The 144,179-nt window shown below is 40.8% G+C and overlaps 2 protein-coding genes across 2 annotated transcripts; one reads left to right on the top strand and one right to left on the bottom strand.

Moving 5' to 3' along the window:
- Positions 1–34,015: 34,015 nt before the first annotated feature.
- LOC147136056 (uncharacterized) lies at positions 34,016–90,624 on the top strand. The gene is made up of 9 exons (XM_086052135.1): positions 34,016–34,078; positions 42,866–42,965; positions 45,376–45,423; positions 48,418–48,462; positions 49,100–49,210; positions 49,574–49,667; positions 83,542–83,640; positions 83,781–83,926; positions 90,391–90,624. The coding sequence occupies exons 2-9, from the start codon at positions 42,957–42,959 to the stop codon at positions 90,622–90,624; spliced, it is 786 nt and encodes a 261-aa protein (XP_085908261.1). The 5' UTR covers positions 34,016–34,078; positions 42,866–42,956.
- Positions 90,625–110,119: 19,495 nt separating this feature from the next.
- Positions 110,120–143,134, bottom strand: efnb2a (ephrin-B2a). The gene is made up of 5 exons (XM_086052245.1): positions 142,366–143,134; positions 131,755–132,038; positions 120,168–120,260; positions 115,558–115,668; positions 110,120–113,775 (listed from the first exon to the last, which is right to left on the bottom strand). Exons 1-5 carry the CDS (start codon positions 142,476–142,478, stop codon positions 113,369–113,371), a joined length of 1,008 nt encoding a protein of 335 aa, XP_085908371.1. The 5' UTR covers positions 142,479–143,134; the 3' UTR covers positions 110,120–113,368.
- Between the last annotated feature and the right edge of the window lie 1,045 nt (positions 143,135–144,179).

Raw genomic sequence — 144,179 nt, 5'->3', positions numbered from 1 at the left:
ATCAGTAATTTTTTATTTTACAAAGAAATCGTAATCGTAAAATTGGGTTTGAGACAAATTGGGATTTTCTTGTTCGGCAAAATCTAACAGCCCTAATATTATTTTTCCACAAGAGCTTAATTTTTTAGAAGTTCAAGACAATACACTAATGCAGCTGTTAGTGAAAACATGCTACTGATCACCAATTGATTGGCTAACCTTGTCTTTGTTTGGAAAGAAAATAAATATGACAAACACAATGCTGCATTTTAACGGCAAGCAAGGAAAGTCTAATCTAATCCAAGCAGTCTATGTGTACATATGCTGTATGTGTATGTAGATTATGTATGTAGATTTGCTGCAGCTGCGTATGCTATAAATTAGCATACCTGGATATGTGCATTTGTGTGTTGACCTTGTTGGCTCAATGTTGCCATTTGACGTACTTAGCAGATTCTGACTTTGGGTCATGAGCTCCATCGCGTCAATACTATGGCTAGGCGTCAGTTTGGCCGGCCCGGGCAGGATCACCGACCCGCAAAGGGTGACTGCTGCCTCCGCGGTGTCCCAGTGGCCACCGCAGGTGTGGAGATTCATGGGAACGACCTGGTGCACGCCCAGAGTCGCTGCCGCCGTGGCCCACGCTTGCCGGCCGGCACGAAGCGAGCGAAGAGGCTGACCAAGACGATCACGGCAGCTCGAGTCGGGGCGACCTACTGTGCTATTGCTACGCAGCTTCGGCGGGAGGAGGGGCTGTGTGCCGTGCGCCCACTTTTTAAAAGAAAAGGGGCTGTGTGCCGTGCGCCCACTTTTTAAAAGAAAAATGTATCAGTCTTACTGCTTGTGCTTCTCCGCGGCTGACTAGGAATCGAAATTTAGCACCGACGTTCTAAAATCTGAATGGTTCCGGGAGAACCGGAATAATGGTCCCGGTTGTCGGTGCCCAACCCTAATAGATACCCACTTCGAGTTGTATAATGGTCCCAGTTCTCGGTGCCCAACCCTAATAGATACCCACTTCGAGTTGCCATCTGTGGGTCAACAGGCTGTTCTCTGCCAGAGACCAGCTGATCCATCCGTGAACTAAAATCAGAAAACCGCGGCGCCAGCAGGGAAATTGTGCCACAGAGCTCCGTTAGCGAAGTCTCCTGCTGTCCCACTAGCCTTCCTTGGCTGGCCAATGCTTTCAAAATATTCTCTGCATCCACAGGCTTCATGGTCAGATTCTGTTGTGGTTCCATTGGAACCGGAAAAGGGTGGATCCCACAAATGTGGATCGAGATATCTTGTTCAATCAAAAACATTTATTAACAGTAAAAAATGGACTTCCATCCAAAGTACAACTATGGCACAATGCCAGGAAAAACGTGATAACAGAAAACGCTTGCATATAAGGCAAGGAAATGACTACCGCAAAATTACCTGCCACCAAGGGATTAGGAAAACTCCAATTGAGAAACAAAAACAGTACACTGTAGGAAATAACCAAACCAAACACTACACTCTGGAAAAAAACACGCGAACAATAGAACTAGGAGATCGAGTTTTAGCTAAGTCAAGAAAATCAACACTTGGAGCGATGAGAGCAAGCAAGTTGAAATAATCTGACGACGAGCCTTCGACGCTGCTGTCCTTTTAATTAAAGTCCTTGATTGAGATGCAGAACAGGTACGGCGCCGATAGACACGACCACAACTCAGTTGACTGACTGAAACACGGCGCAGAACCATGACAGGGCGCGGTTCCGTGCGGGGCGGTGCGTATGATGCATTTGGAGTGGTGGGACGTGGAACGAAAATCCACCCATTCATTCATTTGGCGTGGCTAAACAAATGAACTTTTTTCCCTCTTCGCCTCAATGCAGTCAATCAGCATCGGGGAGTACTACGTCACACACAGCGTCCTGTACACTTGGTGGGTCTTGTGTGGAGAGCGCAAATTGAAGGAAAACATTTTCGTTGTGGTTTGTGGACATCTACCAGTACCGGGACAAGAAAAATAGAGACCAGGCTTGGAGAACCGTGATCGAGGAGCTTGTTATACCTAGTATGTTTTTACTTTTAGTTTTTTACAGCTGTTGATTACCACAACAGTAATATTTGTTTGCATTAGCTTTAGCACAACTAAAGCTACGTACTCCTCCAGCAACGGACAGTCAAACGACTTGCCGGCATCACTCGCCAGTGTGCTGGTTCTGACGCTGCTCGCGCTACAGGGTCGTATCACTTGTCGTACTAATAGAACTCACACTGTATCTCCTGTTGAAAAATCTTCTGCGCAGTTGGATATCTAGTGGCACATTTGAAGTAATTATGAGGCAATATTTGTCGTTTGCCCATTTCGCCAAGTAGGTTGAGATTATCTTTGGCCGCCTCGCGACCACGTCACACACATAAGGGATGATTAGTGGGCCAGAAAAAAATCCACCTTCCTTTTTTAAAACTTTCCACCCGCCATCCTTCATCGCAAAAAATGGGCATCCGTCCGGGAGGGACGGACCATTCCGCCCCCGGGACGGACTGCCCAGCTCTGCTTGCCTTTATCTTTTGCGGTGCTGCAAGCCTCTGTGCTCATGAGCAGATAAACTGACTTTTTTGCAATAGACAAATCACACCTTTCATTAAAACACCCAAATAATTTCTTTATATGGTAAATGATCTGGGAGACAAAGCATCACCCTGTTTAACGCTGTCTGGTCATTAAATAGTTAAATAGTCGTTACAAAATTGGACCATTTAGGATCAGTAGTTCTGAACAAAGAGAAAGAGCACTAAAGATGATTAGTTTCAGTCAGTCTCTGCTCTCTGTAACGCACACGCTTCACCTGACGACAGACGTGCTGACAGATGTTTCGCAGCTAACACACACTGGCTGGCTGTACAAGTCAGCATGACATTCCATGTGGAAAGCTCATCAGAAAGTCTCGTCAGTAAAATAGTATTTTTTTCTGTAATGAACACAACATGTTTTCAATACTGTATAGATCCAGACATACATCACTGTATGCGGCACTATAATCCGTCATCATACTGCACAAGAAGGCACTGTCAGCTATTTACTGTTTTATATTCATGGCCGAGAGGTGAGAGGAGGTCTTACACAAAGGTTTGTGATGACTACTACTGTGTTACAGTCAGAAAAAATGTGTTAAACGTGTACCTATAGGGATCTACGGGCTTATCACTGGGGCAGTACCTTCAAGAGTGCACCTACTGTATTCTACTCCTTAAACAGGGTATATAATGGGACGCTTAAAATTTGTATCCTTTGTAGGCAAATTTATACAATAGAGTGGAAGGATTTAGACAGGCCAAGTCAGTATCAAATGCAGTACCCATGTCCCCGCCTCACAAACAAAAACAACTGAAGGAGGCTGTGATGGAAGCCAGAAAAAGCTTCTCAAAAGAAGAATGCAAATCTTGGTGATATCAGCGTATCACAGGCTTGATGCAGTCAGTATTTGGTGTATTTGCTTGCACTTACTAAGTCACATTCACATAAATTTTAATTCAGTTCCTGTGCTTTCACACCCTTAAAAGTGACTGTAATTTTCTTCAAAATAAAACACAGCATCTAAGTTTTGTATTTGATGCTACTTGGAATACTTGGAAATAAAAGCTCTAATGTGGGCCTCTTGTTTGAAATTCAATGTTTTCAGTCAACGCAAAATAAAGCAATATCACCATTTTAATTTAAAGACAATTTCCTATTCCACTCGTTTCCTACTCTCTTTCTCACACAGAGTTACGCAGACAGGGCTCAAAGGTTAATGTCTCCCTCAGGGATCCACAGCAACCCAACCTTTGACCTGCCCTAAGATTCTTCTCTGCTACCAGCCTCTGGACAGCATTATATGCTCTAGAGCAGTTGGCAAGTGTCTTTCATCGAACACACTCAATAGGGAGAAACAAACAAGCATAAAAACTCCGTTGAAATGTCTAGCCAATCGATTTCTCAAGGGTTGCAGAGGTAAAGAAAAAATTGCTGTCTATTTTATATGCAATAACAAAATTGCCTGTTTTTGCATGCGATATTGTGTGGTCTAGGTCTCTTTTGTGTTAGATGGCATGTTTGTGCGACAGCTACAATAATCGGGTCTGCGCAACTAAGGACGAGTTAGCCTCTTCTCTGGAGCCATGAAATCACTTGAGTGTGTTGTCAAACACTCATTGGTTACCAGAGCTGGGCACTTGACATTTTTTTGCCGGTCCATCCTGCGTCTGCGATCTGGGTACACTTCGGGCCTCGCCCCTCTGTCCTTATTCATAAAAATTATTGTCCTCCGACCCTGTTCGTCTTCGTCTTTTTAAAGCGGTTCAGTTTTTACCTCCGCCCCGATCCACCCAAAAAAAAAAAAAAAGCGTCTGTACATGACCCCACCACACGTTGTATGTGTGTAAGGAGATGAAGTGAGTAAGTAAAGTAACTGCTTTATTTAACAACGGTCATTGTTTATATGTCAATGCAGAAGACGTGAGAGAGGTCATTCAGTCTGATCGGATGAGCGGAGACACCCGGTCCAGGGAGAGTTTCCATTGAAGTCAATGTAGTTACGCGGGCACGGTTCCGTGTGGGACGGCGCGGATGGTGCATTTGGAGCGGTGGGATGCGGAGCGAAGCACCGAAAATCCACCCATTCGTCACGGCTAAACAATAAACTTTTTTCCCCTCTTCGCCTTGTGCCAATCAACATCCGGAAGTACGACGTCACACACAGCGTCCTGTACACTTTGCGGGTCTTGTGTGGAGAGCGCAAAATGAAGGAAAACATTATCGTTGTGGTTTGTGGACATCCCGAACAATATGACATGGCCAGCGACGAGTAGCGGGACAAGAAAAAAAGAGATCAGGCTTGGAGAACCGTGAGCAAGGAGCTTGTCATACCTGGTATGTTTTTACTTTGCTTAGATTTTTACAGCTGTTGAACTTTACTGAGATGACAATATTTGTTTGCATTAGCTTTAGCACAACTAAAGTTACATACTCCTCCAGCAGCGGACAGTCAAGTGATATGCTGGCGTCACTTGCTGGTGTGCTGCCTCTGACGCTGCTCACGCTACTGGGTCTCATCATTTGTCGTACTAGTAGAACTCGCACTGCATTTTCTCCTGAAAAATATCCTGCACAGTTGGGTAACTAGTCGCCACTAGTAACTAGTCGCCACTAGTTACCCAACTGTGCAGGTTTCCATGTTTGAAGTGTTCGGAGGTCATTTTTGTCATTTGCCCATTTCACCGAGTAGGGTGAGATGAACTTTGGCCGCCTCGCAACCACGTCACATGCATGAGGGACGATTAGTGGGCCAGGCTAAAATCCACCTCCGCCTTTTCTAAGTCCGTCCTTCTTTTAAAACTTCCTCCGTCTTGCCCAAAAATGGGCATCCGTCCGGGACAGAGGGATGGGCAGTTCCGCCCCAGGGACGGACTGCCGAGGGGCCTCACTTATCAACGCTGCGTACGAACAAAACCGGGCCTGAAATATGCGTACGCAACTTCCTGTGCAAAGTATGTGACCTATCAAAAAAAAACTTGACGGGAAAATTTGCGCAAGTGTACTGCGACTAGACTTACCAACGCTGAATGTGCCAAAAACAGGGCCTGAAAGCTACGTACGCAAATCCGTGCTTCATAAGTCAGCCACTCCGAAAACAACTTGGCGGAAGGAAGTGCGCTCTCAACCATCCGTACACACTTTTGGGAGACACAGTTGGTGAGAATTTGAAATCATATCATAGGATCATTCCGTTTCATTTCATATATTCAAACAAATTTGTTCACTAATGTTTAATCATCAAAAATATCACATAATATTTTTATCTGAATAAAAAGATTTAAAAATGGCTAGCACAAATAGCAATCATTTTTGTCTCCCTAGATTTTCCAAACGGGTTAATTTGATACACAACATGACAGGAGGGTTAAAAAAGTTTTCACAGTTTTCTTGTTATCAGGTAATAACAATATTAGGATCAACAATAATAATAATGCTAATAATAAAGTATACTTGTTTCATATGTATATATATTATATATATATAATGTATATATGCATAATGGTGTATATATATATATATATATATATATATATATATATATATATATATATATATATATATATATATATATATATGTATATATATATATATATATATATATATATATATATATATACATATATATATATATATATAATATATATGTATATATGAAACAGAAGTATACATTATTATTATTAGCATTATTATTATTGTATTTCACATCTGAATTTCAGTTCGGCAAAACTACAAATTATTACCATTTACGAAAGTCACGTGTCAAAGTCAAGGCCCGTGGGCCGGATGTGGCCCACAAGAAGGTTTTCTACGGCCCCTGAGATGATATTGATTTATTATTAGATCCGGCCCGCAGACCGAAGCAAGCTGGCAGCCCGCAGAGCTTTTACACGCAACAAAACTACAATTCCCACAATTCAACGATGACGCGCCGAGCAGTACGCCGCTTCATGTTGTCTATGTTTAGCAGAACATACCTGTGTGAACAACTATTTTCTTTGATGAAGCTGAACAAAACATCTCACAGAAGTCGATTTACTACTGAACACCTTCACTCAATTCTGAGGATTTCCTCAGCTCAGAGCCTGACCCCGAATACTGATGAACTTGTAGAGACACCACCAAGTATCAGCCTCCGCCTCAAACAAGTGAACATTACTGTGCAATCGCATATTTAGTTTTTACTCAGTTCAAGTTTAAAAGTTAAAGTTTGATATTTGTTTTCACTGCACGTTACTTATTGAAGAAAGTTGTTTTTGGTTAATAGATGTTTGCACTTTATTTTATTGTATTTCAATCCAATTATGTTTTTAAAATATTTCAATTGAGTGAATGATAGAAAATTGCTATTATTTTTTTTTCCTTTGAAGTAAATTTAGCCCACTTTTGCTAAAAGAGAAAATATAGGCTACTGATGGTGCCTTGAATAATACCGACTTCTTTCATTTAATGTTCATGTTATTAGGATTTTTATATAAAGGAAATTTGTCTTTTGTGCCTGTTGAAAATTAAAGATTACTGACAGAGCCATAAGAAAATATTGCTTTATTTATCTGATCGTATTGGAATATATTTGTTAGGTTTTCAAATGACAAGGTGACAAATGAAAAAAAATGTCTGGACTAAGCATGGCCGGAAGTTGATTTTAGTCCGGCCCACTAATCGGCCCTCATGCGTGTGACGTGCTCGCAAGGCGGCCAAATTTCATCTCAGCCTACTCGGTGAAAGGCTTCTTTTTAGGATTCTGGAACAAATTGTGTCCAGGAGGAAAATCAAGCTGCCCGCAGCACTCAAGTATGACACTGGCACATCATGCCCTTCCCTACTTCCGGAAATACGCCGTTGCAAATCTGCTGTGTAGTGGTTTGCTGGCATTCTTTTATTTTGAAGGCAGAGAAGTGTGAAGGAGGAGAGTGTGGAAAAAAGGTAACTTGTTGCTTGCAGACTTATCGTCTGTGGGACAAATAAATTATACAATATGACAAAACCAACACCAAGGCTCACAATGGAAGTAAGTATACACAGCTGGGTTGTTGTGTCTTTCACAACTTAATAACTTGGAGACGTCTCGGAGCTCAGCTTCTTTTTAATGCATAAACAGCATTCATTCACAGACGAGTTGAATCACTGATAACACTTGAAATTATATCACTCCGCGCACATCGCGGTGCACTGAGGAAATCACAGGGCGAATAACTACGCCTGGAAAAGTAGGTCCATACACTACATGGGTAAGTACGTAAGTGGCGCGTTTGAAGCGTGTCCTCAGCGGGTTTGAATAGTAAGTGTGTATATATATATATATATATATATATATATATATATATATATATATATATATATATATATATATATATATATATATATATATATATATATATATATATATATATATATATATATATATATATATATATATATATATATATCCATCCATTATCTATACCGCTTAACCTCACAAGGGTCGCGGGCGTGCTGGAGCCTATCCCAGCTGTCTTCGGGCAGGAGGCGGGGGACACCCTGAATTGGTTGCCAGCCAATTGCAGGGCACACAGAGACAAACAACCGCACTCACAATCACACCTAGGGGCAATTTAGAGTATATATATATATATATATATATATATGTATAAACAAATTATGTAATGTTAATTTGCATACATATTTGTGAGTTTTATTCAACCTCGTTCATGTTTAATGGTAAGTAAGGTCCAATGTCCTCTCAAAGTCCATAAAAAAAATAAAAAAATAAAACTCCAACATCAGCTATGTTACCATTTTTGCGGTTTCATATTCACTTCATACCAAATAGAATTGTTTATTTGGCACATATGGTTCACAGAGCAGGAAGAAAAATGTGTCAAAGAAGACAGACAATGGTGAAATTGTAGGAGCATTTCACACTGAAATGCTCACTTTGTGCTATAATCATTGTGACACACGAACCATGCTTGCCACCGAAGACACCCCAAATGTTAATTTTATCTTGTCTTGTTAAAACTTTAATGTACATTATTAACATAAGATTATTTCTACGGAGGGCTTGGTCTCTGTTAATTATGGGTACTATCGTGGTTTATTACCATGGCAACAAGTACACCTTTACGCTAACTCATTACATCCTTATTGATATCTGACATATTGATTTCTGATATCCTTTTTTTAAATGGGTCTGATTGCTCAAACAGGTTTAAAAGGAACAAAAATAGTTACCAGACAATTGCGATGTGTTTGACAACATGACAATAGGAGACAAGGCATTGCCCAGCCTTTGTGTTGTCCACTGCCAACTCAGCAATCCTCATATAACCAAAGGGAGAAAAGTGCCCCGATGCTTGAGAGCGAATATCTCACAATTGAAGCAAATTATCGCAACATACATTACATTATTAAGCGTCAATGGCAAACTTGTCATGGGCATTAGGGGGCCGTAACCGCCCTGTTTGAGTCAGCCGTGTTTGGATTGGAAGCTGTTTGGAGAGGCCAACCCTCTATTCTTCTTCCTACCTTGATCTGTTGTCATTCAATTCAACCAATCTGTCCAGTTTTAATTAAACTAAACTTTCTAGTCTAATTAACTCCTTCTGGAAGGGGTAGTCAGGACAGACACGGATGCAACTCAACTCTCAGAGGAAATATAAATGGAAAAAATAGGCTGTCTTCACATGATGTGGCATTGAACTGTTCATAAGTTACATGATGAATGTTCTTATTATTTATTGTTATATATTAATTTATACAGTTGTAAGTTAAGAAGGAAAGGTTTCTGTGAGAGATTTTTATTTTGATTAAGTTTGTGAGTGCATGATATAGTAATTTTCTAGATAATAACTTTTTCATGTGTTCACATTCAGAAATGTGCATCGTATTCAACTCAGGTCAATTTGTTAAAAATTGTTTCACCCCCAAAAAAAGAAATACAAAAAAACACGCAAGTAATGTTGAAGGCAATCAAGTCGGCTGTCCCTGCCGATGAGGTGTCCTTATTTATTTTTCAGGGAGTTGACAACCCTACTTTGGAGACGCAGGTGTTCACAACACGAAAGAGACAGAGGTTGCATTTATAATGTAATATGAACGCTTACAGACAAAAGAAAAATCTGATTTTTAGAACAAAAACGAATTGAGCATAAAGACCTGCGATGTGAACCTTGCCTAAGATTTTAGGATGAACTGACACTTTAAAGTGACAGAAAATATTTCTGAGCACTGTTGTAAGTCACAACTCCACTGTTAAACCTTTAATGGCCACAGTATCCGTTTGGCACAATAACTTTAGATTATTTTAAAATATAGACATTTGCTTAGAAGTGAACTTTAACTCGTTAAACCTTCTCTTATACTTGGTATACATGTGTTATGTGGATAGGCATTATGCACTTTAAGTAGGGTTCCCAGCAAGATGGAATTTTTTCTCAACCCACCCCTCTCTTTTAACATATTTCTGGTTGTTTTTTCAAAGGTTGGAATGTTATTTTTTTGTCATATTGTGGTTTAGGAATGACTACTGAACATAATCAGGTCACTTGTTGAAGAAAAAACAAAAAATAGGGAAGCAATAATTTTTCAAAAACAAGCTGTGCCAAACAGATAAGATACACTGGACAAATTAGGCATTATAATGTAACAACAGGACATACACTTTGTCTGTCTCTGCAAACATTCTGTGCATGGTTATCTCAGTCAATAGGTGAATTTGCAGACACAAAGTAGCTTCAGTATTCTTGTGTTTCAGTGACTCGAAAGACTCATGATTGTCCCACCATTCAAATGCAAGCCTTGTCTAAATCAAAGAACGACATGTGTGAATTGGTCACTGAACTTTTTTGATTTCTGTAGACAAAGACAAGTTGATGGACCTTGTTGAATATGAACAACTCATTTGCATCTAGATGCAGTATCCAGTCATTGACATGAATGTCCAACCATTCAAATGCAAGCCTTGTAGAGAGCCTTATTGTTGTTCTGATTTCTGTAGACAAAGGCAAGTTGATGGACCTTTTTGTATATCAACAACACCTTTTGCCTGTAGATCAATTATCGAGTTGAGCTGGTCCCAGAAAAAAGATTTGACCTCCCTAAAGAAGTGAAGACACCTTTCGCTTACTTCAAAACGATTTTCACGGATGAGATGATCAGGCACGTTGTCTACCACACCAATCTCTATTCTGCTCAACAATTGGGAGATCCAATCAACACAAGCATTGCAGAGATGGAACACTTCATGGCTATGTTACTATTCATGGGAGTATTTGAATTTCCTGAATTGAAGACTACTGGGCCATGGAATCACATGGACCCATGATTGCAGAAATCATGTCACAAAACCGCTTCAAGATACTAAGTCATTTCATCCATTTCAATGACAACCAGCAAGTTGCAGAGAGATCCGATCGTTTCTACAAGATGCGCTCACTATTTGACATCTTGCGAAAGCAGTGCCTCGAAATCCCATCTACTTTCAAGCAGTCAGTGGATAAGGTCATGGTTCCTTACAAAGGCACCAGAGCAGGAAATCTGCGTCAGTTCATCCGAAACAAGCCTCATCGTTTTGGCTTCAAGATCTACAGTCAGGCCAGTACCTCTGGAGTCATCCATGACCTGCTACTCTATCAAGGAGAATCCACCCTCTTCAATGTCACACTAAGTGGGGAAGAAAAGAAGCTTCTGCTGGGAGCCAATGTGGTGCAGACCCTCCCTGAGGCAAGACTGTCTGTTGTCTTCTGCGACAACTTCTTCACGGGTTACAGCCTGTTCAAGGATCTGGAATCAAGCTTTGGTGTGAAATGCATCGCTTGCACAGAAATGCACAGCTTGTGAAAAGTGCACTGGTGGAGCTCCCTTAATGAAGGACAATGAGCTGAACAAGAAAGGCCGAGGAGAATTTGACTACACAAGTGTGCCCCCCCCCCAAAAAAAAAATTGAATGCCTCTATTGAATAGATCACGTCACATGTAAACAGTTGACTATAGGTCTCAAGTCGTAATGATTTTCAATCGGAATGACAAAAATAAGTTGCCCGGCTACTACCTCAGCTGTTTATTTTTACTTGCCCACTGTAAACGTTTTGAAATAAATTTAAATTTAGGTGTACAGCTTTGGGTAATGGTGGGAAAAGTTTTGAAATTATGTATCTTGGTGTAATTTTTCATATCGCTAAAATTTGGGCATTTTTGATCAGGGGTGTGAAGACTTGTTGCATTAACTCTACTTCTTATTCTCATTGAACATGAGGAAAAAAGTTAATGGAAAACGCTTAGCTCATATTTAAATTTGATTTTAACTCATTGTTAGGATGAATTAATGATACAGGGAGGGAAGCGTAATTAAATATTAACTATGCCGAAGTCTGATTTAACTGTTATCCTAGACAGAATTGTAATTACATAATATAATTTAATTCATGTCATCACATACACCATCTGTCGAAGAATGCTCCACTGGGAGGATCAAACGCTGAATGTTGAAGTGTTTGGGGTATCCTCCCTACTAGGCTTAGACCTCAACCCAGATTTCTACTTGCACCTTAGTAAAATGACATTAAAGGAATGACAATGAATTTGCTACTGTGTTATAAGGTATTAGTGAGTGAGAGACAACGCCGTGTTCCAACTCAGGTACAAATTCAGGCCGTAAACCAAGGATCCCCTGTAGACTCAGTTTGAGATCTCTATTAAGAAAAAGGAACGAATACACAGGTTCCCAAGAATCAAGAGGAAATTGATAATATGATGTAGAGCAGGGATTGACTTTCTTGCTCCATCATTTCTGTCCTGTCACTGTTTATTTTTTGTGCCCCTTCCTTACAAGTTGTAGCAATGCTATTTACCTGAAGATAGAATCCATCTGCTATAACGTCATTATTGTTGTTTTATTCCAGGGGTGTCAAACTCATTTCTGTTGTGGGTCACATCATAGTTATGGTTTCCCTCACAGAGTCATAACTGTGAAACCATATAAATGCTCAGGGGTGCACATACTTTTTTTCATGCGGTACTCGCATGAGTACCAGGAGATTGTCTTTGGTACTCACTAGTGGTCCAACGGATCACATAAGTCACGGTTCGGATCGGTCACGGATTTTGAGTCACGGATCGGAAGTTTTTTTTGTATGAGGAAAAAAAAAAAAAAAACTAAATAGAACTTTGTCTTCATATATTTTATAAAACGCTTTGCCCATAAAAAAAATCAACTCCTAATGTCTAATATGGCCGTTTAGGCTTTAAGAACACAGTTTAAGAACACAATTTTGTAAGTGGTACGGTGTACACATTTCAAGATTAACCTTACAAATAGGACAGGTAAAAAAAAATGTAACACAGTGTTCACTATAGAAACAGAGGTCAGCTAACCGTTACTTAATTTTACAATAGTCCTCTATGCAACAAAACTATCCTTACTCTCACGTTATAATCACAATGTATGTCAAAGCGCATCCAGCATGACAATGAGCCTGAAAACTGTGAGTATGTCATTCCCTTGATCACGTGACCACTGGATCTAGGGCTGGGGAAAAAAAGTCGACCACAAAAAAATGGTTGATGGAATTCTTTTTGCCCCGAGGCATTGCCCGGCACTATTGTACGCCATCCACACAAACATTTCCAGGCCACATACGTCCATTGTACTCTATGGCCCAATCCCAATACCCACAATTGCACCCTGTGCTCCTCATTTGCGCGTTCCTGCAGAGGTACGAATGTGTAAGGATGTCCCAATTCCCAATTCACCCTTTGCGCCCTTGTTCCGCATGTTGGCTGAACCCACATCCATGACCACTGAGCCGAAGCATATTACCCACAAATCATTGCGGATGTTTGTACCTGTGCTGAAAAAATGTCAAGTGTAAATATACAATTATTACAAAGTTAATCATATGTACATGTGTTATTTCAAATAGATTTTTTTATATTCACCGTTTACCTATGTATCTTGTCCTAGTCTAGCTGCCGTACCTAGCAACTTTCTGCGCATGCGCCGCATATCGTGCAGGAGCCGCAAATAGTCTAAATAATAGAGCCATAGCTTCCAACGATTCGAGTTGCCTGAGTTTTACTTTAGTACTATTTTACTGAAGTTTTAATCTGACGCAGGGTCATAAATCGAAGACGTCACACGAAGTGTCAGAATTCTGCAATTCTTGTATACGTGTAATCTGCGCCTTCGAACCCTTCGTGCACTTAGACTACGTGTGCACTTCAGCGAAGACCGTAAAGTGCAAGTGTGGGTATTGGGATTGGGCCTAACTAAACCCATCATGACCGTTTTACAGTTACACTCTCTTGGTGGAAAGTTGACACTACAGTCAGGGAGATTTTTCCATTTTAGGGGCACGTCTCATCAAGTTTCAATACAGTGATTACACGTTTGGCATAGTTTTTACACAGGATGTGCTTCCTGATGCATCCCCACCCATTTTAACAAAGACAGTGGAATTAGGGTCTAGCATACACATTAGGATGTTAGTGTTTGTGACTGGGATTTGAACCACAGGCCCCAGTCAAAGGCAGCAATCCACCGCATTGCTTAACTGCAAGGTAACATGTTTTTAATCTACCATTGCCAGTTAGAAAATTGTTACCAAAGCATCGCTAGTTGGAAAGTATTACATGCTGTTTGAAGAATAGATATCATGTTAAGATATGTGATAGTTGGAAATGGAAACTCATTTGTGTTAAACTGCAAGAATGCTAAACTTAGCTTAGCATAGCTTTAGACTCTTGTCAACAGATCGCTTACCAGAGGCCCAGTGTGAGTGTCAGGGGCTGAGCCAGAATGTGGCGAATGGGCGGGCCTGGAAAAATCAGGATGGGCCAGAATATTTCTCTTGCTGAGCACAATCCTCCTGTCCCGACACACAGTATATCCACATAAAATGACAAACTGAATAATATGAAGTTTGGATCTTCCTTAGACAATCACATTTATGCCATTCTTAATATTCAGTAAAATAAAATAAAAATAAAAACAACGAACACAAATTCTAAAATAATTTACTAACAATTTTGACGTATATATTTCTTCATGAATCTCACTGGGTGGGCAGTCTGTCGATCTGGCTGGGCCTGTGCACACCCAGGCCCACCCATGGCTCCACCCCTGGTGAGTGTACAGGTGCTTGTCCAAAAAATTAGAGTATCATGAAAAACCTGATTTAGTTCAGTAGTACTATTCAAAAAGTGAAACTTGTGTAATGTATACATTCATTCCACACAGACTGATACATTTCAAGTGTTAATTTATTTTAATTTTGGCGATTATATCTGAAAACTAATAAAATACCCAAATTCACTATCTCAGAAAATCCGAGTACTCCATTGTGAAAAGGCTGTGTTGAAGACACCTGGTGCCACACTCAATCAGTTTAACTCAAAAATCTCCAAAGGCCTGTAAATGGTCTCTCAGTCTAGTTCTGTAGGCGACACAATCATGAGGAAGACAGCTAACCTGACAGTTGTCCAAAAGACCATCATTGACACTTTGTAAAAGGAGGGCAAGACACAAAAAGTCATTGCAAAAGAGGCTGCCTGTTCACAAAGCTCTGTGTCCAAGCACGGTAATCGACTGGCAAAAAGAAAGAAAAGATGTGGTAGAAAAACGCCTACAAGCAATAAGGACAACCACGCCCTGGAGAAGATTGCGACACAAAACTGATTAAAAAATGTGGGGGCATTTACAAAAAGTGGACTGCAGCTGGAGTCAGAGGTTCAGGATCCACCATGCACAGACTTATATGAGACATGGGTTTCAGCTGTCACATTCCTTGTGTCAAGCCACTCTTGAACAACAAACAGCGTCAGAAGCGTCTGGCCTGGGCTAAAGACAGAAATGACTGCTGAGTGGTCCAAAGTCATGTTCTCTGGATGAAAGCAAATTTTGCATTTCCTTTGAAAATCAGGGTCCCAGAGTCTGGAGGAAGTGAGAAGAGTCACAGAATCCATGTGGCTTGAGGTCGAGTGTCAAATTTCCACAGTCAGTTATGGTTTGGGGTGCCACGTCATCTGCTAGTGTTGGTACTTTGTGTTTCCTGAAGTCCAAGATCAACGCATATTTTAGAGCTCTTCATGCTTCCTGCTGCTGACCAGTTTTATGGAGATGCAGATTTAACTTTCCAAAAGGACTGGGTGCCTGTAACTCAACGTCTGAAAGTTGTCCTTTTTTTTTCTCCTCTACAACGGACCTTTGGTCCAGTCGGACTATGCATCCGTACTTAAGCTTGACAGTGCATTGTATTATTGAGTGACAGTTTTGCACTAATCATTGATTTATGTTTAAGTAAGACCAGGGAGAAAGATGTGACGGAGTTAGTGCCGTTGCATCTTCGCTAAAAGCAAATCCAAATGCAAGATAGCTTTCATTGTATTGCCTCGCGCCAGAAACTTTGCTGGACGTTTTTGCTTTCTTTTGACCTCCACACATACTTGGGCCTTCATCTGCGTTTGGATTTTGTCCAGGGTCTAGTTCAGAGTTAGCAGTTTTCCTCTTCAAAAACGTATCCATCACTGTCATCGTTGTCCTGCTATCTACCTGTCGCTGCATTCATGCGTCACTAATTCGCTTGTCTCCAAACAAAGACAATTAGCTACCTGCTGCTGCTACTACCTACTGGTATGGAAGAGTACTACAATGTAGTAATTACATGATTAAGCTGCCAGGCGCTAGACCGCACAGGCACACAAATTAGATCATTTCCCACAGCACACCTGACAATATCTGGTGTGCCGCGGCACAGTTTGAAAAACACTGATTTAGTGTATACATTATTAAAAACAAATGTTGACTTCTAATGTGAACAGAATGCATCCATGAAGTGACACGCATGTGCAAAAAACATCAGAGCTGAGCATTTTACTAAATATTTGCAGTCCGTTCTTCGCCTTCCGCCTAGCGGGGTACCCTTCCGCCGTCCATTGATCCACCATTTTGTCCGTAATAATTAGTAATAGGCCGGTCCGACTAAAATTTTAAACGGGGCTTCCGTTAGCGTTTCCCACTACCAATTTCGACAAGCTACCACTGGCACTGAAATCGAAAGTTAACTTGCCATGACTCCTTCCAGTGACAGAGCTTCTTCTTTGTCATCATCTTACAAGAAGAGAGAAGATGAAGATGACAACAAAGAAGAAGAAGCCGCCACTGCCGCCAACAACGAAGAAAGAGCAGCAGCAACAAGCAGAAGTATTGACACTAACTTTTGCTTCGCATAACAACAACAAGGGTTTAAAAGTGTCTTCAGCTACTAGGATTGATCTTTGGCGAAAATGCACTGTGGGATTCTAGTTAAGGTAAGCAAATTTTAGGATGAAAATTAAAACTTTAATTGCTGGGTGATATTTGAAACTAAAGACTCACAAGCTTCACCGCGGTCGGACTAAATGTGTCTCCCTTTAGCACCTTGCAGGACCCTGTCGCTGCTGACAGAAGATAACATGTTTTTCTCATTCTCAATTCATGAACCGTTTTGAGATAGCAACGTAATTTCAATGGATTCTGAAAGATGAGAAGTGGGGCTTTGCATCGATACCACGTACGTGGGTGGGTTGGGGTGAGGGGGACACAAAAATAGACGATTACATAGACGGAAAAAAATAGGCTGCCGCCTATGCTTAGTCTGACTATCTTTTTTTAAGTTTCCTGTCTATCGTTTATCGCCGAAAAAATGGGCGTCTGTCATAGGCAGATAGGCATTTTTTTTTAAATATGAAATTCATCAAAATGTGACTTACGATGTTTTGGCCGGACGCCAGCGATATTATTGCATATGTACCACTTCTAGAGCCTATTCTTTTTTGCCACTGACTGTTTTGTCATCCGTCATTCAACCATAGCTTTTTTGGGCCTGTCTGTTTTGCCCCGAAATGTTGATGTTTGTTGATTTTTGATGACGTATGGACTGGATGAGCATGACCTAAGCATCCAGATTGCGCTCACATTGCAAATATATGCAATTTATATTCACATACGATTAGGCATGGGTCAGATTTGAAAAAATCTGAAAAAAGTCATTGAAAAAGTCAATGTGTACTGTTCACATTGACAATGAAAAAAAATATCACATCACATAAGGGCAGCAAAAAATATGTATTGACCTAGACATTGTGCACCATTTCCATGGGTGCAAACAGGGGTGCAGCCCATAGTCAAGTCCTTAATAAAGCAGCCAAGGATTTGGGAGTGAAAATCTGTTTGTATTCTCCTTCAACCTGGACAAATTGAATATAAAGTGCGGAGGTTACGAAACTGGTGGAGAGAAGGGATGAATAGATGAAAGGAAGTAATATGGAGGAATGAGAGAGGAAGAAAAAGGATGGATTATGAGGATGAAAGTTGGAAAGATGAAAGGAGGGAAGGCTTGGGTTTGTAGGGAGTGGAAAAAAGGGAGAAGGCTCAACTTGCCTTGGTCCAATGCTCAACTTACCCCATGCATGGGCTAAGTTGTGTGATAATGTAGGAGCCTAAATTTAATTTAAGTTAAATCATTATTTGGATAAAATATTATTTATGTTCATTCTGACAAAAGGAGACTTTTTGTTATAAACAAGTTGAAATGTTGATAATTCTTGTGTGCAGTAAATACTGTAATTTATATTAGTCAATAGTCAAAAGTTTAAAATGATCGCAAAATATGCCAACATAATATTGTTACTAATATAAATTACAAATGAAATGCACAAATAAATTACATTTTAAATAACTAACCTATAACTTAGCAAAAAGTCATAACCATAAGTAAAACAACCACGTAACTTATACTGGAAATATACTAACCAAAGACATGAAGTCCACTGTGATGGACACGTGTAATCCCAATTTACTGGTTATTTGAAATAAAGTTTTCAAAACAAAAATAATAATATTGTTCCTTAGGTGTTCCTGCATATCAGCACATTTTTTTTACCTCTAGGGATCTCTTGGAATAGAAGGATTGGCTATGAAGGATATTCCAACAGTGCTCAACAAGTGGTGCTGTCTGTCAACCATCTTGGATTCAGAGGACGTTTCCTTGTAGTTACAAGTAGTCACTAAATACAAGTCAATGGAGGGGGGCAGCAGAGAGCATTCTAAGACCTGATAGCAAATTCCACCATTGAAACCGTTGCATTTAGAAGAAAATGGCTCTTAAAATCCTGTTCACTGAAGTAACCATGATGCACCAGAGGGTTAAGGAAAAAAATGGCTTAGTTGGCAGAAGTTGATTGCAACTATTTACGAACTGTACCAACCTTGTATTTTTCATGATGTGAATAATTCATCTCAAATCCTTCTTCAATGTTATCATTATGTATTGACACAAGTAGACCCAAATACAGCAAAAAACAGCTCAGAGTTCAGGGTAGACTACCAACAGGTTGGATTCATCAGCAGAATCCGCCAATGCATTTAGAGTATTTCATCAGAAGTCGGATCTCAGATTCAGGAGAAGCAGTGTGTTTTTTCTCCTGGCTGTGGAACAGCGAAACTGCTCTACACCCTCAGCAGGGTCCACAAGGGTGAGGTTCACCCAACCACTCCATATCAGCTTTGTGGACTCAAATATTGAGCATTTTCCATCTGGACACGAAGCAAGTGGTTATCGAGAAAACCAGGGGAATTCAAATCTGGATGAAATTATATGCAATCTTTATAGCTTCCACAAGTCCCCCCTTGCACTTCCTCTTCTTAGCTCCAGTGACCACAAATGTCTGTTGCTTTCCAGCAGTCAGGCATGCTCTTGGAGGGAAAAGTCAAATGGAGGATGGGCAATCTGACAGGGGGCGGAAGGAAGGAAGCCCTCGCGCAATGCCTGACTAAGACAGACTGGACACCCAACGATAAAGGTGTTACTACTAATGAGTACATGGTGGGAATTTTCAACTCCAGCAACCAATAGCTCTAGACATCTGCATGCCCCTCAAAAGGAAATAAATAAATAATAAATATATGCTCCCTAGCAGGGCCGCTGCTAACACTTTGTATGCCTTCAAATTAAAGGTCAGATAATGACCTCCACCCACCCCGAGATTTGTGTGTGGGTGTGTGAGAATGGGGTCGATGGGGCATGGGAGAGAGTCTGACGGGTAAGTGGATATGTCCAGTTACTAGTTACCTGTTAAAAAAATGTAGTTAGCAACGTAATCCATAATATTAACAAAATGTACCTTGAATATGTTTAATTACTTTTGGATTACTCTCAATCCTCACACCAGATATGCTGAAAAAAAATTAGACACTTAGACGATCTTAACATTGGCACTTATACAGTATAATAGGTTTGCATGTAAAAATGAAAAATGACATCAGTACTAAAATGCCCCTCCCTGAAAAAAAAAAGACTCTGTAGTGATTTAAGGGCTTTTTTGTGATTAGATTTACAACAAATTGGCAAGCCCCCTTTTGGAGCTCGGCTTGTTATTTTTTCGGTCACAGCGGTCTACGTCACAGGAGAGAGGCAAGCGTGGTCATATTGCTCGCTTGGTCAGTTCTGTTGTCTAAAATGGTGACCGATTGCCACCAAAATGCAAATTCACATTACTGCTCTGGTCCACTTCAACCTGTGAAAGTATAAAAGGGTTCTGCCCAATAGTTTGGATTTATTGACATAAAACGTGAACTCATCATGATCACCTCCACAAAATCAAAAATGCCATGGCGACCGCTTCTCCACTTTCACAAGCTGAAGCGGAAAAGAGCATGAATGCGCACACGAACCCTGACCCTTATATTTCGGACATTTAGCTACGCTAAACTCGTGTCAACTCTCAGGAGGCAGACGGCGACTGGCAGCCAGCAAACAATCAGGCAAGCATGGATCTTTATCCCACCCCCCACCCCTCCCCGGCTAACAGTCGGATAACGGCATGGCTAATAGCAACAACTAGCTTCAGGCCGTTAAAACAAAAGGCGTTAGCACAACAACATTAGCTCCTTACTGTCCATCCAGCCTGCGTCTTCATGGGTTGCCTCCCAATCAGTCGCGTACGTTGTCCGACCCTGCTTGCAGCCGCCAGCTTCGGCGTGAGTGAGGCGGCGTGAGAGTGAGGTAAGACCTCGTTGAACAAGCGTCGCTGCTCAGCGGACAAAATGTACCTGTGAGGAGGTTGACTCCACAGCCGAGTGTGGCCGCATTGAAACGCACCATTTCGGCTGTTACGTTCCAAATTGGACGGCGTATGTAAAAAAAAATGGGGCCATTTCCTCATCCAAATAAATGTGGACATCTACTCATTCCCACTTCAGTCTCTGTAAATATCCTGACTGGTGTTTAATGCCTCACCCGTCCTAACCATGATTAGCAAAGAAGCAGTGTTTTTGTTTTTTGTTTCTTTTTTTAGCAAAGAAGCAGTGTGCGCTCGTCCCAGCATAAATCTATGTAGCTCTGCTCACTCATATAAATCAGCCACGGAGAGGTTAATCCTTTCGACATGTTGAAGTGGTCATTAGTAGGGATGTCCACATAAATTTTGGTGGCAATTGATCACCGTTTTTTGGACGTTATAAGCAATGAAAGTACAATGATTTCCAATAGAGAGTTTTAATCGGTCCCTCCAGTGACTCCAACCGAACAAGGATAGAATGGTAGGGGGCGCGGCCATTTTCCTCATTAAAAAGAGACGTTATTCATGGAGTCACTTATTTCCTAACTTCTCCCAAATTTATTGATAAAATAGAAAATGACAACTCTTTCCATTTTCCTCATCAAAAAATCTATAAAATGAACTTTTTTTTGAAAACCTGGCCATCCCGACCCAACCATCCCTTTAAACAAAAACAACATCTATATGATTTTTATTTACATATATTTCTCTGGTCTTTTCTGTCTTATGGATGTTTAATATGGATGGTTTTGCAATGCCGAATGAAGCCTGAGCACCTACAATTCATATCCAAACCATAAGAAATGTGAGGGAGACATGCTAACCACTTAGCTTAGAGGGAGGGAGGGAAGGAGTGAGGGAGGGAGGGAGGGAGGAATGGAGGGATGGATAGATGGATGGATGGATGGATAGATAAACTTCCATCAGGTGAGGAAGTAGATTTGGTAATTTCATAGTTTTTCAAACCTTTGCACATGACGGCCATTATTGTAAATGTAGAAAATAAAAGTTCACACATTCACGCAGGCGTGCGTTCTGTTCAAACACGTTCAAACCAGTCATCATCCATTCCCTTCAATTCACTTTTGAAAATGACCACGGTAAAACCAACTCGCATCCAGCCAACTCTGACCTGTCTGAGTCATTTACAATAATTGTTGGCCAACAAAAAACTCTACGTAGGTACGCCCATGAGCTTATTTGTGACCAGTTATCCACTTAAATCCAGGAAATCTTGTTTGAGAGCAGCGAGGCCTCGCCTACGCCATCTTTGAATGAATGCATGATTTATTTGAACGTGAAGAGAGAAAAAAAAAATAATAATAATTACAATAACAATGAAAACAAAATATGAAAAAAAATGACAACAATCAAAAAAATAGCCAAAGCACACCTAACAAAAGTCTTCCATGCTCAAAAGGGAGTGGGAAGAAGTCTAGGCTTACTAAATTCCACCCTTCTCCATTTTTTCTGAATTTATAAATCTATCTTTCTATCTATCATCTATGGTAAAAAATAATACTAAAGACAATAATAATAGTTATAATAATAAGGAACCACTAGTGCTAATATAATTAAATAAATACTTATCAGGTATACAGTATACATCATTATAAATCCACATAGACAAGGTCCAAAACCCATCAGTCAACAACAAAACACATAAACCAAACTATAGTAAACATAGTGATCTAAGTACAAATCAACAATACTCTTAAACAGCTATTGACTCTCTCACACTCCCGTTACCTCTGTATTTCATGAATATATAACAATTATATTTCATTTTCAATGGAATTATGTTTGTACATTGTTTTAATCCCTCACCTAGACTGTTCCATAATTTCACCCCACAAAATGAAATATAGAATGTTTTTATATTTGTGCGAATGATGTTAATTTTTAAATTGTATTTCCCTCTTAATTTATAACCCCCTTATTTCTCTCTAAACATTTTTTTGAATGTTTTGTGGTATTTTATCATATTTTTATAGATAAATTGTGCTGTTTGAAATTTTACTATATCCACAAATTTTAATAGTTTTCTCCCCACATTAAAAAAGTAGTCCTGCAAAATAATCCACATTTTTATTAAATGTACCTGTAATTGATAACGTTTTTTTCTGCAACGATAATGGAATATGGTAAAAAAAAAAAAAATGTAATCAGTAATCATGAGTACGTAATGTTGGTACATGTATTTTGCTATTCCTTGAGCCTCCTCGAGCCTGTGCACGTCACGATGATCTCGCAATGTGTCCCTACGCATGACATAGTAAACACCCCTCCACGGACAACCACGCCCAATGCATGGTGCGTATAGGGAGTGGCGGCCCCTACCTCTCGATAAGACAGGGATGAGAGAGAAGAACAAGTGTGCCATTAATGATAGACAAATAGCTTGTAATTGTTGGGGTGAAACACAGGTGGAAAGGAAATCAGAAATAAATGACAGAGACTCATTAAATCAGCAAAGGAGAGTTACTACAAATATGAAATCAAACACCTGAAAATTGAAATCCCTGAGTAGTGGTGCAATTTCACAAGTTAGAGCAAGGGAAAGATGAAAAACACAGATGGTAGAATACAGATTGCTGGTGTGGAGAGGCAGAGGCCCTAAACAGCCACTTCGCTGAGACGTGGTCCCATAACATTTGCTGTCCACCAACTGAACTTCCACATCACCTGCCACCACACCGCTGTGGGCCATTTTCTCACTACAGTATTCCCATCATTTGGATAGATTGATCTCTGCAGCATTGGCCAAATTAAGCATGCCCTCTTTTTAACAATGGCTGTTTGCATTGCAAACAAATGATACCGTTTCTGGTGGTAGCGTGCATCCCACAAATAGTTGGGTTTTTGACAGCAACGCAGGCTGGTGTGTCCTAACAAAGCCTTGTTGCATAAACTGATGAAGCCGTCTTGGATGAGAGGTAAAACCTCTTCTAGGACAAACAGAGCAGTCCAACTGCAATCGATTCAATGTCTTGGGAAAGAAATGACCTGGAGGAATGAGAATACCCAAAAGCAAGCCCTCAAAAACAAAACCACCACAAGGCAGAAGGGCCTGACGGCGTTACCACCGTGGCTGCTGAAGAACAATGCTCAAGATATCACTCCCATCGCTGCTCACATTGTCAACCCCTTCAATGCCCATGAAACCCACCCAAATGTATAGCGACTCCAATGTACTGTATGTCCCATACCCAAGACAACGAGGCTCTGGCACTGTAAAGGTTTAGAGGCCAATTTTACTCACATCATGCCTGGTAAAATCGTGTGCAGATTAATGCCAACAGTATTGCCTGCTTGCAACTACCAGCACGCCTACCTCAGAAAATCTAGCACCACCAGAGTCGAAGCCACTCACTCCTAGTCATTAGTTACAAATGGCAAAGTAACAACCATGGTCTGAGCCCTGTTGGCTGACATGTTTAAACCATTCAACTGGGTGGACCACCGCAGACTACTGCAGCATCTGGCCAACATGATGCTGTGCCCTAAAGACCTGGCCTGGGTACACACCTTCATCACAGGACGAAGGCTGAGGGTTATGGCAAATGGCTTCCAGACCACCTGGTCAGCGGCCATATCAGGGTTTCCTCAGGGGAACGTGATTTCTGTTCCTCCTGTACATGAAGACCACTTTTAGCAAGACACTAGACATCGGGTACGCAGATGACATTGGGCTATCTCGGGCCATTGCCATCGCAGTGACACCACCATGGAGAGTTGGGCAACGGCCAACAATAGGCTGCTCAATGGAGACCAATCAAGGGAACTGAGGATTTGCATCTTCAAAAAGCCACCACAGCCTGCTTCTCTGTCTCTGGGTTGGCAAGAGGGCCCAGTTTAGAATGAAAAAGTGACAACAGCGAATAATCAAAAACAAAACATATCTATTTTTCTTTCATGAGTGTGAGTTTTAACTATTGTCTGATATCCTACCTACATCTGTGTAGACCGCTTCCTGTAACAAAACCTTTAATTCTGCCAATTGCAAAGCGTTGTGAAAGTGTGTGTGTATACTTGAGAAGGGGTTGTGCAGTAAAAGGAGTGCCAGGTTTCAGTTACAGTGAAGTCTGATTCCATTGTAAGATGACCCGACTCTACTTGTGACAGGTTCCCACACCAGCTCACTTGGTCTTGATGCTCAGGTATCACTGAGCATCCTGTTGTCTATTTCAGTCACGTAATAAAATCGTTTTTGTGTGTTTGATGATAACTCTGTTCGGCTCTGTGTGTATGCCTCCTTTATGTAGCTTTTGTGTGTATGAGGGTGACTGTGTTTATGCCACCTTTTTAATTAATTTTATTTTCCATCAACACATACTACTCCACTGACGCCTAGTTGTTTTCCTGTATTGCACATGCCCTTTCCAGTGAGTGACAAAAGAATAGCAAGCAGACTTGTGCTTGCATTGGTAAAAATAATAATAATAATAATAATTTATGTTTTTTAAAAATATTTAAATTCCCCAAAATCAGGAATTTAATCCCTTCTCTTCTTCCAAGACATCCTTAACATAGGGGAAAGCCACTGTAAATTCAATTTATTTCACTTGTGATATTAAGTGTCCGCTTTCTCAGCCCTGCTTGTATGTGATGAGAATCAATCAATCAATCACATTTTAATGCAAAGTTTTCTTCATGAGTAAAAAATAACGAGAGCTGGGCGTTCTGCCTATGTGACGGACCGGTCCGTCAATCCGTCACCGACGGACGCCCATTTTGCTGACGATTGACGGGAAGAATTTAAAAAAAGAGGGACTAAGCAAAGTCGAAAGACTCTTTATTTGATCCTTAAATATAATAATCTTAATTTAATAGTCCGTCGTTAGCCTATTTTTCATGGTGAGGCTTCAATGGCCACGGCGAGCGCTTCGATAAAAATAGTGAGTTGTTGTTGCTTGGGGGACTGATTTGAGAGAGGGACTGGGCTATGAGCAGGTTTACATGGCATAGTGAGTCACTATTTCTGTTCAACTATCGGCCAGTGGTGGGTTTGAATTGGTTTGATTGGTAGTTTGAAGAACGCACCCAGTACTGCTCATGTCATTGGCAGCTAATGCAGGATGGGTGGGACTTTGGAGGCGCGAAGGAGGATGAACACGCTGTTGTGACGATGGCTAAGTCGACAAAACCGAGTGAGAAGCTAAAAAAACGACAGATAACTTGTGAGGTTGCATGCAAGGAAGCTGAGTGAGTGCAGATGGCTGAGGACGTGTGGATTGAGGTTGGCAAGGCAGATGTTGCTGCTTGCTAGCTGTAGCTAATTCCTTGCTACAGTGAATCCCGCAATGACATCGCTCTGACAGACACGGACTTCGGATTCCACCGCTGTCAAGCTTCAAAGGAGAGAGTGCAGCGCTCTCAGGTCTCCCACTGAAAATTGCAACGCTCTCAAGTTTAACAGTGTTGCGCCACAACTCACTCTTGCTCTTGACGTGCTTGATCAAGCTCTCTCCTAATAGCCGCGCTAATTAACGTAATAAAACTCGATATTCCACTAAACGGGTCGTGCGATGGTGATGAATACTTTAAAGATAACCTGGGTGATTTGGAGCGTGTGTTGAGGTTGCTGGGTAACATTTGGGGCTGTTGTCCGTCGCCGCACTAAGCTAATATTGCTAACGGCGATTAGCGCCCAGCCTGTCCTGTTTGTGTAATCTGGGATAGCAATTTGTTTTGTTAACTGTTAACATTTAGTACTTTATCCCTTTGCATGCGAAGTATGTCCTTGTGTGGGAAATCTTTAGACCGTAGAAATCTCTACCAGCGAATACATTTAAATGACCCGGAAGTGGAAGTCTTTGTTTCCTCTTAAAATAACGTTGTGTTATTTTGCAATAATTATTTCATAAAAACTGAAAACGTCTTGCATTAAAACGCAGTAGTATTGCGTTATTACTTAATCTTAAATATTCTCCTGATGTCCCTTGGCTTGCTCCATTCGGCATCATCACCTTCATTCGGCATCATCATTTTTATCACATCATGACGGTCTTGTGTTGTAGCTAAATGCTATCGTGGTTAAACAGTTGTAAGCAATTCAATCCACTCAGGATACTCCCAGCCGGTAAGTGGATGTGCATAGGAAATTAGCCTGATCTTCAGTCAGAGGTTGCATCAGCCCCATTGCACATTATGATGGCAAAAAACGTCAAAGTACTAATATGTCCGGATATGCGGGCCTATTGTTTTAAAGTCGTATTTGTACATCCTGGGTTTAAAAGTGTTAAGAGCACGTATTTTGCTTTTACGCACATATCATGACCATATTCAAAATTTAAGTCATACATCTGGTTCGGAAGTGTGTGGTCCTTTGTGGAACCCAGTTGCACTGATGAATATCTGTGCCCCCCCTCCATCATTTAAGTTGCCCATCCCTGATGAGGATTTAAAAAAAATGAAAATAAAAATACATTTTTCAGTATAATGGCCTCCAGCCATTTTCGTGTAATGCATAGTAAAGAAAAGTTGTTTTTACTAGTCCATTAGGGGTCACCACAGCCAGTTACTCGCATATATTTTATGCCTTATGCCCTTTCTGATGCAACCCCCACTTTTTTTTTTTTTTAATCCAAGTTTGGAATGGGCAGTGACTGGGTATTGGGACACTGACTGGGAATGTAACCTGCGTCTGCACCAGTGTTGTTTTTGGCAGGCATTTTAGATTTAGTCTTCGTCTTTTGGACAAAAATGCTTATTAGTTTTCATCACATTTAGTCATTCCTATTAGTGATAGTTTAAGTCTAATCGTTTAGTCGACGAAAACTCAAAAAGGTTTTAGTCTAGTTTTAGTCGTCGAAAACTCAAAAAGGTTTTAAATTTGTTTTAGTTAAAAGTAGGCATACAATGTTTCATACATACATTCCGGACATAAAGGCAAACATTTTTTAACAGATTTGTCAAAAAATGTAAGTACTTTGGCGACTAACCGCATTGCTAAGGCTAAAAAGTCATTCAATATTGGTGAAATAAAAAAAACCTGTGGATTCGCGTTTATTATTGTACAACCCCTGCTAACATGCTAACTCTGGAGCCATGACACCATTATCCACAATGATTCTGTTTACATCATCATTATATCATTGTGCGTTGCAGACAGACATGACATGAGAGAGCAGCTAGAGTAGTTAACATGTCGGTGCAAATCGATTCTTTTATTTTTTTACATCGATGCATATTTTAGGCATTTATATCGATTTTATACCAATTTTCAATAAATCGTTACATCCCTAATCAAAGCAGTTCCCCACAGTATCATTCTGGGACTGCTCCAATGTGATCTGCTCGGGAAAGATGGGACATTCAGTGCAATACTTTGCACGCCTACCAAACTTTTGTTTTCACCAATCACAGCAACGGATGAAAATGTCCATGGGAGGAGCAAGCTGTTATGTCAAACTCTTCCCAAATCCAGTAGGTGAAAAAAGGACAAATATCTTAACCAGCTAAAAATGCACAAAGCGCCTCAAAAAGGAAACGGGGGGAATTAAAGAATTAATTGCCCATGAATTTGTCCACTGGTGTCACCATGTTTGTTTGTTTGTTTGTTTGGGCCTTAGTGTTTCTTGTTTTCGTCACAGCCACATATCCCGCCCCCAAACACACAGTTTCTTTTTGCTTTGTGACTGGTCCGCACAACCAGTGGTGTGGCTCAGAACAAATCAGCAGGCTCGAGACAAGATGGATTCTGGGGGTGGGCGACATATATCGCCATCGATATTATCGTCCTGCTTTCATGATGTGAAGTTTTACATTATCGAGTATTTATACTGGATCGAATAGGAGAACAAGTTCGTCAATGGCCACAAAATAGGAGGAAACGGTGAAATCCTCATTCGGCAAATCAGTGTGCATAGACGGCAAAGGAGGACGAAGTGATAAACATTTGCTGAATTAGCGGGCAGGACCCAGTCACGTGACTCTGTTAGCAGCCCAGCTAACATGTTTCATATATGGAGGAGTGTCCAGCGGGGAAATTCATAGCAAGGCGCAAGTCCACGTCCAAGTCCTAGTCGGTAATTGGTTTGGGGTTGACAAGACTGACGTCAGTGGGAATAACATTGCTAGACGTGCCAAAACGGTCACCGTGAAGGGCAATTCTGTTCCACCACGAGCCATATGGATTACAAAGAAAACTTTGCGATCGCCCAAGCACACTAAACAAAAGCTAAGTAAACACACACACTCTCACACACACTGTACTCTAGGCGAGCAACTTAAACCTGGCAGCCAGGATGTTCGATATTCGCTTAGCATTCAGTTTACACACCTGTAGTCCGCATCATTACTACATTTGTGACTATATCACGTGTAGGACAATTTCGGAAGCTGTTTTGTCAAAAGATCACGGCTGAATTCATTGTCACTACAATTGTAGTACTATTACTCCTACTGTCTGTGCACAGTCCACAAATTACCAGAGCTGGGCACTTGCCCCTTTTTTGCCTCAACCCTACCTGCCCCAAAAATGGGCATCCGGCCGGGCCAGAGGGTCCGACCCTGGGACGGACTGCCCAGCTCTGTAAATCACCTTATATCAAATACGATTTTTTCCCCATTCTGATTGCTCTAGTACAGGGGTGCTAAAGTCCGGTCCTCAAGAGCCCCTATCCAGCCTGTTTTCCATCTCTTGCGGCCTGCAACACACCTGATTCAAATGATCACAATTCTTTTCAGGCTTGTGCAAAGCGTGCTGGTGAGCGGATCATATGAATCAGTTGTGTTGCAGGCAGGGAGAGATGGAAAACAGGCTGGATAGGGGCTCTTGAGGACCAGACTTGAGCACCCCTGCTCTTGTAGTTGGCAGTGGTACACCAGTACTTACTGCCGCTCAAAATGTCATTATGTCATATTGTTATAGAATAATAGGCGATTTAAATGACAAAAATATTCCCCAAAATCAATTAAAGTCTAGACATAATTTCAAGTTCTTTATTGTTAAATATTGTCGTAGAATACCGTTATGTCTTGCAGAAGCTGTATTGAGCAATTTAAAATATAAACAAGAGTTAGTGTTTACAAACGCTGTCCATCCATAATTGTTCTGTGAAGCAAGTGAAGATTTAGAATATATTTTGTAGAATATCGTCACATTAGAGTTTTGAGGAAAAAATATTTTTATTTTATTATTTTTTGCCCATATCACCCACCCCAAATATCAAATACCGCGAGAATTCAGCTTGCCAGCAAGGTTAGCTATTGCATGCATAGTAAAGAATAGAACTGTTAAATTAAACCTAAAACGTCACTTACAATGTACAGATTCATGAAATGTAGAGCTTTTTCCACACATTAACAACCTGATCTGAGTTTTAGCTCACCAGTTAAAGCTCCAACAGCCCAAGATAAAGCTGCTAGATGATAGCGGGCTAATATTTTGTGAATCTTTCGTCAAGGTCTATTCCAGAGAGGATTAGCATGCCACAGGGTTTGTTAATGCGGCGCCTGAGCCAATATCATCCTACTACTTTATATCACTTCACCCCTGACCACTGTGATGGAGCAGGGACACACAGATAAAAATATGTACATGATAGCAATGATGGGATACAAAATAGTTAAAAAGATGAATGTGAGAGGATGATGTCGAGGTTTTTGTTAGTCAGGGGCGTGAAGTGAACTTTGTAGGGGCAGGTGCTCAAAGTAAAAAAGGGGCACATACAGTATGTAACTGATGGTGTTCCGGCACTGTCCAACCATTCGGGTCATCATCGTCCATGGTGACACATTGCAACATCATCGAGTGTGCTTGCATGTGAAATACATGAACCAGCAATACGTATTCAGGATAGAAAAAAAAGTAACTGTTCACAGATTAGTTTACAGCTACATTTACTAAAAAAAAATATTATTTTGCAGGATTACATTTACAATGTGGAGAGAGAGACGCTGCAGTTAGTCCTTGCCACTTTCATTTGTTGGCCAAACAAGACTTTGTGGAATTAAGCGGTCACAATATATACCTCGGTGGTCGTCGCTTTTTTTGGCCAAGTCAGGTCAAGGCTGGTTAGATGTGTTGGTTAGCGCGATCGGTTTCAAAAGTGACTGGAAGGGAATGGATAGTGACTATTTTGGATCGTATTCACTGCAGGACTAAATAACATCTACAAATAAATGTGTGAGCTATCAAAATCCTCGGGGATGCTTGTTATGATGGAGGAGCGCTAAGAGCTAGCATGCTAGCCCTATGCCACCAACTTGTAAATAATTTCCGTCACAAATCACCCACAGCTTTACTATTTAAATGCCATATTACCAATATCACCTGCTAAATTTGTCACAGAGAATAAACAAATGTAAATGTATTTCTTGTGGTTAATATCACAAAACGTGTGCATGTGTGTGTGTGTTTGTATTAGACGGGGCCATGGGGGTAAGAGAACCTCTCTTTTCTACCTTTCACAAGTTATAACCAACTGAAAAAGTGAAAAGTTTGAAAAACTTAAGGAATCTAGCAAATCTACTTTCCCTCACAAGATCCATCCATCCATCCATCCATCCATCCATGTCTGTCCCATTAAGGATGGGAGCGCATGACCGCGTTTCTACCACTAGAGCCGGGAGCGCTTTTGCGTCTTTCTACCTTTAAAGCCAGGAGAGCAGATATGCCTTTTTCTTTTTTAATCCAATTCTCGGTCTCCTATCCAATTTAATGCATCAAAATATACACGTGACAGTGCCGCAACACAGCGGAGGATGGCCCGGAATTTTTTGAGTCGTAATGGCTGACGCCATTGATCACGGGAGCTCTGAAATGAGTAATGGCAGTGATACAGACCAGTCTGACATGATATATGGATTAGATATATGTTTGTAGACAATGACGATATTGTCGTCTTTGTAACAGAATAGATGGTAATTCCTACTGCTTGATTTAAAAAAAAAAATTAAAAATAGTGCTTCTCTTGCACTGACAATCTATTTTTACATCTTCGATTGAAACAGTAAATAATAATAAAGTCGGGCCTGTGTGAAAGCCACATGTCTAAGATCTCAAATTCTTCTGGAATTGTGTTTCTATCTGCTCCAGCGGCTGAGATATCAAATATTTTGTGTTGAATTTCTGGGTTTCACAAACAAACACAAATTTTGGGACACAAAAAATGATTATATATCGGGGTGGGAGGGGCCACCATCTGACTTCATTTTGGGGGACACAATTGGGTAGCAGCGACCCTGCATAGTACTGTTACTGCTCTATGTCTTTTGGTCCATGTAGTGTTCACTTTTCAACTCAACTGAACCAAACCGCACAAGCGTTCACTTGAGTAGAGACAGAGAACAATGTAGTCAAGCATTGTTGGTCTGATTGTATAGTGCACACTGGTGTTTGAATGACACTTGACTAAACAACCCACGCTAGCAGAGAAATCGCAGTTCAACCAAACCAAACATGACGTGTGAAAGCAGCCATCGAGACAGATTAAGGAACTTAAACGTGTCATTTGCAATTCAAAGAGAGAGCTGTTGCTTCTCCAGTTGATGGGGAGCATTTCCCACTAAAGTGATGCAGATTAGGTATTGCGACTTGCAAAGCTGGGAATTTTACTAAAGATTTGCGGTCCGTTTATCTCCCACCGCCTACAGCCGGGGTACCCTTCCGCCGTCTGTCTATCTGTCTTTTTGTACGGCCACAAAAAAATAGTAATCGCCTACAGGCCGGTCCGCCTATGATTTTAAACGGGCTTCCGTTAGTGTTTCCGACTACCAACTTCGACAAACAACCACTAGTACACCCCCTACAGCGATATTTGAAACGAAAGACTGACTCACTGCTGCATGAAAGCCTCACTGCGTCTCCTTTTAGCACCTACCAGGACCATTTTGGAGCTTTATCTACCTTTAAGGACCTCGCCGCAGCTAAAGGAGACGCGCCGTTCCAGTTTCATAACATAGGAAAAACGTCACTTCCTCTCACCTGTTCCCTCACTCAAATCTGTCCCCCAAGCAACAACTGTTATGACTGGATGTTACGTGATGCATCAGTTGCTATGCAGTTGCTGTAGTCCTTTTATGCATTGTCCTTTATGATGTCATATAGGCCTGATGTCTTACAGTTTACAACATAGTTACTCAGTGACACGTTGTTAGTACGTCAAATCTTCAAGTGAGGATGAAAACTCTCTTGCAGTTCAGCTCTCTGTTGTTACTTTGTAATTTCGTTGATAAAGACTAATTTACTCATTGACTTTTTACTCACTCAAATTCCATGTCACATTTGCGTATGGGTCCAAATCCCGATCCTCATGTGGCAACAACTACTCAATCTAACAATACTACTGTTACAGAAACCTCGCCGTGGTCATTGAAGCCTTAAAGTGAAAATAGACGATTACATAAATGGATAAAAATGGGCTTCTGACTATGCTTAGTCCGACTATTTTTTTTAATGTTTCCTGTTTATCGCCTAGAGGATGGGCAGCTTTTCATAGAGTCCAATCCGTTACATAGGCGGAATGCCCAGCTCTGGCAATTTGACAATAAATGCGACAGCCCTGGTCATTGATGTACCAGTCTATCACTATAAACACACCACTCTAAGATCACCTATGCAACACATCTGCACACAGTTTAACTGTGGGGACACCCTCTTTTCTAAGGGAATTTGTGTGAATTGTTAATAAAGCTCCAACCAGGATGGATAAACTGACCTTCCGTAAAGCCAGACCAAGCAATCCACCAGCTCTACAGGTGGCTACATTATCCGACACTGACTAAATGTGGGCCACCGCTGGGCTGAGTTTTTCAGCTTTTTCACACATCTGTGTAATCCCCTAACCTGGCCAGCGATATTCTGCATTCCAGACCCCTGATCGCCCTCCTTTCAATACGGATGCAGAACCGTGTTCCGTTTGCAGTGAATGCAGCAAATGTTTAAAAACAAAGAAGGGGCTGCAATGTCCCATACAATTTTATTTTTTTTCATATTCTAGGATTTTCAAAAAAGGATTATCTCCCCCATTCTCTACCTCTATTCTGTTTAGGGTTTCAGGAAAGCCAGAGCCTATCTCCAGTTGCATGAGGCAAAGCACCCTGGTTTGGTCAAACATACAAATAGGGTTATTTTCAGATAGGAATAGCAGTGAGTTTAACAAGGTGAGTCAAGATCAAAATCCTTCTTTACATTGCTTTGTAATTGTATTGAGAACATTGCACATTGTACAAGTATTCCAAATCAAAACATGGATATGCAAACAGATGGGGAAAACTGCACATTATAATCAAAACAGAGACAGAGTCTCTTGCGGGGTATCCAGACCGCCAGTGACTTTAAACCACCACCCTGGACTTGTGATTGTGATATATATTTTTGTTAAACAGTATCTATGCCTTCCTTGATCTCTTTGAAATCGAGAACAACACACCGAGACAGACCGCAACTCCCCCCGGGCGAGCAGGCTAAAGAACCATACACACTAAAAGTTATCCACCTTTTTTACCAGCAAACTGCCTTGTGGAGGTATGTAACGATTTACTCAAGCTCGATTCAATTATATTTTCGATTTTCAGTTTCCGCTTTTCGATTCGATTACATTTTTTTTTTTTTTTTAAATCTCGACCATGCTTCTCTCTGTGAGCTAGTGTTTTGCTGCAGCCATCCGCAAATGCAATCCGCAATGATGTTTGGCACAAGTGTGTCAAGAAGGACTGGCTCAAACATTTGCTAGTCGACTAATTACCATCAGTGGTCGTGATTATCACACTATGCTGAGTTGCACTAATACTATGAAACTAGTAACTACCTATAAATACAAGAAAGAAATACTTGTAAACATATTTACCTTTTTCTGGGGTCCCAATCCTTTTTTAATGTCGAAAAGAGTGAAATCATGAGTAAAATTAGGGAAAAGCACTGTGCTAAATAAAACTAAACTAATTGGTTTTTAATTTTGTTTTTATTTGAACCTTAATCCAAGACGTTTTGTTTGCTTCCCCAATATGCATAATTTTATCTACACTTTCAAAATATGGTATGCACCTGGAATGGAAAAAAAACACTTTAAACATTAGGGGGAACTTAACTTTTTAGCACTATAAATTAGTATATTCTAACGAGTCGGTATGTTGTCTTTTATTGATTGAAGTGTTGTAGTTAAGGGTTTGTGGAAAATAGGTTATGTTGTGTTAACTTGGAGTGCTGAGATTTCCGAGCTCGTAAACGCAACACTCTGTGCGTGGTGACAGTGACCGTGAGACAGCACGTCAGCATTACTTTATTTTTGTCATGTGAGGATCGGGATTTTGACCCATTCGCAGATATGACACGAAAGTTTGAAGAGTAAAAATTATTTATTAAGAAAAATACAAAGTAACAACAGAGATCAAGACTAGGAAGAGACTTTGCATCCTCACTCAAAAAAGGTTTAACGTACTGACCATATGTCACTGTCTAACTCAAAGCTTTAAACTGTAAGACTTAAGGCCTATATGACCATCATAAAGGACAAAGCATAAAAGGACCATAGCAACTGCAGAGCAACTGATACATCACGTAAACAACCAGTCATAACAGTACCCCCCCCCCCCAAGGGGCACCACCTGGTGCCCAGAATTAAAAAAAACAACAACAGAAACAGGTCACAAAGAAAATAAAAAACAAACAATTCGTAGCAGAATCCAAGGGCAGCCGCTGAGGTTGCGCTGTCACAGCCGTCGTAGCATTTGCTGAGGCACCGAGAAGGGGGCCTGGCACTTCAGAGGAGCCGGCATGGGAGCCTGTAGTTGTGGAGGTGCCGGAAGGGGGTCTGGCACTGCTGAGGCATCGGGACAGGGGCCCGCATTTGCTGAGGCGCCGGGAAGGGGCCCTGCCTCATCAGCCTGCCACCATAGGGGTTGGGACGCACACAAGACACGAGGGATTGGAGTACAGATAGTGAGGAATGTAAACTAGAAGAAACGGGATGAATGGGACTAGGTGAAGAAGTACACAGTGAACGAAGTGTCGAAAAAGGTGGGGAGTGTAGTGGCTTGGGTAAAGGTTCATAATGATGTGACTTGGAAGAAGCTGAGGAGGAACCAGAAACTCTACTCGGACGCCTACGTTGGCCACCCCGCGGGGGTCCCATGTAAATAGTCAACCGGGCGCCCAAGCTAGGGTCTGATGGAAAGTGTTCTGGACTGGACACTAAGGAATCATTATCAGAAAAACGTGACAAAAATTGACAAGGGCTTGAATAGTGACTTGGGAAGGGACTCGGAAAACCAAAATCAGTGTCAAATATGAATCGGAAACTAAGGGATCATCATCGTACAAAAACTGAGGAGGGCTTGAAAAAGCAGGAAGCCCAAAATCAATGTCAGAATCATTAATCCACGATCAGCCAAAATCGAGTTGTGCTTTAGGATTGGTAAAATAACTGTGAAAAGTTTAGTCAAATAAATCCAGGCTGGCACGGGAGGGCAAGCCGCGGATAGTGGACACCCGAACCATCGCGATAAACGAGTTTCTCGCGAGAGGAAGCTCATCTCCTGGAGAGCCGGGTTCGAATCCTGACCGGAGCGCGAATAAATGTCACTTATGTGCCTATATTGTTCAAATGTAGATTGAGCATTCTAAATTCAGTTTAATGAGAATGCAAAGGCATTAAATGACCAAAGTGGTTTTGCTTTATATCCGTTTTTGTAATGTTTTTGCCGTAGTAAAAATTCTATGGAAAACAATATAAATCCAAACACTCTGTGTGAGAGTGGGTCATTTAAAGCTCATTTGCCATTCAGAATCAAAAATGAGATTTACCAAATCATGGCCATCTTCACAGTCAGAAAAATCTGAGTCTAAAAACAAAACATCGGCTGTTAAACTAGAAGGGGACTGTACAAAACTAGGACAAGTGGGTGGCAAAGATAGACATGGAAGAAAAGACAGAGTTTACACGAAGGGTTTGGGGGTGGTCAGCAGGCTGAGGGCGGTTGGAGGCAGAACGGGAATTGCGACGGCTTGAGCGACCCATCGTGGGGGAGCGACACGAGAGGTTCCCAGTGAAAAGTCAAAGCGGCACCCAGTGAGACAATCACTACCTGATTGGAGGTGGAGGGATGTTTAGGAAAAGGTGGTGATGTCTTTGGCTTGAGGGATTGTGTCTGAGTCTGCTGGGTCCATGACAGGTCAGTACGTTCTGTCATGTGAGGACCGGGATTTGGACCCATTCGCAGATGTGACACGGAGGTTGAAGAGTATAAAGTCTTTATCAAGAAAGATACAAAGTAACAACCAGTCATAACAATTTATGCTTATTTTAAGTATTTATATCTATTTTAAATCAATTTTCAATAAATCGTTACATCCCTAACCCTGTGTGTAACGTACAGATGTGCTTATTGCTTTTTGTTCCAAGTAGTATAGTGTTCACCACCATGATCTGAAAGCCAATATCACGTCACCTCACATCTAATTATCGTATTGAGCATTGGCTCTGTGAACTCACACTTTCAATATGGCAATGTCCCACTTCACCTTTCTGTGTGAAAGGGACAGTCAAAAACCTGGCTGCGCTGTATATTGCATGTGGTGCTCTGATTTATCGGGAATGCAGTGTTCACAGCCAGTGTGAAGATGTTCGTTTCCAGGATCAACCCACGCAAGACAGCTGGACAAAATAACTACTCATGGAGGTGCAAGATGTCAGCACGTAGCCACAAATCTGCTCATCACATTTTTAACAGCCCTCCTACAAAAACAATGCAACAATACTAAAAGTATAGAAAACAGTGACTTTGCCACATTATCACGCTGTTTATGTCATCATAACTCCTCCAATACTGAAGTCCCTTGAAGCGCATGGTATGGTTGCAGTTGTCATTAATCCACGATCAGCCAAAATCGAGTTGTGCTTTAGGATTGGTAAAATAACTGTGAAAAGTTTAGTCAAATAAATCCAGGCTGGCACGGGAGGGCAAGCCGCGGATAGTGGACACCCGAACCATCGCGATAAACGAGTTTCTCGCGAGAGGAAGCTCATCTCCTGGAGAGCCGGGTTCGAATCCTGACCGGAGCGCGAATAAATGTCACTTATGTGCCTATATTGTTCAAATGTAGATTGAGCATTCTAAATTCAGTTTAATGAGAATGCAAAGGCATTAAATGACCAAAGTGGTTTTGCTTTATATCCGTTTTTGTAATGTTTTTGCCGTAGTAAAAATTCTATGGAAAACAATATAAATCCAAACACTCTGTGTGAGAGTGGGTCATTTAAAGCTCATTTGCCATTCTATTGATGTGATTTTCTAGCAAATTTGTTAATTTTAAAAGATGTGCATAAACATTTTTAAACGCTTTTTTCTAGATGGAGCTGATTAGACTTCAGGCTACTCCATTTATTTTAGGCTTAATTGTATTTACTTTATTGTATATAACTCATTGCACTGACGAATAAGAGGTTGAAACGAAACCTGTTTAAACAGATTTTTATTCACAAAGAACATGCACTGCCTGACTGTGTACAAAAATTAAATACAAGGATGAATAAAAGTAAAAAGTTAAAAAAACATAACAATGTTAACATTTTTTAGCTACACCAAATGAAGGCATTCCTCCGTTATAGAAAGATGACAATCACATTCAGCAAGAATGAACATGAGGGAAAAAAAATACTATCGGTACAATGAACTTCAAGAATATTACACCCATAGAGACTCACTGTATTTTGTAGTATTAACATAATATTATGTACATAAACTGCACACACCCACGCAATCACTTCCAACTCTCCAGCCATCGCTGCTGCTGTGTGTCATAAAAGGGGGATGCCTGAAATTCTGACCAGGTCATCTCCCTGTCCATGCCCTTGTATAGAATGTAAACTTTGCATCCAAACGCTGCCTGGTTGCCTCCATCTCTCTCTCTGGAAAAACTCAAGAGGCCGCAAACGTTTGAAAAGGCATCGTTGGATTGGAGTGCCCCTCGGCAGCACCTTTCGAGAGCAGTCAAAGTACCTTGTCGACCCATGCCGGGAAAAGAACTGGACGGTCTAGCTCTTGGACTTTGTCTCAAACTGAGACTTGGGCTGTCCACAGGCCAGGCAGGTCTTCATGCGTCTTTTTGATTCCGCCTGTGGTTGCTGTTTAAGCTGCTTGTCCAAGACGTCCTCTATGATTTTAGTAATGGAGTCTTTTGTCAAGGGCAGTAGTGGCTGAGAGGGCTCAGGGGGCGCTGGCGGATTGTATGGATGTATTCACCAAGCAGCTCCTTCTTGTCTGTGGCATCCCCGCCACGGTACCGCACCACTTTCAAGGCTGTCTCATGAATCTGGTCCATTCCAAGAGCAGGCGACTTGTCCTGAAGAGATGGGTCATCCTTAATGCGCCTGGCTCCCAGGGAATACGTTTCTTCCAGACATCTATAAAGAAATAAAATGCTCTTTACCATAAAGCACATCTTACATTGTCAGGTTTAAAGTGGAATACACAAATATGATATTCATGCCTAATAAAACTGTATTTGCCTTTCATACAAAATAAAACAAGAAAATAACTTTTAGAAGAAATAAATGTGTACACTTATGGTCTACAGCAGGGGTGCCCAAGTCCGGTCCTCGTGAGCCCCTATCCAGCCGGTTTTGTATGTAACCCTTTTGCACCACACCTGATTCAAACGATCAGCTCATCGAAAAGCTTTGCACAAGCCTGATAAGGATCCTGACCATTTGTATCAGGTGTGGTGGAACAGGGTTGTACATAAAACAGGCTGGATAGGGGCTCACGAGGGCCAGACTTGGGCACCCCTGGTCTACAGCCTCTCTCCTGATTCCCCTTCACTAGCAGCTCTCTCAACTGTAAACAGTCATTCAAATGAACGCAAACATCCTAAATGCTCAGCATACGATGATTTAAGTTAAAGTGCATCTTAAGAAATAAAGAATATGAGAATTAAGACCCAGTAAGCACTCATTCATTCACATGTTCATGTCCATTGATACCCTTTTAAATTGCATTTTAGATATCAAGTCATGGATGGCAGATAATTTCCTACAGCTCAATGAGGACAAGACTGAGGTTTTAGTTATCGGTCCCGAAGGTCAGAGAGAGAAGCTTTTACCAAAACTACACATTTTTAATCCCTCACACTGTGTGAAGAACCTTGGCGTCATTTTTGACTCTGAGCTCAGTTTTATTCCTCATATTAAAAATGTAACCAAGATTGGTTTTTATCACCTTAAGAATATCGCCAGAGTCCGCCCGTTTCTCTCTCAGGCTAACACGGAAGTGCTGATGCATGCCTTTATTTCCTGTCGTTTAGATTACTGTAATGCCCTGCTCTCTGGCCTCCCGAAAAAGAGCATTTCACCACTGCAACTACTGCAGAATTCAGCCGCTCGGGTGCTGACGAGAACCAGAGGGCGGGAGCACATTACGCCAGTTTTGAAATTGCTGCATTGGCTCCCTGTGTGTTTCAGGATCGATTTTAAAGTACTTTTATTAGTTTATAAATGTGTTAATGGTCTTGGGCCATCTTATTTATCTGATTTGCTTTTATCATACCAGCCCTCGCGGATCCTGAGGTCCTCTGGCGCCGGCCTTTTATTTATTCCAAGGGTGAGGACCAAAATGCATGGCGAGGCTGCATTCAGCCATTTTGGTCCTCACCTTTGGAATAGCCTGCCAGAGGATGTCAGGTCTGCAGAGACTGTTGATATTTTTAAGAGGAAGCTCAAGACACACCTTTTTAGTTTGGCTTTCAACAACTTTTAAATAATTTATCTTTTCTTTTGATTGAAGATAATTCTATGTTTTGCTTTGAATGTTTTAAAGCACTTTGAGTTGCATTTTTATGTATGAAAAGTGCTATATAAATAAAATGTGATTGATTGATTGATGTTCAATGGAACCTTACAAAATCGAATCACAAACGCCATAAAAAGCAATTATAATATGTATGAACACATATAAAAGCAACTGCATTAAGGCACACAGAATATGAGCACTTAAACGCAAAATTACATTATTATATATGCAAGATTTTCATTCAAAACGCCTTGTGGGAATTGCATTAAACAATCATTCAATGGTTACAATAGCTCATACACAACCTAACTATTAATATTAATTATAAATATATTAATTTATGCGGCACGGTAGTTGACTGGTTAGCACGTCCGCCTCACAGTTCAGAGGTCGTGGGTTCGATCCCGGCTCCGGCCTCCCTGTGTGGAGTTTGCATGTTCTCCCCGTGCCTGCGTGGGTTTTCTCCGGGCACTCCGGTTTCCTCCCACATTCCAAAAACATGCATGGTAAGTTGATTGGATACTCTAAATTGCCCCTAGGTGTGATTGTGAGTGCGGATGTCTGTCTCTGTGTGCCCTGCGATTGGCTGGCAACCAGTTCAGGGTGTCCCCCGCCTACTGCCCAAAGACAGCTGGGATAGGCTCCAGCACGCCCCGCGACCCTTGTGAGGAGAAGCGGTACAGATAATGGATGGATGGATTAATTTATGAGGAATCTTACCATCAAATCCGATGTTTCCGTAGAAGACTAGAAACACTGCGGCAAGCCTTCAAGAAATGGCATCGATCGTGATGTGAATGAGTGGTAGCGGAGAGCATTTTTCAAATAGGCCGCTATTAGCGTAAACCTCCTGTCCAAATCGTGCCCGCAGCGCCACCGCCAGCCATAGTGGTAAAGAAAATATCGCATCGGTAGTGATTTTAGGATACAGGATACAGTGGTAGTGAACGGCAATCGTTTTAGCGGCCGTTTAGCTAAACCATTTGCGGCCTCCGCGGGACTTGGATTTCATCAGTCTTTGTTTTCTTCTTTCATCTCTTGGTTTCTTGACTCCAAGTACAGACTGTTTACATGTTGAGAGTAGCATTTGGGTCAGTGAATGTAGTGAACTCACACCAAAATCACATAATTTCTCACATAAATAGCTATGGCATTGTACTGCCAAAAACAGTGCTTTTAGGCATTTCACATTTTGTTTTGTGTCAGTTAGTCACTGCATACACTTTTATTGGCATCAGACATTTAAATGAACAAGAAATTGAAGAAAACATGGTGGTCCCTTAATTTTTTCTGCAGCTGTATATATATCGTTCATGATTCGCCAGCAATGGGGCCACCCTCCTGTCATTTTTTTCAAGCCAAATCAAAACTGTAATCATCGGTCTATCAATCTGTCATCATTATTTTAACCGCACTTCCGTCAAAACTAAATTACAGTTTGTCACCATTGGGACAATCAGATTTCAAATCTTTTTTTTCTTCTGCGCCGTTGCGTCAGTGACAGCCAATCATGTCGAGAACGTACTACTACGTCACACACAAGGGCAGCACAAAGCAGACGCACAGCGAAATATTTGTTTACACTGTATCTTCCAGCAATGGGCATTTTACAAAATTTTGCTGATCCAACATTCGTCATCCATCAGCTGACAGGGAAACCGTCCGTCATTCATCAGTCCATCATTTTTCATGACGAAATGAATTGTAATCATCAGTCTGTCAGTCAGTCCATCAGTTAGTCTGTCAGAAGTCCGTTGGTCCGTCAGTCGGTCCCCCCAAAAACGTCATAAAAAAGGGTGTCCGCCAGTGATGGACTAATGGTCAGTCAATGACTGATGGACCATCAGTGACAGACTCGTGAGTGACAAATACACTGACAGATGAAAACCCACTTGTGTCATTCGTCCGTCCATCACTTTTAAAAAGGTGTCCCGTCATTTGTCAATTGTCAGCAAAATAGGCATCAATCAGTCCATCAATCTGACGGAATACCCACTTCTGGCATCTTCTTTTGTATTTAATCTGTATTTTTAGTGCATATAGGCATAGCATAGCTGGCTAACTGAAAGGATATTGCAACCGATAACCGTTGATGCAAATAAAGGAACTTGAGATCTTATTTCGTGCGTGAGGGAGGACTCATGCAGGACTCCAAAGTGCTTCTCTTTAGCTACTGTTTTTACTGCCCTACCCCATAACAAAAATGAAATGGTTTAAAACAGTTTCATGATATAGCTCCACAAATGAGTACTATACAGCTCAGCCTTCACGCATATTTGCAGAAAATATCTTCAAACATGTATAATGTATGTATTTTGAAATATTCACTAAATAATAATCGATTGATTAATAATAAATAATCACTGGCAAGTGAAATCACTTGACAGTGTCTTTCAAGCGCTGATGGTGACCTTAAGGATCTTCATGCAGATGAGAGAGGAGAATAAGAGATGATGATGATGATGATGATGAGATATTTGTTTACAAACATGGCTGTGGCTGGATGATAATGGTTCCTGGTTGGTAGATTTACACTGTGTGCCGAATTCAGGCAGAGAGGGAACACGATTCAAAGCATGTGTGCATGGAAGGACAAGGAGGCAAGCTAGAGACAAGAAATGCAGAGGGTAAGTACATCAAATTCAATTATGTGCAAATTTGACATATAGTGTTGATTGTTCGGCAAAATGTTGGGAGTCTATGCTGCTAATCAGTTTGATCATATGCAGCTGCTGGTGACTCCATCACACCGAACCTGCAATCAAACACACACACACACACACACACACACACACACACGCATACGAGCTCACCAACACACACACAAACACACAACAAGGGGGAAGGGGGCTGAGCTCAAGTTGCAGAGCCAGCAGACCTGACAGTACCCCACCCCCTCACCCCCTTTCTACTGGCGCCACTTGTTGCACGACTCAGGTGATCAAGTGTTGTTGATGGAACTCACAGTAAGTGCTGTACCCAAAATTTGGTCTATTACCGTCCCAGGTGACCATGTACTGGAGGCCTCTGCGACACACTTACAGAAGCTTGTTAAGAGTGCAGGCATGATACCCATCGAGCATCTAGGTCGGGATTCTAAGATAGAAACACTTGAGAGCGGACAGAGCTAGGGACAAACAGTCATTGAATTTTTTGTTTGCTTGCCTGATGATTCCTCTTACTGAGTTCTCTTACCGTGCAAATGGGTAATGACATCACTCACAAGAAGTATAGTGTTGTGGCAGTATAAAGGAACGCACACGACTGACTGGTAAACACATTTTTATTCCTCGACTGCCAACAATAGAATATCACAATCCAATATTGTGCCAAAAAACATTCATATAAACACGCCCCGAGTTGTATGCCTGCTGGGTGAGAGGCATGGTCCTAAAGTCCGCCACACAGCCAACCCCCAAACACCCAGAAGGACACTCAAAACAAAAACCTCACAGGGGGCCTTACTAGCCTGCCACACCGACTACGTAGTCCATCCATTGGTGGCGCAGGTGAAACCTGTCGGGCTCGGGCCCAGGACAACGATAATCAATCCCGTCGCGCGGAAGTGAAGCTGGGAGCTTCGGAGGACGACCATGGCGAGGGACCCGAGCCGGCAACAGCACATTGCCTGCAACCAAATGAGTTGGTTTGAGCCTATCCAAAGAGACACGCTCTCTACGCCCACACATATCAAGCACGAAACATTTATCACCGTGCTCAAGCACCCTAAACGGGCCGTCATATAGGCAACCGGTGGGCGACCAGTGGGCATCGTGGCGCACAAAAACAAAACGGGCAGACATAAGCGCAGACGGTACGAACAGTTTCGGAGCACAATGGTGAACAGGTGCAGGAGTCAGGGTCATTCCCGATGAATAGGTAAAGGGTCGTGCGTCGGAAACTTCGGGCAGAAATTCACCGGGGACGCGAAGTGGCTGACCGAACACCAACTCGGCCGGAGCGGCGTTAAGATCTTCCTTCGGAGCCGAACATAGCCCAATCAAAACCCAAGGAAGACGGTCGACCAAGTTACCATCCGAAAGCGCAGCCCGCAGTGCAGCTTTAAGCGACCAGTGAAAACGTTCACACAACCCGTTAGCCTGCGGGTGGTAAGCAGTAGTGCGGTGTACCAACAGACCCAAGGACCCTGCCGTAGCAGACCAGAGCTCCGACTGTCTCTGTGTGCCCTGTGATTAGCTGGCAACCAATTCGGGGTGTCCCCCGCCTACTGCCCGAAGACAGCTGGGATAGGCTCCAGCACTCTCCGCGACCCTTGTTAGGATAAGTGGTGTAGATAATGGATGGATGGATGGATGGATGGATGGATGGATGGATGGATGGACGGATGGATGGATGGACGGATGGATGGATGGAAGCTTAAGAAATGTTCATAACGTATACCCCTCTGTGGAACCATCTCTTGCTTTTTTATATATATTATAATTTTTTTATAATATTGATGAGAATCAATAAGGAATCGGATTGATAAGCAGTATCGATAATAGAACTCAATTCACTAAATTCTATTCAATTCCCATCGATAATTGAACAAATTGTGACATGGGAGGTTTTGACCCGTCGCCAATGATATTCATTTCTGGTTTAACTATGTGAGGTCAAATGAGCAAAGTGTTGCTCTTGTTTACTCAAATGATCATATGGAGGGGTAGAACTAATACCAATGCACTGTTGGTAAATATACAAGTGCTGAGCAGTTGCTTATGGTGACTCAGATGAGTCCTGTTAAAGCTAATTTGGTGGCAAACACATTGCGTCGCTGCAAAAATGTGAAGAAAAAGGGAAACGAGGGAGCCTGGGGTGAAAAAGAAGAGATAGTTTAGAGGAGAAACCATGATATTGAAGCAGATGGCAAAATGTAGGTGTAGAGCAGCAGGGCTGAGTGTGGTAGGAAAGAGTGTGAAACCAAGTGTAAAACACATATGCAGAATGTAAACAAAATGATTGCTAAATCAGAGGTAGAATACTTCAGATGTACGGATGAATACTAATGATGTTTGAATCTGCATTATCTTTCAGGCATTCATCTTTTACTTCACAAAATCAACCTGTACACATGGCAGCAAGGTGAGTGGTCACTGAGGACATAACCGTTGTGAGTGGGAGCTCCAAGGCCATACATTTTGAGAATTTAACAGGGCTGGTGTGAGGGACTACATTGGGCACTGTGGAAATGGGTTACATAATTTCAAAGTATCACATGCATGGGTAATGCATGCATACAGGGTTATTTATTTAATGTCTCACAGTGAATAGATGACACACCAAGATCACACACACAAGTAACACCACCTCCGACAGAAAAACAAGGAGAACTGAGGAGCAAAAAAAAGCTGGAAGGTAAATGAACAAAAGTATCATTCATTCATTCATTATCCATACCGCTTATCCTCACAAGGGTCGCGGGCGTGCTGGAGCCTATCCCAGCTGTCTTTGGGCAGTAGGCGGGGGACACCCTGAATTGGTTGCCAGCCAATCACAGGGCACACAGAGACAAACATCCGCACTCACAATCACATTCATTCATTCATTCATTATCCATACCGCTTATCCTCACAAGGGTCGCGGGCGTGCTGGAGCCTATCCCAGCTGTCTTTGGGTAGTAGGCACTCACAATCACACCTAGGGGCAATTTAGACAGTCCAATCAACTTACCATGCATGTTTTTGGAATGTGGGAGGAAACCGGAGTACCCGGAGGAAACCCACGCAGGCACGGGGAGAACATGCAAACTCCACACAGGGAGGCCGGAGCCAGGATCGAACCAACGACCTCTGAACTGTGAGGCGGACGTGCTAACCAGTCGACCACCGTGCCGCCTCTCACAATCACACCTAGGGGCAATTTAGACAGTCCAATCAACTTACCATGCATGTTTTTGGAATGTGGGAGGAAACCGGAGTACCCGGAGGAAACCCACGCAGGCACGGGGAGAACATGCAAACTCCACACAGGGAGGCCGGAGCCGGGATCGAACCCACGACCTCTGAACTGTGAGGCGGACGCGCTAACCAGTCGACCACCGTGCCGCCGAACAAAAATATGTGTATTCTAAATACAAGCACCTGAATTATAGAAGTAAAAAAAAAAAAAAACAGGTTAGGGTGAGGGCGGCACGGTGATCGACTGATTAGCACGTCCGCCTCACAGTTCAGAGATCGTGGGTTCGATCCCGGCTCCGGCCTCCCTGTGTGGAGTTTGCATGTTCTCCCCGTGCCTCTGTGGGTTTTCTCCGGGTACTCCGGTTTCCTGCAACATTCCAAATACATGCTTGGTAGGTCGATTGGACACTCTAAATTGCCCTAGGTGTGATTGTGCGTGCGAGTGGCTGTTTGTCTTTGTATGCCCTGCGATTGGCTGGAAACCAATTCGGGGTGTCCCCCGACTACTGCCCGAAGACAGCTTGGATAGGCTCCTGCACTCCCCGCGACCCTTGTGAGGGTAAGCGGTATAGACAATGGATGGATGGATGAGGTTAGGGTGAGGAAGAGTTATACAACGTGTGTGGGTGTGTGCACGCGTGAGTGTCAAAAATTGTATGCAGTTTATTCCTACGTGCCATGAGCCTTTGCGTGAATTATTGGCACGACTTCCGGTATGAACCAAAACCGGCGTTTTGTTTACATGGAAAGGAAACTGTTTGCATGATTCCACTTCCTCTCACAATTATACACTTAATGTGAGAACGTCACTTGTTGCATCTTGGAAAATAGTTCAATCCCGCTTCCTACTCATGTAGTGGAGTTGGAGGATGACATAAAAAAGAGTCTGAAAATGACATCACAACTGCTCACAATGACCAATCACGGCTCAGATTCAGAAAACAGGTCATTGGTCGTTGTGAGCAGTTGTGATGTCATTTTCAGTCAACAGAAGACAAAATGGCCGCACCCAGAGATGGTTAAAAACGAGTGCATTTTGCTGCTTAATTTATATCCCACAAACGCAAAATTAATAAGAATGCAGTGTTTCAACTAGTGGGCCTGCTGGGAACATATTATTGAAAAAAATATGTTAGGGTTGACTTATGCTTAAAGTAAAAGTATAAAAGTAGAAGTTATTAAATTTAATGCACTAAACTAAAAGTAATGCAAGGATAAAAAAAATGCATTTGAAGTGGAAGTCAAGTCAAATATTTTCTTTTCATTACGTTCTATGTGCCCTGCTAGTCTAAACACGAGTTTCTGATTAATCTTGCAGTCATGACATAATATTTAATCAGATGAATCCACCCCAGCCCAACATTTTTTACTTGACTTGAAGCACAAAAGCTTGGGCCACATTACAGGGGCGTATTGTGCACTACCCCAACTTCCCCCCAAAACATTTTGATCAAGGCCATAATGATTATAATGTTTGTGGTTTGTTCTTATTCAACCATTTTCTGTAAGTAACTTAGACAATTGTGTGTACCGATAATGACCATGCAACATTTATATAGGAGCTGAATTGTGGCTGATTGTACTGTGTTGTTGACTGAACATACTAATCACTATCGCTAATGCTAATCACGGTTGCTAATCGTTAGCATGTCTGCCTGATTGTGGTTTATTCTTTTTCAACCATCGTCTGAAACTAACTTAGACAATTGGGTGTAATGACATTTTTATACGAGCTGAATTGTGGATGATTGTAGGTTGTTGACTCAACATACTAATCGCTATCGCTAATGCTAATCGCGATCGCTAATCGTTAGCATAGGCTCATCTTGTTCATGTCTATGAAAATACATGTGTATGTAATGCATAGAATGATAGTATTTTCTGTTTCTTGTGCAGTTTCACAATATAAACAGGCAACTTCGCTGCACACCTGGAGTCACTGGAGTTTGTTTGTTAATGTTTAGCTGAATGTTTAGCTGTTTGGATAAGCTGGCTTCCTCGACTAGCAAGGCCTGTTAGTTTAAACCAGAGCTGGGCAGTCCGTCCCTGGGCCGGACCGGTCGGACCCTCCGGCCCAGCTGGATGCCCATTTTTGGGGCGGAGGGGTGGGGGGGTGACAAATTTTCATTATATGTATCATGTTTGAGTCACAACCTGCTTTCCAATTGCCCCTTTGTAGTTCTGGTTTCTGGTGCCTACCGGCACTCTCCATCCAAAAAAGTCGGTGAGTCAGTCAGGCAGCAGTCACAAAACATAATATTCTGGCATGTTTAAACATCTGGCGGCACGGTGGTCGACTGGTTAGCACGTCCGCCTCACAGTTCAGAGGTCATGGGTTCGATCCCGGCTCCGGCCTCCCTGTGTGGAGTTTGCATGTTCTCCCCGTGCCTGCGTGGGTTTTCTCCGGGCACTCCGGTTTCCTCCCACATTCCAAAAACATGCATGGTAAGTTGATTGGATACTCTAAATTGCCCCTAGGTGTGATTGTGAGTGCGGATGTCTGTCTCTGTGTGCCCTGCGATTGGCTGGCAACTAGTTCAGGGTGTCCCCCGCCTATTGCCCAAAGATAGCTGGGATAGGCTCCAGCACGCCCCGCGACCCTTGTGAGGAGAAGCGGTACAGATAATGGATGGATGGATGTTTAAACATCTTTGTTGTATTTACTGTATGTGTGTTTTGTCACATTATCTTTGCCATTTGAAAGTGAAAATTTGGATGCCACATTGCATACTATTTTATCCCTTGGTCGTCAGAGCAATATGTTAAACTTGCTGAATGGAAATCATACATTTACTCACTTTCGAGGTTAGCATCATACTAATACCTTAACTGCCTCGTGCATTTCCTACTGTGTTTTTCAGCTGGGATATCAGGATGTGGCAGTAGCACTGATGCCCATTACCACCATCCGCAGACTCCACAGTGGCATAATCCGCAGCGAGAGACCCAACAACGAGCAATCGCATTCCCTGGTATTATACCATAGTCTTGCTGTACTCTTTCACTACATAAAGTTGGTGACAGGGACACAGGAGTAGTATTTTTTGGCATAGTATGGCTTACAATCCAGATTTTGTGTTCAGGATCCCGAGATACACGACAACAATATCAGAATTTGTTGCTACTCCCTAACTTTCGAAGATTTTTTTTCCATAGGGATATCGGAATACGGCGCGATGCAGTAATACAACCTACATGGTGCCCCACAACATGCACCAAATGTTATGTCATGTATTTCTCTAATTTGCTACGACAATGAAATGTCTTTCTAGACAAATTTAAGTCGCACTAGTTGCCATTTTTATAAATGTTACAGCCTTTGTTTTTCTCTCTAGACGGAAACTACCAAATGTTTGATCCGAAAGAGACAGCATCGTTGCAGCGGCAAGAAGGCGTTCAAACAGACAAAGATTCAAGACTGTATGTTTGGTGAGTTATCTCACAAGTAAACTACTTAATATGACAACACAGTTGTTTTTAAGCACAATGCTCTGAAGTAGTTTCTTTTGTGGCGTAAAATCATTCCTCCTCATGCCTTCCGGCAGTCCATGTATCTTAAAAATCTCCACGGCCACTGATACAAAAGCACGAGGAGACGGCCAGTGTTTGTGCGATTTACAATATACTAAAATGAAGTGTTCACATTCACCAATTTTTTTTTATTACCTCAATATATAAATTTACTTCAGAAGTTAATGAGCTAGTCTCGTTTTCTGCGCTATGACGTGTGACAGGCAAGCGAGTTCATGTTTGTGGGCGTGTGGGATTAGTCGAATCACTGGATGGAGTAGGAGGCGTTTAGAGGGGGATGAGTTGAAATGCATATTTCAAATCTTGCAAATCTTACCAAAAAGATGAGACTAGAATCAGGTGATGGTAAAATTGCAAGCTATAAGGTACAGTGGGACCTCTACTTATGAACGTTTCTTAATACGAAATTTTCAAGTTATGAAACGCCTCAACAGGAAAATATTGCCTCTAGTTACGAAAGAAATTTCAGGATACGAAGGGTAAAGGTATGGGGTGGTACTCGATAAACAAGAAAAAGAAAAAATTGAGAAAATCTGGGTTTTTTTTGTCCATACAAACAAAGCAAGAGATAATTGAAAAGTATGAGAAGGGGGATGCGTTTGGTTGACCTCGCCAAAGAATATGACCGTAATGTATCGACAGTTGCCATGTTATTAAATCAGTTCTTTACAAAACGCCAGGCAAAAAACACTTCTGAGAGAACACGAACCAAAGAGGGCAGAAAGCGATGAGGACAGCAATTAAAAGGAAACGACCATCATTTTTATTCTTTACTCTGTTTTTTGTTTTTTTACATTATGCACAACTCTCATTTATCATGCAATAATCTAATTGTAACATGTATTTGTTGCATGTTTTGATGCATTTTTATTCTTTATAAAATATTTATGTCTGAATATTGGGGGGCTTGGAATGGATTATGGCATTTACATGGAAACGCGTCTCTACTTACAAAATGTTCTACTTAAGAAATTTCTTCCAGAACCAATTAATTTCGTAAGTAGAGGTACTACTGTATTGAAGTTTGGTTTAATTTATACGTGTAATCACATTCTGTGTTCAATCCATAAAATACATAGCTAAATTAAATACTGTACCATTGCGCAAAACAATTTTTAGTCTCCTATGGCACTTTAGAGAGGAATGTGTTGACAATACACCATGTGAAGAATACACTAATGAAAACTGCACTAAGCAAAAAATATCACTGAAACCTGCGCTGTTCCCCAAATAGCTTTGAGCCAGAAAGTGTAGTTTGAGGATAATATGGTATTCAGAACTCTTAAAGGGGACACATTTTTGTTCACAATTAGGAAGAGGCTTGTCGTTTTATTAACAAGCCAGCCTGCGACATGCTTTTGTCATTACCCACCCAGCAAAAATTGGTTGAAAAGACATCACTTGTGTCCGTTGAAAAAACGTTTTTGAAAAGACGTCCTTTTAGTCCAAATTTGTTTGAAAAGTGAAAGGTGAAAAGACGTCATTTTCATGTCGCTGAAAAGATGTCTTTGAAAAGATGTCCTTTTACAGTCTAAATTGGGTTGAAAAGTGAAAGGTAAAAAGTCGTCATTTTCATGTCGTTGAAAAGACGTCTTTAAAAAGACATCCTTTTACAGTCTAAATTTGTTTGAAAAGTGAAAAACAGAGCTGGGCAGTCCCTCCCAGGACCCGAAAAAAGGGCTCGATTGAGTAAGGGATGAAGTGGATTTTCGTCCAGCCCACTAATCAGCACTCATGCGTGTCACATGGTCACAAGGCAGCCAATCTCAACCTACCCAGTGATACGCGTATGGCAGGGAGGTTATTGTTTGTTGTGCGGTGCTCAGTCATGGTTTCATAAAGTAGAATGCATACGTGTCCAGAATTTTGTTCAGCACATTCATGGTGGAAGTGAGAACAAATCTAAATTAATTAAAAAATTGTGTTTAGAATTGTGGCAAATTCATATATTTTGTGTCATGGTGATTTTTAGATATGAATTGAATGAATAAGACACCAACGTCAGTTTGCAAAGTGTGTCAGTAACAATCAGTCTGATTGGCTGCCAGCCAGGAAGTCCATCCCCAAGTGGCGCACGGAAGTGACATATGTTTTAAATATCTTTAATAAATGCCAAGGGCGGCACGGTGGTCGACTAGTTAGCACGTCCGCCTCACAGTTCAGAGGTCGTGGGTTTGATCCCGGCTCCGGCCTCCCTGTGTGGAGTTTGCATGTTCTGCGTGGGTTTTCTCCAGGAACTCCGGTTTCCTCCCACATTCCAAAAACATGCATGGTAAGTTGATTGGACACTCTAAATTGCCCCTAGGTATGATTGTGAGTGGGGATGTTTGTCTCTGTGTGCCCTGCGATTGGCTGGCAACCAATTCAGGGTGTCCCCCGCCTACTGCCCGAAGACAGCTGGGATAGGCTGCAGCATGCCCCGCGACCCTTGTGAGGATAAGCGGTATAGATAATGGATGGATGGATAATAAATGCCAATTACGATAGCAAAGAAAAACAACATTTTCGAGACGATAGTTTGTTAACATCATGCGGCATTAAAAGCAATACAACTTTATTTATATAGCGCATTTCACAACAGCTGCAACTGTAACAAAGAACTTTACATATAAAAAAACAAAACAATAATACAACAACAAAGACTGCTAAACACAACACAATTATCAACAACTATTTTTGGGCTAAATTTGGACCACATTGGACGGGCTAAATACAACACAATTATCAACAACTATTTTTTGACTCAATTTGGACCACATTGGACGGGCTATAACACAACACAGTTTTCAACGACTATTTTTGGACTAAATTTGGACCACATTGGATGGGCTAAACACAACCCAGTTTTCAACAACTATTTTTGGACTAAATTTGGACCACATTAGATGGGCTATAACACAACCCAGTTTTCAACGACTCTTTTTGGACTAAATTTGGACCACATTGGATGGGCTAAACACAACACAATTATCAACAACTATTTTTGGACTAAATTTGGACCACATTGGTCGGGCTAAACACAACCAAAATATAACGACTATTTTTGGGCTAAATTTGGACTATGTTGGAGGGGCTATAACACAACCCAGTTTTCGACAACTATTTTTGGACTAAATTTGGACACATTTGGATGACCCAAACACAGCCCAGTTTTCAATGACCATTTCTGGGCTAAATCAAGTCTAAGATGGACCGACCAGATTTGGCCCAAAATCCAACGTCCAGAAGACGTCTGGTGCTGGGTGGGTATACCCAAATGATCAAGATCATTTGATCTAAAGATCAACTGATCATTATACCCAAATGATCAATTACCCATATCCAACTGATAAAAATAAAATGCAAGTTATTTGTAGTATATTAAGCATTTGCATTACAAGGCTCAAAATAAGCAGTTTTGCATTGCAGTCACAATTTGCATTTCGTGCCTCCTCAAAAACACATTGAATAGCGAAACTGAGAATTTTAAGAATTGTAAGTTTATGTGATGGTTGAACCGCCGAGACTGTCCCCAAAAGCTTTGCTGTGCTGGACGCGCTTACATCACCTCATTGGAATTAGTCGATCAAGGCAAGCTTGGTGCTATTTACGCTGCACCAGCTAGCAAACAACGCACTATGGTGGCAACTGATGCAGCTAAACCTGTTGCGAAGTCGCTATTAAGTCAGGAGTAATCGTCTCCATGGACACACTTCTGACAAGAATCGTTTTCATGTAGGGATCACAAGGAAAGAGAGCCTTCTTCAGAGTATTACATCATGCTGTGTGACTCGTCTTTATCAGCTGGTGTTCAATAATCGTGAGACTCCGGAATTAAGTGCTTGGGTGATCGAGTACACTTACCCCAGAAGTCTGGCTAGAACAGTGTCAAAGTGGAGAGTATCCAACATTGAGCAGAAAAATAGCAGGCAATTTAAGTGTCTGGAGAGAAAATTACACTAAATAACGCTTAACAGGACCGGAAATTAATTATGTTCCATTACGTCAGCCAGAAGGAGTGGCCCATAATCCTAACCCTTTCATGCATAGTGGTCACAACAGTGGACAGCTATTTAAAAGTTGCTTTCGCCTATATTAATTAATCTAAATTAAAAAAAAATATTTTTAACCCTTTCATGCATTAATTGATAAATGATTTAATGTTATTATTTAAAATATATATTTTTTAGATTAATTAATATAGGTGAAAGCCTCTTTTAAATAGCTGTCCACTGTAGTGACCACTTTGCATGAAAGGGTTAAAAGTATATCCCGAGTCCTGAGTTTTGATTTTAACTTTTGTGATCAACACAATAACATTTCTCAAAATTACATGACAGTAGAGCTTGTGGTGCCAAAGAAAATACAGGAGGTGTGTTGCAAAACACTAACCATCACTTGGCAAAAAAAAGGAAGTGCGGCATACAAAATAACCCCGTCTTGAAAACACCCTTTAACTCTTAGTTCCATGAGGGGATTATGTGAACAAGCACCACACAGGCCCCTCCAGAATTCACCCATAGTAAAAATCCTCATGCATATGCAGAATGACAGCCCGATCAAGGCATAACAATGGAGATAACAAACATAACAAAGGGGTCGATGGAGGAGGAGGAGGGGCACCTGGGCCTGATGTCCATCAGGCGAGGTGCGGAGGGCGTTGACGGTGTCATGGCGAGCCCGGGGGTCGGCCGCGGAGCTGGAGAATACGGATGCCGTGCAGCGAAGTATAGGGACTTGAGGGAACAGGCTGAAGGTATCCACCAGGGAGGAGCATTGCCTGGCTGGCGACCGGAGCATCGTGGCCTTGGGGATGAACTCTCCAGACACACGACGAACCTGGCCATGAACAAGCTCAGCGGAAGAGGACCACAGGTTCTCCTTGTTTACACAGGGCTACCGTCATCGAGCCGTGGAACCTTTCACTGAAAACTCTGGTTTAGAGGTGATAGGTGGTGATGCAGCCACAGTATTCCAGAGCTCAGAGGTTAACTGCGGCCCCCTGTCAGAAGAGAGGTCAGACGGGGTACCAAAACATCCAAAGTTCTGATGAATGCGCGGGCCACTTCAGAGAATGCAGACCAGGAGAGGCGTTGGCCTCTAGCCAGCCTGCGTAATCAAGACTAGTGTTGTCAAAAGTATTGATACTTTTCAAAGTATACTTACGACACCGTATCCGAATACAATACTAATATGTCATGATATTGATACTATGGTGCGCGTGCCCGCAGCGTCCACACTATGCAAGCAGCGCAGCCTACCTGGCAGACAACCACTGGCAGTTAGGAGAGCCCTCACTGCGACCCGCTTGCAGTTCCACGTTTTACAGCTGCTAAGTATGCCAGTGTAGTGGCAGGAGGAAGGCCAAACCAGCCAGTCCTCTTTATGTTAACAGAAATATTTTTATGCCTTTTTAAAGTATTTGTCTTTTCTTTTTTTTACCCCCAAGGTATCGGTAAATGGTATTCAGTATCTAGTATTTTACTGGGTATTGATATCGACTTTGAAATTTTAGTATCGTGGCAACCCTAATCAAGACCGAGCTGAACAGTCCCAACCACTAGAGAGTCCACGACCATGTTGGCCTGTCAGTAGTGTACTTCAATATGAATGACATTATGCATTGTTGTCAGGATGGCCACGTCTTCCCTACCTTAGTCATGGAGTATTTGTAGTCCACAAACGCTATAAAGGGGTGGCACCTTTATCAGAAATGTCGGATCACCAGGAAAAGGCCGAAGGGCTCCCTTTTGAACGTGCTATTTGCACTCCCTAGGAAAAAGCCAATGACTAAAAAAGGCCAATGGCTTTAAGGCATCAATCAATCAATCAATCAATCAATCTTTATTTCAGACTCAGAAGAGGTCCATAAAATAACATAAAAGTGACAAACAAAGAATAGGTGAAACAACTACAATCCATACAAGCATTCTCTCCAGTGCCTCCAGAGCACAGAGGTATATCTAACTTATACTCCTACACTATTACTCCGCTCAGGTCTTACAAGAACACTTATGTCATTTTGTGAGACTATAAGTCTCATTAAAATGTATATACAAGCTTTCTTTTGACAGCATTCAGTGTTGTTACATTGTTCTGCACAAACAGCAGACTAGCACATGTCCAAAGAGGAACCTTCAAAAGCAGCCTTAGAGCATCGTTGTATGCAACCTGCAGCTTCCTAAATTTAGATTTCGTGTAACGACACCACAGGGAGGCGGTATAGAGTGGCATGCAGTAGGCTTTGAATAACGCTATTTTCACCTTATCTGTACATATTTCAAATTTTCATACTAGCAAATTAGCTTGTGCATACAGTTTGCAGTACTGCCTTTGAATGTCTTCATCGTCAGAGAGATCACTCCTGATGATGTGACCAAGGTACTTAACTTTTTCCACCACCGAAAGTTCCCCTCCAGACAGGTCAAACCTAGGTACCATTAACTTACGCTGCTCGCTAGGCCTTACATCCATCACTATACTTTTTTTAGTATTATACATGATATCAAATTGTTCACTGTATTCAGAACAAATCTTGAGCAGCTGCTGAAGGCCAGCAGAGTAGGGCGATATGATGACCAGATCATCTGCATAAAGTATATGATTTAGCAACCTATCCCCCACCATGCAGCCTGTCTTAGTTATTTAACCTTTGAGATAAATCTTCCACATACAGATCGTCCACCTATTGTTGGTGTATTGCGCCATTCAAGAGATGTCAGGCATCCGTGGTAACTGAGACTGGGGCCCCAGGCAACAGGTGACCCAGCATAATCGCGTGAGCCAAGACTGTCATGTTCCTGTGTTCTGTGGCTTATTGTTGTATTTTTCCAGCCCCTGGGTGAATGGGAGGAGCCTCCAGTGCACAAGTGCTTGGCATTACAATCAGATGTGTACACAGGTGCTGGATAAATGCAAGCTAGTCGCCGGAATATTGTTGCTGTCAGCCTATTTCCCTGGTTCGATCGTGTGCTTGTTTTATTTTATGTATCACGTATCTTCACGTAATTCATCCATCCATCCATTATCGATACCGCCTATCCTCACAAGGATCGCGGGGTGTGCTGGAGCCTATCCCAGCTGTCTTCGGGCAGTAGGCGGGGGACATCCTGAATTGGTTGCCAGCCAATCGCAGGGCACACAGAGACAAACACCCGCACTCACAATCACACCTAGGGGCAATTTAGAGAGTCCAATCAACTTATCATGCATGGAATGTGGGAGGAAACCGGAGTACCCGGAGAAAACCCACGCAGGCACCGGGAGAGCATGCAAACTCCACACAGGGAGGCCGGAGCCGGGATCGAACCCACGATCTCTGAACTGTGAGGCGGACGTGCTAACCACCGTGCTTACCACCATCGACCACCGTGTAATTCAGTTTTGGCAAAATGTTCTTTTGCATTTATCCCTGCTCACGTTCTTGTGCTCCCTTGGTTTAATAAAGTATTGTGTTTGTTAAGTTTTGTGTTTAGCTCTGCTTTGGGGTTTGAAGTTCTGGGCACACAATCGTGACAAAGGCAGCTTTGACAGGATCGAAAGTGGCTCCCATCTCAGCTGTCCACTTAACAGGGTGGTTGGGGACACACCCTTAAGGGCAGGTGCATAATGAATGTGGCCCGACCGATGAAACTGTGGTAGAACGTTAGCATTCCAAGGAATTCACTGACTGACCGAGCAGTAGATGGACCACGGAAAGCGAAGGCAGCCTCCGCCCTCGCTGGAAGAGGGGCGGCTCCCTCCTGGGTGTCGATGTGATGCTCAACCCCAGGGTTTGTTGTGGCAGCAGAGAACGTGGGCTAAGTCAAATTGGTCAGAGGCGCTGGAACTTGTCACCTGGAGAGACCGCCATATGTCGTCTCATCACGGACACGAAGATATTGAACAGAAAAATTGTGTATTCACAACCAACCATTGTTGACGTCCATCAGTTGACCATATGTGCACAGGAAGTTTGCGGCGACAAGGTTAAAAGAGATGTCGGACGTGAAACCTCCGTCACCAAAACACAGGTCCACAGTCCTTGTGATACAAGAACGACTGAGGGCGCAATTTTCAGGTGACAATAGCGGGCCGTTTTTCCGTCTGTTCCTCGTAGCACCGGTGTCCCTGTGGAATTCGAGCCCGGAGAGGGCATCCCTGACAAGCTGTCTTAAGGCCAGCACACCGGGAGTAGGGTTGGGCACCGGGAATCTGGAACCGAATAGAACCGCGACTAGCACTTTGGTTCTACCAGAATCTTTCAGTTTTTAAAATGTCGGTGCCACATTTCGATTCCTAATCAGTCTCGCGGAAGAAGCTGCCTAAAACAAACAAATTATCAATAGTGTGCACGCGGCGCGGATCAATCGTCAGACACGAGTGTAGTACAACCAAATGTCGCTCGCTAAGCCGCGCCGGCGAGCAGCAAGGGCAGAGTCTGCCGACATCACACAGACAGCAACGTGGACTACAGGATAATGCTCACGGGGAGTGACAATTATGGATGTTCGACACAGGTCAAAAGTGTGGCTGCGCTTCATAAAAAAAGACCAAGCTGCTCAGTGCTACAAGCAAAAATGTATCTCGTGCAAAGTGTCGTATTCTGTAAATATGTAGGTTCAACAGAGGGCAAGGAGTTTTTCGTTTTCCAGCAAGTTACTTATTTTCCATACACTTCTGCCTCTAACCCTATTCCCGGCCTTCAAAATAAAATCACACCAGCAAACCATTACACAACACAGACGAGGTTGCACGTCTAATATAATTAAACACCTCCGCTTACATGGGGTAGAATCGTGAGTGTTCGTTCTTTGACTCTTTGCGTCCACCGTTCTGAAATTCCTTCCTCCCCGTCGAGACGTCCTACAATGCTTAGTGTGCTTGAGCACGCATGCTGGCATTGCCGACAGTGAGTCAGAATTGGGTAAGTATACAAATGAAATATGTTTAATGTCCACATCGAGCACAAGTTTTTCTTTTTATTTGCACACTTGGCTTGCCAATGGGTGTTAATTAAGTAGCATGCTATAAGCTGCATTATGGTATTATATTTCCTTGAGGTGCTCCAAAATGAAGTTCTCGTGGATAATTCAAGCTCATAGGTTTGATATTAACTTGTTTGTCAAAAATATCCATTGAGAAAATAAAAGGAAAATTCATAAACAGTAGAAAACCTCATGAAACTAACATTTGACCCCACACCCCCACCCCAAAAAACCCAACAAAAAAACAGAATTGAGAATCGTTAGGAACCGGAATCGATTTGAGGAACCGGAATCACCCAAATTCAACGATGCCCATCGCTAACTGGGAGCAAAGCATTGGGTAGCGAGGAAGAAGCAGTCAGCCTTCTCTGGTAGAGGTGCTTCAGTGATCATATTGTTGGCGAGAGAAATGTAAATATGAGGTGGCATGTGACGGAGAAACAGTTTCATAAAAAGAAAATTAGGCTCCTCATGGCCAAGGTTTGCATTCATCTCTATGAGTTCAGAAGGCTTACTGTCCCCCCAGAGTCCCTTGCTAGCTGTCTAGCACGCAATGTCCACGACAGCTTGAAGTTCTTGAGGAGATGAGCCTTGAAAGCTGCATAGTTAAACTGGGCGGGAGGCGTTGTGATGAAGTCCACTACTCTGGCAGCAGTGGCGCTCCCTTGTGGCAAAACAATATAGAAGTAGGAGCGCGTCGTCATCGGTAATCCGGCTCAGAACGAATTGAACCTCCGTCTGTGCAAACCAGGCAGCCATGCACCTCACCCAAAACTCCGGCAGCTTGAGAATCACTTTATTTGCCATGTTTGATACAGTCACTGATACCTCAGAACTCACCTTGAAATCATCAGTGTGGTGCAGAAGGAAATGAGATACAGGAGGTGTATCCACAAAAGACTTTAGTGAACATCACTTCACAAAAACAGGAAGTTAACCGGAATCATAGCATACAAATCAGCCCCGTCCTGAACACACCCCTAAACTCATATTTCCATTGGGGAATTATTAATTATAAGCAATGCAATCTTATCTTTTTTGAATTTTTAAAAATCATTTTATCTTTGCCGAAGATCATATAAACCATTCAAAAATACTCAATTTAAACTGAAATCTATATTTTTCGTTTGAAATTGCCCCACTGAAAATACGTCTAGACAAGGAAAAACTGTTTACTGCTATGCAAAATGTGAATCTAAGAAATAAAATCTGTTTGAAAGAAAAGAAAACCAATTGTTAATTTGAACTATTGTCATATTTTTGTTTAATAAACTCCTTGTTTTGGGTCCCTGGGATTAACCTGCAAAATATTGCTTCTCAAATGAAGTCATTGACTAGCAAAACTGCTCTGTAAAGAACAAAAGTTATTTTGAGCCTTGCTTTGATATGTTAACTTTACACCCGCAATGAACCAAAGTAGGCCTACACTGCAATGAATGAACACAGCAGCAATATGATTCTTGTTTTGAGTTTCATTCTTTTAGAAAAAAAGGCTCAGACAAAGGACATACACATGTTTATGTGCAGGTCTTCTTCCACCTTTACAGAAAGGGTGGGGTCTTTTGGGGTGTGATGCAACACACACTTATACATTGTATGAGTATTGAATGTTGGGGAGATTTTTGCTGCACTCTTCAGCTGATTGTTTTTCACCCCAAGGAATCTGGGAATTGTTGGATATGTTTGTTTGGGAAAGTACCCAATGGAAGTATCCTGAAAGCTCTATGTGTGCTAATATGCTGTGTGTTTACTGTCATACTTAAGTCAGTGGTAATCAGTTAACCTTATCTGAGGTGTTAATGTGGCATTCAAAGTAATGAGCCTGACTCCCTTTTTGGCATGTGAATCATTGTCTCATAAATACATACATAGTCCCTGATGTGATAATATAATTGAGGCATGTTAACCCTTGGGAGTCCGCCCGCACCCTCACAAGCACACATAAGTGATCAGAAAGCGAACACACACAAGCACACAGACTGCACTCAGCAAAATAAAAATCTCATTATGCTCATGAACCTGAAGGTATGAGAGCAGTCTCTCATCTCAACCCGTGGTCTGGAATATTAAATGGCTTTCTGCTTCTCTGCAACTCCCTGGCTCCCCTCTCTCTCTTCCCCTCTGCATACATATGCCTGCAACCCTCCTTCTCCCCACTCACTTGCCTTTGGGATCAAACACACTCAGCACCCCAGGGGCCCCGGCTGGAAATGAATTGAAATTACAGCACTCGTTTTCCCAGGCATACATTATTATTCCTTTGGTGTCTTTTTTTTTTCTTTTTCGGAGGGGGGGGCGTAGTCTCTTTATTGCTGCTTAGCGGTTTCTGCATTATCCATGTACCGGTAGATGGTGAACTGCAATTGACTTGCTCAATGAAGACATTAAGGGATAAACAAACAGACAACAGAGAGAAACACATGAAAGGGATGGATGCTATGGACTGTAAATTAATATTACAATTAGTGCTGTCAAGAGATTAATTAATTATAATTAATTGATCTAATTAATCTATTTTCAATCTTACTTAAAAATTGCTGAGAAAAGTGCCAAAACCCCCCATTGTCTGTATGTATGTATTTGTATTTATGGTGAATCTTTTTTTCAATTACCCATCACCTTGAGGAACTGTTTGGCGCATTTATCAGCCAAGTCCCTGGTTTCTGTTTTCACGACGATCAGTTCAAAATGAGTTGAAGTTCCACTCAACATAAATAAAGTGTCCAGTCACGCTAAAATAACCTCCTGGTTCTGAATTGAGGTGCCGTGATCTGCGGTTATAGCAATACATCTGTCCGAATCCTAAACCAAAACATCAAGTTTGCTTTTCTTTTCACTGTCATACAACTTGCTGATTTTAGTCATCATTGCAGTCCTGCACGGTGGTTTGTGTGATGGGTCATTGGACGCTGTTTGCAACACCTCAATGACTCCCTTGTCTTCAACTATGTCGATCGGCCAGCAGTTCATCACTATTCCCTTGGCAAGAACATTCGTCAGCCTGTCGGTCGCAGACTTGCTCATATGGGGGCTGTTCTCAAGTTTAGTTTGGCGAAGGGCTTTGCAGTGGCTCGCTACATTAGCGTCTTCGTTGCTATCATTAGCTGTGGCTTTAGTCGCGGATGGTCACTTTGCATTCATGTGGTAGGCTTGAACTGCTTCTTTGGTAAGCAAAGTCATTCTTACAAAGAAGGCATATCACTCTGCCTTTATCAGTAGTGCTGTCAGGGCGTTTTTTAAATTTACCATTCATCGAACCAACAACTCTCACATGCTCTTCCATTTTTACGTCTTCTTTCTGCTCCTGAACTTGCCCACTCACCTACAATAGGAACCTGTCATGCAAAGCTGGGCATTTTACTAAAACATCACAGTCCGTGTATCGCGTAGACCCAGGGTACCCTTCCGCCGTCCATCTATCAGCCTAAAATAGTCATCGTCTATAGGCTGATTGATTGATTGATTTTAAATGGGCTTCCGTTAGCGTTTCCCTCTACCAACTTTGACAAACTACCACTCCGTACCCCTTCGGCTGGGCAATATTTGAAACGAAAGACTGACTCACTGTGGAAGCCTCATCACTGCTCACATACATCTTCTTTTAGCACTTTCCAGGACCTTTTTGGCACTTTATGTACCTTTAAGGACCTCGGAAGCCTCACCACATTTAGTCCGGCCCTCAGTCTCGTAACAGGGAAAAAAAACATGACTTGCTCTTGCCTGTTCCCTCAATCTAACAATACCATTGTTACAGAAACCTCACCGCGACCGGACTAAATGTTTCTCCTTTTAGCACCTTTAAGGACCTTTTTTGGATCGTTATGTACATCTAAGAGTCTCGTGCCTCACCGCATTTAAAGTCGACGCATTTAGTCTGGGCCTCAGTCTCATAACATAGGGAAAACATCACTTCCTCTTGCCTGTTCCCTCACTCAAATCTGTCCCCCAAACAACAACAACAGAATCTAACAAGACTATTGTTACAGAAACTTCACCTCACCGCGAAAATAGGCGATTACATGGACCGAAAAAAGGGCTATGCTTAGTCCATTCATCCATCCATTATCTATACCGCTTATCCTCACAAGGGTCGCAGGGCGTGCTGGAGCCTATCCCAGCTGTCTTCGGGCAGTAGGCGGGGGACACCCTGAATTGGTTGCCAGCCAATTGCAGGGCACACAGAGACAAACAAACATCTGCACTCACAATCACACCTAGGGGCAATTTAGAGTGTCCAATTAACATACCAAGCATGTCTTTTGGAATGTGGGAGGAAACCAGAGTACCCGGAAAAAACCCACGCAGGCAGGCACGGGGAGAACATGCAAACTCCACACAGGGAGGCCGGGGCAGAGATCGAACTCACGACCTCTGATCTGTGAGGTGGACGTGCTAACCAGTCGTCATGCTTAGTCCTACTATTTTTTTTTAAAGTTTCCCATTTATAGTGCATCGTCTACAAAATGGCCGTCAATCATCGGTGGATAGACAGACCGGTTCGTCACATAGGTGGAATGCCCAACTATGCTATCTGGTTATGCCAAACACAATGACAGTCAAACAGTGTCCACTTCAGGGTGTGACACTTACCACTGTTTTTTACACCCCCAACAACTCAAGCACAAGCCCCATCCGTCAAAACAGATACTATCATAATCATACAGAAACAGTAGTTAGAGATTGAAATTAACGCGCTAAAAAAAATAATAACGCTTTAACTGTGACTGTAATTAATTGATCGCAATTAATGCAATTAGTGCATTTTGACACCAATATCCTTTTGCTTGAGTCGCTTTTTAATCCAGTACATTTACCAGTTTGTTTCATTATGTGCAAAGATATCTTGCTTTTTTAATCTTCAACCCCTTTGTGCACAGAACATTTTACTAATTACCCCCTTTTCCAAATTCAAGGCTCCAGACTGTTTAGGCAGCTTCTTGTCCTCTTATGGAGCACAAACAGCATGTTTTTCACTTCATAAATGTGATAAACAGTCATTTAGCTAACAAATAAATAATGAAGTATGTGTTTTGATTAAAATTTGCATCAGTGCTGCATCAATGAGGTTGGAGTATTGATCCTTAATTATAACAGTCAGGTCTCTGATCTCAGTTGGACTCATTGCCACCCTATTGGCACAATCTGCAGCTATGACCAGTCCCCATGGCAACCAGTGTACTGTTGTATGTGTGTCATGGTGTGTGCGTGTGTGTAGTGTTGGGGTGGGTGCTTCGATGTGTCTGTGGATTTATCATAAAACACTCTCCTGACCCCTCCTTCTCCTCCGAACTTCATCTGCTGCTCTCAATTCACACTATTGACTGTGTAGACATTAGTTAATCCTTCACTGGTCAGAATCCACAGTAGAACTGGTGACTTAGTGACATTTAAGAAAGTTAATGAAATGTTTGATAACAGGAAGAAAATATTCCAAATAAATTTGACCTCATAAGGTTCAATTACATGTGGTTGATCTAATACAATGGTCCCCGATCACTGGTAGCGGGCCGCGTTGGGCCGCACGGATGAAAGAAAGAAACTTACAGGACTTCCGGTTTATTATCTGAAGCTGAAAAAAAATTTATATTTTTAAAAGTGACCGTATTCTCTCTATTACATATGACTGACTCTTGACACATGTCAAGTTATCTTGGTCACACAACGCTAATATTAAATTCACAAAAGCTACTAAAATGAGTCAAATAAACAGACGAATTTGGAATGTTTCTTTGCAATGGGGAAGAAGCCCAGTGAGCATTCAACACCAGAGCCTGTGGCCAAGAAGAAAAATAAAGGTGAATGTCACAGATAATACCAAAAGACTGACTTGAAATGGATTTACGGTGACAGGTGATTACGACACACGAACGAAGCCCGCTCTGCACAATATGCGGTGAGCGCCTCTCCAATGAGTCAATGAAGCCTTCAAAACTGATTTGTCAACAAATGTGCCTTGAGCGCATCATACTTGGTGCCTAACCGCATTGCTAAGCTTAAAAAGTCATTCAATATTGGTGATAAAAAAAATAACAATTTTTATTAAACTTTTTTTTATTGTTGTAGCACTGCACACCTTCAAACCATTACTGCCAACCCCACCCCAAAGCCCCACCATCCCCATCCAACCCACGCCCACGACTCAGTGCAATTGCCGGTCCGCAAAGGGTTATAGAATTGTTGCAACTGATCTGCAGCAGGGGCAGAGCCATGGGTGGGCCTGGGTCAGCACAGGCCCACCCAGATTGACAGACTGCCCACCCAGTGAGATTCATGAAAAAAAAAATATACCGGTACTTAAAAATTTTTAGGAAATTGTTATTAAATTATTTTGGAATTTGTGCTTTGTTGTATTTTTTATTTGATTGAATATTAAGAATGGCATAACTGTGGTTGTCTAAGGAAGATCTGAACTCCATATTATTCAGTTCACCCATTAGCCACGTTCTGGCTCCGCCCCTGGTCTACAGCAGAAAAAAGGTTGGGGACCACTGATCTAATAGATGGAAATGAGTTGGTTTATGAATTGCAACTGTAGCTCTCTCCACAACAAAAGTGACACAGGCGGTTCTTGGGAACGGGCGTTTATTGCTTTCGCATCCTCTGCCGTGGTCATGACTTGCACACGCCTTGTACACGCCATCACACGACTTGCACACGCCGTGAGAACTACATTTTTAAACAAGGAAACAGTAAAAATGAGACGCACAGCGTCGACATAGTAAATAAAAAGTACAACAAATGAATACCTCGTTGGCCGCTTGCCGTGAAAAGAGGTGAATGTCCGGTAATCCACAAAGGAATTTCTTTTGTCTTCATCAGTGTCCTTTTGATGTCAGTTTAACTTCCTAGCATGCACAGTAGCATTGGCATGAACAGGTGGACATGCGCAGTTAATGTCCCTCACTCCAAACTTGCAGTGTAGCACAAGAAATAAAAGTACCGGACATGAACACATGACATTATCCACAGTAATTAACATGTTCCCTTTTGTTACATCTAAGCAATACATTATATTTACTTAAAATAATCTATTAATTCACAACAACAACAAATCACAGAATTTCTGACTCTACTGACAAACTATGAATTATTTATTCTCAAATTCAAGAGTTGCAGAGCAACACTTACAGCAACAATGACGATGAACCGTCAAGGAGAAAAACTGGAGGGCTGTCAGCAGCAGGACAGTGTAAAACGTTTAAGGTAAAAAAGCTTCATGTCACCTAATGTCTGAAAACTACAATCAATCATCACCAAAATTCATCAGCACATCTGTACACATGCCCACCTCATCCTCAAACCAATCGCCCCAATATTTTTGATTTTATGGACGTTAAGCCTTTTTTGAGTGAGCCTACATGAGGAAAAGGCTTAAGGTCTATAAAATACAAAATTTTGACGCGAGAATGCAAGTAATTGTTCAATTATTTTTTAATTTATTTTGAAAGGGAGGATTGGTAACAAATAACAGGTTGCACTATCTCATATCTCAGTGTTAAAAGTGAAAACAATTTGCAAGAAACGTGAAGCAAATGCACATGACTTGTCTTCGCAGGCCACATAAAATGAGCTTGCGAACCGGATATGCCCCCCGGGTCTTGACTTTGACACCTGGGGCCTAGATAGACCAGTCGGACATCGAGAAGCGTCGAATTGCAGTATCTGATTGATGTAATGAACACCATCGCAACATCGGATCCCGTTGGGAAGCGTCTGGTGGTCGTTTGAGCATGTTGAATCTGCGTCGTAGGTCGTGACATTTGGTCACTCTGATTGACTGTTAGCTAGCGCACGGGGCAAAAACAGGAAGTGATGAATGCGGATAAATACTGAAGATGCCTTTTCTGCCTTAATCTTATAGAAAATGTAAGTATTGCACGATATTGTGTCAAGAGCAGGGCGTAAGCGCCGGTCACAGTTGGCCAACTTCAGATTGGTCTATCTCCAGGCCTTAAGTTAAAATCATACTGCAGGCCAAATACATTTTGTAGTTCAATGTTTAGTGGCAAGATTCAATCATAACCGTAACCATTTATGACTGATAGACAGTCAGTTATTATCATTGTTGACTCACTATGATCATTTTCAATTTAGAAAAAAATATATGTGTATTACAGCAGTCCACTGATTCCAAAAAGATGCAAGTTGGATTGATTTTAGACTAAAACTTTTCCATAGGTGTTGTTGATGGTGAATCTTTGTCCATATGCTCTCTACAATCCTAATGAGGGCAAGCATCAGACAATGGATGGAAGAATAATAGCAATCTTCAAATAGCAACATTCTCCTTGCAAAATTGTGTTTCTGACTTTCCTTTGAGCGTACAATGCTAAAGTTGTGGAGGATATAGCACCCTGGCCTGTGCGTTGTCTTAACTCTCGTCAGATGCCACCCTTTCATCTGAATGTCTAGTCTTCTGGACAGCACTGTCTTCCTTTCTTTTTGTCCTCTCCCACTGTTCGTTTTTTTTTTTTTTTTTCACCAATACCCAGATACCCAGCCACTTTCACACCACCCACCTGCACTTCCCCTGCCTGTTTTCTCTTGTATTATTATTCTTTATCATCATTGTTATTCATCACCTTGTGACTAATTCGATGGACAATGAGGCCATGCACCATTGCAAAGAAAAAGTATGTGAACAGTTAGGAAATATCTAGATTTTCACCAAGAATTTCGCAAACCAAGACTTACGTTTGTGAACTAAGGTTCATCAAGTCGTTGGAATTATTTATTTAGTTACTTATTTACTTACATACTTTCCGTTAAAAGAGACAAATTGTGTAATATAACGCTTCAAAAGACCACCACTACACTCCTTGGACTATTCTGAACCCAGTGCTGTCAATTTAAATCTACCAATTTTTCTTGGTATACTATCATTATGACTGCATGTGAACATAAAGTGGGTGGAAGCACACTGCACTGTTTCCTTTTTGTACATTTGGAAAACGGGTGAATTGATGAATATGACTGTACGTGTGCCTTTTTTTCTCTCTTTTAAACACTACAACTTCCAGCACAATCCTGACCTGACATGGCTACATGGCTGTATTATTCGGCTACTCATGGTCTGGCAGATTTGGGTTCAGATTCACTCCTCCTGCGAATTGTAAGGACTTCTCAAACTCATGTTTGGATTTTAACAAATTCTTCTCAACTTCCTAAAATGACATAATCTTAGTCTTTAACTGTATCATACGCATGTTTAGGAATTTTAATTGACCCTGTTAAGTTGTGGTGAAAGATTGGTTACCTGGATGTGTTTTGGGTGTCATTGAAAATCTCAAAATGTAAACGTCCGATGCCATCAAAATATTTTTTTTCCACTGCTCTATGCATAACATACAGTCGGTCAAAATGAGTCTGTGGGATTGTTTAAGTTGGACATCTGTGTGGTTTGTCATTTGCATGCAAAAGCCTTTGAAAGGCAAAGGCCTGTAAAATGAGAATTTGGTATCTTGTGACATGCACTCAACATTCATGAAAAAAAAACAGCCCACTTTGTGATTGCTACACAGCTACTCAACTCAGCAAAAACGGCTGAGCGGCTACAAACGTGACCAAGCTAACATTTTCTATCAGCTGCCAAGCACAGAAAAGTTGAGAAATAAAACTTTCATTTTTGTAGAAACTCCTAAGCATTTCGGAACCAGAACACTTTGCTGTGTTCGTGAACCTTTTGTGGAGGATGTCATTGTCAACGTAAGCTTTCACACATGCTACAAATACATTTTCGTATTTAAATCAACACAGCCACACATACAGGCTGTGAGGCGTCACCATATAGGTGGATCTAGTAGTGGACCTGTGCACCATGGCTTCACGCTGGTGAGTACACCTCAGAGTGATCGCTGGGCAGCCGAGAGGTCACCAGGTGTCACCTTGGAGGTGGACTTAAAAAAACAAAAACAAACGATTTCTCTTCCAGGACAAACAGGCTGTTGTTCTGCTGTGGTTGCCTCAGAATGCATCATGGCCAGCCACATTTATGCCGACGCCCTGCCGAATTTCAACGGAGCCAACACAATGAAGAGACACAGTGGCCGCAAGACGCCCACATATCGGCAGCTAACCATCAGAGGAAAGATGTTTTCCATATCAAATGAAGGAAAATGGCCCAGTCAGAGCAAAACTTAAAATTTACATAGAGTATTTTTTAAAATGAGAAAATGGCCTGCTCAAAATCACAGCCATTTCCGACCAACATAAATAGCGTGAACCAAACTTACCCAAATTATCTTGCAAAGAATCGGATGATGTATACCAGGGGTGCCCACACTTTTTCAGCCTGAGAGCTACTTATGACATGACCAAGTCAAAATGATCTACCACCTACTAAAAATGCAAAACACATTATTTATAAATATATTGAGAATTATTTTTATATGTACCGTATAAGCTGGTGTACCTTGCATGGCTGCATCAACCTATATAGCACAATACAACAAAAAAATGTTTTGTTATTACCTTACGCACTGAATGGAATCAGCCAGGGAAGGATAGTCCGGACAGTAGCTGCTGATAGCCAGCCTCAAGCAGATTTGCAGCAACAACAGTCCACCCATTCGCTCCATTCGGCGTGTATAAAACAAGTCAACGTTTTTGCACACTATGCTAATGCTAACAATATTGCTGGCCGCCGAGTGAACAGGACGCTGTGTGGCTGTGTGTGACTTAGTATACCCGATGTTGATTGGCTGCCGCGAGGCGAAATGGCAAAAAAGTTGACTTGCTTTGTACGAGCCGAATGGAGCAAATGGGCGGATATATATACATATATATATACATATATATTTATATGTATATATATACATTTATATATATATATATATATATATATATATATATATATATATATATATATATATATATATATATATATATATATATATATATATATATATATATATATAATGGATGGATGGATATATATTCAGTTAACTCAGTTTTATTTACTTCCTGTGGCAGCTGACCTCTGCTCGCTTTGCAGCCAAACTTAGAGGAGGGTCACTGTCGCAAAGATGGACTTTTACATAGTTTTACTTTCAAAAGTTGCTCGACGGCTCATTGGAGGAATCCAAAATAATTTGCACACTTTGAAAAGCCAAATTCAAATTCCATATTAGTTGTACGTCTTTGATGTATCGTTCAACTGTTGTATTTTACGAGTAAATATCGATTCCAAGTGTCGTAAAAATTGTAGTTGAAAAATACGATTAATCGCGATCAATTATAGAAAATTTTGAGATTAATTAGTTAAAAAATGTTAATCACTTGACAGCGATATATATATATATATATATATATATATATATATATATATATATCGCTGTCAAGTGAAGTGATTAACATTTTTTTTTATTATATAAAATTTTTATTGAGATATATATATATATATATATATATATATATATATATATCCATATGCAATATATATATATATATATATATATATATATATATAAATATATATACATATATTAGGGCTGTCAATTTAGCGCGTTATTCTCTGCGTTAATCCGACTCCCTTTTGACGCCGTCAATTTTTTTGATCACGTGATTAAGGTTTCCATAGCCACCAGCGGCTGCACTGATAAAGACTGCTGGTCACCATGATCTATACATGTATTTTTTTTTTTAAAAAAAGCTTTAGAGTACATGTATATTTAAAAAAAAGCTTTAGAGTAGAGGAGGCGTTACATCTGCTTCAAAATTTGACGATGAGGATGAATTCCTCAGCTGACATGCACGGCTGATCCCCACTACCCCGCGGTGATAGTCGCGATGTAATGTAACGCTTTTAAAAGTTGTTCTTCCTTATCTTCAGAGGCCGTGGTATGGTGGGTTACAATAGGTCTGACTTCATGTATTTTTCTCTGGCGTCTTCCTTCCTAAAGAGAACCGACACGGCAGGACAGTGTTTTGTTGAGTCTTGTGAGTCAGACGTGAGTACTCTCGCTGTAATTCACCTCTCTCTCTCTCGTTTCTTTTTAGCGCCATACCAAACCAAATCAAAAAGGAATAAATACTTAAGCACAATATACAAAAAGAAATACATACCCACGAAACAATATTGCAGCATTTTAGAAAAATAATAAATACAAAATAACATGCCGTTTGCTCCGAAGCAGCTGTATTTTATAACAGCAGGAACCACGCAGCGCGATCGAGAGCCGCACGGGACAATCTCAGCGGTACACCACCTTGTTTATCGTTCATTTATCAGACACAATTTACATTAAAATATACCCACAACAGAATTTTAATAAACAAAATACCTTTATAAGACACTTGAGCAGCAAGTAATAATCTTTTTAGTCGATGAAGTCATTGCCAGAGTGCAATCAAAGTGACGTGCGTAAAGATGACTGCTCTCGTATAGTTCAAAATCCAAGCGGCGCTTGACCAACAAGTCGCTCTCAAGACGAAATAAACATATCTGTCAGAACAACACTAATGTCAATGATTGTGTGTGTGCGTGCGTGCATGCGTGTAGGTGTGTGTGTTTGAAAGGGCTGAGGGGTTGTTTGTATGAGTTGAATCCAATGCTTGTTTTTTCAATTGAAGAGGAAGGTCAACGCAAACATTTTTTTTTTTTTTCAAGAATATGTTCTATGCAGCGGCACGGTGGTCGACTGGTTAGCACGTCCGCCTCACAGTTCAGAGGTCGTGGGTTCGATCCCGGCTCCGGCCTCCCTGTTTGGAGTTTGCATGTTCTCCCCGTGCCTGCGTGGGTTTCCTCCGGGTACTCCGGTTTCCTCCCACATTCCAAAAACATGCATAGTAAGTTGATTGGACTGTCTAAATTGCCCCTAGGTGTGATTGTGAGTGCGAATGTCTGTCTCTGTGTGCCCTGCGATTGGCTGGCAACCAATTCAGGGTGTCCCCCGCCTACTGCCCAAAGACAGCTGGGATAGGCTCCAGCACGCCCCGCGACCCTTGTGAGGAGAAGCGGTACAGATAATGGATGGATGGATGGAGTCAAGCAGCAAAATCTAGCCATCTCAGGGGTCGGTCATTTTATCACTTCTGTCAACTGAAAATGACATCACAGATGCCCTGAGGGCTCAAATAACGACCAATCATGGCTCAGTTTAAGAAAACAGGTGAGCTGTGATTGGTTGTTACCTGAGCCCTGAGCAACTGTGATTTTCAGTCGACAGACGTGACAAACTGGCCGCCCCCAGTGATAGCTTAAAACAGGTGGATCAACTCTTATTCCACAAACGCAATAATTATCAGAATGCCTCGTTTCAACTAGTGGGCCTGCATAAAACATATTTTTTTCAAAAATATGTTTGGGTTGATTTAATAAAGTGTTTGCATAAGAAAATCAATCCTGTTATTCATGTTAAGGGTATTAAAATTTAAGAAATTAATCGAACTGAAAAATAAAGGGATTTTTTTTTTTTTACAATAAACATACACATGAAAATATATGTAAAGATACGCGCAAGATTAATTCTATTTTAAGACGTGATCAACTTGATTCAAATTTGTAATTGTTTGACAGCCCTAATATATATATATATATATATATATATATATATATATATATACATATATATATATATATATATATATATATATATACATATATATATATATATATATATATATATATATATATATATGTATGTATATATATATATGCATATATATATATATATATATATATATATGTATGTATATATATATATATATATATATATATATATATATATATATATATATATATATATATATTAGGGCTGTCAAACAATCAAAAATTTGAATCAAGTTAATCACGGCTTAAAAAAGAATTAATCTTAATTAATTGCAATTTGAACCCAAATATCTCCCAAATATGCCATATTTTTCTGTAAATTGTTGTTGGAATGGAAAGATAAAAGACACAAGATGGATATATACATTCAACATACTGTTCATATGTAATGTATCTTTTATTATAATAAATCCTCATGAGGTGAAAATAAAAATGTTTAAATTAAAATTCTTAACATTCTTTCTGTAGTATTTTTACTCACTACAAAACAAAAACGCAAAGAACAGTGACAGAAATATTTCAAATGTGTGCAAACACAAACAAGTGTGTGCGTGTAATGTACACATTTATATGTGGCCCTTGTAATATTCTTAGTGTTTATATTTTCCAAGTGGTCTCGGAAGTGCACACGTATGTGATTGGCTCATATGACGTAAGATTGAGTGAGAAGCAGTACAGTTATCAGCACGTCGTGTGTTCCTACTTTAAACTGACTTTATTCACACAAAACAAGACAGCCCTCTTCTCTACTCATTCTGAGTCGCCAAGGCAAACCAATTTATTCACATTTCTGAGATTTAAAGCTACCCTCTTTTTTCTAAATGCTTCTTTATACTCGCTGCCGACACACGTCCGCTCTGTTGCTCACTGCACTTCTGAGTGGGATTATGCATGGGCGGTCATTCTGCGCCTGCGTTAAATGAGTCAAATATTTTGATGCGATCAATAACAACATTTAATTATATACATATTCATATATATATATATATATATATATATATATATATATATATATATATATATATATATATATATATATATATATATATATATATATATATATATATATATATATATACAGTGATCCCTCATTTATTGGGGTTAATGGGGACCTGAACCCTGCGCGAGGTGAAAAAACACGAAGTAGAGTCGGACTTATTATTATTATTTTTATTATGATTATTTTGTATCATATTTATTTTAATGTTTTATATTTGGGGGAGGCGGCACGGTGGTCGACTGGTTAGCACGTCCGCCTCACAGTTCAGAGGTCGTGGGTTCGATCCCGGCTCCGGCCTCCCTGTGTGGAGTTTGCATGTTCTCCCCGTGCCTGCGTGGGTTTTCTCCGGGCACTCCGGTTTCCTCCCACATTCCAAAAACATGCATGGTAAGTTGATTGGATACTCTAAATTGCCCCTAGGTGTGATTGTGAGTGCGGATGTTTGTCTCTGTGTGCCCTGCGATTGGCTGGCAACCAGTTCAGGGTGTCCCCCGCCTACTGCCCAAAGACAGCTGGGATAGGCTCCAGCACGCCCCGCGACCCTTGTGAGGAGAAGCGGTACAGATAATGGATGGATGGATATTTGGGGGATTTACGCCTTTGTTACGCTGTTGCGAACCCCAGACATGGCTCCCATACTTATAAATACTTGTTATTAGGGATAGACCAATATGCTTTTTTCAGGGGAGCGCATAACCGCGTTTCTACCACTAGAGCCGGGAGCGCTGTTGCGTCTTTCTACCTTTCAAACCGGGGGAGCGGATACGTCACCATCCTTTTTTAATCCAATTCTCCGTCTCTTAGCCAACTTAATGCATCAGAATATACACGTGACGGTGTCACGAGACCGCGGAGGATGTCGTGGAATTTTTTTGAGCCGTAGGTAGGCTAATGGCGGACGCCGTCGATCGCCGGGAGCTCTGATTCAAGTAAGTAACGGCAGTGATGTATAGACGACGTGCACGACCAGTGGAACCAGTCGAACGTGATATGATATGGTTTGTAGAGAATTACGATATTGATGTCTTTGTAACAGAATAGAGGATGGTAATTACCGCTCGATTTTTTAAAAAATTAAAATAGTGCTTCTCTTGCACTGACATGTTATCTTCGATTGAAACAGTAAATAATAATAAATTCTACCCGTGTGAAAGCCACATGTCTAAGCTCTTTAATTGTTTTGGAATTATGTTTCTGTCTGCTACAGAGCCTGAGATATTAATCATTTTGTAAGTGTTGAATTTCTGGGAGAACTTCAGGTTTTCGAGGGTAATTCCAAAGACGACCTTAGGTTTTGTGGAGCTGTTGAGAAAGGCGCTTTAGGCCTTAATGGGTTAAGCCCATGTTTATTAAACAACTTTAGTGATTTGCGAGATGTTAAAGCTTTTCTAGATCTTAAAAAATAGACAACTTTGTCTTGATCTTAAAAAATAAACAACTTTGTTTCAAGTCTCGTAAAAAAGTGCAGGGAGTTCCCAGGCTCAGCTGCATGTCTTATAGTTCAATGAAAACAAACATCTCCTTACAGTAAATAGTTTTCTAAAAATCCTCTATAACTGAAATGTTTATCTTTCACACATCTTTGTTTTAAAGTTCAAAAACATAAAAGTGAATCCTCAACGCAGCTACTAGCCAGAAAATAAGCATGTTTCCAAGACCGGACTTTCACATGCAGTACTTTGCCGTCAATTTTTGCACCATGTACAGCACTTGGAGCGGTGGTTGTTTTAAAGTGCTCTATAAATAAAGTTGAGTTTAGCTTTTCATGAGATGGCTTACACAGATACGCACACACTGGCACTCACGTCTTACTTTTATCACCATTTATCTATATTATAAGCAACTTTACTTCTCTTAGGAGCCATGTCGTTCACAAAGCAAATTAACCGTTGTGACATTGAGGGAGTGGTTAGCTTGAACCGCAAGGCAGCTTACTGTGGCGAGCAGATTTGCCCCTTGTGTTTATATGACATAGAAGGGCTCATAGTAATGTTACAAGTGACTTATAGTAGACTGACATTTACTAAAATTTCGGCAAAGTCTATTGCATTATGTTGAACTAGTAACTCGCCGACTCCCGTCGTGTATGTGCCTGGGTGACACAGAGAGAGAGCGAGCAGGGAGCACACACACAGCTTTACACTGATTGGCTGTTACGCACTGCAAAAGCAACCAATCAGATGGTGCTTTGGGTGGGCCAATCTGCCAATGCAGGTAGGGCCAGTGTTGGAGCAAACAGAGAGAGAGAAGCACGCTGCAGCAAGCACGAATAAAGCAGTTTTTAATTTATCAGCCTTAAAATGAAAAAAAAATGCAAATGCCGCTAATCGCCAAAATGCCAAATATCGGCACCGATAATCGGCCCGGCCGATAATCGGTCCATCCCTACTTGTTATGCAATAAATGTAATTTTAAAAATGAAGAATAAATACCAAGCTGCAGGTTGTGAGAGGAATTCTGATTCAACCGCGGCAGCAGGCAATTACGACGGAACGTTCGCTAATAACTATGTTAAAGTTTTAATTTTTATCATAAAATTGACCTACCTTAACTAGAATGCTGTAATGCAGGGGTGTCAAAGTCAAATGGACGGAGGGCCAAATACAAAATTTTGCGACAAGCCAAGGGCCGGACTGATAGAATGTTCATTGAAATTTTTTAAAATGTCCAGATTGGATCGGGTCCTTCGCGCCTGCTGATGATGTCACGCTTTATATATTTGCAATATATTTTTGGCGTCTATGTTTGTCACCCCGTGGCTGTTGTGTTTTTATCTTCGGAGTTACTAAATAAAAAATAAAATAAAGTACATTACGGCTACTTTTGTGAGGCAGCTCGTACTTCACTTCCATTTGCAAGGTATGAATGTGGGTGATCCTGTCAGAAAACACAGGCCCGTATTCCACTTAACACGTCTATTTATTGTGGTCTGCAACAACAGACAAAGAATAACCTAGCAACATCATCCAATGCATATCCATTTGTTAACAATATGCCTAAACATTACAATTCACTGTATTAAGAAATTAATCAGCCAAACAATACATACAATACACATTCACACGTTTCATCACTAGAATAGTTCGCATATGAGCCAAAATAACTAACTAGTGCTCATCAACGTGACATCACTCACGAGAACATATCTAGGCTTTTATGTACAGCAGTTACCTGACACGAACTTGAATGATTAAACTCACCTTTTAACATTTACACACAACAACAAACGTGGTGAAACACGGGCAATCTGCAACTACTGAGTTTGCTGGTACGAACAAACTACGAGCTGTGTCGAAGGAGGGAAGAGAAAAAAAAAGTTACTCACTATCAACACTTAGCGCTCGAATAGCGCTCAATGCCTGCTCGCAGTGCTCTCAGCACTGCGTCGAAACTCAATTAATTTATCAAATGCCAACAATTACTAATAATAAAACAACGTGAGATTTTTAACATGAAGTATTTCTAATAAAGTGTGTTTTACTCCAAATAATTTTTCACCACAATCCGATTCTGAAAGCCACGAAAGGTGACGAGAAGTCTTCAGTCAGCATGTAGAACAGCCATGGGGTGGCAAACTTTGATGCAAAAAAATATATTACAGAAATCGTGTAACGAATTGGGTTATCTGTGTTGTGGTCGAATTTGTGTCTTGCCAAGTTGTGTTGTTTCCTAGGTTAATGAATGCATCGCGCGGCTCGCTGGATAGCTGAGGGCAAACAAGAGAGCTGTTGCTCTTTTTTGACTGAACGGTTGTCGTACTGTATTGGCGTCAGCTGTGGCCCACAGTAGCCGGTTGGACTAATAAAAACATGATAATTAAACTACGTCTGACAGTGTGTTCTTTGAAGTCGCTACAATATATTTTAAAGCGTGACGTCTTTGGCAGGGGCAAAAGACCCGATCAGATCTGATCGAAGAAGAAGCACGGTCCCCGTCGGCAATCATGCCTTAAGCATTAACTGTATCTCTGCACAACAACATCAATAAGGTCCTTTGGGTAAAATGCAACGCGGGATTGTAGTTAAGGTCAACTGTTTTAAAACAAACTTAAAACAAAACTAACAAACACTTTCACACTTTATTTGCCGATTTCTCATCGTCCTTGCCACAACATGTAAACTATCCTGTGTGCTGTGCTCAGCACGCTCTCCTCACAACTTATGAACACAGCTGTTAACTATCCTCTTATGTGGCTTGACTCTGACTAAATGATCGTCACATTTGAATAACGTTAGGAGTTTCCAAACATAACGTTGTTCGCAGAGCTGGGCACTTGATCCTTTTTTGCCGGTCCGCGCCGACCCCCCGCCCTTATTCATAAAAATGATCTCCGTGTGGGAAACTGTATGTCATCGCAACATGTGACATAATGGACCGATCAGAGCAGCAACAATTCCTGATGTGTGCGTGGCATGTGTTGCAGACCTGTCGCCAACAGCACAATGCGTCGGTCACGTGAATCAATGCGGCAGTTGTCGCTCGCACCGACGCGCAAGTAGAAAGAAGCCTAAAAAGAAGCCTTTCACTGAGTAGGCTGAGATGAAATTTGGCCGCCTCGCGACCACGTCAAACGCATGAGGGCCGTTTAGTGGCTGATCATACAATGATCAGGTCTGGGCAGCTTTTCCATCACGAATGTTCTCACCCAAGATGGGCGAGGGCAGCGAGGGGCATGGTCTAACATGCAGCCCTCACATTTATACTGTCTTCAAAATCTAAGCATAATGTGGGCTGGTCTCCTCACTGCTGGCCCTGTCTCCAGGGTTGATCCTCTCCAGCTGGTCCCATGGTCAGATCAGGGCACCCTGACTCTGAACACTTTTAACTGATTATGCGATGTCCGTAAATGTGTAATTTCTACATTGTTTTTTGGTTAACCTGTTGGCTAATATAAAGCCATTTATATAGATTTAGATCCTTCAACCCATTAGCTGACCAAAAACATGCCCAATGTAAAATACAAAAAATCAAGCAGCAAACTTACCTGCATCAAACGAAACAATAATCATCAATGTCAGGTTATAGACGATTAACATAGACGGGCGAAAATGCACACTCCTGCTTATGCTCAATCTGTCTTTTTTTAAATTTCCTGTTTATCGTTTATCGCCGGAGTAGGCGGATAGATGCTCTGTGTGAGTATGTATATGTATATATATATATATATATATATATATATATATATATATATATATATATATATACATATATATATATATATCCATCCATCCATCCATTATCTGTACAGCTTCTCCTCACAAGGGTCGCGGGGCGTGCTGGAGCCTATCCCAGCTGTCTTTGGGCAGTAGGCGGGGGACACCCTGAACTGGTTGCCAGCCAATCGCAGGGCACACAGAGACAAACATCCGCACTCACAATCACACTTAGGGACAATTTAGAGTATCCAATCAACTTACCATGCATGTTTTTGGAATGTGGGAGGAAACCGGAGTGCCCGGAGAAAACCCACGCAGGCACGGGGAGAACATGCAAACTCCACACAGGGAGGCCGGAGCCGGGATCGAACCCACGACCTCTGAACTGTGAGGCGGACGTGCTAACCAGTCGCCCACCGTGCCGCCTATATATATATATATATATATATATATATATATATTTCAATAAATCAGAAATCTCAATAACAATGCTATCAAATAAAAGAATACACACAACAGCTTTTATTTTCAGTAAATCGCTTTAAAAATATTGTAGCTATGTCACGAAAAAATTTCCCTCCTCCACTGTAATTCCACTCCAACCATTTTCTCCCCCATTGTCTCACTTTTTCTCTGTTTTCCTCCAACTTTCACTCAAAGAAAAGTTTCTGCTTTGTGTGGAGAGGGTACCTGATGCCAAAGTTCAAAAGAGAGATCAGGGCAGTGGGCGGTAGAAGACTGCCCCGAAGCACAAAAACTCTCTCCAGCCACTATGCTTACACACACAGCACACATTCCAAACTTGACTCACTCATGCAACTACACTGGCAATTTGTTTTTTCTCAGTAACATTTACAGTTAATATATTGCATGGCAATATTAGTAATTTTTCTGTGGAACTGATTGCACTGTCTTGAGTGCAGCTGAACAGCATGTGGGTGTGTGTGTTTGCATCATTCCACATGTGCCGGCATTTATAATTCACCCTTCCCGCTACAACAATACATGTTTTTGAGTGGTTTATTTACTGTATCATGACAATTCAAGTTGAAGCAGGTGGTCAGTACACTAAAGTTAAAGTACTTCAATTTAACAATCAGGACAATCATCCTTAACGGACGACCCGTCTCCACTATTAGTGTGTTAAATCGAGGTTTCACTGTGTGTGTTTAATAGCTGCAATTTTACTACCAAATTAAGATGACATTATTTTAAAGTTTATCCGGACTTACCTAGCTGGTACTTTGGGGAGGGATAATGACATGCAGCTGGTCACGTTCATGAGCCGCAATGTTAACGCGCCTCCTTTTTTCACCTCTGTTATGAATGGATGCCATAGATAGCTTGGTTTAAAAAAAAAAGTATCGACTACAGTTTGAGACATTTGTATGAATTAATAACTCTTTTCACAGCATTCTTTTTTATGTAAAGCAGTAAATACACACACAGGTGTTAGCAATTACATAAACTAGGGTTCCTTTCAGTGGCAGGGCACTACAACTTTATATTGTTGTTTGTGAAAGTGCTATATAAATAGAGTTGAGGTGAGTTGAATTGCAATTTATTGTTCAGGTGGTGTATATGGTAACAGTTAAATTGAGCACACTACACAGGCTTTGGAATGGTTCTTTTTCCCTGCTTCCCATACAACTGCAAGCACTACATATACATTATGTGACAAATAAAAATAAAAACACCCAGAACCAGTTGCCAACCTTTCACAGGGCACACATAGAAAAACAAACATTCACACCTTGGGACAATTAAGAGTGTTCATTTAACCTACCATGCATGTTTTTGGAGGAAATCGGAGTACAAACTCCACACAGGAAGGCCGGGGCAGGATTCGAACCCACGACCTCTGCACTGTGAGGCTGACATGCTCACCAGTTGTCCACCAGGCCGCCCTGAGTCTGTGTGTGTGTGTGTGGGTGTGTGTGGGTGTATATATATATATATATATATATTATATAAGTATGCGTGTGTATGTGAATATATATATTATATATATAGATATACATATATACACATATATATATATATATATATGTATGTATGTATGTGTGTATATATATATATTATATATGTATGCGTGTGTATGTGTGTGTGTGTGCATATAAATAATATATGTATGTGTGTGCGTGTGTATGTGTGTGCGTGTGTATATATATATATATATATATATATATATATATATATATATATAAACTTTTCCATTGTTCCTTCAAGACCATAACTCTTTCCCAACAATATCAGGATAAAGTTGGCTCGATATGTAACTTTTATACATATATATATATATATATATATATATATATATAAACGTTTCCATATATATATATATATATATATATATATATATATATATATATATATATATATATATATATATATATATATATATATATATATATATATATATATATATATATATGTATATATATATAAACGTTTCCATATATATATATATATATATATATATATATATATATATATATAAATGTTTCCATATATATATATATATATATATATATATATATATATATATGTATATATATATATATATATATATATATATTTATATATATATATATATATAAACGTTTCCATATATATATATATATATATATATATATATATATATATATATATATATATATAAACGTTTCCATATATATATATATATATATATATATATATATATATATATATATATATATATATATATAAACGTTTCCATATATATATATATATATATATATATATATATATATATATATATATATATATATATACATACACACACACACACACACACACATATGACAACACACATTTGACAACATACATATTCACTCTTATGGTAGCTTATGACTCATCATCATTTTTCATATCTTGTCCTTCACAGTGTTCTCCATTCACTGTTTTCAATTGATGTCCAGACTTTCCATCTATGTCAATGATTAATCCAAGATAATGGACATGCAACAATAAAAGTTACATATCGAGCCAACTTTATCCTGATATTGTTGGGAAAGAGTTATGGTCTTGAAGGAACAATGGAAAAGTTTTGAAAATACTAATAGTATAGTAGAAGATTAAATGCAATTTGTTCAACAGTAAAGGATGTCATTTGTGCAAAAGTGTAAGATAAAAAGAGGAAGCTCTTACGGCAGATCAAAGACGTCTGCGATGGATTGAGAGGTAGCCAGGCAATAACATTAAAGTAATAAAATAATATTTAGAATTCATTTCCCAAGTAAACAGACAGCAGCAAATAATGAAAAGAAAAACCAGACACACACACATCTTCATGATTAAATTGCTTTTTTACAATGTGACTTTTGGTTTTGATGTGGAGTACATGTCATTTATTGGCAATTTCCATTTAATTGCATTGCTCTGGATGCTTGTTCATCGATCTAAGTGCCACTATTCCAATGATCGTAAATAATATTCTTGAAGAGGTTGATTAAAAACACACCAGTTGAAAAAAAATATCTTCATAAGCAGGAAAAATGTAATTGAATTGATGTTAAAGAATAACTTGTGCAATGTAGGTCATATGAAGCCATATTGGTGTTTAGAAGTTCAAAGAATTGAGAAAAAAAAGTCCCCAGCTACTATCAGTCGTTGGACTGGAACTAACAGCCCAAAGGGTGAGCTATTTCTGGATGTTCTAACAGGGAAAGTTGCCATCTTGATCTGCATGTGTTTGGGAGAGGGGTGGAGTGAAAAGAAGGCCTAAAGAGACGTCTCATCTGTTGGACTTTTCTAGCTCTTGTGCGCCTTACTTAGCAGCAGCAAAAAAACGCTATGTTAAGTCTGAATTTAAACTTTCACATAGAATATCATTTATTGGGTTCAGTGTTTCAGATAATATGATTTTGGCGATAGCACTTTAATGAAGCAACTGAAGAAATCATTGATGCACCACTTCAGAAAAAACATGCTGTTATTTTTTTTTTTTATCTTGAAAAAGTATTTGATATAATTACTTAATCATCCAATCATTTTCAACAAACTGGAACAATATGGAATTTGAGGGTTAGTGTTGGACTGGTTAAAATGTTATTTAATAGGAATGGTACGGTATATAAAAATGGAGCAGCGTACATCAGAAAAACTAGCCATTCCACAGGGGTCTGTTTCAGAGCCACAACTATTCAATTGGAATATAAATGATATATTGAATATATCACAGTCATTAAAATTAATACTCTTTGCTGATGATACAAATATATTCTTGAGCAGGGTAGGGAACTCCGGTTCGTCGAGAGCCATATTCTGCCTGTTTTGGATCCCTCCCTACTACAACACACCACACCTGATTCAAATGATCAGGTTCGATGATATGATCAGGATCGATGATCCGATCATTTTTTCATTGGGTCAGTTGTGAATGAAAGGGCAGGGGGAGAAGATTTATGACCTCTTTTAAAGAGAACCGTGTCAGAAAAGATGAGGCAGGCAGACAGCCAGAATTCAGGTCTGCTAGCAGCTCCCATCCTGGGACGAATCAGAACTAGAGAGAATCTGATACACACATCCTATCACCAGGTCAGAGCATAGAAGCAGTCACATGCTCACTTCAGTAATAATTTTAAGTTACAAGGTAGGAACCCCGCTAGTATGGAAAGTATGGAATTCGATATTTCTATATTTCCAGGTCTATCGTAGTATGGAAAATGGAAACAATTGTATGGAAATATATTTATCTTAATAGTTATCTGGGAATCTTAAAATGTTTGGATTAATTATTTTGCATACACCACCTATCTACAATCTCCTGGAAATAATTTAATGAGATACTAAATACAATATTCAATACATACAAATTCTGAATAATTATAACAAATTATTTGCATGATGAATTGCATAATCTATTCACATGATACACATCTTACTACTCAAATGTCACTAAAAGATTTCTGTCTTTAATACTGAGAGGTCTGGGAGTTAGGGTCTGGAAATTTTAATTTTGTAGGAACCCTTACTTTTTTTTGGGGGGGGGGTGCAGGGGGATATTTTGAAGTGTTGGTTACTGATGTGTGTTGTTTTATTAATGGTGGTTGTATGTTTATTTTGCTTACACTAATATTTAGATTTTTATACAATGTAGTTCCACTGAGGGACGACACAGAAGACAAAGGTGGCAGCTCCCTTCCTGGGACTAGTCCGGAAAGAGAATGCACAATACAGCACAGCCCATCATCACTAGGTCAGAGCATAGACAGAACCAGTCACATTCTCAGTTCAGTAATTAAGTTTAGTTTTTGATATTTTGAAATATTGGTTACTGATTAGTGTTGTTGTTTAATGGTGGTTACATTTTTATTTGGATTACATTGTACAATGTAGTTCCATCGAAGGAGGACACGGATTCCTCTGAGGAAGAGGATGTCGATGAGCAACAAGAGCCAGACCCAGAGCCTGCTGTCCCCAGCACGAATTTTGCTCAGCCGAGAGGACCCGGTGGTAGGGAGGGAGGGAGAGATATTGTGTGGGTAACTATGAATGTGTTGGTGCATTTTCACCATTTTTTGTAAAAATTTGCTATTATTAATGCATAATTGAAAATCTTTTGCCAAATTGTTTTGCATTTTCAAAATTGTTAATAAACTGTCAGGCGTTTCCACACGGAAGACCGAGACAAGCCTTTGAGGCTCAGCTTCAGAAAACAGGTCAGCCGTGATTGGTCGTTACCTGAGCACTGAGTAGTTGTGATGTCATTTTCAGTCGACAGAAGTGACAAAATGGCCGCCCCCAGAGATGAGTCGATTAACTCTTATTCCACAAACGAAATATTTATCAGAATGCCTTGTTTCAATAAGTGGGCTCGCATAAAACATATTGTTGAAAAAATAGATTTGGGTTGACTTCCACTTTAAGAAATGATCTCTGAATTCGAATAAAACAAATATATCGTCGCTGTCATGTGAAAAACACTTATCTGCATTTATTTAAATTTTCTTATTTTTACACAAATCATGTTTCCGTGTTACAGACATCGCATTAAAGTGAAAATTAAAAATGTTTCCAAAATTGGAGATAAGTGTTTTTCACAGGACAGCGTATAGAAAGAGTATATGAAACAAAATTTCTTGGAGTTATTATAGACCATAAATTATATTGGAAATGACCAGAGCTGGGCAGTGCGTCCCTGGGCCGGACCGGTCGGACCCTCCGGCCCGGCCGGGTGCCCATTTTTTGGGCGGAGGGGTGGGGGGTGTCTAAATTTTAAAAAATGGCTAGACTAAGCATGGCCAGAAATTGATTTTAGTGCGGCCCACTAATCGGCCTTCATGCGTGTGACGTGCTCGTGAGGCGGTCAAAACTGATCTCAGCCTACTGGTGAAAGGCTTCTTTTTTAGGCTTCTTTCTACTCCCGCGTCTGCGCGAGCGACAACTGCTGTTATAGGGATTGCGCTATTGCACCCCCCCCAGCGCTACCTCTTGTAATGGTATGCCCCAGTTGCAGGTGGGAGGCGCGGGTTACGTGATGTGACGAGAAGGAAATACAAACACGCTTGAGCGCACGTTGCTGTCTCACATGTTGCGATGACATACAGTTTCCCACACGGAGACGGATGCACCACACAGCTTGTTGCTGCTGCTGCAAAGTAATTCATTCATTCATTCATTATCCATACCGCTCATCCTCACAAGGGGCGCGGGCGTGCTGGAGCCTATCCCAGCTGTCTTCGGGCAGGAGGCGGGGGACACCCTGAATTGGTTGCCAGCCAATTGCAGGGCACACAGAGACAAACAACCGCACTCACAATCACACCTAGGGGCAATTAAGAGAGTCCAATCAACTTACCATGCATGTTTTTGGAATGTGGGAGGAAACCGGAGTACCCGGAGGAAACCCACGCAGGCATGGGGAGAACATGCAAACTCCACACAGGGAGGCCGGAGCCGGGGTCGAATCCACGACCTCTGAACTGTTAGGTGGACTAGCTAACCAGTCAACCACCGTGCCCGCGCTGCTGCAAAGTAAACATTACTAAACAAGCTACTTACCCACGTTCCCCCTTAGCCGCCACCTTCAAGATCGTTTTCAATAAAACGCGTCTAGTCATCCCTTTAAGGTTGTAGCAGGCACGATATCTATCGCTGTCTTTTTGAAGCGACGCCCCCCGACTTGTTTCAAAACAATTTGTGTACACGAGTATATTCAGACACTAGCACATCAAGGTGGAGTTCATGCACTTTTTCTGGCGTTCCCTACTTCCGGAAATATACCATAGCAAACCTGCATTGTATAGTGGTTTGCTGGCACTCTTTTATTTTGAAGGCCGGGAAGGAGGGGAAGTGTGCAAAATAAATAAGTAAGATGACTGCGACTTCTGGCCGTCAAATGGCCGCCCAAATAATTATACATTACGACAACCCCGGGGCTCGCAATGCAAGTAAGCACGCAGTTGGGTAAGTACTACTGGCGCATTTGAAGCATGTCCACAGTGGGTTCGAATAGTAAATTAGCCAGCTTATGATCCTTAAAAAGTCTGTGCCGTTAGCATCTCTCCCGCAGCGATGTCAATCACGGACGTTTTTTTTTTTTTTTGGGGTCGGGGGGCGGAATGGGGCGGGGGCCGACAATGTTTATGAATGTGGCCAGAGGGTCGCGGCCGGAAAGGTACCCAGGTCAAGGGTGGAGGGTCGCGGCCAGACTGGCAAAAAATAGTCAAGTGCTCAGCTCTGGAAATTACACATAGAAAATGTGAAAAAAGAAATATTTCAAAAACTATAGGTATAAAGCATCTTTATATACATAATATTGCTCATTATTACTGCCATACCTGACATACTGTGTGGAGATATGGGGTCATACTTACAAAACAAACACTCAGTCTATCTTTAAGCTACAACGTGAGTGAAAGTTTTGAGTGATGGACCACGCTGATTACATGGCGCAAAAAGTCACTGTAAGTAACTCTTTCTGTTGAAATATCAGCCCAAGCTTTTTTTTGATTCAGACTTGATGTAGTTGTCCTGGTTTTGTGCACGACAGCAGCTGATTAGTTTTGTTGATTTTCTGATTCGAGAAAAACAGCAATAAGGTAAGAAATTCACATCAATTCCAACCGGTAAGTGATATTTACAAATTTTACTGGTTCTTGTATCACAAATCTGAAAATATATAATTTTCACATAGTTAATACAGTTGTGCGACTTCCGATTGGTTTCATGCTGGAGGGTCACAATTACCTAAAAAGGCTTGATGAAAGCCTTAGAAAAGCATCACAAAATAAACATAAAACATATGTGGCCCCTTTCAATCATCAAAGTTTGCCATCCCTGTCCCACAGCCAATGGTACCATTTTAACATTCCTAATGATCATGCAAGTGAAAAAATAAGTTAAAAGTGTTACAACAATGAGCAAAAAGAATGATGACAGAGAAAGTGGTGTGGACAATCTTTTGGTCTTTGCTACATTTTCAGAATAGAAACAGATATAGGATGATATTCTGTGAGTGATAATCTTGCATCTTCATGTCAAGTTGAATTAAACTTTTTAACATACTGTAATTCATTTTTGGGCTAAACAGGCAACCAATTAAAACGTGTTATAACAAGGAGTGCAAATTTAGAATTTTGAGAACCATTACTTTGCTCAAGACAACAGTTTTAATTATGTCTGCATTAACAGATAAGCCACAATATCACAAAACATAATCATCCCATGATGCCGCCGAAGAATGCGCAAAGTTAATTATTTTGGCGTGTTCAGCAAGTCTCAATTATGGTTAATAGAATGAGACACATACACATACATTATTTACTCAATCATCAAAAGAGAGGCCCCAACCCCTTTCCTAGCCATGTCCCTTAGTGCAGCGAAACAAGTTCTGGCTCTTGTTAGCGGATCTGGAGTCACTTTGTTTCGCTTGGTTTGAGACACAGAAGGCTTTTCATGCTCCAGGGGGCTGCAGCAGATCAGCTTGCAGGTTCTGACAGAGATCTTGGCTTGGAAAGGGGCCATTGTTTACAGGGCATTTATCTGTTCACCACAATAAACGTACTCCGGTGACACAAAACAACTCATATAAAACTTCACTTGACACTTTACAGCAAACATATTCATGGGTTGTCGATACCGATGGAGCATAATATACTCAGTCAAAAAGTCACACTCTTAAGTCTCAAGGCCTGCTCCACTCTTGCTTATGGCTGGAGAGTTATTTTGAATTGATGCATACTGCTATGTATACATATGGAGCTCTTGGTAAGGTGTAAAGATGTTGCTGTACCTATGCAGAAGAAGATGCAGGCGCAAAGCATATGGTCACACTGTGCTCACAATAAATCCTCTCTAAGGTTCGTCTGCCTGCACACATTTACATACACCCACACAGCTTCACATCTTTAGATACATGCATATTTTTGCTGAGGAATTAGCAGAAATAGTGAAACTGTGAATATGGTCATGTTCAACTTTATTCTATTAATTTTCATTGTTTGTTCATGACCATTGTCCATAATTTAGGGCGGTTTGACAAATACATTCAGTCCTAATGTCCCCTTATAGTTCAACAACAAATGTTTCCACATGGATGGATGGTCTTTTCACATTATTTACCATGTTAATAGTTTGGCGGGCCGCCCAAATAAACAGATGGCCGCCCAAGAAGTTTTCAAGAGAATTTACTAAAAATATAAAGCAAACAAAAAAAAATCCCCCTGCCAAAAAAAAAAAAAAAAAAAAAGGGTCGCGACCGCAGGTACCACGTGTAACGTTATTTTTGCCGTCACTCAAGCCTGGTTTATACCTCTGCGGCGCGTAGCAAAAATGTGACGAGTTGGCCAACTCGTCGCTCTCGCGGGGCGGTCCACACCTACCACACCATTTTGCCGCGCACCTCGCGCTTTGGGGTACAACCGTTTGTTGCCAAATAATATTCAGCTATTCAACTGTACAAGACACCCTCTCATCACTCGACCTGCTGCATGGCTTTAAACCTTTCGCAAAACTATCATACGCAAGCAAACCCTTTTAGCAAACCCGTCGATGAACGATCACATGACTTTTTTTATTTTTAAGACAACACAGAGAAGCAAGATCCCTCGGCCTCGCAGAGTTTCCATTCAAACTTCTGTCAAAGGTGCAAAATCTCAACTATATACCATGTTTGAATGGTCTCCATCCATCCATCCATCCATCCATCCATCCATTATCTATACCGCTTATCCTTTTAATGGTCTCAATAAGCCAATTTAAACCATACTTGGGATAAGTCGATCACACCATACTTTTCATGATTACTTTTGTCACGTTTGATGAAGAGTTTGTAGTAGCTCTTCTGCTACATGGTCATTCAAATTCTATCCCCAGACTCTGTGCACTTCATGCTTGCAACTTTGTGCTTTGGGATTGTGGATTAACATCTCAAACAACATGGCGTAAGGGGTGGGCGATATGACGATATTAGATCATTAAGGACTTTAATGTGTAGACAATCTCATAAAGCCGAAAGATCGTTTGATCGTCTTATATATTGTTATATTGTTATTGTTATATTATTATATCGCATATTCTATACAGTTTAGCTCTATGGCGGCTCAAAGCCGCTGACACATACCTCACCAACCAATCACAGCACGCACAGTGCACCATACGTGACACTTCCTGCCTCCCTGTTTGTTTGTATAACGGGAAGCTATAGCGGAAAGTCACCACGAAGTTGGACCCGAAAAAAAAGCTCCACATCCACAGTGTCGATTTGGTTTGGCTTTTCCTCGAAGGAGAAGGCGCAAACCAGTTATTTGCGAAGTTTACAGAGACTTAGTTTGGATATCAAATGGTAACACGATGAACCTGTTAAATCACTTGCGGAGACAGCACCCAAAAAACTACGGCGACAGCCAAAGCAAACGGAGATCAGACATCAGACACATGGTAACCAGAGGCAGCCGGTAGCTCCAAGCTAACACAACCCACGATAACACAGTCATTTAACACAGTCATTTAATAAGGGCACTCCATGTGAAAAAACAAGCAAGCAGTGTAAAGAAGTAACTGAGGCAGTGACTTATTACCTTGCAGAAAACATGATTCCCATTAAAACAGTGGAAAACGAGGGGTTTAAAAGACTCTTCAAAGTGCTGGGCCCGCATTACGAGCTGTGTTTTTATGTTTACGTTACGTTCCTTTTATGTTTACGTTCATTGCATATTTTGATAAAAATTGGCACTATTAAAATTAAAACCTGTTCAGAGAGCTTAGCTGGCTTGAAATGTCATTTTTTTTCTTTTTGGGTTTTATACGTGTATACATTTTAAATCTGTTTTATGTTTAACATGAGAAAAATGGTAAGAAAATGTGCAAATTTGTCCCAAAAAATGAGGTTTAAAAAAAAAGAGGCATGATAAAATCATGATGGTGATTTTATTTTTAAAAAATCGTGATATTTTTGCCATATCGCCCACCACTACATAGTGTTACATGTTTTAAGGCTTGGTATGTTTTTTTTTTCGCTGTCCGCATCCAGTTTTTTCTCTTAAGATCCAATGACAGCCTTATTTTATTAATATTAACATTTTTTATTTGAATACAAAATAAGTGCAAAAATGTGGTGTCACTGAGTAATGTGGTGACAAGTTTTACTCTGAAAATTCACTATGCACGATATGAAGCGTAAAATAACAAAAAAATATATAAAAATTGCCCCACCCCCGCCGGCGTCCACCCACCCAAGTAGATTTAAAATCTGTGGGAAACACTCTATACTCATGAGCTTTAAGACCTACTCCATAACAGTCTTGGCATCCCAGCTAAACAGATCAGTTTAATGGTCAAGTACTGTAAATGTACAAACAGATAATAAAGCAGCAGGAGCATTCAGTTCTGTGAATGTGTTTCAATTTAGTAATAATAAAAATAACTTTAATGTTAATGGGAAAATGTAAATTTCAGTAAACATAAAATGCAGTTTTTAAATTGTGATTTTTTTTAACCCATTAAGGCTGGGAGCGCTTACTGCTTCAGGACATGGACATGGAGTTCACCCAGTGGACAAGAAGGTGGCCTCACTCCACCTTTATATGGGATACTTACTCTTGTTTGTGCTTGTGCACCAAACACCAGTTCAGAGTACACTGAGTGGGACCTGGAAGGGCATGACTGGAAGGTGGGCTCCCCTATCTTGAAGTCGTGGAAGTGGTTAAAAAGCTCCTCTGTAACAAGGGCCCGGGACTGAATGAGCTCCTAAAGGCTCTGAATGTTGTGGGGATGTCCTGGTTGATCGCATGTACATCAGGGATGGTGCCTCTGGATTGGAAGACTGGTGTGGTGGTCCCCCTTTTTAATAAGGGTGACCAGAGGGTATTTTCCAACGACAAGGGATCGACACTCCTCAGCCTCCCTGGTAAGGTCTATTCAGGGGTACTGCAGAGTAAGATGTGTTTGGAAAAATCTCAGAACCAGGAGGAGTCCTGGCCATGGAACAGGGAACCAGCTCTACACCCTCGGCAGGGTCCTCAAGGGTGCATGGGGGTTCACCCAACCAGGCTAAATATGTTTTGTGGACTTGGAGAAGACGTTCGACCGTGTCACTTGGGGAGTTCTGTTGGGTGGGGGTGTATATCTTTGGTAATATACGATACTGAACCCACTGATAAAGGCCGTTCGGTCCGTGTATGACCAATGTCATAGATTAAATTAGATTATTTTCCATTGAGGGTTGGACTCTACCAAGGCTGTCGTTTGTCATCGTTCATAATATTTATGGACAGAATTTCTAGGCGCAGCCCCGTTGAGACGGTCCGGTTTGGTGCCCTCATGGTTGCATCTCTGCTTGTTGCAGATGATGTGATACTACTGTTGGCAGAGCTGGGCAGTCCGTCCCGGGGCCGGACCGGTCGGACCCTCCGGCCCGGCCGGATGCCCATTTTTGGGGCGGGGAGTGGGGGCTGACAAATTTTTAAAAAGGGCTCGACTAAGCATGGCCAGAAGTGGATTTTAGCCCGGCCCTCTAATCGACCCTCGTGCGTGTGACGTGGTCGTGAGGCGGCCAAATTTCATCTCAGCATACTCGGTGAAAGGCTTCTTTTTTTGCGTCTTTCTACTCCCGTGTCAGCGCGAGCGACAACTGCCGCATTGATTCACATGACCGACACATTGTGCTGTTGGGGACAGTTCTGCAACACATGCCACGCAAACATCAGGAATTGTTGCTGCTCTGATCGGTCCATTATGTCACATGTTGAGATGACATACAGTTTCCCCCAGAGGAGAGGATGCACCACGCAGCAAACTAGTTTGGCAGCGGCATGGGTGTTATGTCACGTATGTGTGTGTATAGAAGCTACTCACCCACGTTCCCCCTTTGCAGCCACCTTGCAGATTGTTTTCGCAATACAATTGAATGCATCGTCTAGTCATCTCGGTCCCTTTATGGTTGTAGCAGGCACGATATCCATTGTTGTCGCTGTCTTTTTGAAGCGATGCCCCCCGACTTGGAACGTAACGTTTCAAAACAACTTGTCTCCACCAAGGTTATTATCGTAAATGAAAACGAACAAAATAACGAAAACTAAAATTTAAAAAACATTTTCGTTTACGAAATAAAATAAAAACGAAAAACGATAACTAACTAAAACGACCTTGTCTGCTCACAAGACTAACTAAAACGAACGATAATCGTGGCGAAAATACTATTCGTTTTCGTCTTTGTAAGCTTTTGTGATCATTTAAAATGTAAAACACGGCGCTGACAGTTTTACGACAGTTGTACAGCCGTACGGCACCTCAACGTCTGTAGTGACGCAACGCGTTTACGATTAGGTCTGATGGGTATAAAACAAAACTAAAACAACATTATAATGGCGAAAGTTGGGAGAAAATGACAGAGCCCCATTTGGGATTATTTTGATTATGATTGTGTCTCGGACAAAAGCAAATGCATTGTCACGGAGACGGGTCTCGTCCAGCATATTGCTCGAGGGGAAAAACATCTCTCTCTCTCTCTCACACACACACTTTCAATATGGAAGGACTTAAATTTGTTGACATATTCTGATGTTACAAGTCTGCACTCTCCTGTTCAATTGCCAGGTTTTTATGTTATGTTTTATGTTGCTTGTTTCATCTGCATTTTCACTTTAAAAGCAACATTAATGCACTGCACTTTTCTTGGCTTTACTGCACTTAAGTTTAAGTTAATACATTTTTCAAATGTTATCTTTAATTGAAATAAATAACACTTGTTACTGTAAAGAAAAAAAGCTGCACCTGACAAATACATAAAATTCTAAAAAACTAAAACTAAAACTAATAAAAACTAAACTAAAACTAAGTATTTTCCCCAAAAGTAAAACTAATAAAAACTAACAAATCTATTCTAAAAACAAATTAAAACTAACTGAATTAGAAATAAAAAGTCAAAACAAAATAAAAAATAAACTAAAATGAAAAATCCAAACTATAATAACCCTGGTCTCCACGAGTATAGTCAAGCTGCACGCAGCACTCAAGGATGACGATGGCACATCAAGGTGGAGTTCATGCACTTCTTCTGGCGTCTTCCCTTCTTCTGGAAATACGCCGTAGCAAACCTGCTGTGTAGTGGTTTGCGGTATGCTTTTATTTTGAAGGTCGGGAAGTGTGAAGGGGCGGCACGGTGGTCGACTGGTTAGCACGTCCGCCTCACAGTTCAGAGGTCGTGGGTTCGATCCCGGCTCCGGCCTCCCTGTGTGGAGTTTGCATGTTCTCCCCGTGCCTGCGTGGGTTTTCTCCGGGCACTCCGGTTTCCTCCCACATTCCAAAAAACATGCATGGTAAGTTGATTGGATACTCTAAATTGCCCCTAGGTGTGATTGTGAGCGTGGATGTTTGTCTCTGTGTGCCCTGCGATTGGCTGGCAACCAGTTCAGGGTGTCCCCCGCCTACTGCCCAAAGACAGCTGGGATAGGCTCCAGCACGCCCCGCGACCCTTGTGAGGAGAAGCGGTACAGATAATGGATGGATGGATGGAAGTGTGAAGGAGGGGAAAATAAGTGGAAAATAAATAACTTGTTGACTGCGACTTCATGCTGTCTGTTGGACCCAAATACTGTAATTATACAATACGACAAAACCAACCCTGAGGATCGCAATGGAAGTAAGCACGTGCAGTTTGGTAAGTACTAGTGGCGCGTTTGAAGTATGGCCACAGCGGGTTTGAATAGTAAATTAGCCAGCTAATCAACTTTAAATAAACCTCTGCCGTTAGCATCTCTCCCGCGGCGGCGTCATGCACGTTTTTTTTTTTTTTATGGAGGGCCGGGGGTGGGGGGCGTAACAGGGCAGGGGGGTGATCATTTTTATGAATAAGAGCGGGGGGTCGAGGCCGTAACAGTACCCAGGTCAAGGGTGGAGGGTTGCGGCCGTACCGTCAAAAAAGGGTCTAGTGCCTAGCTCTGATTGTTGGCTTCATCAAAGCGCGATTTTCAACCCTCATTGGAGCGGTTCGCATGGATGAAAATCAGCACCTCCGAATCTGAGACCATGATTTTCAGTCAGAAAAGGCTGGAGTGCCCTCTGCAGATCAGGGATGGAATCCTGCCCCAAGTGGAGGAGTTCAAGTATCTTTGGTTGTTTTTCATGAGTGAAGGAAGAATGGAACAGGAGATCAACAGGCGTATCGGTGCAGTGTTGCAGACTCTGTATCGGTTCGTTGAAAAAGAATCAGTTTAGCTGAAAGGCAAAGCTCTCGATTTACAGAATAATCTACGTTCCTATCCTTACCTACAGTCATGAGCTGTGGGTCATGAGTCATGACAGAAAAGAACAAGATCCTGGATACAAGCGGCTGAAATGAGTTTCCTCAGCAGGGTGTCCGGACACCCTATCTACCTTAGAGATAGGGTGAGAAGCTCGGTCCTCTGGGACCGGCTCAGAATAGGGCAGCTGTTCCTCCACATTGAAAGGAGTCAGATGAGGTGGCTCGGGTATTTGATCAGGGTGCTTCCCGGACGCCTCCCTGGTGAGGTGTTCTGGGCACAAAGGAGGACAGGGCCCCAGGGACGACCCGGAATACGCTGGACAAACTATGGGCTCATATCAAGTCTCTTAATTGCAACGTTCCTTGCTCCTTCAAAACATAAGTCTAAGTCAAAACAAACATAAAGTGACACGGAAGTTGTTCTCACGCCGAATTGAGATGCCCAGTCTCTCTGGGCATCTCAGTTGTGCTAAACGCACATCAAGGTACGAGGATTGAGCATTGAGGAGGCTCCACATGCTAGCTTAATCAAGGGACGTCTGATGTATCCTCTGCGTAAATTTTCTAGCCCCTCGATGGTGACATTAGCATTATTTAATGTTGAATCAAAAAGGTAAAACAACAGTGACAGACTCATTTGTTGTGGAGAAAAGAGCAAATCATGAGTTATATATTGTTTTTCTGTTACTACTTATACTTATTTGCAATCGTATATTATATTAAATTGAGAAAAAGCTACAAAAACAACACATGAAAATATTGCTTGCGTCAGGCCAAAACCTTGTACCTCCAAAATAGTCACTTTTCAGTAGGCCCCCAAAATGTCAAGTTTGTTCAACCATTAGTATTGCATCGTGAAAAAAAGCAAGACACGCTTTATATTGGTCAATGATGTGTAAAAATAACATCCATGCGTGTGGACTGACCAATATTATAGATTTTTGAAAAACAGCTAATATAGATTAGAATTTAACGGAATGCACAATTAATATTACAAATGAGAATATGAAATACTCCCTCCTCTGGTTAATTGGTGTACTGCTCACTCGCTCTGGGGGGAGGGACACATTTATTGACATGGCCCCTGAACTTTGTAAACATGTCAAAATTACCAACAATGTCCAGAGAACAGGGAAGAAAGTGGAGGAAAAATGGGAGAGAGAGGTCAAGTTGTTGCTACTTTTGGTTTGTCCAATTAGATGTTGCAACAGCAAGTCACTCAAATGATTTGTTTGACGATAATGATACAGTCATGAAATGAAGAAAATGTTGCATTTTATATTTAAAATTGTATGACATGTTATTTTGTTAAAAACTATGCTATTCGACTTCTTTTGTAAGTGCATGTATCTTCAATGGAGGGGGCACCATAGAAAATCTCTCTAAAATCAGCGAGGTAACGATAAATAACTGGCAGACATTTTTGAGTAAATATGTGATGGGTACGATGGGCTGAGTTGACTTAAGTATGTATGGATTCGTGAGTGGCGTGTAGCGTTTGGCAGTATCTGCAAATAAAACTTTCTTTTCAACAAGCTGCCACAGTTGTTTGATTTTGCAGGGTTAGGAAATGCACCATTGAACGGTGCCGTAATAGGCAAGACTGCTAGTAGGCTCGGCTCAATTTTTGTCAAAATTATGCTTGATGGCATTTGAAGTGTTCATATTATTGTCCTATGACACTGTACAGAATACATACCTCAGTGCTTTTGTGTATTTTTCTTGTCGCTGTCTGTCTTTCTTCTCCGCTAGTTACTCCTGTGTTACTCATTATTGTTTTCAACCAGTGGCTGAGCTTCTATAAACAGTCAGAGAAGAGAGACCAGGTTTGCAAGGATGATGCTAGCGCTGCTGGTTTGTTTTCTTCACATGAGAAAGCACGTCCGACTGCTTAAACAGAAAAATTGCATTTACTGAATAGCGTTTATGGGGCGGCACGATGGTCGACTGGTTAGCACGTCCGCCTCACATTTCAGAGATCATGGGTCCGGCCTCCTTGTGTGGAGTTTGCATGTTCTCCCCGCGCCTGCGTGCGTTTTCTCCGGGTACTCCGGTTTCTTCCCACATTCCAAAAACATGCATGGTAAGTTGACTGGACACTCTAAATTGCCCCTAGGTGTGATTGTGAGTGTGGTTGGTTGGTTGTTTGTCTCTGTGTGCCCTGCGATTGGCTGGCAACCAATTCAGGGTGTCCCCCGACCTACTGCCCGAAGACTGCTGGGATAGGCTCCAGCACGCCCACAACCCTTGTGAGGATAAGCGGTATAGATAATGGATGGCTGGGTGGAGATGACGCCAAAAAAACAGACATGCCACTTACTCCAGCTTGGATCGGAACTATATTTCAGCACATTTTAAATTGCCGTATATTAGGCCTACAGCTTGACACAATACATTGACTCAGACGTTTGTCAAAAATGGCATAGCAGGATTGCATTTATTTAAATTTGGCTTTTGTTACTCTATTACTCTATATCTACTACATATGGAATGGATGTAATTTTCACGAACTGTTCAGGAAGGTCAGAGAAAAAGATTGAACATTTATAAGGATCTATTATTTATTCTAAATGTCAGATCTATAAACCACATTACAACCTCCCCACATTTCATAACTGCCCTGGCACTAGACCAATTTATTTGCTGAAGAAATCTTGATGAGAGAACTAACACACATGCTCACACAACGTAAGAGACAAGAGTGGAAATAATAAATTGTGGAAGAAGATTGTAAATGCTACGAGAAACTGAGTGGTGCAATGGTGGAGTTATTGAATGATTTTAAAGTATTTTCTAACCATGTTCATATATTGATCAGTGTCTTAATTTAAATGTCAATAAAGGTAGTAATGGAAAAAGATGACAAGGCATAATGGAATCATATTGGAAGTTGGTGAGAGAACCTTTGGACACCGTTTCATGGGGTGTCATCATAACAAATAATAAGGCAGAGAAGTCTGTATTCTCATTATTACATCCAATATACATACAGTGCTGTGAAAAAGTATTTGCCCTGTTCTAAATGTCCCTTTTTCCCCCAAAAAATACAAGCCAAAGATATCTTTCTCTCATCCAAGGTATCGGTGTATATCCCTGTAACTGTCTATATTAGGGGTGGAACTAGAGTGACGAGATCCAAACTCACCAGATGTGGGACAGGGAGTATGTTTGTGGGGGACAATGTGGGACGCAGCTGACGTTTGCACCGGACACTAAAAATGCGTATGACACAGCTTGTCAACTGTTCAGTAAGATATAATACACCGGTAATAAACTGTAACAAAATAACAATAATAGATCTACAAATAAAAACCACCCAGAACACAGAATTGCAATGGAAATTATCTGCAGTTACAAAAATACAACACAAACTGCTAGTAAAAAGGTACATCTCTGAGACATTAACATCAATAGAACAGGGGCGGAGCCAGAACGTGGCTGATGGGTGGGCCTGGAAAAATCAGGGTGGGCTTGAATATTTCCCTCACTGAGCACAATCCTCCTACCCCGACACATCATGTATTCAAATAAAATGAATAATATGAAGTTCAGATCCTCCTTAGACAACCACAATTATGCCATTCTTAATATTCATCCATCCATCCATTATCTGTACCGCTTCTCCTCACAAGGGTCGCGGGGCGTGCTGGAGCCTATCCCAGCCGTCAATGGGCGAAGGCAGACTACACCCCGAACTGGTCGCCAGCCAGTCGCAGGGCACACATAGACACTGTCACTGAGCGGGAATCGATCCCACGCTGCCCGCACACAACTCAGGCGTGTGTACCACTACACTATCAGCGGACATTCTTAATTCTTAATATTCAATACAATAAAAAAAAAAAAAACAACGAAACACAAATTCTAAAATAATTTCATAATTTACAAAAAAAATTTAATTAAAAGCATACATTTTTTTGGGCAGTCAGTCAATCTGGGTGGGCCTGTGCACACCCAGGCCTACCCATAGCTCCGCCCTTGCAATAGGAGCTCGGAATAAAGGATGAAATGAGTCAGTCTCATCATATCTTGAGGTAGATGCACTAACAATACTCACACTCACACAATAGAACCTTGTCAAATCTCAAGTCAACATGTAGAGCATGAAGTGCAGTAACAATTTACTACAGTAACAAAGACAATCCAAACAAAGACAGGCTACTACAACTACAGCAATTCAAATTATTTTCAAATTAAACAGCCACAGCATAAAACGAAAATAAAACAAGAAGTATATCAAAACTAGTCAGGAGATAATACTGTAACTACAATAAATTCAGTTGTAAACAAACGTGTCCACCATAGCAGCACTTCCAGAAGCAAGGAAAGCACTGATGAAACACTTTAGGTTATGTCTATCACAACTCAAGTCTTTCAGTTTTTTCCATAACAGCAACAGCAGCCACAAAGTTCACAGAAAGCTTTATCTGACTCGTCTTTCACTGGCTTCGCCCACGGACAATGAGTTCCCAGACCTTGTAACTGCATTTCATTTTCTTTGCAGTCTCCTTACTTTCCTTAGAGTCCTCCATTTTCATTAATTCATCACAAATTACTGCAACGCGTCACTAAAAGGCTTGTATTTGGTAGGTGTATTTTTAAAAACAACTATTGCCTGCATGTGCGCCTGGCTGTTTGATTGACAGCATACGCCTGCTTCTCACAGTCCCGCACAGTCACTCACACCCGCCTGAACACCATACCCCCCTCCGCACACACACACACAGCCCGAGACCTGCCCCTTTAATAGACTCCACTGTGTGTTCTCTGCTCTCCTCACACAGGCCTTTAATAAAAAACAAGATTTTAGACCCACGTTTTAAAATTGGTGCCTGCCGATCAGACATGCGGGACAGAGAGTCAATTTGCGGGACGCATCAAATATCATTAAAATACGGGACAGTCCCGCGTAAGACGGTCACGGCTTTCGGTTTGGTGTGTTGACTCAGAAAAATCAATAGCTTGCAGATAAAAGTTAAAATGCATATTGACAGAATGAATGAATATATATGGGCGGCACGGTGGTCGACTGGTTAGCACGTCCGCCTCACAGTTCAGAGGTCGTGGGTTCGATCCCGGCCACGGCCTCCCTGTGTGGAGTTTGCATGTTCTCCCCATGCCTGTGTGGGTTTTCTCCGGGTACTCCAGTTTCCTCCCACATTCCAAAAAACATGCTTGGTAGGTTAATTGGACACTCTAAATTGCCCCTAGGTGTGAGCACTTGACCATTTTTTGCCGGCCGCGACCCTCCACCCTTGACCTGGGTATTTCCTTATTGTCACATCACGTAACCCGCACCTCCCACCTGCAACTGGGACATACCATTACAAGAGGGGGCGGGAGGGGCAATACCACAATCCCTATAACAGCAGTTGTCGCTCGCGCAGACGCAGGAGTAGAAAGAAGCCTAAAAAGAAGCCTTTCACCGTGTAGGCTGAGATGATTTTTGGCCGTCTCGCGAGCACGTCAAACGCATGAGGGCTGATTAGTGGGCCGGACTAAAATCAACTTCCGGCCATGCTTAGTCCAGCCATTTTTAAAAATTTGTCAATCCCCCACCCCTCCGCCCCAAAAATGGGTATCTGGCCGGGCCGGAGGGTCCGACCGGTCCGGCCCAGCTCCGACCTCCCTGTGTGGAGTTTGCATGTTCTCCCCGTGCCTGGTGGGTTTTCTCCGTGTACTCCGGTTTCCTCCCACATTCCAAAAACATGCGTGGTAAGTTGATTGGACACTCTAAATTGGCCCTAGGTGTGATTGTGAGTGCGGATGTTTGTCTCTGTGTGCCCTGCGATTGGCTGGCAACCAATTCAGGGTGTCCCCTGCCTACTGCCCGAAGACAGCTGGGATAGGCTCCAGCACGCCCGCGACCCTTGTGAGGATAAGCGGTATCGATAAAGGATATATATATATATATATATATATATATATATATATATATATATATATATATATATATATATATATATATATATATATATATATATATATATATATATATATCCTCCAGCTGCAATGCACTTATATCACCGAACCCCGTCACAGCCTCTTTCACCTGCCTCTAAGGTTTTCCTTGAGCTTGGTGAACAAACAAAAGTCACAGGGAACAAGGTCTGGACTGTAGGGAGGGCAAGGACCTGTCTTGATATCCATCTCGGTCAGATAGCTGGAAACACGGATGGACTTCTGGTCTGGTGCATTGTCCTCGTGGAAATGCTACAGACATGATTTGTGGAACACCGGCCTTTTGCCTTGTGACAAGCAGTGCAAATTTTCTTCATGTTCAATTATCATGAATAATTGTGTGCACATTTCCCACACTGACTTCAAACTGTACACTTATTGTCTCTATTGGCACTCGACAGTCCTTATACATAAAAGTATGGGTTTTCCCCACCAGCTCCAATGGCCTGACTTCCCTCCCCCTCCCACACCTCTCATCGTCCCTCATAGACTCTCTGCCACCCTGAAAGTTTTTGTTACAGCAGAACACTGATGGGGGTCGCTGATAGTGAAGCGGTACACTCGTTTTTGTGTGGGCAGCGTGGGATCGGTTCCCACTCAGTGACTGTGTCTGTGTGCATGCCCTGCGACTGCCTTGCGACCAGTTTAGGAAGTGGTCCGCCTTTCGCCCATAGTCAGCTGGGATAGGCTCCAGCACCTCCCCGCGACCCTGTACAGGATAACTGGTGCGGAAGATGACATGACATATATATACTCATATATCCATAAAGTGGGGAACCTATGCAAAAAAAATAAGAATTAGCGAAGATGGCAAATACTTTTTCACAGTACTGTAGCTTAACTTCCATACGCAAAGCTTTGACCAATAGAAATGAGTTATGAGCTTTGAAACTACTCTCTTTTATCCCTGCAACCTCTTCTTTAATGCATAACGTCTATTCATATGTATGAGCTCTTTCAACCAAACCTTGCAGTACCTCCGAGAGAGATTTTTAAAACTCTTGTTTAAATTGGGTTATACTGGGTTGTTTGAGGCATATGTCATTCAATGCGCTAAGACTCTGCAATAATTTGAACCAATAAAATGATCACCACCATTATCTCAATTGACACCAAATGTGTGACAAATCTGTGATGGTGGTGTAATGTATTCTTTGATGGAGTTCTTAGTTAGCAATTTACTAATAAGATTGGTTGTGTTTGCTTCAAGACGTTAAGTGCTTGATGGGGTACATGTACATGATTACTTTTTAAAATGCCTGATAGTGCTGTTAAGTGGAGCAGAAAAGGTGCCAATCAACTCATCAGGGTTCAGCATCTTGCTGTGCTTGTGGGTCTCTATCTTCATTTGTAGGTCACAATTTAAACTCCACTCACACTGAGGAAAGCACTAGCACCATCTTCAAACATTCGCAAAATGTTACCAAAGAGTATTAACCCTAACCCTGAACAGCGATCAAACCACTTGCATTTCCTAGTTTAAGGCTTCAAAGATTTGGTATCGACGCAATACTCGACACACGCTACAAATCCCAAACAACTTTTTCTCATATTTACAGTTGACAAAAAAAACTGACAAAACATCAAAGGCGAGCATCTCGTCTTTGAGTATGGAGCGATGCATCTGTGAGTTTCTGATGCCATTAATGAAATGTAGCTCCCCGACACTAGCAGTACTCTTGCAACCCCAAATGACGACACTGCCACCACCATGTTTCACTGTAGGCACCATGCATTTTCCCTTGTATTCCTCACCTTTGCGATGCCATACAGTTTTAAAGCCATCAGTTGCAGAAACATTTGTCTTGGTCTCATGACTGCAGAGTATAGAGTCCCAGTGGTCTTCATCTTTGTCAACCTGTGCCCTGGCAAACTCTCTGGGCAATTTTTTATGCCTGGGCTTTAGAAGAGTATTCCTTGGTTCACGGCACCCATGCATGCCATTCCTCTGCAGTGCCATATTGTGTCACGGGAAACAGTCACCCCAATTTGGCTTTCTACTGACTTAGATAACTGCAGTGAACTTGCACGCCAATTTTCTTCAACCCTTCTCATCATAAGAAACTATTGTTAACTTCCGTCGATGACCTTGACGTCTCTGAGAGATGGTAGCAGTTTTATCTTTTTAAAATGTTTTTACAACTTTTACTACAGTATTCTGACTAATTAGTAAAGCTTTGTTGATCTTCTTTTAGCTTCCAACCTTTCAGTGAAAATAATTTATTTTCTTTCACAGGTCTTGTGACATTTCTCTTCCATGTGGTGCCATTGCTAACAACATGAAATGGGAAAGGGTTTGCTTTAAGTAACACACATTTATAGTCAACTATCTGCTTGACACCTGTGTAATGAATAAGTAGACACATTTGTGGACATTTGTAGTCAGAAATCTAGCTTTGCTCCAGAGTCTTTCAGTAGGGTGTACTCATTTTGGCATCACCCTAATTTGAATAAAGCTGAAAAAGTTTTTCTCTAAGTTATATTATTGACCTTACTTTCATGTTATGAATTAAACACATTACACAAAGTTAGTCTTGTCATCATTTTGGAATTTGTTTTTGTTTTTATTGTTTTTATTTTGTTTAGAATGTTCAAAGGGGGTGTACTCATTTATGCTGAGCACTGTATATATATATATATATATATATATATATATATACATATATATATATATATATATATATATACATATATATATATATATATATATATATATATATATATATATATATATATATATACATATATATATATATATATATATACATATACATATATATATATATATATATATATATATATATATATATATATATATATATATATATATATATATATATATATATATACATACACACACACATGCGCGACCCTCCACCCTCGACCAGGGTACCATTCCGGCCACGACCCCCGGCCATATTCATAAACATTGTTGGCCCCCGCCGCCCCCCCCCCCCCCCAAAAAAAAAAACAAAAAAACAAAACGCGTGTACTAACTACCATTGCGAGCCCTGGGGTTGGTGTTGTCGTATTGTATTGTTGTCGTATTGTATAATTATTTGGGTCCAACAGACAACAAGTCTGCAAGCATTCAACAAGTTACTTATTTTCCACTCTTCCCACCTTCACACTTCTCGGCTTTCAAAATAAAAGCATGCCAGCAAACCACTACACAGCAGTTGTGCTATGGCGTATTTCCGGAAGTAGGAAAGTGCATGATGTGCCATACGTGAGAGCTGCGCGCAGCTTGAATATTCTCCCGGACACAAGTTGTTTTGAAAGAAGCCTAAAAAGAAGCCTTTCACCGAGTAGGCTGAGATGAAATTTGGCTGCCTCGCGAGCACGTCACACGCATGAGGGCCGATTAGTGGGCCGGACTAAAATCCACTTCCAGCCATTTTTTTAAATCTATCCGACTATTTATCTATCCGTCTGTAATCCAAACTGAAATCGTCTATCGGTCAGTGCGTCTATTATTTTAACAGTTCCTAAACATCTTCTGTCGGTAAACATCTTTGGTCCGCCTGTCCGTGTAACACCCACCTCCCACCCCTACCAAAAACAATATATCATAGTGCACTCCGTCCTCATGTCCTCATCCTTTTAAAGTGTTTCCATCCTTACAAACAAAAAAGTGTCCGTGCATGATTCGGTGCCATGGGAGGGATGCCAACGGCACAGGTTTCATAGTTCATAAACATTATTTAAAGTGGAAATCAACCCCATGTTCCTAGCAGGCCCACTAGTTGAAACAAGGCATTCTGATTAATATTGCATTTGTGGAATATGAGTTAAGCAGCAAAATCCACCCCTTTTTAGCCATCTGAGGGGACGGCCATTTTGTCATTTCTGTCGACTGAAAAGGACATCACAGCTGCTCAACGCTCAGGTAACGACCAATCACGGCTCAGCTTCAGAAAATAGGTCAGCCTGTGGCTCCGTGGTATCGCCGAAGAGAACAGTGGTCTTTCTTTTTAAAAGAACCCAACACATGTCAGTCGGTACCTGACCTGGTTAGGGACGATTACAGGGATGGATGAAAACCCACTTTAGTCCTTGCTTAGTCCGTCCTTTTTAAAAAACTTCTCGTCCCCAAAATGGGTGTCCGTCTAGGACGGATGACCGGAACGTTCCGTCTCTGGAACAGAAAGGCCATTTCTGCCTATTTTGGTCAAATCCACAATGAATTGTGGGTAATATATGCTTCGGCTGAGGGGCCATGGATCCGGGCTCAGCTGAAATGTGGTACAAGGGTGCAAAAGGGACAGAGCCCTTCTGAGAATTGGGACACCCTACACACTCGCAGCCTCGACGGGAACGCGCAATTGAGGGGTACAAGGGTGCAAGTGTGGGTATTGTGGTGATGAAGTGCAATATCTGTTGAAGACGTGGAGTAGTTAGGGATATTTTTCTCAAGGTCAAATTAGTGTAGTGAGAGGCTACGGATCAGCTCAGGAGTCCAATTTAATGACATAATCACTTTCTTGTGTGTGTTTTTTTTTTTCAACCCAAGATGCATCAATTATTTATTTTTTGGTCATGTAGCCTCATTGGAATATCTACTCGACTTGATTCTCACTGCATTCGCGTTCATTGTGTGGGTGCACGCAGTTATAAAAAAAAAACTCATCTCCAGCCAATCACATGGATCAGTGCAGATGATATGTTTAAGTGTGAGCAACGGAAGGAAAGCTATTGCTTTTGGCTTGATTCTTCCATCCCCTGTGCCCACCACATTGCACCAAACCTGACATGAAGCTTCACAGTTGGAGCCAGGACAGCTAATTTGACCATTTATATGTATGTATGCAAAATCCTTTCCTGTCTGCCATTACAATAGTCCTAATGAAACTAGGCTCTGTGAATAATTTGTCTCTTTTGTCTAAATACAAATGTTAATGGCATATCTAAACTTTTGTGGCCGGAGTCATGCACCACCAAACATACTTGGTGTATGTTACTTGCCATACTGTACATTCCTGGATCTTAGGTACAGGTAAACATTTTTTTTTAATTAATCACAGCAGAGAATCTTGTTTCTTACAGTCTGTGGGTCATTTTGGAGGACAAGATTACAAAAATATTTGGAATTGTGGCTCAGTTGGTAGGCAACCTATGGAGTAGGATGGTATCTTGCTATTCAGATCATTGTGATTACAATTACAGATATAATTAAAATCCTGTAGGCGTCACCGATAAGCATTGGCAAAACATCATGCCTCAACCCAGCAACCTTATTTGAGAGATGAAGTGTCCTTCGGTGGTGATCAAAAAGGCACTCCATTAGTAAAGCTAAACTTGTGGTGAGTTAATAGGTTCTCAGTATCAGTTTCAGCCATTGCAGTAATATGTATAATTGAGCCAATAAAGGAACAATGTATATTTTGCTAAACTACAATAAGTCAGCCGAGTTTGACAAACAAAGCTCAGGTGGAGAAGACACTACAACCAGGGGCGGAGTCATGTGTGGGCCTGGGTGTGCACAGGCCCACCCAGATTGACAGACTGCCCACCCAGTGAGGCGATATATTGTAAAACGATATATTGTAAATGATTATTAACTCATTCACTGCCATTGACATGTATATTTGTCTTTTCACAGTCCAGCCATGCAATCCCAGGAATTTATTTATATATTTTTTTATTTTTTTGCAAACGTTAGGGTAAAAGAGGGTCTGAAAATGTCTGGCAGTGAATGAGTTGAATTTAATTTGCGTTTTGTTGTGTTTTTTACATTTAATATTGAGAATGACAATTGTGGTTGTCGAAGGAAGATCTGAACTTCATATTATTCAGTTTGTCATTTTATTTGAATATTCGATGTGTCGGGACAGGAAGATTGTGCTCAGTGAGAGAAATATTCAGGCCTACCCTGATTTTTTCCAGTCTCACCCATTAGTCACGTTCTGGCTCCGCCACTGACAACATATGTGTGCTGAGGATAAAAGGTAAAAAAAAAAAATGTCCCAAATATTAACCAGTGGTAAACTTCCCAGCCTCCACAAAATGAAACACCCATTAAAAAGCCAGCAACGCCTCGTTGCCTCAAAACACCATTCCGCATAGAAAGCATGAAAGCAGACAAGATAAAACAGAAATGTTAAATAAGAAAAACATCAGAAAGTTGTCTTTCCCTACAGCTCCTCTTCCTCATCAAAGTGTGTGAGTAAGATGTGGGAAGATGATGTACTGCTGTGAGACAGCCACAATTTGTTTTCTCGTTTTTCATCTTGGCTTGTCAGGCTTCTTTTTTCTTCTTTTTTAATAAATAGCTAAGACCTGTTATGTACTATAGTGGTGATCATTTTATTTTCAGCTTCTGCCTCATAGACAAAAAGGTTTTTAGACAATGTGCTTAGAAAGGATGGATATAACTCGTGGCTTTACTAGCTCCACTGGGCATTTGTAAATGTGAGGTTGAGCCATTTACTGTACATGCACAACTAGTTGAAGTTCTGTCTTTCCAACACTGTTAAAACTTGGCTGAGGTCTTCATTCTTGTTCGTTTTTGATCTGCAGCAAAACAAAATGTTCAAGTACTGATGCCAAAAGCCTAACACCAATGTAATCTAGACTTGGCCAAGGATGCAGATGAGCTGAATGGTTGGCTGTCCTCGTTATAATCCCATTTGTTGCTTGATATACTGGATTGTAGGCTGGAGACAATGTGACGGTGGCTCATGAATTATGTAGCACCTGGTTCAGGAAAGAACCAGGGCACAATTGCGATCTGACAATCAATAGGCTAGTCAACAGAAGACTTACTAGGTTTTGTTTCAAGTAGAGAGTGGAGATTTTCCTTTAGATATGTATTGCTAAAACCCACATAAGTGACAATACACCAATCGTTGGACATATACATATATAGTGCATGGATAGAATATACAATAAATATAATCAGCGCATAATCCTGGTTCGTCGACTATATTTCAATCTACTCAAGGAAAATTTGGACGAGAAGTCCAACTTTCATTCCTCGCTGACCGGACGAATCCTGCCGTGGCTTCCCCACAGTTCTATAACCCACGTCTGGGTCTGCGATGCTGAGTCCAGGCAGAAAATGCAGAGGGAAATGTGTGAGTTATGGTAAGGGATGCAAAAATGGGTGGGCAGTGGCCAGGGTGTATGATTCAGGAGTGAGGTCGTGGGCTACAAGGAGCCCCCTACCAGCCTGGCAGGAGGAGTGCGTCCCTTGAGAAGGCCTCCGTAGGTTTGAGGTCCTACTCCGTCTAGCTCGCCATCAGTTCCGGGAACTTGGCCTAATAAATAGTGCCATAGTTCACAAATTCATATCATAATACAATCAACTTGTACAGTTCTAGTGTAGACAAGTCATCCAATAAAATACATTAACTGTATTTAAATACAAGCCAACAAATAAATATATTCTAAATATGATATCCATAAATATAATCCACACAAATCCACGCCAAAATGTGGTTTAAACGTGGCTCGAGTTAGCAATAAAAAAGGTCACGGTTATGACAAAAATATTATTTCATTACCTGTAGCTCGGTCCCGTGGCGACTCCCTCCCACTCCTACTAGCAAAATTAAATTACTTCCGCGTTAAATACGCGATGACCGGCCGCGTCGCATCATGACGTCACACAACGCATCACCGTAATTGGACAATCGAACCCGGAATCAACCAACCACGAATGAATTTACTGCATGCGTCGCCGAATGACTTAACTGCTTGCGTCGCCTGGGTTACAATTAGTGGTGTGAACAGGCACTGGTGGTAACAGTACAACAGGTGCTCAAGTGAAAAAGATGCCCAGCTTTTTTTGGTTGTATTTCCACAAAGCAATATTTCACCAGGTTTCTTTTCTTTTATTGGCAGGACAGACAGTTAGATACATTGGCCAACAAAACTATGCTGATTCACACAATTAGTGACAGTTTGGTTTATTATGGTGCATTGTCCTCACACCGCTAAAAAGAAGCAAAACTACAAATTACTTTCTCCATACTACATGAGAGCAGCAAAGAGGGTTAAATTGCACTGAGCAGTCCCATTTGTATGACTCTGAAACTCATTGAGTCAGGTTCAAATTTGTGTATAACTGCCGGTTCACACTTTTTTCTGCATACTTTTTAGGACTCTTTATTTTTCCAATTATTTTCATATCTTAAATGTTGGAAGAAACATCTGTCATAATAATACTGCCCTGATACGAAGCAATGAGCACTTTTCTATCATTCGTACATCGTCTTACAATTCATTCGCAGTTTATTGCTGTTGCCATATTTAGTGCAATCCCAAATAATTTAGGCGAGGAAGTGGGTCATCAGGCAGTCAACAAGTTAGTGTTGATGCAAACTTACTCATTACTTGTTATGTCCTTTTAGCTTGGAATGTAAAACCAAACATTTGATGCACTTGCTTACATTTACAAGCATGACCATTTTGCTATTCTTTATATTATTATTCATTTTGATTTCATTTAGAAGCAAATACACCCTGGCGACATTCATAATTCCAACGGAATGGGTTATATACCGTATCTGTTAAAAAATTGGAAACACCTTCAAATACAAATGGTCTTAAACACATTAAAAGGTGAAGAAATTCAACATATGAACTCTTGATAAAGCACAGGCGTGAACTGAAAGTCTACGCGAGGTCATAAAGCATCATCACATCATAAAGCTGACTGGGAAAATACCAAGATGTGCAAAGTTGTTATCTGGGCAAAAGGTGCCCACTTTGAAGAATGTGAATTATAAAACATCTTATGCTTTGATCATCAATATTTCTTCATTATGTTGATGACTTAATTATTAATCTCCACTTCAGGACATTTTTAAATACTGAACAAACACAGAGCTAGAGGGTGTTTCCAAACTTTTGACTGGTACTGTAAATCGGGGTATTTTAAAATGGAGGTGTTTTCACAAATTGTAATTAATTAATTAAAATTTGCAAAAGTGCCTTTTGAGTGGGGCCTATTTTAGAAGGGCTCAAGCTCTTTTAAAATCACCTTAAAGTGGAAGTCACCCCCCAAATTTCTTTACGAGAGTATGTTCTATGCAGTCCCACTAGTTGAAACAAGGCATTCTGATTAATATTGTGTTTGTGGAATATGAGTTAAGCAGCAAAATTCACCTGTATGTAGCCATCTCAGGGGGCGGCTTGAAAATGACATCACAGTTGCTCAGGGCTCAGATAACAACCAATTATGGCTCAGCTTCAGAAAGCAGGTCAGCCGTGATTGGTCGTTACCTGAGCCCTGAGTAGTTGTGATGTCATTTTCAGTCAACAGAAGAGACAAAATGGCCGCCCCCAGAAATAGCTAAAAACGAGTGGATTAACTCTTATTCCACAGAATGCCTTGTTTCAACCAGTGGGCGTGCATAGAACATATTCCTAAAAAATATATGTTTGGGTTGACTTCCTCTTTAAGGACAGACAAAGTGAACACAACAATCGGCATCAAAGCTTGTCATCACAACTCAGTCAGCAAACATCAACAGCTAACAACAGCACTGACTAGATATTGGGAGCAATAGAATAAAATTGTGTCGTGTGTCTGAGTGAGAGAACGGGTGTACGTGCTTGTGAAGCGATTTCGACAAGAGGAAGGAAAAATGAGAAGGGAGATTAAGATGATCCGTATAACAGGATTATGTTACACAGAAATATTTGTGCAGGTTATTTTCTCTACAAAACCAAATAGGGTGTGTTCTACAAAAACAATGAATTTGGTATTTGATAACTTTCAATTCAATAGCAGCGAATGATGACCACATCCACAACTATAAAACATTATTTTCTGTAAGTCTTATCTTGTGCATCTCCTGGCGCCCTAAAACTTGATGACATATGGTACCTGGTCCCGCATCATATATTGGAGCCCCAAACGCCCAAAAATTGAATCATGGACTTTGTGTTGAAGATGTTTTATATCATCCACAAATGTATGGTCACTATTCGGTGGGAGTGGTCATTATATACATAAAAATGAATGAAATTAGGAAAAGAGTTCCTCTATTAGTCCATAAAAACATCACAACCAGAGAGCATGTCCATAGGAAAAAAACGTTTTTTTTTATTGAAAAAGTTTGCATTTTGTAACAGACTGGTGGAATGTGTCACATATCCTCACTTTCATTTTTTTCTGATTTTGAATATTGAAACCATTTTTCACAACTTGCTCAACTCATTCTTGACAAGAAAGGAGAGAAGGGGTACAGCCACTCAGTAACCATGACAGGACAACAGAAAACCAAGGTTGAAAGAAAGAAAAAGAAATTCAAATATAATACTGTGTTACTTGACAAACTGGACTGAAATTAGAAAAAAAAAAAAAGGCATCAAAAAACCTAATTCAATAAATATTTATGGTACACACTTATGGCACAAATATGCAGCAGTCAGTTTGGCAAATTTTTGCTAATTTTTTCTCCAAACCAAATTACTGTGGAAACAGTGCAAAAGGGAAGGGAGTGGGGAGGACACTTTCCATTGAGCGCTAGCTAAAATACATAGCAAAAAATTCAAATTTTATACAAAACCTTTTACTTTAAGAGTTTATAAAAATGTTTTCTTGTCTTCTCATCAATATTTACATAAGCTATTTACCAAAAAGTAGTATGCTCTGTTTTACCGAAGTGTATTTCATTTTTTTCAGAACTTTTTTCTATTTCATTTCCTAGAAAGGTGAATAAGGCTATTGTAACAACCCAGGATCCATATACAATACAAACATGAATGTATTTACAGTTTGTTACCTACAGAAGAGTGGTGCAAAATTTCTGAGTCAAGTGACCAAGGGCTGAGCATACGAGCAAGGCATTTTACAGGAACATGACGTGCTTTTCCTCTCCGACTTGCTAAGGCTCTCACAGCCTCTCTATAATGACATTTAATCACATTCATACCAAATCTGATCAATGTTAGGAGAGTGTTATCCAAGTGAGAGCGAAGAAAAGGACGCCGTATTCAAAGAAACTAATAAGATTGTCATATTCTGCTGCAGGTACACAGCAACTAAACAGCATGTTTGTTATATGTGTCTTTTTTCGTCTTTCTTCAATACCTGTTCAGATGTCACACATTTTTAATTGTTCATTTTTTTTCACAGCTAAACTTTTGCACAAACAGTAAAACAAAAAGACTTGAACTAATATGCAGGGAATGGAACTAACAGCAGGCTTGTTTGACACACTTTGTTGTTGTACAGTATGCCGTTCGAAACATTTTTCAGTGGTTAAGAACACTTCCCATAGGTGTTTTTATTTTTTTACTTTTTTTATTTTAATATATATCAGAATCGATTAAAAAAATAAATAATTGCATATTTGCTGATTTTGTAGCCTCTTAGAGGCACAAACCTCATTATACTAGGCTTGGCTTTTCGGTGAAATTTGATGTGATTCATGAGGAAGAGGGGCACTACACACTCAGAAAAACAGAGATCATCGTAAACGGATGATTTGTGAAATATAAACTTGAAAAGTCACACATGCAAAGACGACATGAAGGATGTGTGAAGAAATTAGGGGCACTGGCTGTTTGATGACGTACAGTATATATGCTACTCTGCTCTATAAGAGCCAAGGGTCCCAATTCCCTCACCTGGCCCTGCTTCCCCTGGAGATCTCAAGAAATTGCAGGACTTGAAGCATATCAAATAATAAAATATCTAGGTTGCATAATGTGCACGTACATCATCACAATATATTATCACCACTTGCCATGCCAACACCTCCCTGTGCTCTGCCTATATAAATAAAATCTCATATTTTTATTTTTCATTTGAGTTTTTATAATGTCTACTTAGTAAAACATCATTTGAAAGCCCCCAAGACATAGGCATGAGGATGAATATGAAGAAACAGTGACAATGGATGAATATGTCCCTGCTTTAAAAAGAAAATTGAGCACTGGCCATACTTATTGGGGCTCCAGATGCCCTGTCCTCAGATGTTTAAGGGAAACGTTACAGTACCTTGAGCTGTTTCACGCTGCTATGCTAACCTCCGTTGTTTCTGGACCTTTCCTCGCCTGATGTAAAAAAAAACCGACACTAAGGCAAATTGGATTTCTTATTGCCCTAAACAATTTCCCGTTTAAAGCTCCGATTTTGAGGAGCTGAGGTGAGTCGTTACTATTAGCAATGCCAAGATACAGCTTATCTCCAATGTGCCCTTATCACAGATTTGGATATCGCTGGACTGCTATGAAGAGTGCAGGTACCAAAACAGGGTTCAAAGTGCTGCTTTTTCATTAGAAAGCCCTCCACTCTCCAGGCATGTCTTTGAACACGCAACCGTCTTCACTCTCATCGTCTCTCTGGAACACACTTGCTACCCAACTTGTGTTTGAATGTGACATACAAAAATGATGTGCTCAAAAAGGCTGAATGAAACCCCTATGTGCACACAGCTACGCCAGGATATGAAAGCCACAAGTGATCAATCACGGGATACATACTGGATACAACCTTCAAGTAACATGAAAGGAGGATTTGGTGAGAACATTTCTAAGAATGAGGACAAATGATGTAATCCACCAATAAGAAAAACAAAAAAAAACACAGTTGGCATCGTAGTAGTGGGTGGGCGTATGTGTGGCTGATAGGGTGTTTGGGTGATATCTGCGAGTCAGTCAAGAAAGCCCCAGAGAGGATGGCTGCAAAAGCTGACCCCCCTTTCCTTACTGGCCTGGGGAACCCAAAGAGTCATTCAAACCAGTGAAAACATCAAGGGAATGCAGCCATTTTGTGAGTTCATGGTCAGCCTATAACCTCTCTGTTACCTTTCTTCTTTGCCTCTTCCCAGCTGGTCTCATATGTTTTCCAAACGGCAATCTCGACGATGAGGTCAAGGACAAGGAATCTTTCACATCCAAATAGCCGTCTCTCCTTGCCATCACAGCAAAAGAAAAATAACCCTTGCATCCCTCCACCTCACATATCAAGCTCCCTAACGTGAGCCACTTGTGCACGAACCAGAAAAGGGAAAAGACTAGGCAAAGATCCTCGCAAGTTCTTCCTCCTCTTTTCCAAAGCCACGGGAAGTAGCGGCAGCAGCAATTTCTCAAGCCTCTGCCAAACCCGGTTAAACTCACTGTGAACATACCAGAGGAAGTAGGTACAAGGAAAATATTACTGACAAATGATCAGAGGAGAGGACTTGGCAGAATGAGAAAAAAGGGTGAGGGAGTTTGTTTGCAGGCATGGAGGCTGTGCTAGCTGAAACCATCAACCTGCCACTCTCTACCCTGGGAGAGAGAGCCATCCAGTATGTCTCGTGTTTATCAACCTTCTTCTTCAGACCTTGTAATAGATGTTAGCAGGGCTCTGCGGTGGCATCTCTTGGACTATGTAGACCGGGTGGCCGTAATCGCCGCTGACCTTCTCGTAGTGGGGGCAAAAGACGCTGTCAGCAGTCCTGAGCGGGATGATGATGTCGCTGGGCTCAGAGCCATTATTGTTCCCGCCACTGCCGCTCCGCTTGGGCGTGGCCAGAGTGCTCAGAGACAACGTGGCCGTGTGCTGTGGCGAGTGCTTGCGGTGACGCCGCCGGTACTTGAGCAGCAGCAGCACCAGCATGATGATGATGATGATGAAGATGACACTGCCCGAGGCAATGCTGACAAAGATGGCCACCCCGGAACCGATGATATTGGACGACTTCCCGCCTGTGTTGTTTGCATCGCTTTCTCTGGACGCTGCACCTGACAGACACAGGAAGAGAGGCATGAGGACCTCAATCACAGAAGAAGTGTGTTTTTCATGAAAAATAGATGTGGCCGTTATATGCTTTGTGTTTTAACATTGTGGACTGCAAATGTGCCATGGTGAAAACTGCTCAAATTGAGATGAAATTTGAGAACATTCAAGACATTGCATTGGTCCGGGGCACCAAAATGAATAGAATTGTGAATAGTGTCGCCTGGTCGTGTCTTGGTTGTGTTTAAATTTCCCCAAAACACTTCAGGTGTGGCTAATGCTTTCACTCAAAGGAACAGGGGCAGGAGCCCTCATATCTTTCTTTTTTTAACATTCTTTTCAAAATGTGTCCTCCAAAGGGAGGCATCGCAGCACGGTGACTAGCATACGAGAGAGAGAGAGAGAGAGAGAGAGCGACAGAGAGACAGAGCAAGAAAGAATACTTTATATTGAAGGCTTTTCTATGATGGTCAAATTCAATTGGTCGCAATTCACATTCAGCTTATGAAGACTGCTACCTTAAAATTAGGACAAAAAATGACACTTGCTCAGAGCATACTTTTAAACTAGCAGCCCAGAGGGTGGAAAATAAAAAAAAAGATCCATTGTAGGGACAGACCGGGCTGATTATCGGCGTTTTGATGAATATCGGCTTCTGCCTTTTTTAAAAATCTGATGGCCGGTAAAAAATCAATTTAAAACAGTGTTGAAATCAAAACAAAGACATGTGAAAGTCTAACATCTGCATTTTGAAATTTTGAAGAACTTAATTTACTGTAGAAAACTAGATGGGGCTAGATCCCTGAACATTTTGTTAGAATTTTATAACAAAGATGTATATTGTCAAAAAATTCTTGAAATAATAATTTAAGAAAGCAACATTATGCAAATCTGACAAACGTGCTTGAAGACATTTCAACAAAGTTAAGAGTTTTATGTATTTTTTTTTAGATTTTGATGCCAATATTTTCCTTTTTACAGAAAATCATATCGGCTCCAAATATCGGTTTTTGGCCTCCTTGGCTATCGGTATCGGCCCTGAAAAAAAGCATATCGGTCTATCTCTAATTGCCTATCTTTATGAGGCTCTCAATGATGGAAATGGTTTACATCCAGTTCTGAAGGCTTGCTGTGCTCAGGTGCTGCCTGGTGTCCGTGCTTTCTGCTGATCTCTTGAGGCTTAAAAATGATCTATCTGCGCTAGTACTGAGGTAAGAGCTGATACACGATGGCAGGCAGCCCAAAGCAAGGACCCTTCTGCTGTTGTACAAGGAGATTAGACTGCCTCATACACTCTGCTCTAATGCCCATATGCTCGTGGTAGCAGCTGACATGAAGGGGGATTTTTTTTTTTTTTTTAATGATAGCACAGGATATTATACGGGGGAAAAATGTCATTAGAGCAAAGCATTTTTCTAGGACTTTTACATCAAATTCAAGATGCCTGCATGTGGATATGTTAGTTGTGCTTTTGTTGAAACATTTGTGGTACAGGAATGGAGCACGGCAGGGCTCAAAAGATGGCACACGTACCATCAGTTCATTTTCCTGAAAATGTCACTTGAGTGATGGATGATATGGGGTGGACCAGCATAATGATGACTTTAAAGTCCTTGAAAGTGAAGAGGCCACAGATTCCTATCACGTTAATGGCTAACATTCAATTACCGACTGATTCATTGGTGTAATTTTTTTGCGGCTTTCCTTCGTAATCCCAAATTGTTTCAAGAGATTCTCCACTCAGTTACCACTTTGGCAGGATTTCAAATGGCAGGAGATGATCTCACCTGGCTTCCCTAGAACTTCATTATTTTTGTGGGTGTCCTTGCTGTCTGGGTTTTTTGGAGAGTAGGGAACCCTGGTGGGTTTGTCTTTGGATGAAATAGGGTCAGCAGGATCTGAGAAAACACAATTAAGATACATTTTTGAGTTTGAAGAACAGTTTCCAAGTTAATCACATGAGTATTTCCGTACAAGCCAAAATCACAACAACAGCAAAAAAAGACACAATTAATCATATTACATTTGTATATCAAAATAATGAGGAGTGAAACCCGCCAATGTGGTTTTAAAGATACACGTAGCACAGCAGTGTAATCGACTAATTCACCTCATAAAAACATGCATGTTCGATGAATTGAACACTCTAAATGATACATATTGTATGTGTGAATGATTGTTTGTCAATCATTCAATCAATCAGTCAATCATCGTTTGTGCCCTATGACAGATCATTTCTGGTTCCTTTATGTTTGGCATTTCGTGCTTTCTTTCATCATGTTTGTCTCATCCGTGTCTACCCGTCATGACATTGTCGCCACCCGGTCTTGTCAGACCTGATCCTTGTGTCAGCCAATCAGCCCTCTCCAGCAACTCATGACTTGTCCTGGTATGCATCGTTTTCTTGACAGTCTGTTTGTATTTAGTTCCATTTTCCTTCAGTAAGTCTCTGATCATTGTCGCGTGACCTATTGCCTGTCATCTTTGGCGCTAAATCTACCCGTCTCACATAGCATAATTTTTAGATGTCACAATATCGTCATATTGCGATATTAAAATTGCCACGATATATTGTCGCCATGTCACGATATTAAAAGCAGCAAATCTGTTTAAAAGCCAGAGTTGTTTTCTATTCGTGCAGTTTTGGTACCCTCTGGTGGTTAGTTTATTAGTGCAGTTTAATTTGATGCCACATAGGTTTAAGACCCACGCTAATCGGTAGATGACAGGGAACATAACACATTTGAGTTCCTCCACAAATTGACCCGATTCACAATGTGTGCGTGCATTAGCAAGTAAGTGGCTCAATACTGTATTAGGTGTTTGGTCATTGTAGGTCATTTATATACATTGAGGTTAATGTTAACTGTACGACTTGAACTATATGTATAATTAGGACCACAGCTAATTAGCATTGTGCAGAGACATTTACATGCAACTGCTCATGTTTATTTGTATTTCGCGTTCTACAGAAACCATAAACACACCCAGACAAGCAAATTAAACAGAGTATTGCTCACAATGAAAATTACTTCTAACCGATAAAAGTCGTACCAGCACATATTTTTCAACATCTCCGTCGGCCCGCTTCAGCCGAACACAGTAATTTGAACTAGATAGACCATGATACTTTGCACTGCTGAGCCAATTTGAGAGCACGACTGGCCAAGCCTATTTATTTGTGGATGTTTTATGTACAAAAATAGAATATTGTGATGTTTTTTTTTAATATGAGCTTTATTTATTTATCTTTTTACAATATAGTGAGCTTTTGTACAGTGCTGTGAGCGTGAGCTTTATATATATATATATATATATATATATATGTATATATATATATATATATATATATATATATATATATATATATATATATATATATAGATATATATATATATATATATATATATATATATATATATATATATATATATATATATATATATATATATATATTGAGCTGTCCCGACTAGTCGGCATAGTCGACGTGGCCGATGACGTAAATAAGTCAGGACGCACAACATACCGTCGATGTCAAGCGTCGATGAGGTAAAATACGTCGGCATGTACGTACGCTCGAGTGTCGATGACGTAAATGCGTCAACACGTCAGTTGTAAACAAAGCGCGCACAGTAGAAATGGCGGAGGCGCTAAAAAGCGGACAAAAACGTCCAAAGTATGGACATACTTCAAAGAAAGGTCAAGCGAGTTGGTCGTCTGCACCCTCTGTAAAGCTGAGTTGGCGTACCACTGTAGCACATCAGCCATGAACGAACATTAAGCAACGTCACTCAGGAGTACTACTGGAAGACGAGAGAAAGCAAAAAGCTGGAGTATCCTTAGTCCAGCTAACTAACTAATATCCCCCGGTTTTACTGAAATTGCTGTTGTGTCCGACGTATTAACGTGCATCGTTAAGTTTGATTTCTCGAAGCAGCGGGTGGCAGTCAAAGTTACGCCGTGTTGTGTTTCAACTTTGTGCATTATGTAGCTAACGTTCGCGGAGCTATTTCACTCCAGTCAAAGTGTGTTGGTGCTTGTAGGTAATTTTATATTGGTTACGCTGCTCTATGTATCTATAAACAGTAACACGCAGCATCAGTTAACTGCTCCGGAAAGCTCTCTGTGCACTGGGCGCAGCACAACATGCAGATCGTATATTTAGGATGATGTCCTGCTCCCGCTGCTAAAAAAAAAAAAGAAAACCTAGAGGAAACACTGGCCTGCTAACCATAGTCCGTGACTGTACTAATATATAATGTGTGCTTTTTCATTGTTATAATACTTAAGTATGCACTGCTTTATCTGTTTCAGGTTTAAGCAAAGTGACGTTATTTATTTTTTTAGTTATTTATTTTTGTTAGTTTCTTTACTTGGGCTTTTCACACATGCATGCACACATTGTTTTAACGTGATGTATAGATAAATACCTCATTCATGTTCACACATCATGATGCCTTCCTAAAAGAGATGTCACTGTTCATTCAATTTCAAAATGTTTTTTTTTTTTTTTACTTTAATAAACAAAGAATTTAAATAAGCTTTCAGAAGTGTTTTTTGGAATTAATAATCGTCAAGTCAAAAATAATCGCTAGATTAGTAGAAAAATGAATTGTTAGACTAATCGACTAATCGTAAAAATAGTCGATAGATTAATCGGGGGAAAAATAATCGTTTTGGGACAGCCCTAATATATATATGTATATATATATATATATATATATATATATATATATACATATATATCGCCAACCTCACAATATAGTGATAATTAGCATATTGTGAGGTTCAAATCATGATATTACTTTATCATGACATTTGGTTATCGTGACATCCCTACTTATTATTTCATTTTTTTTTTTATCCTGCTTTGAATTGTTTTGTTTTTTTTTTTTAAATAACATGCAGGCGTGCGGCACGGTGGTCGACTGGTTAGCACGTCCGCCTCACAGTTCAGAGGTCGTGGGTTCGATCCCGGCTCCGGCCTCCCTGTGTGGAGTTTGCATGTTCTCCCCCGTGCCTGCGTGGGTTTCCTCCCCCATTCCAAAAACATGCATGGCAAGTTGATTGGGCTCTCTAAAATTGCCCCTCGGTGTGATTGTGGAGTGCGGATGTTTGTTTCTGTGTGCCCTGCGATTGGCTGGCGACCACTTCAGGGTGTCCCCCGCCTACTGCCCGAAGACAGCTGGGATAGCTCCAGCACGCCCGCAACCCTTGTGAGGATAAGCGGTATGGATAATGAATGAATGAATGAATAAATAAATGCATGTTTTTCCCCAAAATTATTATTGTTACTTTATTTGTATATATAGATACCATGCATTCCTACCTTGCTTGCTAGTTTCCCTGCACTGTGGGTTCAAAAGCTTTTTGCCTGCACTCCACCACAATGAACTCTAACTGTGCGTCTTCTTCAGAGTAGATGTAGACGGTCATCAGCGTTTTCATCATTAAGAAAATATTGTTTTTCGACCTGTGACATTTTTGTCGTAATTAAACTAATTAGCTCTTCCAGTGGGGTAGGAAATGTGGAGATCAGCATTAAACCCAGAGTAACCCAAACCCATTAGAACCCAAACGCTTATAATTGTACATATTGAATGAAGTAGTTGAAACATTAAATGTATCACAAATTATAATCCCAAAACAGTTTAATAAATAAATAAATAAATGCACATGGTGAAGGACTCTCTGTAACTTCCTCTAACAGTCCAGGCTAAATTTAATGTGCGATGTATCAGTCTTTGTTTAAAATAATTTCTTATTGAAGCCCCTATCGCACTGAGCGAAGGTAGTAAATGTTGCGTTCAAGTCAGGGTTCCGTCAAGGTCGCAAACGCTCGTCAGACGTTCGATTGTACTTTTCTTGTCGCAAGGGAATTTTGAACATGTTCAAAATTTCCTTGCAATAAGAAAACACAAAAAGTGTTGGCGAATGTCTGGCGAACATCTGGCAACTTTTTGAGACCTTGAAAGAACCCAGACGTGATCGCAACATTTGCAAATGTTCAATGCTCATTAGGATTACATTTGTTGAATGTAACACAACTTTTCACATTTTACGGGCATTGTGTTGTGACAGTCCGCTCATTTTTTAAGCCCCTATCGGGGCAAACATTTGCGAGTGTTTGCGAAGGTAGCGAATGCTGCGTTCACATCAGGGTTATGTCAAGGTCGCAAACGTTTACCAGACGTTTGTCAGCAGTGTTAGTGTTTTTTTTTTATTGCAGGGAAATTTTCAACATGTTCAAAGTTGCGACAAGAAAAGTATAGCCAAACGTCTGGTGGCCGTTTGCCGAACATTTGCGATCTTGAACGAAGCCTGACGAGAATGCAGTATTCGCAATCACTTGCAAATGCCCGCCGCTTTACTCTTACTCTATTTGACTTATACTCACTTTGTCCCACTTTCATGATCATCTTCATGGACTTGGTCTTACATACTCCCCCGTCCTGGTTGTCGATACCCTCCATCGTGCCATTTGAAGTAGCTACGACAGAAAGAGGGATAAAGAAAAGAGATTGAATTATTACTGCAGTCATCTGGTTGGGAAAAATATTTTCTAGATAGCCTGTATTGGTATACAGTATATGCCAGCCAGCAACAGCCAGGTCAGAAAAACAAAAAAAAAAAGGAAAGAGGTGAAAAGGTACAAAACGAGTCAATTAACTTCGGTAATTGTGCCTGTGACTGTGCCTTAACTGTGTTGATCGTCCTTAATGAACGATAATAAGAATAGAGGAGATACTTTATAACAACAACAGTTTGGTGTGTATCCTGATTTGAAAAAGACGTCTTTAAACGCCCAAAAAATCTGGGGCCCTGACCAATTAAAATTCTTGAGACCGATGCCAATTTCGATATTTGGCAGAGTAAAATTCCTATATCCGATTAACCAGCCAATTATTCCCAAAAATAAATTAGGATAAAAAACAACAACTTATTTTTGGTCCATTTTGTCCAACAATAAAATGACATGAATTAAAGTCAGAAAATTGACAGTTTTACAATACTTTGTTCTTTGGTATTTGTTTAGGTTTATTGTGCTGGGATGTTTTGAATGTCTATTTTTGTCTTATGTTGTAATCTGTTCATATTAGCACTGTCAAAGTTAAACCGTTAACTATGGAGATTAATTAAAAATGTATAAAGCGTTAAGAAAATAACTCAGTTTTGAGTTTTTTATTGAGTTTTAACTAAGTTTTATTTACTTCCTGTGGCAGCTGACTTCTGCTCACTTTGCAGCCAAACTTAGAGGAGAGTCACTGTCGCAAAGACAGACGAAGACAGACTTTCATGTAGTTTTACTTTAAAAAGTTGCTCGACGGCTCACTGGAGAAATCCAAAACAATTTGCGCACTTTTCAAAGCCAAATACCATAGTAGGTGCATCGTTCAACAATTGTATTTTACAGAAAAATAATCGTATTCAAGGATCAAAGAGACCTGTTAGAACAGTCTGTGAATCGAAATGTAATTTTATTTATTTTTTCACATTAATTTCAAGATTTGACTCAAATAAACATCTTTTCCAAGCTTCAAAAAAATTGTAGTTGAAAAACACGAATAATTGCGATCAATTATGGAAAATTTTGCGATTAATTCATTTTAAGAAATTGTAATCGTTTGACAGCACTAGTCAATATATACCGTGGATCGGCCGGTTAAATCGGGCTGACGAATAATTGGTTAGGCCCTAATTAGTATGATGGTTTCAAGAGACTCAGGTTGCACCTCTTAGTCTGCTTGCGTTGATCAAGAATGCTGTCTCTAGTGGCTGCTAAGAAGAACTGCAGCTAGTTAGCTATTTTGAGTGAAATGGGGAAGAAGGAGGGAGGGGGGAGCAGTTAGTGGGGAGTAGGGCTTGTGGTCTATCAGGTCAGTAACATCGAGGCTAACGAGCTGCCAGCGCTTAGCGGCTTGGCTTCCTGCCAGAGCGCAGTGGCCCGCATTCACTACATCTGCCGCAAGCATCCTTGGAGCCCCAACCCCCCCCCACCGCCTTCCTCTGCTTCTTGTCCAAGATCCCCTTCTCTTTCCCCTCCTGTGAACAACAGCCCACCTTAGAAAGCCTTTTTGCTTGTCAGCCCTCCCTATCACGACTACATGTTCCACTCCCATTCCTGCTCATTTTCCCTTCAGATTTTCTTCCAAGCACATCACGCGACAGATTGGTTTTCAAAATTAGGCGCAGTTTTCTCTCTCCGTTTGCCTTTGTTGTCTTTGTTTTTCTTCTCTCAGCTACTATTTGGATCTGGATCCCCTTGCTATGACGGGAGCGGACACAAAGAGGATGTTAACACGGACTACCTCACTCCCTCCCTCCCTCCCTGCTTCCATTCGCCCTCATCTTGCCCCTTGCCTTTCTCACTCGCTGACCTGTGGCTTTCCAGTAGTGGCCGAAAAGCACATTACAGACAAAGCTCCTTAAGGGTTTGCGCTTCTGTGATTGTGTGTGTGTGTGTGCGTGTATATGTGCTTTAGAAAGATGTTAACACAACACACAAGAATTTAACAGTCCTGTTGGATATCATGAAGCAACACGGTTGACTTGTGAGCGGCGACTAACGCCACACTTGTGTTTACGGCATGGCACGGTTGCACAGACAGGTGGAAGGCAATAACTGAAAAGAAAGAGTAGTTAGGTTTTAATCACAGTGTCGGAACCAAACGAAGGCCAAGAAGATTGTTTTAATTTGATTTGCAACACATGGAAGGTCATTTTAAACTTCAATGGCCCTGTTGCATGCAGAGAAAAACATTTGTGCCAGGCAAGCCAGACTTGGATTTTAACATCATGTGTTTGAGGCCGCCTGGGTGACAAAGGGCAGCCCATCTGAAATAGGGTTGTGCAAGTAATCGACATTCAGTTACAATTACGATTAGTACAAAATTGGCATAATCGTAAAAAACGACTAATAATATTCATTTTACATCCAACACAAAAAAATGACAACAAATTGTATAAATTTAGTTTGGTCCCAAAAAAATGTAATTTTTTACGTTTAAACTAGGGCTGTCAAACGATAAAAAAATTTGAATTGAGTTAATCACAGCTTGAAAAAATAATTCATCGTAGTTAATTGCAATTCGAAATCTCGAAACCCAAATCTCCAAAATATGCCATATTTTTCTGTAAATTGTTGTTGGAATGGAAAGATAAGATACAAGATGGATATATACATTCAACATACTGTTCAAATGTAATGTATTTTTTTATTATAACAATAAATCCTCATGAGATGAAAAATAAACTAAAAAAATTAACATTCTGGAGTAGACTATTTGCATTCACTACAAAAACAAAAACGCAAAAGGGCCTCAGAACAGTGACAGAAATATTTCAAATGTGTGCAAACAAAATGTGTGTGTGTGGGGGGGGGTGCGTGTGTGTGAGTGTATGGAGGGGTGTGCGTGTGTGTGTGTGTGTGTAATGTAAACATTGGCCCTTGTAATATTCTCAGAGTTTATGTTTTCCGAGTGGTCCCTGAAGTGCACACAAATGTGATTCGCTCATATGACGGGTGAGTGTTATGCTCTGTTTCTACTATGAGGGTGAGTGAGAAGCAGTACAGTTCTCAGCATGTCGTGTGTTAGATTAACTGACTTTATTCACACAAAACAAGACAGCCCTCTTCTCTACTCATCCTCAGCCACTGAGGGAAAACAACTTATTCACATTTCTGAGATTTAAAGCTACCCTCTTCTCTCGAAATGCCTCTTTATAGTCCCCGGCAACATCCGCGAGCCGGGGGAAACTGTTTGCAATGAGTGCAAATGACTAGCTGCTTATTTATTGTTCCATCTGTATTTTTAAAAAATATGAATTCCCTACCAGCTTTACTACTTTACAGACGCACGTGTCCGCTCTGCTGCTCACTGCACTGCAATGAGTGGGATGATACATAGGCGGTCATATTTTGACACGATCAATTATTAAATTTAATTACCGCCCGATAATGTGATAAGTTTGACAGCACTAGTTTAAACAATTTCTTGTTTTGTACCCAACAATAAATGATCGTTTGAAAAATTGTGATTTCAATTATTACCAAAATAATCATGATTCTTTTTTTTTTTTTTTCATTATCGAGCAGCCCTAATCTAAAATGATGCCAGACGAGACCATTGTGGATTGACAGAGAGACTAACCAGCGAGAAGTAACCAGGCTAATCCTCATTGCTAGGGTACAAGATTGGAAGAGTGGAGCAGGTTCATGCAAAGTATTCACAATCTTCAACTTCCATTGGCATTAAAACAAGACTGACAAACACTAAGGACAAGATGAAGGACATAAGGGGGTTTAAAAAAAACAACAACAGCAAACCCACCAGTCTGCTATGCTTTGCAGGCAACTAGTGATGAACGAGGACGATCTCTGAGGAATGTGTATTTATTTAAAACGTTGAATGTGGTTGGAAGTTTAGTGGTTGGAAATTATACGCATGCATTCGCGTGTGCACACAATTGTGAAAAAAGCTGTCGCTAGAAGGAAAGGACATCAGGAAAAATACTCCAACGGCTTTAAAAAAGGATCATGTTAAGACTGAAGTGCTTCGGTGCTCTGTCGGTATGTTACAGCAACATACAGCACATTTATTTTTGGTCACATATCTACCAATTTGAATGGAGTGACTATTCTCTCTTCCGCCGTGCTGTTCAATATTCTCCAATTTCTTCTCCTTCTGTGGGTGTAATTGTTCCCTGTGACTGAGTGGCAAACAGTCCAGACTGAAGTCTGCCTTTTGCCCAAAGTCAGCTGAGACCATGACCCTGAACGGTACAAACGCTACACAAAATGGATGGATGAATGGATGGATGGATGCAATTGGCCCTGGAGGTCATACAGTATGTCACGAAAACCTTAATAAAGCGTTTCCCACTTGAACACGCCCACCTGCCCAGACAATTTCTTGCACATATCACATCACAAATGGTCTCAACGACAAGACAAAGGTCAAGCCGTGTGTCCTCATTCTTTTCCTTTGCAAGACACCTGTAAAACTAACAACAATCTTAAATACAATGTAGAATTGATTTAACATCTCAAACGTCATTTACTTGCAACAGAAGCGACGTGTGTTGAACCCGACAGTCAATTGTGAGATCCAATTTCAAATGCCTAAAGTGAAAAACCTCCGCTGTTGCAGACAGCTCAGAGAGTGGTCACTGCCAGAGCTAATCGACACAGTTAAAGCGGAAGTCAACCCAAACATATTTTTTTCAAGAACATGTTCCCAGCAGGCCCACTAGTTGAAACACAGCATTCTGATTAACTTTGCGTTTGTGGAATATACGTTAAGAATCAAAATGCACTCGTTTTTAGCCATCTGCGGGGGCGGTCATTTTGTCTTCTGTCGACTGAAAATGACATCACAACTGCTCACAACGACCAATCACGGCCAACCTGTTTTCTGAATCTGAGCCGTGATTGGTCGTTGTTAGCAGTTGTGATGTCATTTTCAGTCGACAGAAGACAAAATGGCAGCCCCCAGAGATGGCTAAAAACGAGTGGATTTAACTCTTATTCCATAAACGTACTATTTATCAGAATGCCCTGTTTCAACTAGTGGGCTAGCATAGAACATATTCTTGAAAAAAAATGTTTGCGTTGACTTCCTCCTTAAGCTAACATATCAAATGTAATTGCATTTTACTCACTAAAGAAGCCGTGAGACAATGCTGCTGTTTACTTGTCTACACCGTCAATTTGAGCTTGTTCTCCAAAGAGTTGAATTCTGATTCTGTGGCTTACAGGAAAATCTTTTGATGAACATGGGAATCTACTGTTTTTCATTGTTGAATTTGGTGGGTTTTATTCATATATAGCGTATAGTGCAAAAGCACAAATGCAGCATTGATATGAGACAATAAAGGGATTCAAGAAAGACAGATAAGCAGAAGGGCAAATTGTGTTGCACAAAGAGAGAGACTAAGCACCGGACACAATGATGATGACGCGTTACAGGAAGATCAAACCAAGCCAGACAAAGACAGCTATGATCTAAATACTCGGCGTAATTGCCATCTGTGGGGTAGCTATGGAGCGTGAAGCCATCATCTCAGTGCTGCGCTTGGAGCCCGTCACCGCTCTTTGCCAAATCACCTGTGACAGCACTCAGGGATCCCAATGACCCAGAGAAAAAGGCCAGGCCAAAGAGCGCTCACCCCAAATACCACAGCTGTCTAATAACAACTGCTACCAATCAAATCAAAAGGTAATTAAAGGTCTACGTTCGTCAGGTATACGCTTCATAATAACCGCAATTTATTATACACGGGAGTCCCAAATCTAATCGTTTGAGATTTTTTTCCACAAATCCACCACCACATACAAATGTTACTTTGTTGAAGCCTGTTTGTTAAATTGATTATGAAGCCTTTATTTAAACGGAAAGTCAACCCCAAAATGTTCTTTACAAAAATGTGCAGCCTCACCAGTTGAAACACAGCATTCGGATTCATATCATATTCATATTGTTGAATATGAGTTAAGCAGCAAAATCCACCCGGTTTTGTCCATCTCAGGGGGCGGCCACTTTGCAAATTGCTGTCACCCAAAAATGACATCACGGTTGCTCAGGGCTCAGGTAACCACCAATCATGGCTCATCTTCAGAAAACAGGTGAGCCACATTTGGCCCTGAGCATCTGTGATGTTATTTTCAGTCGACAGAAGTGACAAAATGGCTGCCCCCAGAGATGGCTAAAAACGGGTGGATGAACTCTTATTCCACAAACGCAATGTTCATCAGAATGCCGTGTTTCGACTAGTGGGCCCGCATAGGCCACATTCTTGTCAAGAAACATTTTGGGATGACTTCCCCTTTGTTTAGTGGAACTTCCATGCGCTTATTTTACTCTCAAATGACTCTTTTGACTGAGATTTCAGTTTATTTCACTGAAAAGCACTGTATTCGCTCTCTTTGATGAGATCTATTTTTTCCTCTATCCTTTTGTTGTTTTTTAACATCTGTCGCATGACCTCAACGTCTATTTCTTTCAATATATCTATCACAGACCTTCCTCTTCCTTCCTTTCTGCTCATGTGCTGTAATCACGTTAACAAGGCTCTCCTCTTCAGGCCGCGCTGCCACAAACTATCACGTCAAATTCGTTTGCTCCCAAGTGGAGCAGCAAGCGCGGCCACTTAAAGACACATTCACAGACACGGGGCACGCATGAAAGCACATCGCGCACACTTGTAGGCACAGTGACAGAAATATCGGCAGACATAAAGTTGCCTGTTGGACAGATGCAACACAACATGTGTCAGGCAGCCTGCTCACACACACAAACACAGAGGCGCAGACACAAATCACTGATTTATTTTTAGGACAGGAAATAGACTTAAATGTCTGTCAATGAGATGTTGAAAAAAAAAAAATACAGACATAGTGCCTATACTTGAATCAATACGCTTGAAGTGATTGTGTAGGTCCATCCATTCAATGTAATTCTCGTCTTTGCGCAGTTTATCGACATAAAGCAGCGCTAATCCAATTGGTTGAGATCCAGATCTTTTGAATTGATGTGGGTTCCTTGGCAATTGAGAGAGGACATGGAGGATTAAACGCTGCTTAATTAATTATGTACCAAGTGCTCGCTCCAAAAGACTAATCAAATCCTTGCAGTAAATCTTGAGTGTGAGCTGCAGAAAATGGACACTCAAACGTGTCGGGTTTTTTTTCCAGGTCACTTCTAATATTAAACATAGGGCTGTGCAATTCATCGAAACTCAATTACAATTATTATACTACAAAATTGCACAATTGGCATAATCGTAAAAAAGTGATTGTTAAAGGGACACTTGGGTGAGCTTAACATTGGCACTTATATAATAGGTTTGCATGTAAAAATGACATTAGTACTAAAATGCCCACCTCAAAAGACTCTGTAGTGATTTAAGGGCCTTTTTTGTGATTGGATTTACGGCAAATTAGCTCCTTACTCTGCGTCCAGCCTGCTTCGATCTTCAAGTTGCGGGGTTGCCTCCCAAGGAGTCGCGTGCGTTGTCAGACAGAGAGCCGCCAGAGAGTGAGGTAAGCCCTCATCGAACAAGCGTCAATGTTCAGCGAACAAAAAGTTCCAGCGAGGCTGAATCCACAACCGAGTGGGGCCGCATTGGAATGTACCTTTTCGGCTGTTTACGTTCCAAATTGGACGGCGTGTTGCCGGTCGAGAAAATGGGGCCATTCCTCATCCAAATAAATGTGCACGTCTCCTCATTCCCACTTCAGTCTCTGTAAATATCCTGACTGGTATTAAAGGCCTCGCTCGTCCTAACCGTGATCAGCAAAGAAGCAGTGTTTTTTTTTTTTTTTCAAGCAAAGAAGCAGTGTGCGCTAGTTCCAGCCTAAATCTATGTAGCTCTGCTGACTTATACATTTTCTCATTCTCATATTAATCAGCCACGGAGAGGTTGATCTTTTTGATATGTTGAAGAGGGCATTATTAGGTATGTCCACATATATTTTGGTGCCAATTGATCGCCGTTTTTGGACGTTATAAGTAATGAAAGTATAATGATTTCTAATGGAGAGTTTGGAATCGGTTACTCCCGTGACTCCGGCCGAACAAGGATAGAACGCTAGGGGGCGCGGCCATTCTCCTCATTAACAAGGGGCGTTATTCATGGAGTCACTTAATTCCTAATTTCTCCCAAATTTATTGATAAAATAGAAAATGACAACCCTTTTCATTTTCCTGATCAAAAAATATATGAAATGAACTTGTGAGTGAAAACATGGCCATCCCGGCCCCACCGTCCCTTTAATATTCATGTATATCCAACGCACTATGTTTGTTTACATAAGGAAATCATACTTGAATCTATACATTTGCACCTTGTTTATTTTATTGTATTTTATAATAACTAATTTTATAAATTTTGTTTGGTCCAAAAGGAACTTACAAAAACTTAAATGTATTTGATTTTTTACATTTAAACATATTCTTGTTTTGTGCCAAAAAATGAGAGATAGACCGATATGGGGTTTTTTCAGGGCCAATACGATAACGATTATTAGTAGTCAAGGAGGCCATATTCATTTTCAGTAAAAGGGAAAATATTGGCAATGTCTTTAAGCATAAGTTTATTGAACAATTCTTCTGATTTGCATAATGTTGTTGTTTTTATTATTATTGCTATTCATTTTTGACAATATTATTATTATTATAATCAGTATTATTATTATTATATACATCTTTGTGATAAAAGTCTAACAGAAAGTTCAGGGAGCCCTCAGGGTGGTCAGCATGTCTTAAAAAGTGAAATGAAAACTGAAACAATAGCTCTTTTCAACAGTAAATAAAGTCCTCCAAAATTTCAAAATGACAGAAATGTTCAACTTTTACAGATTTTTGGTTTGATTTCAACGCAGTTTTAAAATGATTTATTATTATCGGCCATCAGATTTTTTTAAAAAGCAGATGCTAATATTCGCCAAAATGCAGAATATCGGCGCCGATAATCGGCCTAGTCGATAATCGGTCCATCCCTGCAAAAATTAAAGGATCGTTTGAATAATAGTGATTTCAGTTATCACCAAAATAATCATGATTCATATTTTTTTCATAACCGAGCAGCCCTAATTTAACATACTTCACACAACAACATACTGTTTCTCCCAAGCAATTACACGCACAAGCAAAAACTGGTGTTTCCACTCTGCATCGTCTTTCATTCTGGTCTCATCGTTTTTATTTTTACGTGTACTTTCCCTTGCAAGGCTGGAGCTTCTCCAAATCAAAAAAGGATCATCACGGAGTTCACAGCGTAACGCCATAATTCAAATGCGGTCAGCTGCAACAGCTGCAGAGCTGAGGCGAGAGGTAGACTAAAGAGGCAATTAACAGAAAAATCTCCTCCTTCTTCCTCCTCTTTAGGTTACGCATCAGCATTTTGAGGCATGGATGTTGAATGCGGGACGTTTGCATGGAATATAAAACCAGTCGTTAAAAACCTTCGGTTTTAAATTCAAAGCAACTCTTGCAGCAGGCACATGTATTTAGTGTGGGGCTTTTGGAAATTGAAAATCATTCTTTGCTCATGCTGTGATAAAGCTGTGTACAGAGAAATATAATCTATAGCAAGATAGAGCCAAGGGGATGTTTCTAGTTGCCATAGTGAGCATGCATCTGAACAGTGTGTGCACAGAGAAGCTGCCTCAAGCTGTATTGGGACAATTTTCACCATCATTGTCCCACATCTGTTTCTCTGGACCTCTACGTGCCTACGTGACGCCTCTTCATCACTTACTCATTCATCTTCACCATTATCTAAATTGAACCCTGCTATGTCAACTCGAATACCAAATTGATAACATTTGGTGGCAGGAATACAGGCAGATCAGTCTTGTAGAAGCATCATAACTAAAAAAAAAAAAACACCAAAAAACAATGTGAACTAGAGATAGATCAATATGTTTTTTTCAGGGCCGATGTCGATACCGATTATTAGTATTATTTGGAGCCGATATTAATTTTCAGTAAAAATGAAAATATTGCCATCAAAATAAAAAAATGTGAACTCTTAACTTTGTTGAAACTTATTTAAGCATGTTTATTGAACATTGTTTCAGATTTGCATAATGTTGATTTTTTTTTTAAATTATTATTATTATTACTATATGTCCGCTGATAGTGTAGTGGTACACACGCCTGAGTTGTGTGCGGGCAGCGTGGGATCGATTCCCGCTCAGTGACAGTGTCTATGTGTGCCCTGCGACTGGCTGGCGACCAGTTCGGGGTGTAGTCTGCCTTCGCCCATTGACGGCTGGGATAGGCTCCAGCAACTCCCCGCGACCCTGTTTAGGATAAGCGGTTTGGAAGATGACATGACATTATTATTACTATAAATTTTGGACAGTACACATTGTTATCAAATTCTAACAAAAAGTTTAGGGAGCACCCAGGGTCGTCAGCATGTCTTAAAAAAATGTGAAAACTCCAAAAAATAGCTCCATATTGTTTTCTACAGTAAATTAAGTCCTCCAAAATTTCAAAATGACAGCAAACTTTCAAACATCTCTGTTTTGATTTTAAGGCAGTTTTAAATTGATTTATTATCGGCCAACAGATTTTTATAGAGCTGATGCCGATATTTGTCAAAACGATGATTATCGGCGTCGATAATCGGTCTATCCCTAATATTAACTCATCAATATTTAACTGCAGCGGTTGGCTAAAGCGAGCTTGATAGGAGGTAACATTGGGTAATTGAGCCTGTGCTCTTCGGTCCTCTTAAGTCTTTGAGCACACACGCATACAAACGCACTTTTTTAGTATTTGTTCAGCTTCTGTGGACACCTCTGATTGAGTGAGTGTGAAAAAGCTGATGGACAATGGCTCTAACTCACTTGCAAGTCCATAAAACCCTAATGCTAGATTTTTACAAAGAAAGACATTCAGGACAATGCAAATAGCACAACTGGAACACTTGTTTGGCTTAGAAGAAGCCATCATTGACAACATTTGTACACATTATTAGCCGTGAACATGTTTGCCTGTAATTAGATTCTGCCACATCCATCAGTTTTTTAAAATTCATTCTTAGTTGTTGAATTGTACATTGTTTGATTTATATAGCATTTCCAGCAATTCTTTCCGTATCTGAACACACCACTTCTTTTTCTTCCGCTTCCTTCTCGAGACTAAGAAATATTGCCTTCCTCTACACTGGTGACAGCACACAGATGGCGGCGGCAGAGCCTCACAGATGGTCTTATCTTCAATACACCCCCCTCTGCACCACACAGATGGTTCAGTCCACCTCCCATATTACAACCCAAGAGGCCTTCACTAAACCCCGTCAAAACTTCCCCGAGGATGTTAGTATATCAGCCCCAAACATCATGTGGAACTATCAAGCCAATAAAACAGCAAAAGAATCAACTAGGTGGGTCAAAGTCACAACTAATCTAAAGGTCGCCTTAAGCATGAAGAAACATTTATGGGGACATTTGAGATGACAGTGCGACTTACAGATGATGTAATAGTCTTTTCCCCTGAAGAACTCCAAGCCCCATAGGTTGGGGCTGAACTCCTGAAACTTGAGGGTGAACTTGACGTCCTGGTCAGGCTTGACACAGTTGAGAAGCGGTGTGTCAGCCTTGGTAATGGTGCAGCTCTCCAGCTGCTCCCTGCGCACCAAATAAACCTTGTAATACTCCACTCCCTCAGCCACCCCACCGTCCACTCGGGGGCACACAATGTCCAGTTTATCCCCAATCTGAGGGTAGAGTACCACACCTTGTCCTGGCACAAATCTGAAAGACGACAGGAAGGACACAACTTTAGTATTACACCTTACCTGCATATTCATTGGCTTTTTGTAGTGTGTCGTGTTTGTTATTGTTTATAAATTGGGAGAAAATACATCTTCTAATATTGAAATTGGTGTTTTGTCCAAGAATTTTCAGTAATTAGTCAATTCACCCGTGTAACGGAAAACACATACCGGTATGTACAAATTCGATTCAACGTTGTGTAAAGAAATCCAAAGACATTGCCACCTAAGAAAGCGCAGGACACACACCAAGAAAACAATGACAAAACAAAACAAAAAAAGCCTTGCTGTATGAGGCAACATTTCAACAAGAGCAACAGTAACAGGAACTCGTCGGCAGGAAGCCTGGAGGGCTTTGTCTGGGAGTGTAATTGAATTTCCCTAAATATTTCCCAAAAGCCAAATAATAGCGCCATTTAGTCTCAAGTATGGAGAGGCCCTGTAGCATTCCGACGCTATGCATATTCTCAGGCACATAAAATGTATCTGGAATTGAAAGTCAATCTGTATTTGCTGGGTCCCAAGCTTCAATCAATCAAATCAGGTATGTTACCCACAGATATAAACAACTAAAAAGGAATGTGACATTTTTAAAAATATATTACTTCAGCACGGGTGGAGAAAGTTGCTGATACGTGTCAATGAGGACAAGAGCTGGTGAAAGCTATGATGACGACATTTCATTTCAAAGATTATTCTTGTTTTTCATCAAATGTACTTTGTGCATGTGAGAGCATTGACAGGCTGGTGAAGTATCGAGGCAATCGTTTTCTGAGCCCGGTTTCATACAAAATAAATAGATAAATGAATGAAAGACCCATCCAATAAGTCATATTACCATGTCCTCACATAAACAGATCTAATTTTTAAAACGACTTTCGCCACTTTTCCCCATCTCTGATGGAAAAAAATGAAACAAGTTATATGCGCACAATTTTTTAAAAAAAAGAAAAAAACAACTGTTCACATGAAAGCACATTTATGGCCTCAAACGCATTTTCAGCCGTGCGTGTTAAAAGATGCTCTTGCGTCTGTGATTCCACAGAATGAAAGCACATACAGTAAGTCATTAGAGAGGTCTACTATTAAATGTATAAAAATGTGTAGATCAGATCATGCCACACATAGCAAATGGAAAGCCAAAAGTAGGGCTGCTCGATTATGAAAAAAGTATTAGTCATAATTATTTTGGTAATAATTTAAATCACGATTATTCAAACGATAATTTATTTTTTGGTACAACACAAGAAAATGTTTAAACGTAAAAAATCTAAAGACAAATAAATGTAAGTAAGTTCCTTTTGGACCAAACAAAATTTATAAAATTTATTATAATAAAATGTAAAATAGGTGCAAACGTATAAATTAGATTTCTTTGTGCGTTGGATATAAATGAATAATATTACTCGTTTTTTTACGATTATGCCAATTTTCTTATTGTGGAGTGGAATAATCGTAATTGTAATTGAATTTCGATTAATTGCACAGCCGTAGCCAAAAGGATCTGCTTTGCCCATAGGTAGAAGCTGAAGATGGAGTTTTGGAAAGTATGCACCCTGGCTAAAGTTTTCAAAAGGTCCACTTTTAAAGACAAAGTTGGTGTGTCTTTTTAAAATATCCATGAACGTGTGGAAGATAATTGCACTTGAAACAGATGCACATTCGTTGTTTTTGCTCCAACATAATCACTATATCAATGGCATTAAAAAATGACACCGGCGATACTATCGATTATTATCGATATTGTCCGAAGAAACTTGGTATCGTGACAGGCCTGGAAGAATGGAAGTTCACTGTGGAAAGGCCATCAGGAGAAGTTGGCGGAACTGGCTGTCCTTGATAAAGAGGAGTTGACTGTTCCTCAACTTCATGTTATTTATTTATTGTTGAGATACGATTTACAATGTTTATTTTTCATGAGTATTGCCAGCATGGAATAAGTAACGAGCCAATGTCAAAAACATTGCAAAAACACAAAAACAACTTTCTTTGCTATTTCACACCTCTCCTTGGTCTGTGGTAGCTTACTCATTGTGCTGTATTCTTTCACATATTTCACATCTCCACATTCAAGAAATAAGTTAACATCAATTCTCAGATTTTGTTTTTCTTTGCCGATATTACTATGAAACACGTATCAAGCTTTTTAATAATGGTCTTAAACATTTTACTTGAAGCAACTTGTAGGATTTGTCCCTTGTCGAAAGTGATGAACGGTGAACGAATATGACCAAAGAGAAGACACAACTGAAAATTATTCAAAATGTGAATTTAAAAAAAAAAACACATTTTTGTGAAGTTGTGGTCAATGTAGTCTGAGTAGGTCGTGTATTTTTTTCAATATGAATTCAAATTTAAAGGTGAATTCTACCCAAACATATTTTTTTTCAAGAATATGTTATATGCAAGCCCACTTGTTGAAACAAGGCATTCTGATAAATATTGTGTTTGTGGAATAAGACTTAATCCACCCGTTTTTAGCCATCTCTGGGGGCGGCCATTTTGTCACTTCAGTCGACTGAAAATGACATCACAACTGCAACTCAGGGAACAACCAATCACAGCTGACCTGTTTTCTGAAGCTGAGCCGTGATTGGTTGTTACCTGAGCCCTGAGTAGTTGTGATGTCATTTTCAGTCGACAGAAATGACAAAATGGCCGCCCCCTGAGATGGCTAAAAACGGGTGGATTAAGTCTTAAGGGGTGAATTTTGATGCTTAACTCATATTCAACAAACGCAATATTAATCAGAATGCTCTGTTTGAACTAGTAGGCCTGCTGAGAACACATTCTTGAAAAAAATATGTTTGGGTTGATCCCCCTCTTTAAAGACATGGGATGACCCTGAATTTTGATACTAATTTGGAGTCCTCTTCCCTAAAGAAACCATGAGAGATTTTCTCAACTCCCCAGACTGAGCAGAAAAGTAAAGCTTATCTTTAATTTTTTTTCTTTGACTATTACAAAAGCAGCCCCCGCAGTGTGGCAGGGGAGACCTCACGCCGGGCACTTGTGGCATTGCACAGACAGTTCCTAATTAACATCAAGCACACAATTCAATTGAAGGGGGGGGGGTTGGGGCTGGGGGAATCAATGCAGAATGCTATGAAAAACACATTGTGATTCGTGCATCAACACTCCTTTTCCACACCTTCTGTTTTTTATCGCTGCTCTATTATCTTTCACTTGCAAATGAATAGATACAGAACTTGCATTCTTTTCTCCATCCCTCTCCATCATCCTTTTGTTGCTTCTGGCAATGGCATGTGCACATGCACTTGCACGCAACATACACGGGAAAAACGAATACAGTCCAGCACAACAGCTATGTAGGCCGAGTGGATACGTTTTCCTGCCCCCGAGGACACACTCAGTGCCAAAGTAGTGATGGACACGGGGACAAAGAGAGGCAGTATGTGTTCAGGGGGAAAAAAGGAAAATATTCATACAGTTTTAGGTTTACATTAGTCGAGTTTCTTGATGTATGAAGGATTTAGCGCACATCTTTCTAAAAATCGCAACCTACTCACAGAGAAATGACAGACGGACACCTCGATATCGGCCGACATCCTACGTACATACACGGAGGGAAAAGGTCTTTGCTGATAAAACATTTTATTGCAAACTTTCCGACAATCATTGGGGTTTCGGACCCCTGCCCAGTTAGCATGAATGCTATCTTGGCAGGAAATGGGCAACTTGCAGGAGACCAAACATTCCCAGTGATAAGCTTAATAACACGTCACAACAGACGGGCCGATAGCCAAAGAAAACGTCATTGTCTCATGCTGCCGTCTTTTTTTTTTATCCTGTTTTTGTCATAGTTAAACAAGCGATATCCTGTGTGATCTGAACAGCCCAAATGTGGAACACATTATAACTCTGTTTTGATGATGTGCAAGATAATGTAAGTCTTCACAAAGAAGAACAAGTTAAAAGGATTGTTTAGAAAAAAAAGTCATAAGTAATAGTAGCACGCACCTAACAAGATAAAATTGTGAGAATGCACCGTGTCACCAGTGATGAATTTGTTCTGCACCTCCCTCATTGTGCTGCGGTTCCTCCCTTTGCCTGTTTTTCAACGTGTGGGAGTGTTACAGTATTATTTGTCCAATGATCTCATTTTCAACTCTTCCATCCATTCATTTTGGTCTGGGATTGTTTCTGACTCTAGTGGCTAAATCATGACATGCCCTTTGAGTGAAAATAAAATTGTTTTCAGGCGTACAGAGAAACCCTTCATTTATGACTTGAATTAGTAATAATCCCAATTATAATATATAATACGTTTCGGTATGGCATGTTTGGTTCGGTCCACTTGCGTACCTTTTTTGATCAGTTTTTATTATTAGCGCGAGCTTACGCACGGACACTATTGACTGTTGATCGCGAGAGAGGAGAGTGGCGGCACAAAAGGTGAGCCAGTACGCCAGAAGCTGTGGTAAATCATAAATGCATGGATATAATGGCATTATTATGGCATACGCAAACAAGCCAGAGCTCGAAGGTCCCCCCGTATACTGCGGTTGTCCTGTTTGGGAACAGATTCGGACTCAGTCGGACGCAAACTTAAACGTTAGCCAATAGTCGAACATTATCTCAAGTAATTCCAATTAATTAGCTAAGAATACATTGAGTTCGCTTATTTTGCTGCATGGGAAAAATCAATTTCCCTCATTAATAGGGATGTAACAACTCACTCAAGCCCTGATTCAATTTTAGATTTTCAGTTCCCAATTTTCGATTTGTTTTTTCTTTTTTTAATTGCTACCATGCTTGTCTCTGTGCGCTAGTGTAGTGCTGCAGCCATCCACAAACGCAATGAGGTTTGGTGCAAGCGTGTCATGAAGGGCTGCCACAAACTACTATTTTTGCTAGTCAACTAATCACCAACAGTAGCCGCAATTAGTCAACTAATCGGATCATCTGTAAATCGCGGCATAATTGTACCAGGCTCTTATATGACCATCGGTAGGTTACAGCTTCTGTTATTTAAGGTATGCACAAAAGAAAAATAAAGACAATTAAAATGAAAGTACATTCAACTTGTATTAAACTCTGCAGCTTGTACCGGCGTTCCTGACATGTTTATAGTAAATGATGGAGTAATTGAAATTGAAGGCAATACTGTGGCCTGAATATTTTTTTTTCTGTAAATGTTGACTGCATTTTAAACGGGACCAAAAACTATACACTATGAGTTGCACTAACATGAAACTACCTATAAATACAAAAAAGAAATACTTGGGGACATATTTCACTTTTCTTGGGCACCAAGCCTCTTTTAATGAAGAAGGGAGAGAATCATGGGTAAACTTAGGAAAAAGCACTGTGCTAAATAAGACTAAACTAAACACTTCACACTTTTTAATTTTGTTTTTATTTCACCTTAATCCAAAATGTTTTGTTTAGTTTTCTTTAATATGCATAATGTGATCTACACATTCAAAATGTGGTATGCACCCGGAATAGAAAAAAAACTTGAATAATTAGGAGGAACATAATTTTTTTTAGTACTCTTAATTTGTATATTCTAACAACTTATGTATGTTATGTATTTTATTATTAGGTGTTTTTCCATTAAGGGTTTGTGGAGAATAGGTCATGTTGTGGTAATTTAGAGTGGTGTGATTTCCGTGTTCCTAAACGCAACACTCGGGACGTGCTCTCAGTGAGGCACTCACGGTCAGCAAGAGAGGCTCTCTTGCTGTTTGATGTCAACGGCGGGTATACAACAACTGTGTTTTGGTTTTTAATAAACGTCAGTCTGCTGAGCAATTCCTCGCTAGTACACGCTACAATACCGTATGTATATATATATATATATATATATATATATATATATATATATATATATATATATATATATATATATATATATACTCATATATATATATATATATATATATATATATATATATATACACACACACAAACCTACACATATGTATATCTCAGACCAAATTGCAGCCCTCTGAATCATAATCGAATTGAATCATGAGATGGCAAGCGATTCCCACACCAAGACGCGCACATCAAAATGTTGATGTTGCTGAAGATGATGTAAAAGCAGCAACCAAGCTGTGCTTGTTTCTCTATACACAGGCATGTACATTTGATAGAAAATTTAGATCATTAATATGTGTAAGGTTGAATAATAGTGAGAAGGTTGCCAATGCATTGACAAAATCACTTCCAAATCTCGTAGGAAAAACACCTTTGAGCCAGAGCTGAAGCATTACAAGTGATCTTCCAGCAATTTATTTGAAGCCATTCTTTTGCTCGGGTTGCATGTGCCAAATGGGGGTGAAATTGTGTGTGACAAGCCCTGCTAGTTTGGGTTAACATTTGAGTGACACTGGAGACATGAAAGAGCATTTGCTTAGGTGCCATCTGTTTGTCTAACCATCTTTTCTCCTTTAGCTTTGGCGTGTATGTGTGAGAAGCTTTTTTTGGAGGGTGTGGGAAGTGGAGAAGTGTCTTATCAACTAATTAATTTAAACTAATAGATTATTGTGTTACATAAAACAACGGCCACCCTGGTGCGATCCCTTTGTAAAACTCCCCTCCATTCTTTCCCTAAAACCTCAAAGGTATGTGAAAACAAAGCAGAAGGAGGAGATGGTGGATCTTGACCGCTGATCAAGAGCAACTGTTTGACTCTGAATCACAGCTGCAATGCAAGGTTTCATTAAGGCGACGGACAAAGAGGGCAAGCCATGGTTTCATGAAGGTTAATCCACCCTCAATGATGTGCAGCGCTGCGGCTTTCGCCCTCTGTTGGCCGAAGGGACGGAGGTCTTTATGCTGACTGTCACCCTATCCCCTCTTGTCCTTTCTGGCTCTCTCTGCACTCCCTGCACCTTTCATCCAGTAATCCAGGCCTACGGGATCTGAGCAGCCCTAGACATAATTACCCTCCTCTTCCCAAGGGGCCCCAATGCTTTCTTGTCCTGCTCTGTTTCATTTCACTTTGCTTTTTCTTACATGATCCCAATGATGATCTCCAACTGTCATCATAAAGCAGCCACATAATGGCCCCTGCGATCTTAACACTCCGTCAAACACCACATGGCTTAATTAACTGACCTTTTAGTTTCTCTCTCAGCAAATGTTCACTATTACTGCTGGCCAGTGTAGCTACGTGCAAATAGCAGATCCTTCTCCCTCTCAGTTGCAGAGGGAAAGGTTAACAAAAAAACCAAACATTTTGTCACTTTGGGATTTTTTGGAAAGAGGAGGGGGTCATCATTACAGCGTTCAGAACCGAGGCCCTTGTCACTCATTCATGATGGACACGCATCTCTAAGCAGAAGTCCGCCTCCCTAAACAACAAAGGAACCCACAGAGGTGCCCCCGCCACTGCCCGGTCACAAAGGGCCTCTGGGTTTATTCGTAATCTCTTAATGAACTGCAGAGGAGAAGAGGGAGCGCGCTTTTTACATAAACCATGTAAAGCAGGCCTCTCTTTTGTTTCTCCCTCCCAACTACAAAATGGATTAGAAGGAGGCGTGTGTGTTAGAAAGACTGTGGTGAGGAGAATGTGGCGGTTGGGTGTTTCCTTTTTTCTTGGGAGGTTCATGCATAAGGGCAGTACACATAACAATAGGGTTTAATCGACATAGCCGTGGGCCTTGTGGATGGATTTTTTTTTCCATAGATGCACACATGTAGCATGCATAAAGAAAGCTATAGAGCCAGCTTTGAGTTTCCTTTCTCCACTACCCCACCTACACACAAAGCCATTAGACTGGCCTAGAGCCCTCATATTTCCAACGTTCATCCTTCTTGAATGGCCAAAGAGGCAGACCACGACAAACTCAAAGAGAAGAAAACATTTGGTCTGTCGAGCATATTGCTAACCTGCTTGATAGAGATATTCAAGAGGCATGAGGACTTTCCATAAACTTCCAAATTAAATAAGAAACTCAATTAGAGTTTAGGTGTTGTCATATTTTTTTTTTCTATTAACAAAGATTTGTCAAAACGGCTGCAAGAATAATCATGTTTTGTGTTTTTTAAGAGAGAGCAATCTTGGTTGATTTAAAAAAATCGTATACCAAGTTACAATTTTGAGCCTCTAGACATTGTTAGCATGTTTATTTTAAGCTATGAATTTAAATTACAAGGCAGTACTCACTCTATTGTTGCCGTGAGCACATAAAGGGAAAGTATCCCAAACAGAATTCAGTCAATGATATCACAGTCTGACCCTTTAGCCCTGAAATACACACAGGACAAAAAGAATGCGCACATGCACGCGCTAATTCAGCGGAATGTTTGCTGCGTTAGTGGCAGTCGGGGAGCTAAAATTCCATGGTCAGACAAGCATCACATTTTCAAAATAAACGTTGATAAGCCACACAATTTTAATGCTCCCTGTATTAAAAACAGACTTATATTGTTGTCCTTCCTTTCATTTTCTATATTGCTTATTGTGTGGTGCGTCACAAGGAAGCTAATAGGTCATATACCAAACAATGAAATGCCACAAGACATTACATGTCCACAAATAATGTTGTTTGAAAAGCAACAAATGAAACCTTAAAAAGCTATTATGGATGAACTTCTTCCATAGGTAAAAAAAAGGTGACTGATCTGCTGGTGAGTCAATAGCTGGCCAGCCTCTCTATCTATAGAGGTGTTGGGACACAGTTGAGACTAAAAAACAGGCCCATGGTTGCTGAGTGCACAACACAAAGCTCAGACCCGTACACCATGCAAATACTCTCTGTGCACCTCACCAAAAACGTCAAAGAATGTGGGCGTATAGATACAATTTACAGTCAATTTACTTTTATTTATAGCGACTGCATGGAAACAGAGAACCACTGAACAGCCACGTTGGATATCGAAATAGCAAAGGAACAGTGATCTGATGTAGATTGATCTGAAATTGGCGCTCACCACAATGATAAAGCACAGCAGACTGATTGGGACGTACACATTTTTGTTGTGAATAAAAATGTGTTATACTGGTGGATTGTGTATTTGCATTTTGATTTGCTTGATTTAACAAGTATGAATTGAGTGGGTAGATATTATTTGTCACTGGTAAATTATGAATTGGATAATCGGATAATTGGATAACTAGGACACAAATAGATTGTTTTTTTTTTTTTAAATATATATGTGCACCCTGACTAAATGTATGGGCCATAAATTGAAAGGTACGTACACGTGGTATGTAGGAAAACATAACATTAAGTTACTACTCCTCCGTCAATATGAAGTAACCTACTGCTTAAGTATTCCCCCTCACCCCCAATGAAAATACTCTTTTTTTTCCTGCACTCAGTGAAGCACACAGGACGTTTAGCTTCGACATAAACTTAATTGTTCCGGAATGACATTTTGGTGGCTCTTGTGGACCGATCGAGCGCCAAAGCATCCGCGGAATTAAGCGAGGCAAAGTTTATACATGCACGCAATTCCCCCGCGTGTCTCCCTAAATTGGGCTAATCAACACCAAAAATGTTTGATTCTGCCCAAATATAAACTCATTGAAGGCTTTCATCAAATTAAGTCACATGTAATTAGTCAACAATCCGAGCACTGGCGCAATTTGGAAAGATGTTTTGTACCACAACCAGGGTCGAACAGAATTGCATATACACTTCATTAATCAAATTAAACAGTACACAACCACAGACAACAAACAGCTAATGATGAATACCACTGTTTAAGATAGGTACTTTGTATGCTGCACGGGTGCGATTTAACGCACCGCCCGTCGGGCAAAAAGCCGACCTCTGCAAGTAGCCGAAATATCATCCACCAGCCAACCAACTGATATAATGCAAAGGACGCCATCGTGTCCTTCAAATGATCAGGTTGAAAGTTTGGATTATTTACGTTACTTCCCCATAATGTAATGCGCAGCCATATATTGGCACGTCGTTTACGTAGACGCAAGTGACGAACCTGCAAAAGGATGGGAATAAACTGTAAGTGGAATTGATTATGTATTCCTAAATAAATAAACAATTAACTTCTTTATATATATATATATATATATATATATATATATATATATATATATATATATATATATATATATATATATATATATATATATATATATATATATATATATATATATTATATATATATATATATATATATTATATATATATATATATATATTCTTTTCTTTTTTTTCATTATCATTTTCAGCATACTCAGCGCACTACTGGTGGCTGTTCAACGTGTGTGCGTGTGTGGTGGGGGGGGCGTGTGCGTGTGTGTGTGCGTGCGTGCGCTGTTTTGCAAGCGTTGCAAGCGCGCGTGTGTGCGTTCGCACTTACTTGGTATTTGTTGTGTTCCAATAAATTGACTCCAAGATGAGCGCCCGACACAAGTGTACTTTGAAGACCAGAACGAGAACTCCCAAATAATATCTCCACATCGAGTCCCCCATGTTTGGTGTGTCTCCAGGTGGTTGCACGATTTTTTGTCCAAATAAAGACACTTGTCCCAAAAATTTATTGGAACGACAAGCTCTCCCGAATGGAAAATGTCGTTTCTTTGACTTTGTATCCCGATCCAGTGGGGATGCACGCTGACCACAGACACCGACGCGGTCTACACCATCGTCAGGAGCGAGACCTGCTTCACAAAGACGCACAGGCGCTGCGTATATTCTCCTCTGCTCAGAGCGCGCACTTGAAGCCGTCGCTATACATTCCTCAGAGTGAACAAGTAGTGTTTGCAGAATGAAAAAAATAAATCCCTTTTGTCTGAGTCCAGATATTCGCGTCAAATCCAAAGCAGCAGCAGCAGTAGCAGAAGCAGCGTAAACGGGAGCGAAGACTAGCGGTGGAATGCAATGCTAGTCCCCCTTTCAGATGACGCTGGTGGTGATAAGCAACAAATTGTGGCTAACAGCAGCAGAAAAAAACGAAAAGGACGAAACAATGATGATGGTCAAAATGAAGAAAATGATCAAACATAAGAATGAAATAAATCAAAAGAGCTGATGTGAAAGTTCTCATAATAGAGGTCCACGGCCAAATGTTGCAGATCCGTTCCAGACAACCGCGGACGACGTGCGGATCACGCTTGTTCTCAGCTCCGAAACCTGGATAGAAAGTAACTGGGGGAAACCGCGAGCGGATATATTAGGTGGAGTCGGGTTAACCAAGACCCCGCCCATCGGCGCTGCTGATTGGTCCCTGGGCGGGGAAGTCAACACAAGTCGACTGTCAGTCAAGCAGGGCGACTGGTTCAGTGAGTGCTGTGCGAGTGAGGGAGAGAGAGGGAGGGAGGGAGGACGACAACTTTACTCAACTCACCTATGTCAAGCCAATGATTTGCAAGATTAACATATGCATAGATGTTACATATATCGGAGACCAAGCCAATACTTACAAATTAAATTCAAGTGACGTCATGTAACATTCGAGTATCCGTAATTACAAGATAAACTCAAAACCTTTAAAGAAAGAGTAATAATAATAAATAAAAAAGACACGGGAGGGACGGGGGGATGGGGCGGTTGGTTCAATTGCTTCTGGTCTCATAATCAGGGCCATGGGCCAACCCGTGAGTCGGTACCGTGAAGCACAACGATTCAAAGTGCCTCCCATGGGTGCAATTGAGAAAAGAAAAAAAGAAGTGCAATTGAAGGCAAGGTCGAGTTTTTCAAAAGGCAAGAGCACCCACTAGCGGAAATGCCACACTGAATGAAAGCAAAAGAGTGCTGGACAGAAATGAATTTAATTTAGTATATGTGTATGAAACTTTACGAGACTGAACTCAACAAATTTAAGTAGACTACTAGATTTTGTGGAAAATAAGTTGGACATGACCACTAATTACACTTTTTAAAGTAATAAAGTCCACGAAATTATTACGGAACATACTTTTACCCGGTACGTTTTTTTAAATATAACAAGCAAGATATTTCATAGACGAATTATTCAAACAGTCCTTGTTCACACTGAATTTCATTTAATTAGTCTAGCCTTACTTTGACGATCTCATTTCACAGGCACAAACACACTCGCAAGCAAAACGTTGGTGATAGTCTTCCATTAGAGCACACCTCAGATATACCAACGTGTGAAGATCTGGCACTTTTTAACAACTTAATTTGATCAGGGCCGTTCAAAGGCAGCCG

Source organism: Filicampus tigris, chromosome 14 (genome assembly GCF_054856515.1).
Source record: "Filicampus tigris isolate MCC_2025a chromosome 14, RoL_Ftig_1.0, whole genome shotgun sequence".
Classification (NCBI taxonomy): Eukaryota; Metazoa; Chordata; class Actinopteri; order Syngnathiformes; family Syngnathidae; genus Filicampus; species Filicampus tigris.
This window is presented reverse-complemented; position numbering and strand designations above follow the sequence as displayed.

What these genes read in the sequence shown, in the direction of transcription:
- LOC147136056 (XM_086052135.1), top strand. An exon ending in GCACAGCCCATCATCACTAG is followed by an intron (nt 83,641 to 83,780) that starts GTCAGAGCATAG and finishes TGTACAATGTAG; the next exon opens with TTCCATCGAAGGAGGACACG. An exon ending in GAGGGAGAGATATTGTGTGG is followed by an intron (nt 83,927 to 90,390) that starts GTAACTATGAAT and finishes TAACCCATTAAG; the next exon opens with GCTGGGAGCGCTTACTGCTT.
- efnb2a (XM_086052245.1), bottom strand. Translation starts at nt 142,478, where the DNA reads ATGGGGGACTCGATGTGGAGATATTATTTGGGAGTTCTCGTTCTGGTC. An exon ending in TGGAACACAACAAATACCAA is followed by an intron (nt 132,039 to 142,365) that starts GTAAGTGCGAAC and finishes GTCGTCTTTCAG; the next exon opens with ATTTGTGCCAGGACAAGGTG. An exon ending in TGAAGTTCTAGGGAAGCCAG is followed by an intron (nt 113,776 to 115,557) that starts GTGAGATCATCT and finishes TGTGTCTGTCAG; the next exon opens with GTGCAGCGTCCAGAGAAAGC.